At 36.2% G+C, this 119532-nt stretch overlaps 5 protein-coding genes across 21 annotated transcripts; 2 read left to right on the top strand and 3 right to left on the bottom strand.

The window, feature by feature from the left end:
* Positions 1-2203: 2203 nt before the first annotated feature.
* LOC149947676 (cytosolic carboxypeptidase 2-like) lies at positions 2204-20044 on the top strand. 12 transcript variants are annotated; one of them, XM_090171387.1, is made up of 23 exons: positions 2204-2396; positions 2490-4517; positions 4598-4709; positions 4799-5518; positions 5594-5896; positions 5967-7439; positions 9108-9162; positions 9994-10205; positions 10273-10337; positions 11530-11612; positions 11701-11789; positions 14691-14824; positions 14889-15137; positions 15199-15316; positions 15388-15516; positions 15657-15764; positions 15833-16002; positions 17642-17801; positions 17876-18100; positions 18156-18241; positions 18613-18673; positions 19806-19877; positions 19936-20044. In XM_090171387.1, the coding sequence occupies exons 6-23, from the start codon at positions 7368-7370 to the stop codon at positions 19951-19953; spliced, it is 2106 nt and encodes a 701-aa protein (XP_090027513.1). In that variant the 5' UTR covers positions 2204-2396; positions 2490-4517; positions 4598-4709; positions 4799-5518; positions 5594-5896; positions 5967-7367; the 3' UTR covers positions 19954-20044. The 12 variants fall into 12 exon arrangements, with proteins under 12 accessions (XP_090027513.1, XP_090027512.1, XP_090027514.1 ...); XM_090171386.1 differs by having other exon boundaries at positions 2204-3942; positions 4010-4517; XM_090171388.1 differs by having other exon boundaries at positions 2204-4517; positions 4799-4878; positions 5251-5518.
* Positions 20045-21897: 1853 nt separating this feature from the next.
* On the bottom strand, positions 21898-26176 carry LOC149947675 (uncharacterized). Of its 3 annotated transcripts, none has more exons than XM_090172978.1 (2): positions 26094-26176; positions 21898-22600 (listed from the first exon to the last, which is right to left on the bottom strand). In XM_090172978.1, exon 2 carries the CDS (start codon positions 22591-22593, stop codon positions 22030-22032), a length of 564 nt encoding a protein of 187 aa, XP_090029104.1. In that variant the 5' UTR covers positions 22594-22600; positions 26094-26176; the 3' UTR covers positions 21898-22029. The 3 variants fall into 3 exon arrangements, with proteins under 3 accessions (XP_090029104.1, XP_090029103.1, XP_090029105.1); XM_090172977.1 differs by lacking the exon at positions 26094-26176 and adding an exon at positions 23357-23540; XM_090172979.1 differs by lacking the exon at positions 26094-26176 and adding an exon at positions 22754-22960.
* Positions 26177-26911: 735 nt separating this feature from the next.
* On the bottom strand, positions 26912-28596 carry LOC149947674 (uncharacterized). Its single transcript, XM_090172093.1, has 2 exons — positions 28412-28596; positions 26912-27518 (listed from the first exon to the last, which is right to left on the bottom strand). Exon 2 carries the CDS (start codon positions 27491-27493, stop codon positions 26945-26947), a length of 549 nt encoding a protein of 182 aa, XP_090028219.1. The 5' UTR covers positions 27494-27518; positions 28412-28596; the 3' UTR covers positions 26912-26944.
* A 2312-nt stretch (positions 28597-30908) lies between these two features.
* Positions 30909-75063, bottom strand: LOC149947673 (uncharacterized). Of its 4 annotated transcripts, none has more exons than XM_090171775.1 (5): positions 74756-75063; positions 33827-33987; positions 33208-33282; positions 32132-32231; positions 30909-31290 (listed from the first exon to the last, which is right to left on the bottom strand). In XM_090171775.1, the coding sequence occupies exons 2-5, from the start codon at positions 33904-33906 to the stop codon at positions 31201-31203; spliced, it is 345 nt and encodes a 114-aa protein (XP_090027901.1). In that variant the 5' UTR covers positions 33907-33987; positions 74756-75063; the 3' UTR covers positions 30909-31200. The 4 variants fall into 4 exon arrangements, with proteins under 4 accessions (XP_090027901.1, XP_090027903.1, XP_090027904.1 ...); XM_090171777.1 differs by having other exon boundaries at positions 33827-33984; XM_090171778.1 differs by lacking the exon at positions 74756-75063 and adding an exon at positions 72985-73274 and having other exon boundaries at positions 33827-33984.
* A 16851-nt stretch (positions 75064-91914) lies between these two features.
* Positions 91915-104997, top strand: LOC149947672 (N-acetylglucosamine transporter UNC93A-like). The gene is made up of 5 exons (XM_090171554.1): positions 91915-92040; positions 93815-94026; positions 94571-95318; positions 101098-101365; positions 102289-104997. Exons 2-5 carry the CDS (start codon positions 93845-93847, stop codon positions 102495-102497), a joined length of 1407 nt encoding a protein of 468 aa, XP_090027680.1. The 5' UTR covers positions 91915-92040; positions 93815-93844; the 3' UTR covers positions 102498-104997.
* Positions 104998-119532: the final 14535 nt, after the last annotated feature.

Raw genomic sequence — 119532 nt, 5'->3', positions numbered from 1 at the left:
ACCATAAGATTTCTATGACCGGGGCCGTCTTGTTCTTTTGGGTCAGCCATAGAAATAGAAATGAGACTAGAAGCACGATTAGATTTTGGTGAGATGTACGAGTTAGAAGGCGGCCATGAGAGTGGAATCGCCAGTATTCTTTGTGGGAGCACGCCATCTATTTAAAAAAAATCAAGTTTAAATATTTTTTAATAGATAGCCGCTGCGCACTCCTGCGTGGATTAGTAGCGATTCCACTCTCATGGCAGCCTTCTAGCTTGCCCGTTTTCCTTGAGATTACCGGATAGCGCAGTGGTTCTAGCAAGGATCCTATATGTTAGAAGGTCCAAGGATATGAGGCGAGGGACGAAAAATGGCAGCGCCGTCGGTGGGTCATACGCGATAGAGAATCCGTCTTTAGATTCCGTTAAGGACAAAACATGGAGGAAGCACCGCCAAAATTGTTCCTTGAGGGAATAGAAACAAGGTGTCCCACGTTTTGAGGCTCTCTTAATATCGACGGCGCTGCGGGCGTTTTGAAAACACGGGCTGGCCGGAGGGCTACCTATCCTTCTAACACATAGGATCCTTGGTTCTAGTCTCATTTCTATTTCTATGGGGTCAGCGGCCATTTTCAAATCGTCTCAGTAGCGTGACACTCTTATATTATCTCTTAAACCAAATAAAACGATCTGCAACCTGTCACGAGGTTTTTGAATATCTTTAGTGAAATATTAAAAGGAATATGGTAAAAATATAATTTTCATTTAAACGACCATTTTAGAAATTTCCGTGACTTCCTTATTCCTGTGGACATCATGTAAAATGATGTAATGGGTTTTTGAATTACATAAAAGGAATGTAGTGAAATATGCGCTATTTTAATAGGAAAAACAAGATTCCTGGCTTCCTGCCCGAGGTGATATGATTTTTCATAGAAAACTCTGGTATGGAAACATGAGCAGAAGTATTTCCTTAATTATGAAGAAACTTCTATTATTGTATTAATTCCTGAGCAATAAAACAAATATATATAATGCTCATTGCTACGGAGTGCTACTACTCTATTCGCGCTCGAAAACTAAAAGGGCATAATAGCTGGATTTAAAATGAGTGGAGTTGGGAACTATGGTAATACTAAATTTGGATGTAAGTAAGAGAGAGTAATTTAAAAACTCTGACAGGTAGAGGAGCCTGACTCCAGCGGAACGAAGTTAAAATTCGCGGCCGAAATCTATTGCTACGCCCCCTTTGGTTTGACATTGAAACCTAGATTGTTAGCGGCTTAAGCTGACGCTATTAGTTTTTCATCATCATTATTCGTAAATTTGACTTTATTAAATAATAATACTTGTATTTTAATATAAATTTTGCATCGTTTGCCTATATTTTGAAAGTTTATTTCTTATGACTTTTTAATTTGTCTGTAGCAGACGCTAGATCATAGGCGCTACCACGGAGAAGCTAGCGCCGTTAGCCCGTTACACCACCCATGGCCAACTTCGCACGCTCACTACGCTCCCTGGCTCGCACCAGCACCAGGCGACCTACCCAAAAGATCAAAAATAGCGAAATTCGCTCTTTGCCGCTACGCAGGCGCTGTGTTGGGAATATTAATCTAGAGGTCCAATCGAAACGTCAGATTTCAGTATTTCGCGAAACAAGTTTTTAAAAATAAGAATACCATTGTCTGCTTCCAAATGACGAGAAAACGTTATCATTCTACCCGTGGCGCCGTCTATCTCTCGATGGTTCGTTCAAATAAGACGCGTTTTCAGGCAAAAAGATTTTGTTTTTCAAAAATAATAGATGGCGCCACGGGTCATATGAGGAGACGACACATTCGAAATTTTCAAAAACTTGTTTCGCGGGGAGCAGATTTGATTGGATCTCTAGATTAATATTCCCAACTCAATGGGCGCCACCTCCGGACCTAACTATTAGCATAGAATCGAGTGGAACGATTATGGTTTTTTGCATAGAAATCTTATAACATAGAATGATTCCGTAAAAAATACAAAATGGGCCAATTACATTTTCAGAGGTTTAGTCATTATCAGCCAATCACGATTCAAAGAGTGACTACGGCAACGAATCGTAGCCATCTAGTTTGAGTTACTGAAAATAATAATTTGATTTTAGATTACGTCACCTTAAGAACCCGCATTTGATTGGCCCACGTCAAACGAGTCACGGCCCCCTGCACGCGTTGGTTTAATCAAAAGTGGATCCACTTTTGGTTTAATGTAGTTTTTAAACATGGTAGACTGTTTCTTTACTCGTAAAGATTTTTCTCTTATATGCAAACGTTTTGGATAACTTTTGCGTTGTTTGTTGTTTTGGCTTCTCGATGTTTCATTTCCACCTGTAGAAAACGATTTGCGGTGGACGGTAATGGGTAATGTGTCGTTGTACAGGTAAAAGTTTGAGTTTCCTTAAGCCTCGGGGCAATTTGAAATGTTAACAAACGGCGGACTTTCAAATTTATGATTTGGTAAAAATTACTTCAGGAAGTTCAGTGAGCCTAGTGGAACAACAGCTCAGAGCTATAATTACTGCAATATCCGGTTTTTTTTAAAACACTTTATTTAACATTGTAAATATCGGTCTTCGTTGAGTACTATCTCTTATGTTGTTTAACAGTGGAATGTTGAATTTAAGCAGAGTGCGAGACATTTATCTTGGCTAAGCTTCTAAGACAAAAAGCATATTATTAAATAGAAGGTAAAGTTTTGAAAAATAAGACAATTATCAGTATGATTGTTGCTGTTTAATTCAATGACTGTCGTCAATTCGTCATTAGTGTCATTCGTTAGTGTAATTTATTTTTTCTGGGATATAATTACTCTTTCATAAGGTTTTTGTTTATCTAAGTTTCTACAAACATAATAAATGTGAAATAACCTTTACATACAAATGTTAATACTAAGGAACTTCAGTCACTGCTTCTCCCAAAACTGCCATTGACATTGCCTGCTATTTTAAAATTTAGGCCTATGTCAGGCCTAGGCTTAAATATTTTCAAAGCGAACCTAAACGAAATCTTATTTATCTTCCTCACAATGGCATTTAAATATTCCTTATAATAAGTAAATATGAAAAAAATCTTAACACTTTTATTAAATAAAAATCCAAAAACGATGAAGTGGTTCATGTGAAAAACTCCAGCAAAAACCTATGGGAATTCTGCGAGCTTGGATCAGATGGATCCTGTAAAAATCGTCTGAGCTTCTACTATTTTTAACCGCCATGTTATGGCGCTAGCTGCTTGCCGTAGTCAATTAATGGCCGCTGATTGGCTGAAGCTTAAGCAAAGTCGTTGCTACAAAATGACTTGGGGTCAGGTTCTCCCGTAGACGGGAGCATTCTATGGTTTTTCGTTACTTTAAGGAAATTATTGAAAGCTATTCGATATATTCGCGAACAAGTAAAGAGACCAATAAGTAGGGGAGAAAACTAAGCTTTAATGGGGAAAAATATGCGGTACTTCGGCCGATAGGCCTTCAAGGCGAAAAACTTTAATACGACTAACCGAAAATTTTGAAAATGTTTAACCGCATATTTTTCCCCATTAAAGCTTAGTTTTCTCCCCTACTTATTGGTCTCTTTACTTGTTCGCGTTTTTACTCCTCACTCTCTAGACCATTAGTGGTTCTCGTGTTTTTATTCGATATATTCGTCGATGTCAGAGGTAGAATAAATCTTTTTGCATGATTTATAACCCTTTTCAAAATTTTCTAATTCATTTTTCGAGCTGAGATCGACTATTTCCAAAAGTGTCACCGCTGAGGCGCCAGTGAAAATCACGTGCTTAGAATGTAATGTAAACCACGGACAACTTTGATCACGCGCTGTTCGCGCTACTACGGCCACCACATTCGTCGAAATTCCGCGAGCAAGGATTTTCCCCCTATAAACTGTACTAAAACGTGTAGGAGTTCAGCGCCACGCTCGGTGATTATGGTAAAAACTATACTAAATATAATAATCTGCTAGGGGCGCTGACTTCATACACATCTTTTGCTCATAGGTTAACACAGAAACGTCAAGGAATGTGAGATGGCCGCTGTAGCGCGAGAGATCAAAGTTGGCCGTGTGTAAACAAACCAACATGTGGAATTTTTCATCAAACGTTTGGGGTTGGATTTAAGTAGTTAAACTGATATTTGAAGTGATGCAACTAAAATTTTTGTGTAACGAATATAAAAAATGCTTTTAATATCTTTAGGAAATAATTTGTTTGACGTAAAAGTTAATAATTGCATTTTTTTATTAAATTATAGTGACATATATAGTTGGAATAATAGTGATAATGAACAAAAACATAATGAACATTGGTAAATAAGTATGAATACTGGTAAATTTTTTAATGAACACTGGTAGATTTTAATGAACACTGGTAGATATGAATGATAGTTACGAATGAAAACTGGTATATTTGAATGAAAACTGGTAGATACGAATGAAAACTGATGATTATGAATTGTAGATACGAATGAAAACTGGTGATTATGAATGGTAGATACGAATGAAAACTGGTGATTATGAATGATAAATACGAATGAAAACTGGTTATTATGAATGGTAGGTAATGTAAACTGTTGATTATGAATGATAGATGAAAGAATCCTGGAAAACAATGAAATATTACTGGTGTATGGTGATAAAAATATGAACATCCTTAATGAAAATGAAAGCCCTTCACATTTTCAGAAGTTTTCTCAATTGAGGTTTGTAAACTAGTTACTTTACTTTCTCAAATCGTGCTGAAATTGTCCTAGTTATGTTATCAACTATGGGTGGTATTATTTTTTCACAGATAAATTTGGCAAATATTGAGGCATGAGTGACATTAAGATTGCACTGCAAAATTGGACATATGGAAAGTTTCGGCATCACGTGAGCTTCAATTTTTTCGCTAATTCTTGGTGATTCACGTAAATAAGGAACTGCTGCCTCAATAAAGCTCAACACTACAGAAAGAACCATTACAAAATCCTTATTTATGTAACTAAGGCCTCCTCTGTCGGATGTTTTAATTAAGTCTAAAAGTGGTGAATTAGACCAGGGTCTGGAAATGCACTCAAGACACGAGCTACAAAATTCAGCTTGCTCCATTTTCTGTACAACAAAACCAGCTACGTAAGCCAAACTGGCCAATTTTAAAGTGGTTCCTTGCGTGTCAGGCTCTTTACTCAATGCATCCAGTATGCTAGTAACTTTAACTGGTAGTACAACGTTCTCAGGCATGATTCTTTCTTCCTCATCTAGTTGGCCAAAATCAAGAGCGTCCATCCCAGTGAAACTCTCAGGTGTAACATTTGTGGATGCAGATTTTTTAAACTTCAGAGTTCACTTGTGTAAAATGTTTTCAATATTGAAAATTGTGGCTCTCGCATCCAACATGTCGTTTCCTCCAGCATTCTGACGAAGTATGCTAAAAAATATTTCAATAGCGTCACTTGTAAGGCATCTTGTCAGTACGTATGGGAAATCTGATTGGAGGAGGTAGTTTACGCATGCTGCGGTTGATTTGGGGGTAAGAGTGACAGCATGGAATGTCTCTGTTGTGAAAAAGCATGGTTGTTTATTGTATTGTATGTCCTCTATGTAGTTGACAAAATCGTTTTGGAGCCAGTCAAGCTGTTCATCATCCATGGATAGTAAGGGTGCTTTGTCCAAGTTGCGGGATTGTATGCTGTGCTGACGATTACAAATATTATGTATGTCAAACCACTTTTTGACAGCTTTCAGATATTCAATTGTTGGTCCTGCATTATTGAATAAATAGGCCTTTGGATGACTGCCACTGTGTTTTTTAAGGTGTTTAAGCGCTACAATTACAGGTGCTGAAAAAATAACCATAGCTCGCTTCACATTTTGCTTCTCAATATTAGTAGGATAAACGCATTTTCTGGTGAGATTTCAGACTGCCTTGATATTTTCATCAGTCTGGAGTTCATATAAGTTTTTTACGTATTTCCCAGAAATATCGTCAGAATCCTCCGGACTTTTGGCATCTAATAATTTGTTACGCAAGTTTTTTAAGGCGTGGCTTGAGTCAAAACTTAGGAACAGTAGTCTTTGATCATCGAGTGGGTGTGGAATTTCATGGCTAATATGGACACTTCCGGATGTTCCACATAACCTTCTCATCATGGCAACATTTGTTTTGTGGTTGTCAGTAACTACCCGCAAAATGAAAAAGTCACATTGTTCTACGTCTCGAATTACCGAAAGGGTTAGGTCGTAAAGGTCTTTCCCCATTAACTGTTTGGAAAAGAAGAAAGCCGCTAATGTGGTGAAAGATTTTGAAATACCACTTATCAAGAAAGTCAAAAGCTGATTGGCTACTTCCGGATCTTTGGGTGTTGCTGTAGGTGGCTCGGAATTGCTGGTACTAGGGTTGTTCATGGCAATGTGTCTTGTTGTATCTTTGAAGCCAAATATACGATCCAGTCTTCTGTCAAAAATGAGCTGAGGTTCGATTGACATCTCATCAATAATTAAGGATACAATCCTGTGCTTTGGATCTAATTTATTGGCTTCGGCGGTCAGCCTCTGTTTAATTAACGCTGTAACACCAGTTTCACCATTGATTCCACCTAAATATCGCTTGAGAGTGCTCTTTGCGGGTAATCTTAAGTAGCCAGCTGTCCAAGGGTGTCTGTAGCCCTTTGGTGAAGTGATAAACCACAGTGTACACAGCCTGACAGTGTTTTGGTGTTCCAAGCTGGTCTCTTTTTCTTGTAGTTGCTGACTAAGTCAAGCAGAAATAAGGCCTCGTCATCTTCTGCTTCAGCATCATTAATAATAGTCTTAAGTTTTTGAAAAGGTTTTTTAGTGTAATGTTGGAGATTAGTTTCTAAAGAATCAATTTTATCTTGTTGGTCTTGCAATTTGTTATTTAAACGCCATATTTTTGTGCGAAGGTTACGCAAATTCCTTTTCAATATTTCCAAATTAATAGGAATTGTATTTACTGGTTCTTGATCTGTCTGGCTGCTAGTGGTTGTTTCAATTGCAGGATTAGCACAGTCTCCAGCAGCTTGGCTTTGATTGTCAGGAGATACAATTCTAATTACCGATGTGAAATTATCTGCATCAGTGCGTAGTGTTTTAGTTGGTGGATCTGAACCATTTTTATTTCGATTGGGAAGTTTTCTCTTGCGAGGCTGTTTTGGTATCATATAAGTTGGATACTGTGGGAATACCGTAGGTATTGCCGTTTTTTCAAGCTTTCGTAATTTAAGACCTTTACGGTAATCTGTTTCACAAAAGTGTAAACTACATACAACACTCGATTCTGATTTGTCATTTATTTGAAAATTATCCCGAGAGATATTTTTTAGCCACATGACTCTCAACGCCCCATCAGAAGGAAATTCATGGAAAGAAACTCCAGGTGTTTTGCCTTTTACAGAAGGGCAATAGGGAACGCAACACGAAGGCATTTTTGGGTAATTTCTACAAAAATTATTGATATGTAACAACTTAAAATAATAATTGAAAAATGAAATATTTTTTACATTAATCAAATATCGTTCAGCCAGAAATGGTTCAGCATTAATCAATTGTTCGAATTTCCCGTCGCGAAAATTGTTTTAAAAGGCGACATATCTATAATCCAATAAGGCTTAACTATTCAGACATACTATTTAAAAATTACCTAAGTAATGAAGTATTAGAGGGAAATTATATGGAAATTGAACTTTTAAGTTAAAACCTAAGTAAAAAATAACTATAATTTTGTGATATTCAAATAATTTTCAGTACTATGTACTCATTAAAGTAAAGTTTCGCGCCATAGAAAACCATGTTTTTTATATCATAAAAGTAGCCGACTTTAAGGTCCGGAAGTGGCGCTCCCGACGGCCGTCGAAGACAATAAAAACTTTTATTTCGCGCCAATACATGGATTTGAAATTCTTTGGGTAGGCCCAAGGTTCGTAGAGAAAAATAGGCCGCCTGGTGCATGGCCAACTTCGCGCGCTCACTACGCTCGCACAGCGCAGTGAGCGCGCGAAGTTGGCCATGCTACACCTGAAAGTTCTATTCAGTCACTGAATAGATTCAGTGTTTTCACATTTCGGGGAAAGTTTACTAAAAGAGTTGCAAAACATTCGTTAGCGGGGAAATTAACCTAAACCGGGGAATATATCTGGGAACTGCCATCTGTTTCATATTGTGAATGATGATGGAAAATAAGACGGTTGAATTTATCGATAATCTATGAAAACCAGAGTTGCCTTAAGCGGAATCAAACGATTTGTCCAAATTAGGAATGAAGTTAATGGTTTTCTAAAAAATGTTGCTTCTGAATCTAGTTTTGTGCACGTTTTAAGTGAAATTTTTTATAAACGGCGCGCTGCACCTGTGCTACTCTATGGCTGCAGACCGCCGCTTTTGAAAAAATTTCGGGCTCTTAAATTTTGCAGCATGAGGTCATTGACTGCGTTGCTATGGCAACACTAAATGGCTAGTGGTTATTCCAGAGTTACTGTAAATTCCACGGTAAATTAAATAACTAGTAAGATTATTAAGATGGCCAAGAACAAAAGAACAAACAGGGCAGGAAATCTATTAGATTTAGATGTTAAGAAAGATTCAGATACAGAAAATTCACGAAATCCAACTGTGAATAGTACTGAACTTTTTGTGGTAAATGTATTATTGATTATTGTTTTTTTATACCAATTGCACTGTCTTTTTAAAATTAATAATAAAAGATATTGATTGTGAAAGCGCATAAAGTCATGCTTGCCATTGATAGTGCATATAATTTGTTTGGAATAGCCTACAGATACAAATTGAATGGTGTCATGGGCACAAGCTACAAGCTGCGGTGGTATAAGGTGCAGTAGTTCTGGTGGATCCCCTCATTTGCACCCTTTTCTGAATCTATTGGATCGTCTTAAATGTCAATCAAACATTTCAAAACACGCTTTTGGTTTATCTCAATACCTAGTTAACAATCACCACTGGCATAATGGGCTTTCCCTTTTGCTAGTACTTTAAGACTATCAAAGGCCAAATGTCTTTAATTTTAAGACTTTTTCAAGATTTTTCTTGTTTTTCAAAGGTTTTTTCCTCGGATATTAATTAATTTGCTTTTATTTCCTTTACAGAGTTCATATGAAAATTTCATGAAAAAGCATTTGTTTGGTTTTGAGATTAAAGGAGGTAAGAAACAAGTTAATTTACCATTGTACTCTACATAATTTAGAGTATTCTATCATCTTAATATATAAAACCATAAGCGGAATAGTTTCGGCATAGCTTCATAATAGAGGTGACGTTATTAAATTGAATTATTAGCTGTGCCATATTAAATCAGAATGCTTATTCAAATTACAACATGCTTGTATGGGTTGAAATTTTACTCTTGATAATAGTGAACTCAGCACCGTAACTAGGCTTTGATTTCAGTGGGGCACGCAATGGAAACAAATACTAATAAAAAAAAGTTGTACATACAACCTCCCCCCCCCCTGGTTACGGCCCTGAGTGAACTATATTTATAACCTTCATTGCAACAAGCCAAAGGCACTTTTAACAGCGATACAGGGGAAATTAAACCACTTGGGAGTGGTGTGGCTTGCCCTGCCACAGGTAAACACTAGCACACACACCTACACGAACTATTGATTTACAACTGCTGCAATTTTTTTATGGGAAGAGTAAACCAAAATCTAGTGCCACAATCTGGGATAAAATCCAGCTCATCTTGCTGTGAGACGAAAGTGCTAAACACTTTGCCACCCTTATTATTAGATTTTGAATGTTTTCTACTTTGCCATTTTTTTGTAAAGCAAAAATGTCTTATAATACTGAAATTATGGGGTAAATTGCTATATAGTTGGTTCAGAAAGTACACAAAAATTTAAAACTTGATTGTTCATATTCCCTCTGTTTACTTTTGTTTATACCATGTTTATACGTTGCTATTCATTGTTATTAAAATTTTAAATTTTTAAGTAGGAATTAACAAATTCTGGTAATGGTTAATTTTAGGAAAATTACAAAGAAGCTCTAGTTTTGATGAAGCTTCAGTTTGTGGTGAGAGTGATAAACCATCTGGCTTAGCCAAATATAATGGAAATTTAGTATATGAGGACAAATTATCTGATGTAAATAAATTACTACATATTGGTAATAAGAAAAGGGAATCTAGAAATAATACTGGTATTAAAGAAACTCATCGAAGCGATGAACAAAAAGAAAAAGTTAGTACTAGAACGGTTGTCTTGTTCACGGCTTCTGAATTCAATACAGTTCATTTTGTCCCTTCAGATTTGTGAACCAAGGGCATTATATGCCGAATGGAATCAACCGGGACCTCAGCATTTACCTAGATGGTAAAATATCATCTACTAGTTTGTTATATACACATTATTTGCATAAATTTTGCACTTTTTAACATGGCTGTAGTTTTTTTAAATGTATTTTTTTAATATAATTTATTTATTGCTCACTTCGTGGTTATACATTTGCGATGGCAGGCCAAGTCTAGTAAGACTTATAGGCCGCAACTCTGATAAAGTGCGAGGCGATTTGGTTAATTTAAATCACGTAACATTGTTTATCGTTCTAAATTTATATGCTACGCTAGATTTATTACTGGTTTACATTTTATTACAATTTTTTTTCGCTTCTGTGAAATCTACGGAATTAAAGGTTTTTACACTTGGATAAAAGATAGATAATTTTTGTGGCAGTTTTGATGGGTTGGACACTTGCTAAAATCCTATGTATGCATCTGAAAAAATTGATTTCTTAAATCAAAAAATCATTGGGACCAATTTCTTGATTTTGAAATCTCTTAAATGGTTTTCTAATAAAAAAAATGCCAAATTTTAATAGAACATTTTAAAACATAAAAATTAGTGGCAAACCTTTAAATTTAGATTAGAAATGATATATATTATACAGGGTGTTAACTAAATAACAACACATGGCAGGGTCTCTGGTACATTATTTTCATCACGACCTACTGGTTTTTGTCTGAACACCCTCGATTTGTTATTGGTCAAATTAGGTGGGCCCAAAGCTCTTTAGTCCTAAAATGTGACTGGGAACACCTTTCTAATTGAAACCAACTTTGTATCTCTAATGGTTCTCGATATAAATTTTGAATGACCTTGAAGGCATGATGGAAATTTCCGTTGTCCTGCACTTTTTATGCGTCCTGAAAATTTCAAATTCCTAGCTAAAACACATTTTGAGTTATTAGCCCCCTATCGTTTTACTGTATTATGACTTACCCCACATACCAATGTTAGAAGAATGTACTAGAAAATGTTAAAGAACTAGATTGAGGACTGCTGTATCAAACAAATTTTAGGAGGACAGTCTTGTAAATAAACTGCTGTACCAAAGTCTAACATTGGGGTGACAAATTATAGCTCCTGATTTTATTGGATTTAGTTCAATCAAAGATAAAGCATCCACTTTAATTTGGGAGCTTTTTATGATATGTGGTCCATAGATGGTGGTTTGTGAGCCAAATTTAGTTATGCATACTTATTCAAATTTCGGATGTATTTGCAGGCCAATTGAAATGATCGTTTTGGAAACTCGAGTGAAGCACCTTCACTTTACAAATTCTAAAAGAGAACCATTCCTTCATCCAGGTTGATAATTTACCTTGAATGCAGTTACCTTTTCGTTTGTGTCATAGCTTTATGGATCCCCATAATTATTTCCAATAACTATTCTTAGCCTCTGGTATAGATGCCATGCCTGTGCCTGTAATTAGCCGAAGTAGTGGACGTTTAATATATCACTACAAACCTTCCGGTTCTTCCTCTGTGAGTGTTTGTTTTGTTTAGTACCTTCTTTACTGTTAAATTCTAGTTAGTTTTCCAGTTCCTTTGTGCTGTAGAGATCTGCTTAAATTAAATATTCATAATGTATACTTTGGGGTAAGAACAACACGGAACATTCTCTCCAGAATTGAGTATTTGATTGAGGTAACAATTGCACCCCTTGAAATGTTGAACATATTGCTTAGTAGTATAAATATGAAATACGTACAAGTACAAAAATGGAAAAAAAAATGAAAACTCTAACCATATTTTTTGATGAAAATTAAACTTTTAAGTTCTTCAAAAGATATTAATTTTTATTAATGATAAACCAAAAAAAATACATGTATGTGTATAAAATATACATACCTATATTTCTGAACATCAGACCTTGGCCCCCTCCCAAACTGCCAGAAAGTACATGTTGTGACCCCACATTTGAGTTGTACCCCATTCCCCCCGATCCCGTAAGGATCTTTTTTAATTTTAACGAGTTCTATTATTGATATCCCAACAGCCCAATTGGGCGGATTTTTGCGGAAATTTTCGCAGTGTTACCAGGTGAAAACTTATAAACACAGAACTTCAACCCTGTGGCCTCACTCGTAAGAATGACCCCAAAATATTTTACATCAATTTGTCTAAAATTATAATTTTAGGGTAATTCCAGGACGTTAATTGTCACTGATGTACCCCTTTGTATTTTGATAAAACTTTGTTTGTAGTTTTTTTTTGACACAAGTAAAATAAAATCCTAATTTTCAGAAAAATCCATAGACCTGCAGTCAAGATACACTAATTTTCAGAAAGATCCAGACCTGCAGTCAAGATACAGTATAGGTGATTTTACAAAATTTTATCTTGACCACTATTTCAAGGAGATCTAGGAATAAGCAAATAACAAGGGCGTTTCCTAGATTTCATTTTGGTCAGAGTTTGAACTGTGCACCCCCCTTTTAGACCTAAACGCCAGTGATGTTTTGTAAATATTCGTAAAATATACTGTATTTCGACATTGGCAGGATCTTTAAGAAAATTGGAAGTTTTGTTTCTATGGCAGAACCCTACAAATTTAATGTTAATCCCGATAAAGAAAAACTTTTAAATTGCCTAAAAATTATGTATGTCGATTGCCATAAAATCTTAAAAATAATTTCTTAAAATGTTGTTAAAAAGTAACAAAAATATTGAGGGACAAACAGCCCAACGGTTTATCAATTGGCACCCAATGGTTGGGTCACTTTAAGTTGAGCAAAAATTTATCTTAAATGTAAATAGTAGTATCAAGAACGTATATATGTATAAAAACGTTGAACAAAAGGCATCGCTTGGGCCATGATTTCAGAATAACTCCGCCCTAAAATCCGCGTGCAGCGCTCGCTTGAACTAGAAACGGCTTTAACCTTTAGCCGGCGCCGCACGCGGTTTTTTGGGTGGAGTTATTCTGTAACCGATTGCATCATGGCACCAGGCACCAATTTGATCGTTCAACGTTCTTATACATATATACGTTCTTGGTAGTATCATTGAGTTGTTTAATAATTGGCCAACTGTTGCTTAAAATTGCGCAAAAGTTTATTTACCAGAAAGTTAGCTTAACGATTGGTTGCTTATTAATTGGCAGAAAGTAGCTCAACTATTTGTTGCTAATATATCGGCAGAAAGTAGCTGATTTCGTAAACCGTTGTTAAATTTAAAACTGAATGCGTTTAAAAGAGTAATTTAACAATAAATTTACTTTTTACACCAAAAGTCAATAAAGTATTGAAGGAAGTTTTTTTTTAGAAGTAAAAAAAAGACCAATAACTTGTAAGGAATCTCATATTTATTAGAGAAAATTCGCCATACTTCACGAACATACACTCTTCACTAGCTATGACATAATAATTATTTCGAGCGAGATTCACCATTTCCAGCAGATTGAACCCCAATTTCTTGTAATAAATTTCCTTGTGTTTCTCATCATCTAATTCATTATTGACGCTTCTGTAAATATTTTTTTTAAATGCATAATTTATAAAAGTTTTAGTTTGGATAGAAAATTATATTACAATATTTTAATGCATGATGAGGGACTTTATAACGGGGGTAATAGAACAATGAGGAAAAATGAAAAGTACTATAAATTAATAATTTTACCGAACGCTTTCAGCACAGTAAGGTCTCTTAAAAGAGGAAAATTACCATTTCATACGTACTTGTGGCTTTGAGACACACTCGAGCTCAACTCATGTTTCAGAGCTTAATGGCACAAAAAATTTATATTAATTGATAATTGATACTCATTCCAAACTGCAAAATTAAAATTAGTTCAGTCTGAAACTTTCATTGTGTCTAAAATTTGAGTCAGTTCAGCTATTCCAATAGTACGGTTTTCGGTATCTCACTTGAGATAGATAGTCATTGAAAATTTTTAAAAATGGCGTCACTGTTGCAAAACCTGGTGAATTGTACCATTTTATAACCAAAAATTTGTTAATCAAATTCAATTGCATGTCTCATTCAGAAAAAGTTTTTGTAATAAGCATGTAACATGGAGCTATGATGATTGTTTGAAAACTTTTCAATATAGTTTACTTCATATTGAGTAAATTGTGATTTACTCAAATCTATTTTATAATTAACAGTAAAATTAAATTAAATTGCATTAATAACTAAAAAAAATTTGGACATTTACATAATCTTGAATGTGTATATATTTCCTAATATAGTGCTAAATATTTAAAATTTCAATGGTTTGGCATGGCTGCTTTCTTTCATAAGATACATAATGTCCTAATCTCTGGGAAAAGTTAGTTATGGTTTGGGTTTTGTTTCAAATTCTTAACTATATATAGGTATAAAAATATTGGTCTATATAAAAAATTTGTTTTAACACTAGGGTTTAACTGATGTTTTCTGTAGTTTGTTCGTTCCTGTGTTGGAGGTAGTAGAGAAGGAAAATGCTTTTCAAGAGTTGATCCTAAAAGTAAAGATGACACGCTCCTAGTTTTTGAATCCAGATTTGAAAGTGCCAACTTAGAGAAAGTTGTACAAATGTAAATAAGATTGTATCTGGAATTAAGGATTAGTTTGATACTGACATTACTAAAAATATTGCAGATCAAAATATTCATATGAACTATATCTGCGAAATGATCTGTATAACTGGAACCAAGCTCAATGGTTTTATTTCGGAGTCAGTAATACTCGTACTGGGCATTCTTATCGCTTTTCTATTGTGAATTTGAGTAAACAAGGAAGCCTCTATCGTAATGGAATGCAACTACTTTTCTATTCCAAGAAAAAGGCTGAAATTGAGAAAATAGGGTGGTACAGAGTAGGCTCTGACATTGTGTATTGCAGAAACCAGTAAGAAAAGTACTGTTTGCAGAAATTTTGGTTTATGGTCAACTAAAAACTAAAATTATAGGTTGTATCAAGAGGAGAATGTTCCAAATTACACTTTGTCTTTCACGATTTCTTTCCCTTACGAACATGATACTGTATATTTGGCTAATTGCTATCCATATACGTATAGTGATCTTCAGGTGTGTTAAACAATATTTTCTTGACTTGTATATTGCACCGATTTAGATTCATTAAGAATTTTTTTTACTAGGATTACTTGCTAAGCATGCAACAAAAAGAATATTTATCGGATATATGTCGACAAAGAATTCTTTGTTGGTCTTTAGCTGGAAACTTAGTGCCTTTAGTAACAATTACCTCACCCGAAGCTGATGCAAAGGTGTGTCTTTTATAAATAATTAAATTGGAATTAGCACATTATACTTAACAACAAATATCAGAAAACTATAGTGGCTTAAATATATAATTTTCTGGTGGTATTTATTGATTGGAACTCAATTTTCCATACAATTTTATCAGAAAAAAGTAGTCGTATTAAGTTCAAGAGTGCATCCTGGTGAAAGTAACTCAAGTTGGATAATAAAGGGCGTTTTGGATTTCTTGCTCAGTGACAACTCTTGTGCCAAAGTTTGAAATATTTCCAAGTATTTTAATGCAACAGTTTTTAAAACAATTAATACAACTTGGTATTCCAGATGCTTCGCTCATCATTCATATTTAAAATAATTCCCATGCTAAATCCAGATGGTGTTATTGTCGGTAATTACCGCTGTTCTTTAACGGGGCGAGATCTAAATCGCCAGTACCGATCTGTTCTTAAAAATGCTTTCCCATCCATTTGGTACACAAGGCAACTTATACAAAGGTAGAATTTTACAATTCCGTTACCCAGTTAAGGAAATTCCATGGTTTTTTTAGTGATGAATTTTAAAGCTTTTCCAAAGTCTGATTAAATTGTGGCGTGTTAAGAGAAATCCTAACAGCACAATATTGCATCACGTTGATTATCTTATCTCCTATTATTTACACCTCCGACTGTACTATAGTAAGAATAGAAATCATGCAGACTCAATTTTCAGTCTCCCTTTTCACCAATTTGATTAATGTATGTCAAGCTGAAAGCACATTTATTTTCTTTCCATCGGGTTAATTTTTTATTGCAAATAATTCCATTATTACCAAAAAAAAAAAAATTAAATTTGATGTCACCATCAATTTTTTATTATACTGGTCACTATGGCTGGTTTCTTTAATCACATTAGTTATTTAGTCACTTTCTCATATTTCTATTGGGGATCACTGCAACTTCCAATTGATATTAATTGCCTTTGAATGTCAAGCTGATTGAAGATGAAACCAAGTTTGCTTAAAACGTTGGGAACATTTGTTCAAACTCTAGTTGAATCTTATGGATTCTTTTTATTATTCAATCACACTTAAGACCATGATCATCATCTCTACCTCACTTGTTGATGGTTGAAAATTTCTTTTAAAATTTGAGAACTGGATATTTTTCATTTCATTTGACGTACTGCAAATTGCACTTATGCTTTTGTGTTAGATATTCCTATACATTGTGTTAATTTACCCGACCACTGGTAATTGACTTCACAAGTCACTAGTTGACTTAGGCCTGTGTTGTTCCTTGGGTATTAGCTTAGCTGATTATTATTATTAATTCTGGCTGTTTAATTTTGAATACTGGAGACATTTAGTTACACTAAGCTATGCAAACGTTCAGTGTTGAGTTGCTGTTGAAATATGAACCAATGTACTAACTTTCTCAATATTTTTCTTTACATTTTTTGAATATTTATATGCTCCAGGTCAAATTAACACTAACAAGGAGACGACCCGAGGTGTAAAACACCGATTTGGTTCAAACTCGGGGGTTTGGTAGGCCTTCATGTAACTTGAAACAGCCTAAAGGGAAATGTCTCCATAGGCAACCGTTTTGCCATGGCAACCAAAAATGTTTTTGACTACACAAAATGGAAATTTTCCTATTGAATATCACATGGGAATCTGACCAAATGTAAGGGTACCCCTGTAAAGATTTTAATCAGCTTCGAACTTTTTCATTATTTTCTTATTTATATTTTCTATTTTTAGCATTTTCAAAAATTAAAATTTTTTACAGGGGGGTACCCTTAATATTGGTCAGATTCCCATGTTATTTTCTATGGAAAAATTTCCATTTTGTGTTGTCAAAAACATTTTTGGTGCCATGGCAAAACGGTTGCCTATGGAGACATTTCCCTTTAGGGTGTTTCAAGTTACATTAAGGTCTACCAAACCCCCGAGTTTGAACAAAATCGGTGTGTTACACCTCGGGTCGTCTCCTTGTAAGTGTAGTTGAGCTCAATTCTACTCTTATAGGGAAAAATCTAAAAACAATTTTGGTGGGAGTCATTGGACAATCAAATGTTAATGAAATTTACCCAAGAATGAACTGACATTCTAATTAAATACCAAATGCTATATCTTTGTTATTAATATTTCAGGCTTAAAGAAACTGGTCATCTATTTTTGTACTGTGACATACATGGTCATAGTCGAAAACCAGATGTATTTCTTTATGGATGTGAAAATGGATCTACCTCAAGTTCATTCTTACATGAATGGATTTTTCCCTACCTCTTTCACAAATTGGCAACTGATAAAGTAAAGTTTGTTTTTAAAATGTTGCCTACTTTGATGAATGTGAAATAATCTTTGAGGGTAACATTTCTTAAAAGTTTTCGCTAGAGAACTGCTCATCCAAAGTTCAAAGATGTAGAGTTGGAACTGGCAGAATAACTATGTGGAAAATGGGTATCACAAATAGTTACACTTTAGAAGCATCTATGGGCGGTCTCCTAAATGGTCAAGTAATTGAGCACATGACTGTTATGGATTATGAAATGTGTGGGAGGAATCTTTGCGAGGCCCTTTACGAGTATAACACTGCTTCTTTGACAAAGGTGAGAATTGGTACATTTCCTTCTGAACAAGTAATCAATATCAATTTTATTTTAGATTTCACATATTATATTAACAATAAAGGAATTGGTTCAGCAAAAGGTCATTGGAAATGTAGAGGACTTGGAAAATGGGAATGCTAGGTATTGCTGAAGTATTTTTATTACATTTTGGCTATTTTAGTAATTTGCAATATAGATGATGAGGTAGTAAAAGGTCTGAAAATGTTTAAATTAAGATTTGAAAATTTTTTCCTGCTTGTTTAGTACTTGTGCTCCAAACTGAAGTTTTAATAGTTTGTGTAGTTTTTCCGCAAGCGAATAGCATAATGGGAGGTTATTGCGATAACGGTCCATTTTATAAGAAAACTAAATGGATCTATAATAATATCACCTAACAAAATTTCAAGTCTTAATCTACATTTGATAAAAATATGGCTTTACTGATAATTGTATTTTGGTTTAAAAAAATACCCAGTAATTTGACATATTTAATAAAACAAATTTATTTGCAGTGATTGCGAATTTGATGTTATGGAAGAACTGTCTACTAATGTTGCGAAGGTTTCTTTAAAGGTTAGGAATATTCTGAGGTAATATATTAAGTCTGGGACAGAGTTTGTGGTTATACTTTATATCTTATGCTAATCTTAAAGTGTTGGGTGCATTGTTGCAAGAAAATCAGAAATAAATTTAAGGCTTCATTTTAAGGCCTGAAAGTCTTCTTTCAAAATATGGAACTATTGCTTTATATTTCTGCCACTAAGTACATTATTTTTTAGTTTTAAACTTTGAACCTAACTTGTTTTGTACTCCAAAATAAAAATGCATACTTCTCTGTCCAAATTTCATAAATTTAAATGATTATCTTTCAATTATCGTAATTGAACAAAATAAGTTAAAGTATGAAAAAGTATGTGTACATTGTACACCACTACCGTGTTTATCAACAAAGATTGTAGTAAATAAAGTATTTTTAAAGAGTTACGGGTAGTTTTGTTACTCAGTTAACTGAGAAATCATGGGCGCTTCTTGTTAGCTAATAAAATTAAAATATTTAGCTCTGTGCGCACCGCTAGGGGGGATACTTTACCACGCCTTTTTAGTGTAATACAGAAAAGCATCCAAGGAGTTTTCTTTGGAGCCGTCACTTAAAATTATTCGATATTTCTGGCTCCTCTGACATCAGGAGTTGTTAGCGAAGGATATCTACTGTAATAACTTTTTATGAATTTTTCTGTGCTCATATATTGAAATCCACTTTTTCTAATGAACCAAAAATTAATAACCTTAAAATTAGTGCAACCAACACGTAGTGAACCCAGAAGCCGTTGGTAGGATAGATTTCTCGTAACTGGGTGGCTGAAACAAAAAAAAATTATTTTAAATGAGTATTAAAATTCCTCATATTCTAATAGTAAATTAAAAGATTGTTATTCCAATTTTTATTAGGAAAATACCTTTTTTAAAATGCTTAATCAAATGTGGACTCAATACAAGATAGAATCCTGCATCAAAAAATTAAATTTATTTTGTGGATATTTGGAAAATATTTACTAATAGTAATTTATGGATTAGATTTTTCCCACTCAACAGCACGAAGGAATTTTGAGTTATAAGGATGATGTTTCCTTAAACATGTTGCGAGCTGCAGTCTTAGTCCCAGACTAACTTTTCTTTTAATTAATTTACATCTTTGCCATTATAGAGTGCAACTAAAAGGAAAAGCCGTAAAGATTTGAAGACTATCTCAAAAGCTGCAACTGAACGAAAACAACATGTAAGAGTACACATTTTTCCCAATCAAAACCTAACTTAACTTAATTTAATTTTTTCAGAAATCTTGTACACGTTGATTATTCAAATTTCTAATTACAGCGATGTAAAACAACTAGTATTACGTTATATTAATGTTTCTTAGTACACCAAATTAGACACTATAAGGAAAATTATATAATTTACAAAAATTCGTTTTGGTGTAATAATGTTTTCTACGTTTTTGTATTAAATTATCACCAATAAAGTTTTTGCGCAAAAAAGTTGGTTAAGTATAATTATAAAAAGGTGAAATGAGAATACTGATAACTTATCAAGAATTTGTTTAGATAAACTCGCCCATAATATTAATATATAATAAGTATATTTATTTATTTTATATTATATTGGAAAAAGTAAAAAAAATAAAAACATTTGTAGGAACGACCACACGTTTAGGGGGGGGGGGGGCATGTTCCCCCTGTGCCCCTTTGCTACGCCACTGGCCAGGGATAGAGAGAGACTACTACGAAGCGATGGATTGTACTGTCTATGGGTGCATCAAAGATAATTTAAACTCGTACCCTAGATTCGAATACTGAGAGCTTTCCCATTGACGGTTTTGTTACGAAGCGTTTACCCTTTTCCGGCACGTGACCTCAGAAAAATCGGGCTTCATTGGTTGCGGCACGGCCAACTTCGATCACGCGCTGCCGCGCTATATAGCGCGTGATCGAAGTTGTCCGTGCCGCAACCGATGGAGCCCGATTTTTCTGAGGTCACGTGCCGGAAAAGGGTAAACGCTATCGGCAACGCGCGAAAGAGTGATTTCGAATCTAGGGTACGAGTTTAAATTATCTTTGGGTGCATCTTTCCCTTATCTTTCTCACCGTTACAGGGACGACAACCAATAGGCGTGGTTTTTCTTTGGTAAATCACCAAGTCAATTCATTATTGCAATAGAGAATTTTTTACCCGAAGTTAGTTTCTCCAAAACGTTACATTACATACAAGAGTCAGATTGCTAAAAATAATACGAGCTAACGGCAAGGAAGAAATATAACTAGCGCTAGGCAATTTCGATTAATTGGAGTCCGCCGTCCTTTTAGTCCAGAGGGAAATATAAGCAAAGAAGGTTGATCAATCATTCTATCGCTGCTACTTCCTGTTTAAGGAGATAGTCCATCGCAGAGCGTTTGCTATGGCGCCCTATTCGTAAATATATTGGGTGACAAACGCGGACGCCTTGCTCTGGTCAGTCATGTTACATTTTCGTCATTTTTGTCCGTTTCTTACGCATTTAGGAGGGACGCGTGTGGGGCGGGAATGCGCCGATTAATCACTGTTGGACGGCGTGGGGGTTTCATTAATTCTCGAGACTGGCAAATTCATGGTTCAGTTATGTTGTAACTATTCAGTTTGGTATTAATAATTCGGTCACTAGACGTTTATACTAAATCTCTTACGAGAGAAGTATCTATTTAGGCCATTAAAACGAAACTGGTACCAAAGTTCATTTTCAGCGCGTGTATTACTTCTTCTATAAGGATGCAAAATGTAAAAATTACCCACCATAGTCATTAGCAGTGTAGGAACACGAATAAAAGATATATTATACCGGGTGTTCCAAAAGGTTATGCAAAAATTTTAAGGAGATGTTGGAGGTGAGTTGATAAGTGTGTCTGTTTTTTCGCCATTTTCGTACGATGAGTTAAAAGAGCGCCAGAGAGCTTCAAAAAATGGCGTACTAGCCCCTGGAAGTAGGCTGCAACACGCGCAAAACCAAGCAGCAGGGACTTAAACAGTTTACGTTTTTACGCTGGCTACCTCGATTTGTTTATAAAGTCCTTTTTTACCTATCACACAAACCCAAACCTTAATGTTCGTGTTTCCCTGCTACTTGGTTTTACGCTTCTTGCAGCCTACTTACAGGGGCTAGTAGGCCACACTTTGAAGCTCTCTGGCATACTTCTCAACTCACCCCCTACAACTCCTTAAACTATTTGCGTTACCCTATTGAAACACCCTGTATAAATAAGAAATACTTGTATTGACTTTTTACGAAATTTATTAATATTTATATACGAGACATGTAAAGTTTTACAGTCTAAATATTTTCAATGATAAACTAAAAAAAACGTTTTGATACCGATGTTTCTTTAAATTTTTCACTAAAATTAGTGAACGGTATTGCTTGGCGGTGTAGAGTTACTATCGGTGGTCGTAAAAATGCCGGATAATAAATCGGCTATTTCTTGTCTCTCTTCGACAGGTAGCTCCAAACCCCTGGCTCTTATGGCCCGTTCGAAACACTGCTTGAAAAGCTCCATGAAATAAGCCGCCATTTTCTTTCCGTAAGCGTAAGTCTGAGCCAGTAGTCCCCTATTTTCGTTCAGTTGCCAAGCGCGCATGGCCGATCCGTGAGCGCTCCTCCACACGTTCGGGCTTTTGATAACCACCCTCAAATAGGTAATTAAGGTACTTATGACGGTGAAGGTTAATTCGGACACGGTCGTCGCGATTCTGGTCGCCCAGCGATTGACGATTGGCTGGTTTGCGAGTTCATTTCGGAGGAAAGCTGTAACCTGCTCGCGGGACCAGTCCAGGAACCATTGGACGCCGGACCAAAACGGACTGTTCTCTCCCAGGGCCCTTTCAATTTCGATGCTGAGCTCTTGTTGCATTTCGTTCAGGGGTTGGTTATATTGTTGGATCGTATACACGTTGCTAGCCGCCATCATTTCGACCCTGAAAATATTTTACGGAATTGAAATCTCGTAATAAATTACTATTCTCACGCGCACGCTTAAAGTGGTTAACTACATTGCTTTGACTATTGGCCGAGAGACGGTCAAGTTCCAATTTCATTGACTGTACTTTAGAAACCTTTGTCAAACTTACTTTAGGGGTATTTGGGTCAACACTGGCCATCCTTGGTTAAAGGGAATAGAACCTCCAACGCGTTCTTTATGGAAGACCCCATCAATTTCCTTTATTCCCTTCACAATCAGCGATTATCAGCGCCGCAGGTGTGGAAAGCCGGGAGGCAGCGGACAATATTGGAACCCTCGGAGGGTGACAGAAATACAAGAGGTTATATTCCCTTTAAGTCGAAATGTAGATAAAATACTCTGACCATGGGTAATCGCTTGCGGTGAACAGTTAACTTTAATGTAGTACGGGGTTAAAAACATCTCGAATCGGACTTTTCAACCACAATTCCGATTAGAAAAGTGAACCCAGATTTGGTTTTTAAATAGGATAACGCGTCGAAAGAGCGTAAACACGACAAATTATACTATTTTTTTCGTGACGCCATTTCGGAGGGGTTTTACTATTTCCGGTATGGGTTGTGCCCTACTAGTGGTAGCGCATTATCGTAACCGGCATAATATTTTCGTGAGGGTATTCTTTCCGTGAAGCCCTCACTCGGCTCTCTACCTAAAATAGAAACAAATTGACTGCCAAACAAAAACGGCCAGAAACTTTTGATCAGGACTGTACCTAAATGGAATGCTGGTAGCGAGGATGGTTATTCGTGAAAAAGAAACCGCGAAATGAGACAAAACTAGCCAACAAAAAACGTTAATTTCAAAATGACTGTAGCTCGCTATATTTACTTTCAGCATACTTTCTAAGAATACACGCATTTATATACATATTCACGAACGAATGTTTTTTAAAGTAGTCCGATTAACGGATTCCTAGCCCAATCGGACATCACTACTAATCTTTTTTTCCCTTATCGGCGTGTGGGTTCTCATTATGGTTTTACTTTCAGATTTGATATTACATGTAGAGGTAGTAAAGCAAAGAGGAAGAAAAAGTGCCAGACGTCACGTAATCACCTCGTAAAAATATTATTTACGAAAACTCTCACCCAATGGGATATTAAAATATTTAAGCTCGTAGTTAAAATCTTCCTAAAAGTGTGGGCTATTTTCAGATTTCCTATTTTTTTCTTGAAAATTAACATTTGAAGCGTGAAAGCCATAGGAAAGGTTTCAGAAAAAAAATAGTAAAGGCTCAGCCAAAAAGCTTGATGTAAATTGTTGAGTCATTGTATAAAAAAATAAATGTTATCTTTAATTAGTTATGTGTCATTATGACAAGCGTAAGATTTAGACCTAAACTGAATTAGCAAACCTAAATTTTATAAAGAAAATATATTTTTTTCAATATTGAATTAAATGAAAAATAATTAAAATATGTTAATACAACCATATATTTTGGGAGGGGGTTTCCAAATGATTAATTTTTACGTAAAATAACCTTTTTGAGGTCTTTAATTTGTTTTAAGTACTTTATATAAAATTATAAATTTAGAATGTTATAATAATGAAAATTTAATTTCAAGCAGTACGTTCCAGTTACATATTCAGGTTTTCGTCTAAAATTTCGGATATTTCTTCTTTTTCTTCCGTGGATAGTTCCAAACCTTTCGCTTTGATGGTTCGTTCTTTTTTTTTTTTTTTGAGAGTCACACGGTACGGTGTCGGCTAGAGCCTTAGACACCAATAATGGCTCGTTCTAGACACTGCTTGAAAATTTCCAAAAAGTAAGCCGCCATTTTCTTTCCGTACGCGTACGTCTGCGCCATGAGTCCTTTCTCCTGGTTCGAATCCCAAGCTCGAAGCGCCGCGCAGTGAGCTTTGTCCCAGACGGCAGAACCAGAAAACACCAATTTCAAATAGTGAATCAAAGTAGCAGGGGCGTAGGAACCGGGAGGGGCAGGGGGGCAATGCCCCTCCCTAGAATATTGCTGGGAGGGGCAACTTATGTTACTGCCCCCTCCAACCTTTGGTCAGTTGAAATCTTCAAAAGACTCAAATTATCATTTTAAAAGCATATACAGTTTATAGAACCTCAACTGTGTTTAAATTTCAGTCTTTTCCCGCCAATTTACATAGTAGTGACCAGTACACATGCATTCGGAGAAGCTACACTCCATTAAAAATTCAAAACCATTCTCAAGTCCCATTTTCGTTTATCTTTGCCCCCTCCAACTTCTAGAACGTTCCTACGCCCCTGCAAAGTAGTGATGACTGTGAACACGAATTCGGACACTGTCGATGCCAGCCTCGAAGCCCATTTTCCTACGATTGGCAGCTGGCTGAATTGGTTTCTTAAGAACGCGTTAACGTGATCTCTGACCCAGTTGAGGAACCATTCTACGCCGGACCCAAAAGGATGTTTCGCTCCAAGAGCCCTTCTAATTTCTTCTCGGAACTCTCTTCGCAAAAAGTCTTCCGCGCATTGAGGGTAATCGTGTGTCGTACGAATAGAACTCGCCATTGTATCAATTTGTTCAATTCTGAGTATGAAATGTTAAAGTTTTTACCGGCTTGAAATGTGTGATGACCGATTGGATTTCAGTAAAAGAAAGGGTCCTAGAATGGGTAGAGGTGGGTAAACTACGTAATTTTGTCTGCAGATCAAGTTCAATATATTTATCTGAAGAAGAGTTGGATTTCGAATTCATGGTTCGAACAAAAACCAGTTCTTTATTTTAATAATAAAGGTTTTATTTGGAACATAAATGCATTTTAAAAATCACTTAAAAACCATCAAATAATATAATCGAGAAAAAAGGAATTTCATTTCGAGAAGCCTGCTCTGGCTAAAAGCTATTGTTTATTTGTGAACTTTCGAATTCGCACTGGATTACCGATAAAAGCACCGCGTGAAACTAATGAAGAATGTGAACTGCCCAATAATTATATTGCGAGGCTCTCACCGATATCTGCAAAATAACGAGTATAAAAAGGGACCAATATTAAACAAAATTTAATGTTTATTTGAACTTGATTATCTCGAAATCGGACTTAGTTATTAACGATCAGATCCCAAAAATTGATTTAGTTTAATTAGCGCAAACACTGACATGTGTGCTAAGTTATAACTCTTGTGTATCGATAAGCCTCATCTTTGACCTTTTTTTTAATCTGCCCTTTAGCAGAGGAAATATTTTAAGCCGGTAGTACTTTTCTCAGGATTTAATCGAAATCGGTACTTTATGGAACAAATCTTTGTTTTAGGGTAGATTAGGGACTTTGAAAAAAATTGTGGAGTTAAACACTTAAAAAATGTGTTTTTTAAAATAAATTTAATGTTTTAAAATTGATATTTTAAACGTGGAATCGTTTAATTTTCCAAAATTTATTGTCAGATTATCGTATGCGCGAATATATATTTTTTCGCTAAAGAGCATGTGGTACAAACTAAATGCGTGATAACTTACCTTTATAATTTCGTGAACAATTGTGAACAATGTAGCTTAAAGGAGAATGTACCCCTTTATAATAATGTGGAGAAGCAGATTACATTGAAATTAATCGACAAATAAGTCTGCGATTGAGTCAAATCGAAAGCGATATTTTTTTATCAATATAGCCCAAGTATAACGAATAGTAAATATTGTAAAAAGTGTGGAAGATAATGGCACGGATATTATATAAAATGAAAGCAATATTCCTTCTATTGCTTTTTGAGTTTTCTTAACACATTACCGTGAAAACAATCGATAAATACAAAATAGCCCAAAGTAAGAAAAAACTTATGAAAAGTAGCCCAATTATCGGTCTTCGTGGCAAATCTGTCACCACTGCATTCTAAAATTCTTCTCGGAATTTATTATCTTATCTATGAGAAAGGCGTAATGCGTCTTCTAGGTTTATGCCAACTATTTTACCGATGTTTTATCTCCGCTGCACTGATTGAATTCTTGGAAATATATCGGCTATTTTCATTAACATCCTTATAACAAAATTGCGCCTAGGTTCCCAAAGGAACATCATCTAAAATAATTAATTAAAATGCCCCATTTCACCGTGAAAGGTTTCTCTTCCATTGCCTAATTAATAACTTCCCTGATTATTAAATCGTGATTAAAACCAAATATTTTGATAAAGACTAAATAGTGATTAGTGAATTGTGATTAGTAAATAGTAATCAAACCTGAAATTTATCAAGTATTAATTATTAAATAGCGATTGTGAATTATGTTTTTTAAACATAGTTGTTTGACGACACCACTTCTAAATGTTTTTTTAAAATTTTTTTATTAAATTTATATGAATACAAAATTAGATGTCACGCGCCCAAAAAAGTGTTTGGGTCGTACGTGTTAAACAAGTTATCTAATATTTCGGTAATTTCTTGCTTTTCTTCCGTGGATAGCTCCAAGCCTTTCGCTTTGATGGCTCGTTCCAGACACTGTTTGAGGATTTCCAAAAAGTAAGCCGCCATTTTCTTTCCGTACGCGTACGTCTGCGCCAAGAGTCCTTTCTCCTGATTAAAATCCCAAGCGCGAAGCGCCGCGGCGTGGGCGCTCTTCCAGACGGATGAACCCGAAAACACCAATCTCAAATAGTGAATCAAAGTAGTGATGACTGTGAACGTGAATTCGGACACGGTAGATGCCAGCCTCGAAGCCCAATTCCCGACGATTGGCAACTGGGCGAATTGGTTTCTCAAGAACTCGTTCACTCGCTCCCTGGCCCAGTTGAGGAACCATTCTACGCCGGACCAAAAAGGATGGTCCTCTCCCAGAGCTTTTCTAATTTCTTCGTGAAGCTCTTTACGGAAGAAGTCATCGGCGGACTGAGGGTAATCGTGTATCGTGTGAACACGACTAGCCATTATTTGGATTTGCTCAATTTTGAAGCTGAAATTTTGAAATTCGAAATTTACACGAGCTTGTTTATGATAATCTGTGGAATTTTCCTAGTAATTAAAGCTTTTTATTTTAAATAAATTATTTTTAACATTAACTAGGATTGTGTAATTCTAAAAAAGGCTTATTATTATTATTATTATTATTTAAAGAAATGATTTATTAGAACTTAATAACCAAACAAGCGCTCTATAACCCTGGTCAAACGCACTCTATATTTGGGTTCATTTGATGGAATTCCAAGTAATTGACAAGGGGTCCTTTTGATTGACAAGTGAAAAGCAGTTCCCAAATGATAGAAATGTTTATATTGAAAGCCTAAATGAGCGACCAATTGCGGTTTTATCAGTGTATTTATTGATTTAATTATCTAACAAACAGAGTTGAATCGTTAAATAAACCAAACCAACCTAACCTTACCTAACCTATGCTAACCTAACCTAATCGTATGGCCGACAAACCGATATTGAGCAGTCATTATTTCAAAATTAACATTAATAGGCTGAAACGATTAATTTTATGAACAAGACACTCACCCCCTAGAACCTAAAACTTATGACCCTTATAAAAAACCAATGCTGACACTTTTGTCGATCAAATGGTCCCCTTTAAAAAAAAACGTCGATAAAATGAAACCATGGTGTCGATCATTTGGAAATCGATCAAATGGGATCATGATATACTGAATGTATCAAATTATTTACATAATTTTGACATTTGTCTAATATTAAAAATATAATAATTGTAAATTATATTTTGGTAATTGATATAAAACTAAGGTTAGTATTTGTGAAATAAGTACGATTTAGAGTATTATTAATTATAAATATTCGTGTTTTAGTATCGCATGCATTAGGCCATTGGAAATTCGGTATACAACTTACCTTAAATTATTTACGTAAACTCCTGATGTACGTCTACATATATTGACAAACAAGGTACGCCTGCTTAAACGTCATTAATGGCGAATGTTCGGATTAATTACACTTTGAATTTCTAATTTTTCTTGACTGGAAAGACTAGCGTTATAAATTCCAAGCGCTTCTGAATTTATAAATGAATCTACAAGATTTAGTGAATCAAAGCGAATGACTGACGTTCGTTGGTCGGAGTTTAAATCGCGGATGTTTGGGCTCATCTCCAAAACTGAAAGCTGCTGGGAGACGTCCTTTTTCTTAAAAATAGCAACTGACGTCGTGTCTAGTAAGTGTCACTAAATGTACGCAGTCATATGGCTCTTCGCGAAGGCTTTGACTCAACCAGCGGCGAAAAAAATTGATGCCCAGGCTATTTCGGTCTAAAGTCGCATTTATTAGCACCGGATACTACTTTGCAAAATTTCGATTCGCGGATAGTCTGAATATTAGTCAACTTCCATTGATTTAAAATTGAATATCACATGAATATTTTTATTGGTCTAAAAATATACTACAAACTACGATATAGGTTCATGAACATTAATTTACAATTTCCTAATAATTGAGATTTATCACCCCACGAAGATTTACAAAAGTTTACCCTGTCGTCCAAATTTTTAGATTAAGGGAAGAATTGAAATTGAATATTTTCATAGCAACTTTCAGGCGTTAGCGTTTCGCACTCATAAAATTGTTTAATACGCGTAAAAATCGTTATTCCTCCAAAAAATGCCTGATTGGCTAAAATTAAAACTTGATTTTCGAAATGTATTTTTGAGTAAGTCCGTTAAAGCAGCATAGCACTATATTAATCAATTTTTGGTCCAAATGACACGGGCATCTGAGGTACTGTCTGAAACATTTGCTACTTTGAATTCATTCAACACGTCCCCTAAGTTAGTCAATCGGAAACCTGTTCCTATCCAGAACAGTGACGGATTAACTATCACCAGGACCTTTAGCCTCGTTTTAGAAAGGGCCTCCTTAACCCTGCCCCAAGACTACCGCGTTAAATTTTATTTTATGGATCCCGAGTCTCTGAAACTTTGGCATTAAAAATATTAATACATTTATCTGCGTTTTTCAAAAATACGAAGGAGATAAATCCATTTGAAGATTTACCATAAATTTGTTTAACTGCGTATTCCCAGGCTACAGTGCCACATTATCTATAGGGCTGACTAGGGGCCCACCAGGAGCAGGGGCCACCAAGCAGGGATCCATGCATCACAGGGGGGGGGGGGGGGGGTTGAGGCGTTGAGACTTGAGAGGCCCAAAAGAAATTCGAAGTCTAGGGGCCCTGTCATGGGTTAATACGGCACTGACAGGGTATTCTTCAAACTAAACTACCCGGGAGACCTCTAAGTGATCAGTGCCTAGACCACGATCGTTGTCATCGAGATTTGCAAGTCCCGTACATTTGTTTCTGAATGCGTGACCCCTCGATTATCATTTATGCTAACTATCACTATTGCGACACTACTCTAAGACGTGACCGAAGTGTAACCAGATGATCAAATATTTTTATTAAGCAGACAGACAACCATTAAATAGTTTCAACAAATATCGTCCCTCCCTGTACCAGGGTTTTAGAAGTGATATATTCCATGGGCTATACGGAATAAAATCCCCAAATAGCGCGGTATTACCATGTGGAATAATCTTAAATGTTACCTCAAGCACTGTGCTAAAAAAAGCAAGCGTTAATACTTAGAATCCGGAAATCTTTCCAATCAAGCCAAATTTCAATTGAATTCGGACAAACTTGGTGGAGCTACAGTCGATTTAATGTAATTCTTAAAGTGGTGGAATTAATGGATAATTTACTTTCTTCATAATTTCTGATTTAGGTTACGCTTATGCTGGGAATACAGTAAGTCCTTCTAGATACTTGGTTCGTAATTAGAACAACAGGTTTTTAATCTTTCCTAAATTGAGATGCCAAGGCCAGCCTCAAGGACGTTTAACCATTAGTTTGATGGAATTCGACTATGAATAAACCATCGTAATCGTGCTTGGCTTATAATTCCATAGAGCGGTAGCGATCCATAACTTTGATCATTGCTCTAGTTTTTTGTGTAAAAATCATGGAAAAATCATGGTTGACGTTGTGTCAAGACGGTAGTGGTACTACTCTATTGGACCTCAATTTTTTTGGCTTATGTCTAGGATGATATCCGTAACAGTGTAGCTGTTAAAGTTTTCGTGTTGAGGTACTAGAGATGCAAATGCTGAAATTAATTTGTTTAAACTGTTCCCAGCTCAAAGAAAAAGCAATATATTTAAAATATATTTCGGTAACATACCGTCATATAATGGTATAATTACACCTTAAAAATATAAAAATATAAATAAATCGTACAAGTATATATATATACGAAAGTCGATTGCATTTTATTCAAATTAAAATACTATTTAGCTTTTTATTTAAATACGATAGTTTTATTTGTTATTTTTGGCCATACGTGATTCTTCCGCATACCATTTATTTTTTTACATCTCTTCGTAAATTTAAAACCCTATTTAACTACATGTACATGAAAGGAGAGAAAATTTGACAAAGGAATCAAAGGTCAAAATTAAAACGAAGGATGAGCCCCGCTGACAATTTATTTTTAATTTTAATTTTTCTGATTGAGGTCATTTTGTCGGCCGATTTTGAACTGGTTAGATCGTTCGGTGTTTACAACGGAAAATCATTGTGATTGATTTGAATCGCGAATTTTTACAATACATTGAAGTGGTGGTCTCGGTCGTTAGTCGTAGCTGGAACGTTGTCTCCTCTTGTTGGATTTACTCTTCTTCAGATCCGGGATTTGGGACAGCAGGTAAAGCATTATTTGGTCCTGAAATTAGAATATTAATTATTTAAATTATTACGGCGTGTTAGATCAGATATGATGTCGTAGCTGGGAAAATTAACATAGTCAAGTCTTTCTCAACGTACAACTATGTGGATGAAATTACAACGATACCACGGCTCAATTCAGAAAGGAACTGGTCCAATCAATATTGGGTTAAATTTTTACAATAAGTGACATAATAACGATAAGTATGACAATCGGCAAAATATTGTCACCGAACTGTTTTTGGGTGATTGTGCATTAAAATTTTAGTTCGGCATAACTAAATAGGTCGAAGGCGAAATATGCTACTACTAAGGACGATATTATACCAGTCAGTTCGGTTGCAAGTTCCAGTCGGTGTTTGTAAAAGTTCGACCAAAACTTAGCATTGAAACAATAAGAAGTGTTACATATATGTATATATAATTATCTCAATAAGAAGTGTCATCATCATTAGTATGTTATGATATTTATGATTCCACTGATATAACTGTATAAAATGGTTGAAAATTACACACGATAATACGTCTCTTTTTGTTGAAGCAGAACGTGATGAATAAAAAAAGCAAAACGATTTGCTCGGAGCTAATCGTAATTAGTGATATGCGAATATGCAATTTTGGTCTTCATTTATTATCATATTTAATTTAATTCCCTTTTGTTTAGTTGGCCAAATTAAATCTAGTTGGCAATATTGAAATTTTATTCAGTAATTTAAAAACAATATTTTTCATCCATAACTTTCGGGAAATTATTTTACTAAGATTCGATTAGATGTACCAATTAACTTGGCTTTCCGATGTTATTGACATAGTTAATTGGCATAGTTAATAAGACGTACATTTTCCGCTTTGGATTCTTCGTTCGAATTCGTCTCTTCGGGGACTTTGAAATCAGACGTAGACGACACATCCTCCAACGAATCGTAATCGCTCTGAAAACTGAGGATATTCGTAGTGTGAGAAAACGAATTAAATAGCTTTTTAATAGAACTTAAACTAGAATAGTTGTATATTTAGAGCCCCTTTTTGGACTTTCAATAACAAGCAACCTTTTGCAATCAAGACAATAAGTGTATCTTACCCATCGTGGTTAACCGGATAAGATAAACACCTATTGCATTTGCTTAAGGAAAAGCAGAATTCCAGGCCAAATACACTTTGAGGCTCAATTTAAAATGCTCCCGGAAATCAATTAAGGGAAAACAAATCTTCCAAGAAAAGGAAATTACTCCGAAAATACCATTAACGTTAAAGTAAACGGCAGGTTTCAACAAAGGAATATGTGATAACGTAAGAAACGTTCTTAAATACTCCATTTAATAGGGGCATAGAACTAAGACTGCCTCGTATGATTCAATCTTAATACAATATCAGAAATACATACAATATAATCTGTAGGTTTGGCTGTATGAAGATAAACCATATTTAAACTTTTAATCTTCTTTATTAAGCTCTCAAAAAGTCAGAATAAAATCCCCAAACACCGTGGAATAACCTTGCCGAAAATAATAGAACACATTTTTAGGCGGAGGTTGTGTTTTCTATAACTACGTGAAACCTTGTAAGCAGTGGCGTAGCTGATGGTCCGCAGGGCCCGCGGTGCGGAGGGGCCTCGAGCTTCGGGGGGGCCCCCTCTAACCATAAAAAAAATTAAAAAGGGGGCCTCATAGAAATTTTGCGGGGGGGCCTCTGAGTTCTCAGCTACGCCACTGCTTGTAAGCAGCCTAACTGGTGATTCTTAGGGCCAAATTGCTGTTAACATTAACAAATATTAATTATAGAGGGCGTAATCTTTGGTTTTAACTTTGTGGTGGTGTTTCAAGGAAGTGCCAAAGAACTTTAACTCGAGCGTCCCCCCTGACCTAGTGGTAACCGTTCCAAATGTAGTTAATAATAACTATTATGAGTTGAATACTTAGGTAATGGTAGAGACGGCTGACTTGACCTTTTGGCACTAACTCCTCTGCAAAGTGGAGCGAACACAAATCTCCTGAAAAAAGAAATAACTCATTGTAAAACGTGTACTGACAATAACGGGATGCGAAAAAGCAGTCATCTTTAATACTAGTTCATTATTCAATATAAGTGAACAACTTTGCCACTCCTACATTTAAGCTATTCGAACTGTTCGGATCTTTAAATTACAGCGTCCATTTTCTTATTCTTTCCGAAAGTTGCATTAAAGCTGATACTAACTCGGACAGTACCAGCAACGGGTAAGTTACGTTTATAATTCTAAATTATCTTCGCCTCTCAGCAATACGCGGCGAGTTCGAAAGGCCGAATTGTAAACAATAATAAGTTTAAAATTTTTCAAAAAATGTTAATCTTTTCGCGAGAGGGAATAAGGAATTATGGAAATTTGGCTGGAGAGTAAGCGGCGCGTAGTTCCGGCGCAGCGTTAGATTGGAAAATGTTCGAGCAGTTTCTGCAGCGAGCCCAGCAGCGACGCGGGAAAACCCCTTATTATAATTGCTAATTACTGGTTACTATAGTTCTAATTAAAATCGCCTTCAAAAGCGAGTGACGCTCACCTACAATCCAGAGCTTCGCTCCACGCTACCAGGTAACAGCAGAGTAGGAGGGTGGCGCAACTTAACCTAAGTGACGTCATATCCTTGCAATATCTGAGCTCGATCCCGTCTTGAGCGCCTTCTAGCTTGTTGAGCCTCAATTGACTCGACTCGGATCCCTGCTGGAAACAACATAAAGGGGACGAGATTCGTCAGGTGCACTGTCTCCGAAGGAAGACACTCTTACAAATATCCCCTTTCACTTTGTAATAAACCCGCTGCCATTCGCGTGTGGCCATTTTAGACTCCTTACACCACGCAGTTTTCTTATTTTAGTCTTCGTTAATTTTAACCGGAATGTTAATATCCGGAATTAATAACTAGCGCTTAATTGTTCGAATTTGTATTTGTACTTGGCGGTATACTCGATAAGTTTTCTATATTGTCTGTGTTTAATATTGTTGACCGGTTACTCGAAAATTATATAAAACTATATAAACTTAAAAGGTCAACTCTAGCAAAATGGAAAGGGTTGAAAGTCAACGTTTCCATTGACGGAAGTTGACTTTTCAAGTACACCTAAGTACGTTCAATGCACTCCAATAGATTCCAACTATATTCGAGGCGTATGAGACAGTACAGTCCACTCGTACCCAGTCGACTAATCAGGGTCGAGAGATCTGTGTTGAAGCCTCGCCAAGGGGGGGGGGGTATATTTAAAGATAGGGATGGGACACCCGTGGCGGAAGTATGACAGCTACCTGTTAGAGGTAGGTAGTCGTCCTCGTAATATCCACCACATTACCAGCGTGTGATTACGGGAGATCGCCACGCTCCCAGCTTACGAGAAAAGCATTCATATCAATATTCCGCTACTGTTATTTGCTTGAGGCATGTGATTTCATATACTACCACTGATTTTTCGGAAGAAAAACCATATATGTTTCTAAAACTATTTACATCGATAATATATGACTTACATATCCTTATGTAAAATTTACATTTTAATCGTTTGGCGATGTAATTAATACCCGACATAAATTTTGAGCCGCGGTATAAATGTATTATAAACTCCTAGTAAAGCGTACTTTATGTACAAAAGTTGAGGCTGTGTTATGGTACTTCCATATTGGTATGTGATGGACCAAAATTATTCAACCATAAGACCATAATGTGAAGAGTGTTCGTTGTCCCGTCATCAAAGGTAAAATTCAAGTCTCTAAAAATATTGTATCAAGTCCTAGTCAATACAGTCAAAGAACCGAATTCTAAGTATCGATGCTGAAAAGGCTTATGGAAATATTTTCTACAAAACTTCTGTTCATTGAACTTATACAATGCTTTAATAAGCGCAATTATGAGACAGTGAGACCAAAAAGCTGGTAACCTTTCAATTAGAAATCTTCTGCTCAATAAAATAAAATATAATAAAATGTGAAGTGTAAAAAGTAGGCAACATTATAAATTAAATTTACAGCTTGTCTCTGCGATCTTTTATATTTCCGTTAAGGCAAAACAAAGATCGAAGTACCTTCATGGCCTTTGAACGGTTCTGCACGTTTTTGAAAAAACGAAGGTTATTTTATGTTTTCTTTCTTTTTCGGAAAGTAGCTGTTAATAGTGGCTGCAGCCAGGGAATTAGGAGTATAGTGTAGAAAGAAAATGTGAAAACGTTTTAAGTGGTGTCTCGGGAGGAGAATTTCCTTTCGCGAGGAATGAGCAAACTAAAAATACACTAAGGAAAATGAGTCCCCCGAGAGTTCGGCCAATTGTAATTTGAATCCCATCAAAAAGGCTGACCTCGGAAACGAGGAGAAAAAGACCGCTCCACCCTCGCTTTCTTAATTTATAAGTGCTTCCCAATTGTTTGCATAGTCTGATGAATTAAACAAATTGTTTTCGTCAAGCGGCGCGCGTACTAACGTAATTAGGCTTAAGGGAAACAATTCCCCCAGAAATTGATGGTTAGCTCTTGATTTCGAGTTATTACCAGGGAGGAGGAAGCTGAAGAAAAAGACTCAAGCCTTTGAGTTCAAAACCAAAAATAAAATCCTACAGTTTTCTTCCTCTTCTCGAAATTCTTTTAATGTTGTCTCGTCTGTTCACTAAAACTACATTTTAAGTCCGCGGAGAATTACTGTAACAAGAGTCTATTAAAATTTCCGCTTACAAAGAAATAAAATACATCGAATTATCATTACTTCAAAGACATTTTCGGTCTTTGAGCTACGTTGAAAGGTCCACTCGCCCTATGAGTTTTATATTGATTTCCTTTAAGGTTTGTTTTCGGATCGCATTTCGCGTTCCATTTCTAATTCAGATTGCATTACCTGCACTATTGGAGCTCTGTCTGGGAGCTCTATGATAACTATCAATAAATTGTAAATTACTAGAATTTGAGTAAAAACGTAAAACGTGTGATCTGGTCTAGTTTATATTTATCTAAATTCCTTTCTATTGGTTTTAAATGTTGTTCTACATTGTCGTTTTACTGTTACCATTCTCGGAACACTCCAAAATCATGGAACGAAAAATATAACCTGAGAGCATATGTAACATAATTACTCATAAGTATGCCACTGTACCTTTATTCCATTCAAAAATCTTCACTAACGGTTTGTTTTACCACGAACCAGTAAAATGGTGGACTACGTTAGATTTTAACCTTTTTATTCATCCTAGTAATTTTGAGAGTCACACTATTGGCTACTAACATCTGTATTTAACGAGGCGTAAGACACTCTGCGAACTCGGTGTACACTGCCGTACCTTTGACAGTACTAAATGGAACTCGCGAACTCTTGAAAATATGTACCTTTAACAGTGCTAAATGCACGAACTCGGTGTACAGATTGTCTGAAACTGTCTTACCCCTCGGTATTTAAGCCAATGGAAAACCTCCAAATTGAGAATTAATTGTTTGCGTCGGAATTTTAGTCAGCCCAATGTAGCTTTATTGAAATTTATAAACTCGCTCGGTTTGTGCGGATGAAGTTAAATTATGAGTAATTTAGAAAAATAAAAGGTTGGGGAAAATGACCAATAAGTGATCGCTTTCCGAAAATGGAACAAGTCGTCGAAGTGGGATATTCCACCAGCGTTATTAAAACCCATATCAAGCCTAGAAGAGTTAGGCCTAGGCTCAAAAGAATCTGCAAAGACTCCAACCTTGTAGATGCGCCAGAAAATGTCAAAATGAATTTCAACTATTTTTTCCAATAAACTTGCTTCTTTTATTTGACAATGCAAATTTATTTTTGAACGTGAGTCTCCGAGAATTTCATTAATTTGCAAATAAATTACATTAACAGAACTTGACACTATATTGTAGTTCATTTTAGCTCCTAAGCCTTGGTTGTTCAAACCGGTTTTTTACTAAAAAAATGGCCGTCGGTTTATCAGACGTAGAGCTAATTATACGACGGCATTATCGGCATTTGAGATTCGATGACGTCAAATATGACATCAAATATGACGTCAAATATTACATAGGGTACGGATGACGCAATATCTGTGAAACAAACCGTTAGTGAAGAAATAGAGCTAGTGGCATACTTATGAGTAATTATGTTACATATGCTGAGAGTAATAAGGAAAATAACAAAAATTAGAGAAATGGGAACCATTGGAGTTACTGTTGCGAATATTTTGGAAGATCGAGAGTACAGCCCACCTTAAAGGGAAAAAAGCTTGTCGTTTATCGGCGAGACCAAAAGTCTATAATAACTGAGTAACCCCTTCGAGTAGCAGTATGACAGATCCAACACTTGCCATGTTAAATATCGTTAACAACAGAATTTGGCCGTAAACTATAGAATCTGAAGATTTGCAACAGATAGCTATAGCGATTTCCACTGGGAATCTGAAATCATTTCACAAATTCGTACCACTGAGAGATATTTCCCAGTTAAAGATATAGTTTGAGAGCAACATTAAAACGCCCTCCAGATCTGTTGATTCGTCGAAATTGTCGGATCATCTTTTAGCTAAGATCCTCGCCGGAGGGTTGCACCGGTGGAGTACGCTAATCTCATCACGATCTGCTCTGAGATGGCAAGTAGAGTAGAGATCACCCAGTGCAAAAGGCTAGCCTAATAGTCATTAAAATAGTTCGGCCTTTCATTTGGCGCAGTTCTGGCATATCCATTTGCGCATTGCAGTCATAGATATAGGAAACGTATATAAAGGTCTAGATAAAATATTTGAAAGGGAGTGAATACGGAGGTGACAGCTAGCAGAAACACGTAATTTCTGCAGGCTATCCTTATAAGGCACTCGTGCTATCGTCGCGAGAGCCATTGTCTACTGCTTAAAAATGATACTAAAAGTAACCAACAGATGGTGTCTAAAGACTACGGCCTGCGGAAAGGTCAAGCACTTAGTACTAAAATGCTAAGAGAGCTCGCGCTATTGGTCACGTGCCTTCCTCGGTGTCTGCTAGGTGTCAATTTCGTATTTTATGTTCGGCTTAGACGCCCCGAAATTTATCTAGACCTTTATATACATTTCTTATATCTATGATTGCAGTCGCGGCTCTTGTCTAACGGAATGGCTCGGGTTCAAATAACTGACTATGAACTAAACATATTTGTTATAGAAAGGAAAATTGGCACTTGAGAAAACGAAAATTAAAACTTGGAAACACGTTATTACGTACATAATTATAATTGTATTCGTGTTTCCATCTCAAAATTAAGAACGTTTAAAAATTAAAATTATAATTTTTCATTTACAGTTCGCCCATGATTTTACCGCGCGTGAACATTACAGCTATATTGTTGCAGGGTGGAACTCCGTTGCTTGAATAAACTTCCTCCGATGAGAATTATTATAGACGGCTAACGAAAAGTATACGCCGAATAGTAAACCGAAATACCAGATTTGAGGCACCATACATAAATAATTGCAGGAACGCTAGAAGACTAACTACCACCATGCAATACCCAACGGTTCTAGTAACAGTACGCTGTAAGATAGTAGAAGTAAATCTCCGTTAGTGGGAAACACCCTGTCCGTATAGAATATACGCTTAAGACCTATTGAGAGCCGCGTTATTTCACCTCGGAAATATATATACACTACACGATATAAAAACAAGATCAAACAAGATCATAAGGGCAAGAAAACAGACTCCTTTCTTAAGACCAAGAAAACGTAAAAAAAGCGCAGTAACGTTATCCGATCTTTTATTCATCGCTGTCAAGGGAGCTCGGCCGAGATTTCTCGGGCTAATTCGAATTAACAGGGAAGAGAAGGCAAGGAGCCGCGAAGATGATTCTGTTTCGGAGAATTTCATCTCTTGTCCAAACAAGCCAAGGACGGTTGTCTTTAGATTTTGTACCGAAATTCGAAACGTAGCCCCGACGTCTCATCTCGACGAAGGTCGGTTTTCAAATTTTCCAGAGTACACCGACGTTGCCTTTATAAATCCGCGCTATATATAGTTTTTGAGCGAAATTGTTAAAATCTCGCTTGTCAAACTTTTTACATTTGTTTCGCGACAAGGTTGCGGGAATTAATTTCGGTAATAGTAGTTCTGGATTTTTGATAGAATGGAATATGATCTACCGGGAAGATCTTTGTTTAAACCCGTTCAACGAAACCCGTAGGAATAACGCGAAGGTGGTACCTAATTAGTCGATATTTTGATTTCAACGAGAGATGCATTTGGAAATTCCTTTAATTGGGACCGTATTTAATGAGTGTCAAACAAATAAATAATTGATTAACGTCGTTTATTACCTGGGGCTTTATTTCTAGCACCCACCTTAATGTTATTAATTATGAAATGAAATGAAAAGAGTGTTTAATGTGTATTAAAACAATACATGGAGTATCAGCAAGTTAATACACGCTTGTTTCAAATAGAACACATAGAAGGATTATATAAAAGGTTATCGTTAAATATATTTAACAACATTTGAAAACGGAGAAAAAAAAAACAAAAAAAAACAATGAATATTCTGTTAAATCAAAGTAACAAAAAATAAATGTTATAAATTTATACGTATTATTTTTGACCGAGATAACAAAAGCGCGTAAATATTTTCATTCCAAACCTTCAATTTCTAAAAAAACTCGTTGGAAGTACAGTAGCAAAACAAAGGTTTATGTAGTTTGCGTCGTTCGAGAGGCTTAAAGGTGGAAACTTAGACGTTCTAGTTTATAACGTCGGTAACTTAACCTCTCTATTATACTAGTGGGCTAAATATTATTACGAGTTCACTTCTTCGCTTCGTCTTTTTGGAGGAAGAGCGCGTTGGTGCGTGTGTCATCCGCGTAAGAGCGCAGGTGCACCCGCGTTTCATACGCGTGATGGGATTCTATTAAGAAGGCATTTGGTTGAACTCAACACGTCAATAAGCTTCTTTTCCCTTCTTACGAGAGCATTTCTTTTGTCATCCCGCGATCGGAATGGCCTCTTCGAAAGAGCTCCCAGACTTTTTTTTTTTTGGCAAACGGAGAATTCCGTGAGGGCGACTAGAAAAACCTATCTCGAGTGTAAAGCTGATTGCTTTGTCAAACGAGCAAAATACTGTCGCGAATTGGTCGTTCTTTTTTTGGTTCCGAAGCGAGATCGTCTTTCGATTCCGCTCCAAACTCGGCATCGGCGAAATAAAAAGGGACGAGAAATCTCGTTATGTTCTCTTGAGAATTGAAAAATTCCACCGATCCTCGAGTTCACCACCGAGTTATTCTTTATTTTTCAAAGGCAAAGAGCGTTAATTTATCGTCAGTTCTATAAATTTAAGTTGAAACACCTTAAGCAGCGTTCAGACTATGTGAAAATATTACGTTTGCGTCGATCGTGTCGGTTCTTTCGATTTCTTACACCGTTCAGACTTCTCAACAGAGATTTTAAATTTTCGCGCGTGTCGTTTACATTTTTTCATTTCGTTGCGCTCAAAAAAATCATAGCAGACATATAGCCTTATGCCTCATCAGCGCTGACTCTAGGTAGTGGCGACCTTTAGAACCATCGAAATACTATAACCAATCAAGGTGGATAAAAATTATTTCAATTTTTCCCCCGTTATTACTGAGCTCTGATTGGATGAACAATCACTTTTTATGTTAATCTCCGTGCAAGGTTGGTTCCTTTCTGAACAGTGAGATGAACGAACCGACGCGACCAACATAACCGAAACGACACGACCGATGCTAACGTAATATTTTCACATAGTCTGAACGCTGCTTTACGCTACTTGATTGAATTAAAAATAAAAAACCACGAATTTAATGCGTAAGTAAAATTAGTTATTTATTTAAAATAAATAACTAATTTTACTTACGCATTAAATTCGTGGTTTTTTTATTTTTAATTCAATCGTCAATTCTGCATTTATGAACTACTATTCTTAGCGGAAATTTATCAAAGCTATCCTATATAAGTCGATGATTCGATTTTCCTCGCGAAACTATTTAGACGCGAAACTCAGACCCTTTTAGATCTAAAGCGAAACGTATAAGCTTCGAGCATAGGAAATATAGCGCCATCTGCCTTATAATCCGTCAACTAAATATGTGAAGAAATAGCAGTCGACTCTTAAATTTCTACATTTTTCGGTTGAAACTTTCAGCCAGTGGCGTAGACAAGGGGGGGTTTCTGGGTCCAGACCCCCCTTGGCCTTACCTTTGACTGTACTAAATTTACACCCCTTCTCGACCCCCTGTTAACATTCGCATACTTTGACCCCCCACTTGACGAATTTCTGGCTACGCCACTGCTTTCAGCTGTTGTGCAGAGATAATATTGAACGAGTAGACAGCTTTCATATATTCAATTTAAAACTCGGTCGGTAGGTGGCGATACTTGTGACCAAAATTTAAACAACGCAGGAAGCCTATACTTTTTTGACTTCATTTCTTAAGAATTACAGTCTACAGCGTGCTATGAGGTAGAGGTCGGGGACGGTTAATCACTACCCATGATTAAATTGATTTTTTTCGGGAAAAGAATGTAAACAAAGAAATTTACCGTTTAATATTTCGGAAAATTATTAAAAAACATGTATTATTCGTAAAATGTGAGCTTTTTATCGAAAAAAAAACGTCGTTTTTCCGATTAATTTTACAAATTTATCAAAAAATTAATCGGATAATACAGAAATATAAATTATTTGATCAAAACGCTTTATCTATTGAATAAAAGTTAACCATCCCCGACCCTACTTTGAGGTGATAATTTTCGCGCGATGTGATTCTGATTTGGTCGTTTCTCAATGTACCCGCGAACGTGCTTTAAGTATTTTAAAATATTCTTTGGAATTTGAACCTTCACGAAATATATTTATAGACCTTTGCCGAGATCGCGGTGTTTGCTCGCTGATGTTGTTTGTTTGTAATTTATCATTATCTTCTTTTGGAAACTCTCATCAATCGTATATCGGCGACGCGCGCGATGTTGGACGACGGAGCAAATACTTACGTCGAAGACTGCGGATTTGTTTGGCTGCCATGTCGAGGTTATTGATGGACAACAACGATCCTGGCTTTATTTATCCTCCTTTATTAAAGCGGTGTCGGCCGACAGATACTTCGATATCAGTGGCCTAGAGATTATGGGCCACGCGGGCGCAATTTGCCGTCAAAGAGACCATCGATTTTTAAATGTCCCGTCACTCTAATGATCCTCTGGCTCGCTTCCTTTACGGTTCAGAGATTCCATCGCGGGAGGACTTTAATATTTAAAGTCAAATCCCTTTCACCTTAAGTTTGATTGAGAGTTTGGTGTGGAAACGGACAAGCTGTTTAATTAAAGTGGTAAACTCGTTTTGAAATTTAGTGTTTAGGCTTAGTTTCTCTTTTCGGAGTTATAGTCGCGAGCCAGATTTCCCGCACGGTACTGACGAGTCCCAAATAGGACGAAACCGGTCTACCGTTGGAACTTCTGGCTATTTTACTTAATTTAATTTTGTTTTCACTCGAAGATCTATTTGGCCCGAGTTTCGCGTCTTTATGTTTGCTCGAAGACCTAACGGTACGAGCTATTAGTAAGTTTTTTAAATTTCTTCAAATTTGTTTAGGGTTCAGCTTTATTATGCCTTTTTTAATGAACTAATCTACTTATTCGCTAATATTATCATCGAAGAGAATACAGGCTGTTTCAAAAGGTGATGCAAAAATTTGAAGGAGTTGTAGGGGGTGCGTTGAGAAGTTTGCCTGTTTATTCCAATTTTCCTACGATGAGTTAAAAGAGCGCCAGAGAGCTTCAAAGTGTGGTCTACTAGCCCCTGGAAGTAGGCTGCAACAAGCGCAAAACCAAGCAGCAGGGAAATGCTAACATTACGGTTTGGGTTCGTGTGATAGGTAAAAAAGGACAAATCGAGCTAACCAGCGTAAAAAAGTAAACAGTATTTAAAGTCCCTGCTGCTTGGTACATTTCATTTTTCGAAATAATCATACTAAAGCACTATTTAAGCAAAATTTAACCGCGTATTTTTATAATTACCCTCTCATTTACTACGCTGTTATTCTCCCTAAAATATAGCTGTTTAAGCTTCTTTATTTAGAAATTAAGTACAATCATAAGTGACATAACTGAAGTAAGTGCAACTGGTCTGATACTTCCAATAATAATTTAAATCAAAACGTGTCTAAGGACTAAAATCTTCTTAACGCCCTTTTAAAAATAAGAATTATTGATGAAAAATGATGATGAATCGTTTACTATTATAATCACTCGCGTCGGTTGTAAATTTCAAATTTGAAACCTAAACGCGTTTTGCCTGGGATTTATCGCCATCAAACAGACAATCGCTTCGATACATTAAATCATTAATGGATATAGTATTTCTTATCATACTTACGCTGATATTATTATTTATGGCATACTGTATTTTAAACGTTTGCTATTCAATGGATGAGTAAGTAAGTGGGGTGGCGGAGTAGTTATCAGCAAGAGGAGCCGGCTTCGATCCCAGCTTGTGGCACTGGGTGAAAACTCGGAACAACTCCTTCCACGTTGAGTTTGCAAGTTCTCTCCCCACTGGTTTAAGGGGTTTCCACCCAGCTGTTCAGTTTCACCTTCCATAAATACTTGTTGAGTTTAAAGGTAATAGTTATTGTAAGGAGCTGTTAGCTCGCGTGGCATGAAGGGCTGCCACCACCCTCCTACGCATTGTAACTAGTGATGTGAATTTACCGGTAACAATGAAAACGGTAAATTTACCATGTTTTTTTTATTTAATCAAAATAATGGTTTGATGTCACAATAATTATTAAAATAGTATTTTTATGTTAACATAGCCTTAGGTTACATTAAACTTACAAGGAGAGTACCCGAGGTGTTTATTGCCGATTTTGTTCGAAGTCGGGCGTAATGTAGACCTATATGAGATATGAAATTTCCCAAAGGGAGACGTTGCACTACCCATTCGTTTTGCTATAGCAACCGAAAATGTTTTTGATCACTTAAAACAATAAAATCTCCATTTAAAAAAGCATGGGATTTTCTCGGTTTCACAGGGTCCTAGCTACGAAAATTTTGAAAAATTTTGAAAATCACGAAATGTGTAATTTGGACCACATTTAGGCAAATTTCATCAAGTTTGGGTAAATTGAAACATTTTTAGGGTAAATTTGTAACAAATTTTGGGTAAAATAAGGAAAAAATCTTATTTTGGTTGTAAGTGGTCAAAAACATTTTTGGTTGCCATGGCAAATCGAATGGGTAGTGTCTCCTTTTGTGAAATTTAATATCTCATATAGGTCTACATTACGCCAGACTTCGAACAAAATCGGCAATAAACATCTCGGGTACGCTCCTTGTTAGAGAAACCTCCTTAGAAATACATTTAAATGTATGGAACGTAAAATCACAGTGCCGGAAATTCGGAGTCTTTAACAGGAAAATGATTTGGTTTTCTGGTCGAATGTAAAATTTAATTGTTTCTTCTTTTATTTGAAGTTTAAAACCACTCGGTAAATTTACCGTCTCACATCTCTAATTATAACCCAGCCACCTGAATTAATGGCTTTAAAAGTCGCTTGATTACTTAGGCCTAAGGTGGTGAATGGGTATTAGCCCAGCTGATTATTATTTATTTATCCACCGCTTTTACTTAGCCCAGTCCATTTTTATTTCAAATTGTTTTCCCGTAAATGAAATGGACCACTTAAACGCCTTTTCGTAGTAGAAAAATTCGGGTACGCGATCAAACTCTCAAAAGTTTTATGTTATTCTTTGAACATTCTCTTCCGAGGCCTAATCAAAAAATGGCGTGGACATCCCCAGGTATTTTTTTTTCTAATACTAAGGTGTGTTTTTTATAGTTGCTATATACTGTATATATATACACTTGTAATAAATGTCGTGAAGGCACAACTTCCAATTCACTCAGGAAGCGAGTAGTTCGACAACCCAGTTGTTTATCGACGGAAGATAATCGAATAGTTTTATCGTTTTTAGCCCGGTAGTTTACTTTCCAATTTTAGGTTCGTCGCTCGAACACCATACTTCGCTATTTTTCGATTTTATTTCAAGTACTTTGAATATGCTCTACACTGTGGTTTTTTCTCGGTGTAGTTTTCAATTTACAAAAGTTTTAATTTTTAAGAAAACTACTTATTTTTATGTGTTGGTTTGAAAAAATGCCATGAATAAAAATGGAAACTGAAATATTTAAACTAGTACACCCTTGTAAGAATGTCTAATTCTCCTTGCCATTATTACTTATTGAACTATTAATAATCTAATTATAATATTATAATAAAAAGCAATAATCTAATATTATAATATTATAATAAAAAGCAATAATCTAATATTATAATATTATAATAAAAAGCAATAATCTAATATTATAATATTATAATAAAAAGCAATAATCTAATATTATAATATTATAATAAAAAGCAATAATCTAATATTATAATATTATAATAAAAAGCAATAATCTAATATTATAATATTATAATAAAAAGCAATAATCTAATATTATAATATTATAATATTATAATAAAAAGCAATAATCTAATATTATAATATTATAATAAAAAACAATAATCTAATATTATAATATTATAATAAAAAGCAATAATCTAATATTATAATATTATAATAAAAAGCAATAATCTAATATTATAATATTATAATAAAAAGCAATAATCTAATATTATAATATTATAATAAAAAGCAATAATCTAATATTATAATATTATAATAAAAAGCAATAATCTAATATTATAATATTATAATAAAAAGCAATAATCTAATATTATAATAAAAAGCAATAATCTAATATTATAATATTATAATAAAAAGCAATAATCTAATATTATAATATTATAATAAAAAGCAATAATCTAATATTATAATATTATAATAAAAAGCAATAATCTAATATTATAATATTATAATAAAAAGCAATAATCTAATATTATATTATTATAATAAAAAGCAATAATCTAATTATAATATTATAATAAAAAGCAATAATCTAATATTATCATATTATAATAAAAAGCAATATTCTAATATTCTAATATTATAATCAATTACAATTTCCCGAAATGTGGGCGAAAATCAGTTCCAAAATTTCGGTAACAGCCTAAAAGAACAGAAATCAGCACGAAAGTTCTACTCTGAAATCTGAAAATCAGTTTCTGATTTCACTCTGAGATTCAAAATTCCGTACGCAAAATTAGTTAGTGTCCGACCCTCGGGTTTTAAGCGTTCAGTATGCCCCTGAAATTGTACTCGCATTTTTTTCTGTTTGTTCCTGTTTTTTTAATACATCTTGAGTGTGAGATAAATGACATACGTGAACGTTTAATTACAGTAATGCACTTTATCCACGAACACTTTCGTTTCTTCGCGAAAAGAAGCTAAAAGTGAAAATGTGTACCTTTTATTAGTGACACAACCCAAGATGGTGATACCTTTTCACCAACTCTCTCGGGTCGGTTTTTCTCTCCCAAAACCATCATACCACGAACCTCTCCGGAAAACTCTTAAAGCCTCGATACAACTAGAGAGAAATGCGGTAGAAAGAAAATAAAAACCCACTTTATATAGCGTATATATCACGGCGGGAATCGCCGAGATAAATATATTTTATTTACTTCGTTTTCTCGAACTCGAAGTCCGGACACGAAAACGGGAAGTGCGAACGAATCTTTCCTTTGATTCGACGATTTTCTCCAATTTCGCTCACTCAGCTCTTAAAAGCAGCGAAGATTGCATTGGCTCCCGTTGTACTCGCGGGATGTGGAAGGTCGCTGAATCACGCGCCAAAAGCGAAGGCCCCATACATTCGCCCCACCCGAGAAAAACCAGGTAAATAAAACAAGGCTGCTCCTGCCTCTTCCATGTTTTATGTATGGAGAGATGACATTTACCGAGAAACACGCTCGCAAATCAATAATAGAGTATATCTATCTACTTATGTCCTAACCCGGGTGTTCGTACTTCCTTCACGCCATTTAATTCTCTCTCAAAGGGGGTAATACCGCACCCCTGTCGAGGGCCACCCCGGAAGACGTGGCCCGAAAAAGTACGCTCTCTCGAATGATGTGTCAGCACGGTGAAGAGATGAAATTTAAACAGTTAGATCGGAAGGCTGACTTTGTTGGCTTTGCGAGACGAAATTTTGGAAGCTCCCCGGAATGCATCTTTCAAGCTGGTGTTTTGTTTGTGTGCATTGGACATATTCGTGGCTAAGGACGATCGTGTTCTTCGAAACTCGAAGTTTTTCTCGAATCATCACGGAGGATAAACTGGGTTATTTTGTTCAGTTATATTGGACACGGCATAAAATGAAGCGATTACTTTGGTTTTTTATTCTTCTTTTCATTTCTTTATTTTTTCTTATAATTACCAAAACTAATCATAAAATGTGAATGGGATTTTTAAGGTAGTTAAAAATGATCGAAAATACAAAATATCTAAATTTAAATAGTTTTAATAAGATTTTATGTAAATGGCTGGATAATCTTTCATATTTTTCATATTTAATATTAATTAAAAGTATTTTTACGAAAATATTAATACTAATTAATAGTATTATTACTATAATATTAATACTAAATAATAATATTACGATAATTTTAATATTAATTAATTATAATATTACGATAATATTAATACTAATTAATAGTATTATTACGATAATATTTATACTAAATAATAATATTACGATAATATTAATATTAATTAATAATAATACGATAATATTAATACTAATTAATAGTATTATTACGATAATATTTATACTAAATAATAATATTACGATAATATTAATATTAATTAATAATAATATTATGATAATACGAATATGAATTAATAATATTACGATGATATAAATATTAATCATTAGTAATAATAATATTAAAATTAAAATTAATTAATAATAATAATATTAACATTAAAATTAATAATAATAATAACATTACAATTAATTAATAGTATTATTAATATAATATTAGTATTAATATTAATATTAATATTAATTAGAGTTGTAAGTAGGGAAATTACCGAGGTCTTTTTCCGGATAATTTTCTCGAAAAAAGAAAATAAAACGGTTATCATTCCATGATTAGCCTAATATTGTTCCTAATTTAAATTTTGGGGCATTTTCGCCTCATTTTTTCGAATCCAAAAGTTGAAGTAAGCCTCTAGTCTAGTCTAGAGTTGAAAACCTTTAAAAAGTTATATATGTTTAAAATTTTTATTTTTCCGATTTGCGGAAATTTTTCCGGAAAATTAACGAAGCTTTACTAATATTACTAGTAATATTTAATATTTCATTTTAATGTTTAAAATTATTCCTATTTTGTCAACTAGATTTTTAAATGACAGTCAAATTCCAGAAATAATTAATTACAACGCTAAAACCGGTAAATTATTTGTAAAAAATAGCAAAAATTCAGGATACTTCGATGCTGCTAAAATTATATCATGTCTATCATCGTACATAGCTACTACAATAATAATAATAATAATAATAATAATAATAATAATCAGCTAGGCTAATCACCTAAGGCACCACCTTACGCCTAAGTCTAGGGGTCGGCGTTCGGTTAACTTTTATCCATGGATAAAATAAGTTCGGCGATATTTAAATAATATTATTTTAAATAACCAATATTTGAATAATAATTGTAAAATGTTTAAATAATCGAAAGTGGATAAGCCTATTATTTAAACAAACAAACAATTATTTAAATAAATACCATTTTAATTCAAATAAATGCTTGGTTGCGTAAGTTAAAATTATATTCTTTTTACCAACTTTTGTTAAATAAATCGGAAATTTTGCGGATAATGAATAAACAATTCCGAGCACTACCTAAGTCATCAAGCGACTTTTAAAGCCAGGTGGCCATTCCACGCGAGCCAACAGCTCCCTACACTAACTATTACCGTTAACCTCAACAAGTTTTTATGGAAGGAGAAACTGAATAGCTGGGTGGAAACCCCTTAAACCAGTGGGGAGAGAACTTGCAAACTCAACGCGGAAGGAGTTGTTCCGAGATTTTCACCCAGTTGGACGAGCTGGAATCGAACCCGGCTCCTCTCGCTGCGAGGAGCTAACCACTCCGCCACCCCACCAGAATTTCGTTCGAGGCTACTAATATGTACGTATAATCCAATTAATTTCCTTTAAATTTTTCAAGTACGCTACTCGTGTTTGAAGCCTCGGCTAGTAAATATTCTAGTGTATTTGAGCGAAGAAATAACCGTGATGTTAATAGTATGACTTGAAACTTTGAATTTTAAATGACTTCCACGATAGTTTAATAATTAAACGAAACCAAACCTTTTTCTCAAACATACCAAGACAGATAATACGAAGCTCCGTTTTCATGATAGCCGGTAGATATTCTCCACCCACATAAAGACGTAGGTCTTCCGCCGTTACCGGGAGAAAGGGATATGATTAGACGAGAAAAGGCTGAGGGGCGTGGTATTCTTCCTGGACGCGCGAGGCGAACAACCCACCTCTTCAATTTTAAACCGAATAAATTCTGAATTCCCTTTGAAATTCGAGTCCCCTTTAATATTTCATTAATAAAGCTTTAATGTAATATTTCTCAAAAATACTTACAAAGGAGACTACCCGTGGTGGTTATCACCGATTTTGTTGAAACTCGGGGGTTGGGTAGACCTTATGGTAGTATGAAAATTCGCAAAGGGAAAAGTTGCAATGGGCTTTAGTTTTCCTATAGGCAACCCAAAATGTTTTTGACCTCTCCATTTAAAATAGCATGGGATTTTCTTGGTTACTCAAATTTTGTTAAAATTTAACCAAAATTTCAAATTTCTTAAGTAAGTAAGTACCCTGTGAAACCGAGAAAATCCCATGCTTTTTTAAATGGAGGTTTTTTGGTTTTGCAAGGTCAAAAACATTTTCGGTTGCCATGCGAAAACTAAAGCCCATTGCAACTTTTCCCTTTGGCAATTTTCATACTACCATAAGGTCTACCTAACCCCTGAGTTTCAACAAAATCGGTGATAACCACCTCGGGTAGTCTCCTTGTTAGATGTTTTTACATGATTTAAATCCGCGGTTTTTGGAAAACAAACCGTTCGTAGAATATATGAATTACTCGATAAAGAGCATAAACAAATCTTTCAATCGATGCGAGGGGAAATAAATTTCGTTTCGTAAAAATCCGCGTGGCTGAAAAGATAAACAGGGAAAATTTATACCTCCATTAAGACCCGATTGAAACGAAGAGCTTGGTAATGGTAAACAAGTTCGGGCATCCGTGTTAGCCAGCGTAGCTTTTATCGATTGGGTTCGAATAAAGAGTTTCAAAATCAGCGCCACCACGACCAAATATCTACGCCAATGTTGCCAAAAAAATAAACGTGGATATCCCCCCCCTGACGACATTCAAAAGAAGCCGAAGAGTGTAGGAGGGAGCGAAGACTACGCGGCCACCAAGTTTCGAATTCGATACGTTTGAAATGCTAAAAAGTCGTACACTATGTAAACTCCGCCATGTTCGCTTACTTCCCACGGTACTAAAAACTATTTTTAGAAATGGATGAAAGTAAAAAAATAACGCGCGGAAAGATTCAAATATTTTATGGGCTGGAACACCGTTTGACCCGGGTATTGAAGCTGAATTTTTACGCGACGCTGAGATAGATACGAGCTTAAAATGAATGAACTTTAAAATATTCCCTCTTTAGGCGTTTCGGGAAAGCAATATACGACTCGCCATTCGGAGTTTTCACTCGCGTCAATTTCAACGCATTTCGAAAGAATTTTCGTTCTAATGGAAAAGCCGTTATTATTTTAATGATGAGAAATTATCTTAGGATGTATTCTATTTTCTAACAAGAAACCTGGGAAATTTCAAACAGTCCATTCCCGGTAATGTATTTAGGTACAGATAAGGATTTTTGAGTAATTATTAAAATAATGATTTTTTAGATCGCGAAGTATTTTCTACATAGGTACGTTTGATGTTTATATATATATATATATATATATATATATATATATATATATATATATATATATATATATATATATAAACATCAACATATATATATATATGTATATATATGTATATATATATATACTTTCACTTACTGCTAATTTAACTTCCCGAATATTGAAAAACATAACTGCTAGAACCTGTCGATTTAAAGGCAATTTCGCACCTGTTATCTGATGGTGTACATCTCGCACTAAATAAATGCATTTTTTAGCACTTCGCAGTTCGACTGCCGCCATTTTAAAAGTAAATTAATGTGTAAATTGCGCATAAATTGATACTAAAATGCCCGACTTGTATGCACGTGTTTAGATGCAAGTCGGCACGGGTTCCCGTCTATAGAATGAGCTAAAATGTGTCATAATAAACATTTAAATGGTATGCGTTGATTTTTTTTTGTCTTTCGAAAAATAAGGGACACCCTAAGAGAGAGAGAGAGAGATATATATATATATATATATATATATTAAGACCCGAGATACCCTTAACGATAATATACAGTTATGAATTAATTTATTTAAGATGAGTAATTAAGTTTATAAAATTATAAAAAAATATTGATTACAAATGTCCTGATAATAAAATAAATAAATTAACCAAATATAACGAAAAAATTCTGATTGTGTAGTCTTAATTGTTCATTCAATTCTCAGATTAAAGGTCATTTTTAAGCATTTATTTTTAATATTTTTGTCTGTTTATTTTTGACAAAGTATTACGTCTTTTCTGGATAATACCAATATTTGTTCCTGGTATCATATGGGGGTTTACTGTTCATTTCGACCCTTTTAAAATTTGAATATTCTCCTTTTTCAATCCATCTCCTTTTTCTTTCATCATCCTGAAAATGTTCGAATTGTTTCCAAGGCGAAGGAAGCCACGTTGTCTATTGGGGGGAACGAGTATCGAGTACCTCTCTAAACAAAAACGGTATCAATTGCTGTATCATCAACGTACGGAATATCGTATTACGTTCTACAGCGCTGTCATTTGGGACACGGAGTACAACTTTTAACAAAACTAATTTTCATACTGAAAATATTTCCTCGCGAATTCTGTCGGAGAAAAATCTGAAACGAATCCACTTTTCTCGTCGTTGATTCACAATTTGAGGCGTTGGAGAGCCGCTTTTCTAAATCCCATCTCGCAAATTTCCCGAGAGAGAGCGAATCGTAGCGTCGAAAGGGATGGACTCCAAATGAAAAGGAACTCGGAGAAGAATGGGCAAGAAAGAAGACGTAGATAGTACCGCATCCTCCTGCCCCCTGCCCCCTCCTGCAATGTATTGGGGCCTACTTATCGAGCACCGCGCTTTCATCGCTAGAAGAATGGGTCACCCGAAAAAAATATATACCTTATTGGATTTACATATCGCGCGCGATGCGGATTACCATTGCGGCTTTCGAGTTCTTCTGCCAAGGATTCGTTACGGGAACCGAATACATCTCCATGCCAATGCTACCGAAATTCGTAGGTCAAGGGTTTTCAACTGGAATCGAATTTGATACTACTTACTTGTACTATTTGGGAGAACAGTTTGTAAAGTTAAAACTCGTACATTATACTATAAGTGTGTAATATTGTAACATAAGTGTGATTCTTCCTTACGAATATTGACCATTTACTTCTGTATATAGTGCAATTTACTCTAATTCCTGTATATAATTTATCTCCATTTGTCTTGACGTGATGGGTCCTAGACCTTTTGTTGAGTTAATAAAGAACTAAAGAACTATTCTTCACAAACAACAGTTTTACTGAGAGCAAGGACAGTAGAGCAGGGACGAGAAAGTGTATTGGCGGCCTCTGTGGGAATATATCACCTTCAACGACCTAAACGCAAGGAGAGTTAGCGTAACGACCTTTTATGGCGTTCTTCATAATTTAGTGTAAATAAAAATCAAACCGTAAATATAAGCCTATATAGAGAGAAACGGAAAAGGGAATGGCAAGGACCGTATGGGGGCCAAATGGGTAGTCCTCGAGCGTCTTAACGTCGCCAGCTGACCCCCTGTGTTTAAAGCTAGAGTAGAGGATTTCTAATCCGTTGTAAAGGAATGCGAAGATTTCTATTGTTTTGTAAAAGCGTATTTTAGGCGACTATGCCTGGTATGTGTGAAAGTGGTGTACTACCCAAGTTTCCAATCATGGAAAATTACCGGACTCGGTAAAGCCCGATTGGCGTCAGTGGCGCCAGTAAAAAGAAACGTGGTCACGTGATCTAGAACGGGGTTGACGAATGCACTTGAGATTGAAGAAGGAAGGCAATTCTGATCTGGTAACCGCGAGCGATACAACACTCGGAACGGTGCCTGAGCTCGAAACTCAGATATACCCGTAAGGGCTAAACTAGTATGTTTCTCCGCAAGTTTTTAAAAACAAAGTGACTACGTCTAATGTGTAAGGTGTGTCTTCGCGAAAAGAAGCGTCACGACAAGTGTTCCCGACGCCCGAGACTGCCTCACTAGTCTCCTGGTGGAATCGACTCCCTACGTAGTACTTAAGTATCTTAGGTAAATTCTGTTTAATTATCAGTTAATAATAAATTGAGTGTGTTGATTTGTAATAAAACTCCTCTGCTTACCAATTGTATTCTCTAAGTAACGTACTAAAGTAAAATTAACTGCAAAATGCTACTATTATAGACTAAGTTGGTCGCTCGAGGATAGTTATAACTAAGGCAACCAAAAGATAGTCGCATTAGTTGTAAACAAAAAAAATGGTGGTCACCTAATTTTAGCGGTTCTTGACGAGGCTTAAGTGTTCAAAACAAATGGGCATTTTTTTATTTACGCTCGTAGTTTTATTTTTAATTTAACATCTAAATGATAAAAACTAACTACAATAATACTGTCCACGGTGAACCACGTCTTAACAATGGCCGCGGTTTGTTTACATCTAACTCCCCGTGAATATGAAGACGTTTAAAATGAAAAATTTCCCCCCTGCTTTCTCGTCCCTGTATCTACTGTCCTTGCTGAGAGCTATTCACAAGAAAGACTGCATTACGAGCTTCTGCACCGTTTTGGGTCCGCTCGCTCCCGCCTAACACGTAGCCTTTGACAGCGCCTCGCTAGGGGGATATTTTATTCTTGTTATGACGTCACTTCGTTACTAGTAAAATATTCCCCAAAGTGACAAACTTATAAAACAATATTATAGACTTATGATTATACATATAGTTGATTTTCTACACTGGACTAACATGAAAAATGTTTTTAAAACAAATTTCACAAGGTTGTGTTTTGTTATAATACAGCAGTTCTGAACGGTTAAGGTGTTGAATATGAAATGGTTTTGATCTAATTCTCCGATTAAACTATAGGTTTATAATGGAAAAGAAGTTGAAACATTTATTATATGTTTACTTTCAAATTTTCAAGAATGGTGATTTATGCTGGTACTTATCTGGAGATACTGTTGAATTTTTATGTGTTATTTTAAAATGTTAATGATTTATCAATTAAAAATAAATTTAACAACGGAAACTGCCTTTAGGATTCAATTGCATTTTTCCCGTTTATTTCAAGAAATTCTGGTATCGTAAGCAAAAAAGCTTGGGAATATATTAGAAACATTTTGGATTTAAGGGGTGGAGCTTCAATGTTGAGTTTTTAATACATGTAGATAACAAAGAACGACACGCTCAAATATATTGACCGCTGACATGTGTTTTTACTGCTTCGAAATGACAGCGAAAGTTGTACTAATTTCAGTAAGCAATTGTAATTAGCAATGTTTAGAAGTATTTTTAGGGGTTGTTAAAATCGTATATTCCCATTCGACCGAAATCCCATTCGACCGAATCCCATTCGACCGAATCCCATTCGACCGAATCCCATTCGACCGAAAGAATTTTAAAATGTAGCCCAATTGGCGGGGTGATTTGGTATTTTATTTATAAGGTATGTACTATCGAAGATCCATGTTTAGGTTAGGTTAGGTTAGGTTAGGTTAGAGTTGGTTAAGTTTACTATTTCAGTTTTGGTTCAGTTACTTTTCTTGACTAGGTGAAGATAAAAATATAATTCATGCTCATTCCATTTTATTTTCCGCTCCATTGCAAACGACTTCAGTAACTAAATTGAAAACATAGCAAAAGCCAATTTATATAGCAGCGTTCGGTCGAATGGGACACATAAAAACCGCACGTTTCGGCGGAATTCGGTCGAATGGGACACATAAAAACCGCACGTTTCGGCGGAATTCGGTTGAATGGGACACCTCAAAAACCGCCTTCGGTCGAATGGGATTTCGGTCGAATGGGACTAAAGCGTTAAAATATACCCAATACCAATGGAACAAATCGGATAAATTTCATTCCTGTAGACCACTCGTACTTGGAGGCCTTGGAGTATGACAGTACCATAGGTCGGCAACACTTTTGGTCTGCAGTCTCCACTGGAAGGTTAAGCCTCCAGTCTCCGGTCTTCCAGTCTCCATCGCGACTAGAGGCATCCGATCTCCAGGTCTCCAGTCACCATTCCGACTAGAGGCCTCCATTCTCCACGCCTCCAGTCACCATAGAAATCGCAGATCTCCAGTCGCGGAGAATGAAACTGGAGGCCAGAGCCCTTTATGTATGGTTGGCAACACTTTTGGTCTCCAGTCTCCTGTCCTCCAGTCTCCACTGAATGGTTGAGCCTCTAGTCTCCGGCCCTCCAGTTTCCAATGGAAGGTTCGGCCTCCAGTCACCATCCCGACTAAAGACCTACAACGTCCATAGAAATCGCAGGTATCCGGTTTCGGAGACTGAAACTGGAGGTCAGAGCTGCCGATGTATGGACAGTACCTCGTTCTACGACTAGTTTCTACACATCTGATATAATTTTTGAAACAACAAAATCTGTATGTATTTAACATTAATAAACATCCGAGTAACTTCATTATCTGATCAATAGATGGCCCTTTCCTCTTCCGTTTTTAAAGGCTTAGGTTTTCTTCTGCCTGTCACCCTTCGTGTTGGAAGGAAAATAAATGTAAAGGGTGACAGGTAGAAGAAAACCTAGGCCTTTAAAGGCGCAATTTTCAAATAAGAGCACCCAAAGATAAAACATTATTTCACAAATTACGGACTTTGCACTCAAGCTCGCGCGGAAAACTCATCGTGTTAATTTACGAATAACAATTAGCCGTTTTCTGTCCATTCGTTAATCCTTAGTTGTAAAACCTTTTAAAACAGAGTTGCCATGATCTTTTTAATGTAGAAGCGGATGATATTACGAATGACGGTGGTTGAGGTACATAAAATTCAATTTTTAAGTGGGATAATAGTTTTATAATTTTTTTTTATAAGCCCTTTCAAGCAGGTCCATATATGGGGGGGGGGTGCGCCCGGGGATGCTCAGCGCCCCCCAAATGAATACTTGAGCATCCCCAACCCGATCGAGTAAAAAAAAAATCGATTGCTCAACTACCAAAAGATATGTATATTAATAAAAAAGGAGAGCTACATCACAATTTAATTTCAGTAAATATTTAAAACGTTTTTACTATAGTGTTGAAAAATATTTCAATTGAAGAGATACCGAACTAGCGAATAAAGTGTTTCGACGGATACAACATTGCCTTGGTATTTTTGGGCTACACCAGGATACACGAAATAGAGAAAAGTGATTGGACAATAATATACTACAACAATGTTAAAACCTTAATAATACTGCAGTTCATGCCTACAATTTCATCGACGTGTATCCTACTATATTAAAGAAAGCTATTAGCTAATCGTCTTAAAGATTAGTTGTTTTAAATTCAATGAAAAAAAGCGAATCCTTAAATCGTATTAAAAAGTAGTACCAACTAATATCATATAACATCAGTTACCTGTATTTTTAATAAAATATTCTGTTTTGAAGTGTTTTCAACGAAGTCGAAATTCATAATTTAAAAAATAACCAAGTAAAGCCAATTTCGGTATATTTACTAATTTCAGGAGTGGGAGTTCAAAATTATGATTTTTAGTATCAAGGCATTGGCGCCCCCCCCCCAAATTTGAGCGCCCCCGAGTTTTGGCGGCGTGTTACGGGCCTGTTTTCAAGCTATTACCGCAACTGTACAAGCTGGTAGGAAAGTCGGCAACCTACCAAAATTCGAAATTTTTAAGAGATCCATCTATTGTCGGAATATGGTCAGCATTTTGTTAATCTGTGACAATCGGTATACTTCATATTAGTGTCAGACAATAGATTTCACTTAACTTTATTCAAATAATCTTTCACATCGATCACTTCACTTAGCGGACTTTATTTCCGGCGGAAGCCGAATAATTCCCGCCTTTGGTAGTGGTCGAAGGTAACAGTGACTGATTATTATTTATTTATTTTTCTAACGTTCTAAATTATAAACTATTTCTCCAGTCATATTTTATGATTTCAAACTATTATGGATCTCTCCAGCAGTACCATGCGCTCGAGGGGGCACAGCTTATATGAGCGGCAAATAGCATCTACCCTTAAACTAGTATAGTTCAAAAACAAATTTTAATCTTTTCTTTTTTAATACTGTATAAACGCATTTTGTTGAAGCGTGCCTATTACAAAAAAACTACATATTATTCGATTACTAAAAATGTTGTTGTAGATTTCATCACCAGAATTAAAAATTTCGTCCAGTTAAGTACGGCAGTTCGCTCTCAGGGTCCCCAATTATCCTTAACACGGCTCTGCTACCAATTTAAAAACTGGTATATTTGATTAATGGATTAAGATTTCTATTTAGAGCATATCATTCCTAAAAGGGGTTTTATGATAAAAGGATTGGCTTTAATTAATTTCTTTGTTTTATGATTTCTCAGAGGTTATATGTACTGTTACCTAACAACATTACATTGATCATTGTATTTACCAAAGTTGTTCGAAATGGCCAACATTGGCGTTTAGGCAAGCTTGGACGCGTCTTCGGAAATATTCTCGAACACGACGAAAGATTTTTGGCGTGTTTTGGATTGGGTCGAGGGCGTCAATTATGCGTTGAAGTAGGTCTTCAACGTCTCGAACTTCAGTCTTGTATATCAAGTCCTTGATATGGCCCCAAAGATAGAAATCTCATGGGTTAAAATCAGGAAATCTGGCTGGCCATGCAACAGTTCCGCCTCGACCTATCCACGTCTGAGGAAACTCTGTATCAAGATGAGCTCTAACCCGAAGGCTAAAATGACGGGGTGTTCCGTTGTGCATAAACCACATTGGTTGTCTTACTGCTAGCGGTACGTCTTCAAGAAGCTCTGGTAAAGTATCTTGTAGAAAGGTTAAGTTCGACTCCCCAGTTAGTTTTGGTGGTAGAAAATAAGGTCCAATTAAATGTTCGCCAACAATTCCGCACCAGACGTTGAGACTAAACTGCACTTGATGTGACCGGATTTTCTTCCTGGCACTCATGACGATTATTTAAATTGAAGATTCCGTCACGGGAAAAATTAGTGTCGTCGGAAACTAAGAGCGTACTCAAACCAATGGATGTCGTTAGTCTGCTCCTGAAACCACTGACCAAATTCGACATGTCTTGGATAATCGGACTCATTTAAAGACTGCATCTTTTGTAAATTGAATGGGTGGTACTGGTGTCCTCGAAGGATACGCCAGACAAGTACATGGATGACTCGCAATTGACGTCTAACTTGCCTCTTACTGGACGTAGGATCATCCTCGAAGATAGTAAGTACTTGTAACTCCACGTCTACTGGAACGTCTCCTTCTGCACTAGCTAGTCCCGTGGGTTGTATTTTTCCAGTTTCTCTTAAGCGTCTGCGTTTTCGGCGTTTTGGAGGCCAATTACTCGGATACGGTTCAATTTAGGAAAACATGTCTCAGGACCTTTTCCACTCCTTGTTACCCAACGAACAAGCTTGTAAATTTGTGTCAAACTGCTCTGAAACACCATGTATATTATTAACGGTATCACTTTGCTCATAGATTTGAATTTCACGTTTCCATGAATATACAATATCACAGCTTGAGAACGAGGAGTCTTGAAAATCTGTCTCTGGTACCTTTTGAATAATCAAGTTAATTGAGACACATGTTATCGGTACCCCTGGCGTCAGAAAAACTCATACTTCAATAAGTAGCTATAAATTGCGAGAGGGTTCGTCAAGTTCACTTGTAAAACTGACGTTTGCAAATAACTCTACTTACGAAATTTTCTTTTGAATTGGTTATTTGTGTACGTTAATGAGATCTTGGTCTTGCAATTGAGTGTGCTAAGGATCGCGAAGAAGCGTTATAAGTCTGTAGAGCTTAATTACAATGATTCGTTGAAAACAAACAAAAATAAAATTAAATTAAAATTTATCAAAACATTTGTACATTTAACAAATAACAATAAACTAATTGTTATGGATTTTGAAAATAATGCTGAATATTAATTTTAAAATCATTGGTTTTTCGTTTTAGAAAATATTTATTTGGCGCCCTTTTTGTTGCCTCTCAAAATTGTAAGAAATTTTCTTCCGTAAGCGAATCTGACAAAGAGATGCCGAAAAGAATGGGGGAAAAATCGGGTAGTATACGGAGCTTAGGTGCCTCAACGTAAACAAGGCCTGACGTGTTCGCGGCAGTCAACAATGGATTTTGACCGTCAAAGGACGACCCAATCTCTTTACCCGAATTTCTGCAGCTCGTCTGTTTAGGCTGACTCGAACCGTTATTCTGTTAAGGAAATCAACTTTAGTTTTCTCGATCCACTTACGCTTACGTAAGTAATTCTAACTTATGTAAAATTTACATCTACCCCAATATACTTGAAAACCATCATCCCAGCTACAATTCGAAGCTTTTAATATTTTAATTAACCCAACCGATAATTAAGCAAATGTTATTTTATTGACAATTGAGGAAAATCCACCAAATTAGCCGACCGGATGAGTTTTCAGTCAAAAATGCGGGCTTAATCAAATTCCTATTTTTAATAAAACTTTCGTCAAACCGTTTGTTTTTCCCTAATTAGCCCACATTATCGTATATGTGCTACTAAAAATGGTAAACACCCCGAAAAACAAATATAACGTTAGTTGACAGTTTGTTTGAGTAACTGCCGCCCTTAAAGTTAAATTCCTCGAAGCGCCGAAGCTCGGAAATCTCGAATTTTAACATTCCGTATGATGTCTCTTCGCTTCGGGGATAAACGGAGAAAGGCTCGAAATCAGGCTAATTAGAATGTTACTAGAGCAGCCCCGGATGAAAGCACAATTTCCATCTTCTTCAACCACCCTTTGAAAATAATTTTACGCGACATTTTGATAAGGGGCGAACGTTAGCCATTATTAATTTGACACGAGTACTTTTACGCATAATTATTAAGACTTGGCTTGTAGCTGTTGCTTTCGCGGGATGCTAAAGGACTTAATACGCGAGCGGCGTTTGCAATATGCCCGTTTATCAAGTGGGCGGTGGTCTTTGTGCTTCTTTAATCCGTTCCAGCCACCCCAAACGTTATCTCCTTCTTTCCTTAGGAATAAAATGGGAGAGAGGTGTCTTCGAAGAAGGGCCAAGGTCTAAAACCTTAATTATTTAAAAATTTACGACGTCCCAGACATTGCTCCTGTTTATTCGCGGAGTTAGTTATCAAAGTCATTTTGACGTCCTGCTCAAACACGATGTTATTACGCAAATTATCAAGTAATTATGCAAAAATCTAAAAATTAAACCACCATCACCGTGATTAAAATAGTAGTTGAACAAAAATCTGAAAGGAATATTAGAGGTTAAATGCCCATCACGTAGTAGTATGACTGCTGACTTCCGATATTTGCTACGCTTAAGATTTATTGTTTTTTAAAGTTAATGTTCTTTTATACAACAAACGTTTAATTGTGTTTGTTCTAAGGATATATAGTAGTTTATTGTTATTTTTAAGACTTAGAAACCGTTGGCTTAGGGTGAAATGGGTCTCGGATAATACTACGGGCGAAAGAGGGTTAGAAAAATTGGCAACGGTCTTTTTCAATTGCTTTGACCACACTTTAAGAGAGAGCATGCCAAAAGTAAAGGCCTTTAGCCAGCTAAAATGATTCCTTCTTCCACCTTGAAGATAAGATGGGTCAGCCGAACTATTTCCTTTCCTTCCCTTTTAGCTCAAACTTCAACATGCACTTTCACATAAATGCGGGAATCAACTTAACTGCATGAAATCAATATTTTCGTAAGGTTTACGTATTAATTTTGTGTTTCTTTATTTAGTTTAATGCTTAAGTTTATTTTTAAATAGGCATCTTGATATAAATACGGATGTAAAATTTCTAGTTTGAAATTATTTAAGTACGCTTTTAATAACCTTACTTCCACAACGTCCACTTTAAACTAGAAACGCGATGGAGCTACTCTCGTCTAAGTAACGGAATTGAATTGGTATATATTAATTTTCAACGATGTTTGCCGAGCCTTATACTAGCTACATTATCCACTCGTACAATAAGCATTCCGAAAATCACGTTTCTTGAAATAGAAATTCGGGTGGTTAAATGGTTTTAAGTATTTTTCAAAAACCGTTGACAAATTATGAAAAGAGCGTCAATTGAAAATTATAGGCAAGAGCGTCATGCGGATATGATTTCGAACTAGAATCCCGAAACTAATTAAGCCCTAACTATTGATGACTGAGTGGGATTGGATAGAGGTTGTCAATATTACTTAACAAGGTGACTAAACTGACTATAGGACTAGCTTAAGTTCGAAAACCGCGATTAGTCGCGCGTGTAAGCTCTCGATTAAATCATGAACTTTACGAGAGATTAAACCAACTACGCGGATCAAGATTGATTCGCTGTACGACGCAATAAGCGTGATGTTTAGTTATGCTTATCCATCTCGAAAACGGCTAAAGCGAAGCTTCCACCAGCGCACGCTACGGCGTGTTTCTCAACTTCGGCACGTGTGTAGATTTTCCACGCGTAAAGAAATAGCATTGTCGACACTAAGCTCAAGAGCTAAAATGCGCTCTAAGCGATTTAAGCAAATATTCGAGGTTCCTTAAAGCGCTTTGGTCATAGAAATTCTGAACTAACATTTATGTTTGCCTTTAGATAAAAAATATACTTATTAGCATGAATGTATTCATTTCAACCATGAATTTCGAACTATATCATTACTCTTTCTGCCATCTGGGGCTAAGATGGGTGGTGCCTTTCTACGTTTTACGTCATCACTTGAGCCAATCAGGAGACAGGCGTTTGTCGTTGACCACAAAACGTTTCCGGGATTGGGCGATTTAAAAGGTGAAGAAAATGACAAGTGATTCTTAGAAAAATACCTCTACTGCTACAAAATCAATTGATAAACATAAATAAAGGAATTTATTATTTATATTCTTTCCTATTTTCGTTCAATCAAAAAGATGTGTAATAAAATCTTAGAAACTAAATTTAACTCTAGGCCTTGGCATTGAAAGTTAGTAACGTTTCAAAACGTTGCCATTGAATACAATTTTTGAGGGGCGACGCGTGACACACCTCATGATAACTAAGCCCCTCCCATCCTAGTTACTGAGGCTAACTACCTAACCGCAGTTCGATATTCCTGGTTGATATTAATACATTCATGCTATTAGTGCATTTTAACAATCAGTTTCAAATTCTCGAGATTAAGTGATATGAATTAAGGCTGCTTTTAGAGGTATTTAAAATTGGAAATACTTGCGTTTGCGATAACGGAATCAGAAGCGCCTTATCTAACATAATAAGTTAAAAAATACAGGTTTGAACTTTTGGAGGAATGTTACAAGGCGTTTTTGCATTCTTTTAATAGCTCTAGATTGTATATATAGTTGTTGAACAAACGTTCATGCGTGGAAAACATTGCGATAGCATTAGAAAAACTTTTTATAGTACCCTGTAGGCTTAACAATACAAAATGTACACTCTTAAAAAAAAGGTGTTTTAATGGTATATTAAGGGTGTAAAAAACACTCTTGAATGTTAATTTAAACGCCCTAAAGGGATTTTTATTGTCCCAAATTAAAAACCTGAAAAGGTGTATAAAGGGTGTTATATTACCCCGTAAATTGAGTGATTTAACACCTGGTAAGGGTGTAGCTCCCTTAAGGCAGTAGCTTAGTACCCTAAAAGGAGTATTTTAACACTTTAAAGGGAGTATTGTAGCACCCTTAAGGCAGTAGTTTAGAACCTTAAAGGGAGTAGTGATAAAACTTTAAAGGGAGTATTATAGAACCCTTAAGGGAGTATTGTAGAACCCTGAAGGGGGTAGTGTAACACCCTGAAGGGAGTCGTTTGGTACCCTAAAAGGAGTCGTCTTGTACCCTAGAGGGAGTAGATAATAACCCTGAAGGGAATAGTTTTATACCACAAACTGTTAACAAAGGAACCAAAACGGAGGACATAAGCACCCCAAACAGTGTAAATAAACACCCTAGCAGGAAAACTGCTTTTTAAGGTGTAGAATAACATCCTTTATAAACCTGTTAAGGTGTTAAATATGGGACAAGAAAACACCCTTAAAGGTTTGAAAAGAAACCCTTTTTTTTTAAGAGTGTAGCTTAACCAAACCTAGTGGTACTACCTTTCTAAAGGCCTTTTCACACGAGCCAACTATGTGATCCAACTAGATGAGTCAACTTGAGTTGAGTCAACTAGTTGGTTCGTGTGAATAAAAGTTCGATTAGTTGATCCACCAAAAATGTACGCCAGAAAAAAAATGGATCACTGATCCAGTTTTGCTGACTCAGCATTTTGATTTCAAAAGTTGGCTCGTGTGAAAAGGTCTTAAGTTGATCAAACCACTGTCCTTGAATTTAGTAGCTTCCCGCCATTTGTCGTAGCTAGAAATACTCGGTGATCGTGTGGCTAGTAATGGTTATTCTCGTTGTAGAGACGCGCGATTTTAGGATAAAATGGTGTGCAACCTGAATGGAAACCTAAGTGTTCAAACACGGAAGTTAACCTTTAAAATATGCGCCAAAGTCTTCATTTTGTTTGTATCGATACTGAAACGAGAAAATCATCTTGGTTCCCGGCTCTTATTACCAGGGTTCGAAAACAAAAAACCCGACCCAAAAAACCCAGTGGGTTTTTTTGGACACACCCATCCCAAAAAACCCACTTTAAAAACCCTCCTGAGAAAACCCCACTTTGAAATTTCATATTTTAATGAAAAGGCATTTTTTCAAGGTGCAATGACCACTTTAATAGATATATATATATATATATATATATATATATATATATATATATTAGTAATTGACAAAGTTAACCGGCTTGTTAACTTAATAGTTGAGTCTTATGACTTCAGATTTCTACCAGTCCTTTGGTTTTCAGCTTTTTCTGACACAAAAAAAGTGAAGTAGCCTAGCTAGCAGACGATATCTAGTCCCTAAAATCTTTTTTAGCAGGGCTCGACATAAGACATTTCTAATTTATCTTGATTTGGGGTTTTTTTTTGACATATCATGAAATACAAATATGGAAATAGTATACTAAAATAAAAAACCCACCCGAATAAAAAAACCCACTAAAAACCCACTGGGTTGGGCTTTTTGGAAAAAAACCCGGTTTTTCGAACCCTGCTTATTACTAGTGCCATGGAACAACGAATACTGCCTCATTCGACCATAAGTCTCTTTCGTGAGCACGGGGCTAGTAAATTTGGGGCTGACTCGTACGCCTGTAATATAGGCTCGAATCTCGCTGTTTCCAATAACGAGAGAAGGAATATCACTCCCAGAAACAATTCTCGGTGCAGTCAGTCCCCGGCAACGCTACGCGGTCCAACGAAGCGGTAAAGTTCAACAACAGCGCGCGCAGAGCGTCGCTGTCTCTACGAAGACCGTAAAGATAGAGTGATTTTGCTATACAATTAAGATAATTCCCAATAATCCCGTTGTATTGATTGAGAACTCATTTAATAAAGCCAATTAAAAATTAACAACGCCATTAAAATTTAAAGGATACCGCGTATAATATCATTAACTCGGATTAATTCACCTAAAATTTACCTTATTTTCGTATAATTTAGGCTAATTATCATAAGTTTTCCGGAAAAAATGGGAGTTTAATTATTTAAATTCTTCAGAACGCAGCCTATAATATTGATCATTTACGAGCTATTCCTATAGTTAAAATCTAGATTTATCTACATCAAAGGACTTTCAAAATAGAGCAGGAACTCTAGAAACATACATACTTAATGGTTGAAATAATGGTTGAAGCGTATAACTGCTTCTATAATTTCTAGACTTTTTTATTTAAAGGTTTTGAACACAGGGTGATCGGCCCAGGCATTTTTCTCAAAAACTATACTTTCTAGATCGTTGTTATTCGTAAATTTCAGAAAAATCGTGAAATTTGTCACGGTTTTAGAAGTGTTAGTTTTTGAACGCTACGTGGTAGACGATAAGTTTCAATAAGCAAGTTGTAGAGCATACTCGAAAACCTTTAATGGAATTGGTATGGTGGAATTCGGACATTTCGTCACTGAAATATTTGGTCATGAAAAACCAACAAAATTGAAACTTTTCGTCTACCACGTAGCGTTCAAAAACTAACACTTCTAAAACCGTGACAAATTTCACGATTTTTCTGAAATTTACAACTAACAACGATCTCCCCCGAACGAGTACACACAATTTCACATTCCTAGAAAGAATAGGTTTTGAGAAAAATGCCTGGGCCGATCAAACGAAGACACCCTGTATATACACCCTTAATCTCAGCCATTAGCGTCGCGATCAATTTTGGAATGTCATCAAGGACCGAAATGCTCTTCACCATTTTTTCGAAGCTTCTGTTTTCCTGAGACCCTTTCGCGTACAATCGTAAGTACTTATTCTAAGCTTATAGGATCCTTCACGTTCCAATATAGTTTACGAATGTTCGGTTTCATCTTTTCGATACGATGTTTTCCAAGCTAATTGCTATCGAAATGGAAGATTATCTAAATATTGAACACGAAACTTTGGATTTAATATTTTGAAGTTCCGATTGACTTGACCCACAAATTCCGACCGCCGGCGATAGAAGTAAACTTTGGAAATTAGACATTTTCAGCTTTCCCACGCTATACTCGATGCCGACGGGTGCTAATTATAAAAATTGAATATCTATCAATGGTTTACGAACGTAACCAGTCCTAAATGTTTCATTTTAATTTTTGTTGAGACCGAATAAATATATTTATAAATCATGTCTAGGTGTCCTACGCTCTTATCAAAATTATCGAAATTATTTTTATAACGATTTTGCAACTGAAGTAATTACTGAAGGAAAATAAAGTTATCCATGTGTGTGTGCTTTTAAACTCCATTTGAAATTACAAATTCCATTTCGAGTATTTGGCGATTGGTTCTTCCGGATGGAAACGACGAGGGAAACGATAACAAGCGGGAAATAACTTTATATTATTTATAAGAGGTTCAATGTAAGAGACCTTACCGTTAAGGGCGTCTCATAGTCACGCCACTGGTCTCAGTTAACACTTTTCTAATTAATAATATTCTCTAATTAATATTAGGAAAAGTCGTTTTTTAAATTTTCACAACTAACATTTATTTTTTTGAAAATATGAGTACCAGCCAAAAATTAAAAATTGTAAAAGCCGACAAAACCACCAAAGCTTAAAAAACAAGTTGGCAAGCCAAAATATACCTCTCCTCGGAAGAGTTTTTAATTTTCAATGAAGCGTAACTGTATTCGTGCTTCTGCGGTAAAACGCTCACCTGTCGTTCAAGAGGGCTCGGGTTCGAATCCCGGCCGATTAAAAAATTATACTACCTTTTCCCTGCTTCTAAGAAACTGCGTACGCAGTGATTACCCTTTGCCCCGAAAATGCGAACGCGTTCGCAGGCCTGACAGACAGACCCACAGACAGACACGGTGGTTGTATAACCCCTCCTAGGGTACAAAGTCCCCTCGGAGAGGTAATAACCCCTCCTAGGGTACAAAGTCCCCTCGGAGAGGTAATAACCCCTCCTAGGGTACAAAGTCCTCTCGGAGAGGTAAAAATAGAAAAACATCCGAAATTGTATAAACCACAAAATGATGAAACCACGAAACCCACCTAAAAACCGAAACTGGCCATAAGGGAAAAATTTACAAAAATCATTCAAAATTCAGGGCCATAGAAATTTACAAAACTGCAAAAAGGCGACGAAAATGAAAAAAGTGGCAAAATATGCAGATAATTTCGGAAAAATGATAAAAAAAATCTAATTTAGGGTGTCACATCCGGTCATCCTACGTAAAATAAATACCAAACAACTCTATTCCGTAATCCAGAAAGTCGATATTGAAACCAATGCAACCCTAAAAGGGCATTGCCAGAACGCCGTGCTTGGAACGGATGCCATAAATATCAAAGTCAAGTTTGATATTAAATCAAGTGAAACTAAAATAAACGTCCTTTAAAATAGAAAATTAAATGCCGTTATTTTTTTAGGAACACATTGATTTCTAGATCACGAGTCTAGTTTCGTCGCTTACTGGGAATTAAATACGAAAGGCAATTATCCTTTTTACGGCACGTAAATCAAAGAGAAGTCGCCTTCCATTGTTGGCAAATTATACGCCTTGGTTATTATTGGTTGAGCAGGAAACGCTTAATATTCATCCGATTAACATAGAATGAAATCTCTCAACAAAAAAAACCTATGAAGAAAGAATCCCCTTTGACTTTTTTCTTTCCGCCATTTCTTATTATCACAATCTTCTTATTGCGCTCTCGAAGATAAATAGAATTAACAATTAAAAAAATTCCACGTTATTATCTCGAGCCAAGAGAAAAGGTCAGCGGTTTTTGTGGCGAAGATTATTTGATGTCGATGTCATTTTTATGAAGATGTTAATATGGTCGCGCAGAAATCAGGTTTAATCACATTTAATTAGTCACGTGGTATTTGAAACGTAAAGACTGACTAATGGACACTTAAAGAAATACTCGCAAAGGAACAGACGTCCGACAAATTACAAGACTACTCGAAACGGAACAAGCGTTAGGGAATTACAAGACTACTCGAAACGGAACAAGCGTTAGGGAATTACAGGAATAGTCGAAAAGGAACAAGCATCAGGGAATTACAAGATACTCAAACGAATTAAACCGGAACCACCGTTAGGGAATTACAAGAATATTCGAAACGGAACAAGCGTTAGGGAATTACAGGAATAGTCGAAACGAAACCAGCGTCAGGGAATTACAGGATTAGTCGAAACGGAACAAGCGTCAGGGAATTACAGGAATAATCGAAACGGAACAAGCACCAGGGAATTACAGGAATAATCGAAACGGAACAAGCGTCAGGGAATTACAGGAATAGTCGAAACGGAACAAGCGTCAGGGAATTACAAGTTACTCAAACGAATAAAACCGGAACCGCCGTTAGGGAATTACAAGAACATTCGAAACGGAACAAGCGTCAGGGAATTACAGGAATAGTCGAAAAGGAACAAGCATCAGGGAATTACAAGATACTCAAACGAATAAAACCGGAACCACCGTTAGTCAATTACAAGAATATTCGAAACGGAACAAGCGTCAGGGAATTACAGGAATAGTCGAAAAGGAACAAGCATCAGGGAATTACAAGATACTCAAACGAATAAAACCGAACCACCGTTAGGGAATTACAAGAATATTCGAAACGGAACAAGCGTTAGAGAATTACAGGAATAGTCGAAACGAAACAAGCGTCAGGGAATTACAGGAATAATCGAAACGGAACAAGCGTCAAGGAATTACAGGAATAGTCGAAACGGAACAAGCGTCAGGGAATTACAAGATACTCAAACGAATAAAACCGGAACCGCCGTTAGGGAATTACAAGAATATACGAAACGGAACAAGCGTCAGGGAATTACAGGAATAGTCGAAAAGGAACAAGCGTTAGGGAATTACAGGAATAGTCGAAAAGGAACAAGCATCAGGGAATTACAAGATACTCAAACGAATAAAACCGGAACCGCCGTTAGGGAATTACAAGAATATACGAAACGGAACAAGCGTCAGGGAATTACAGGAATAGTCGAAAAGGAACAAGCGTTAGGGAATTACAGGAATAGTTGAAAAGGAACAAGCATCAGGGAATTACAAGATACTCAAACGAATAAAACCGAACCACCGTTAGGGAATTACAGGAATAGTCGAAACGAAACAAGCGTCAGGGAATTACAGGATTAGTCGAAACGGAAAAAGCGTCAGGGAATTACAGGAATAATCAAAACGGAACAAGCGTCAGGGAATTACAGGAATAGTAGAAACGGAACAAGCGTCAGGGAATTACAAGATACTCAAACGAATAAAACCGGAACCGCCGTTAGTGAATTACAAGAATATTCGAAACGGAACAAGCGTCAAGAAATTACAAGGTACTCAAAAGATTCCAACCGGAACAGCCGACAGTAAATTACAAGATACTCAAAAGAGTCCAACCGGAACAGCCGACAGTAAATTACAAGATACTCAAAAGAGTCCAACCGGAACAGCCGACAGTAAATTACAAGATACTCAAAAGAGTTCAACCGGAACAGCCGACAGTAAATTACAAGATACTCAAAAGAGTCCAACCGAAACAGCCGTTAGGGAATTACCGGAATACTCAAAACGGAATAGCCGTTAGGGAATTACAGTCAGACTCGAAACAGAACAGCCGTTAGGGAATTACAGTAAGAGTCGAAACAGAACAGCCGTTAGGGAATCACAGTTAAACTCGAAACAGAACAGCCGTTAGGGAATCACAGTAAAACTCGAAACGGAACAGCTACCAGAGATTTACATTATCTACGCATAGGATAACAGTCGGCGTTCGGTACACACCGACGGATGCATATGTTGGCCTACCATTAGATCAAAGGTAAATGCAACGTCGGTCCATCGTCTCAACCAACAGTCGGCAAAAGGTTGGCCCTAACATTTAAGGTGCATTCGGGCCGACTTATATTGCCGAACGTCGGCCGCTGCGACATTCCACCTGGTCAACCCAACAATACTCCGGCAATCGTCCAACCTTATTTAAAGGTCATTGGCCTGACCATTTTATTTATAGATCGGCATGTCAACTATATATCTGTCGGTAATAAAACTATATATCTGTCGGTAATAAAACTATATATTGGTCGGCATGGCGACTATATATCGGTCGGAATGGCGAATATTTTTTGGTCGGTAAGACGACTATTTATTGATCGAGAAAGTAGCTAAATAATGGTAAGCTGCCTACAAGAAGTCGTAAACTAGGTGTGGACAGTAAAGCTTTTTAAATAAGTTGGACCAACATCGACTTATTTGTGCTATTGTGGAAGACTCTAAATTGAACAGCCGTCAGTGAATTACAGTAAAGGCTGGTTTTCACTTGGGCAAAAACGCCACAGCGGTGAACGTCGACGCAAAAAATTTCCGTTAGGCCTAATACAATTTTTACGCGTCGAAGATCACCGTCGTGCCATTTTGGTCCTAGTGAAAACTAGCTTTAAGACTCGGAACGGAACAGCCGTCGGAGAAATAGATTAATACTCGAAACGGAACGGCCACTTCAAAATTCAAGGAAAACTCGAAACGGAACGGTCACCTGAAAATTCAAGGAAAACTCGAAACGGAAAATAATTCCGGGAAATCCCGAAATTCTTGAAATGGAACGTCTATAGTAAGAACCTGGAAATAGGTGAAAAGTAGTTTCGGGGCCTGAGTCCCAACGGGACCCGGGGAACTGAAACCAAATCAATGTAAAAGTAACGAGTACAGTAATTTTAGCTTAACGTAGACCCAAATACAACATAATATTTTTTCAGAGATCTGTTATGACTTGTTGTGTTGATAAATTTCCCCCTGGACTTTATACTAAGGCCAATATTTTAAATAAAAAATATCGGGTTTCATACCGTGTCGATGAAGATATTGGAAAAAGTAATTTAGGAAAAGCTTTGGATAAATTGAACAAAATCCCTTATATTATAAATAAATATTTTGCGAGTTAGTTACGGTTTATGGCTCCTCTGTCGAAATACGTAGGCTGCTTTAGTAATATTTAAAACCACCTAATTTCTAAAAATATTATTCAAATTTGACAACATAATTAAAACATTGCTCTATCTAATGGTATTGGTAATTATTTGAAACAGTGATATATCAATAAGAAAATACTTTAAGTAGGTCTGAGCAGGCCACGCTTCTTACACACAAATCCCGTTAGATATCAAAAGTGCTCACTACGTTCAAAATTAAATGTTTTTAAAGGGTCATTTTTCCAAGGCGAATTTGTCTGTAAGAACATAACTTTACAACATACAAAATTATAGCAAACCTATAAGAAAATGAAGTTAAACTTTTTATCGCTATTTATTTTAGGTTAAACTGTAAAATGTTTAATGTGAAAGAAAATTAAGGTTAGTTATTAATTTTTTAATATGCTCTAGAATTTATCACGTTGGCTGTGCTGGAACTAGAGAATAGCGGCGCCGTAGCCGATATTTTCTCTGGCGACGAACAAAACGGGAATTCCTAAAAGTCGAGTGTTGGGAATATTTAAAATGTATTCTATTCCATACTATAATCCCCTCCCAAATAAATGAAAAGTTAATCTTACGATAATGTTTACAGTTTTTAATAGATTAAATTATACTTTTCCATGAAATCAAAACTAAACTTAACAATCTCCAAAGGCTTAGGCGGTTAATAAAATATATCAAGTCAGTTATTTATAGCAAAAATCGAAGTTTATTTTAAATTATGTTTGCCAATCTGGGTTCGATTACTATTTTTCGAATTACGTTTTATGACCACAAAAATAAAACTGCAATTAACATTTTTAAATCCAGAATTAAAATTAAAATTATTTATTATTAACAATAAATGATTGATAGTAATTTTTAGGTAGAAATAAAATTTCTTGTTCTCCGTGAATTTTTTGATAATTTCTTTAAACTGATTAAATTGACAGCAAAATTTTGAAATTAATTTCGGAACATACAACGATTAAATAACTTTACTTTTAAGAAATTTGTATAAATCTAGCAAGGTGTTCGTGAAAAGTCACCAATAAAAAATTATTTAATATTAAAGAGTTACCATAAGTCAATAACTCAGTTAAAATTTTGAGTGTAGAGCGAGGGGCAGATCACTCCGTTTCAGGATGTCCAAATAATCAAGATTAAAAAATGTATCATGATTTAATACTTTTTAATCTTTACGCTGTCAAAACTACGGATTTGATTTTAATCACATTAAATCATAAGAGGGTGTCATATTAATCAAGGGAGTTATTTGCCCAATGGGGTTAAGAATGGAACAACTTGATAGATTTCGGAAGTAACAATTTCATTTCGAGGGAAAAAGGGCAGTTTTAAAACCTTTTCACGAGATATGAAAATGCTATTTTTTTGCTGTGAGCTGTGTTAATCTAATATAGCGTAGCACCGAGCATTTTAATCCCTTCTATTTAGTCGAATGAGCTAAATTGTTATCGCAAAATCTTAATTGGGATGTAATATTACTTACAATAAAACGCTTTAGTATTACCAGTAAGGAGCCGATATATTTCGCTACAAGAATAAAAGTACCGTTATGATTTCTTTGTTTAACAGAGCTGACCTGATCCGATGAACGTTATTGGCAACACATTGAGAAAATAAGCTTTTATCTCTCCGCGGGTTTATTTAATACCTCTAATAAATGGCGAGGAATATAGATACGAATCGAAACGCGACGTTCCACGCGAGTAAATTTTAATTGAACACCGATATACAAACAATAGAGATTCTATAATAAACAATAGGGATTATATATTTCAACACTGACCTTTTGGCTCTCTCTCCAAATTCGGTTGATAGGGGTGTATATGTAAATGATGTACCGGTCGGAGTTTACGGTAGGAGTATGACGCCCTCCGCGTATACCGGTTCGAGTAATATGGCGCCAAGTAAAACGAAAGCTATGTTTCTCGTCGGGGGTCTTGCGACTGGAAACACTCGATATATAAATATCGAAGAAAATGAAAGAGAGAATTTCTTATTTGGTCATCGGCGTCTCTTTGCGGGCTGAGCTCGTTGGTCACCAACGAGATTCGAGCAAATATAATTATTCGCTACTCCAATGAAAGCGCTCCTTTCGAGTGTTTAACAACACTCTCGATAAAAGTGTACGGAAATGTCACCTGGGCTTTATTTTACAATCCCATTATCGCGCAATATGGATATAATTAGTTCAATTAGCGAATTCATATTTAGGTTTTTACGTCTCCGAGGGGACTTTGTACCCTAGGAGGGGTTATACAACCACCGTGTCTGTCTGTGGGTCTGTCAGTCAGGCCTGCGAACGCGTTCGCATTTTCGGGGCAAAGGGTAATCACTGCGTACGCAGTTTCTTAGAATCAGGGAAAAGGTTTTTCCAAAAGCGCCCTCTTTTTGTCATTGGGTGTAGTATAATTTTTTAATCGGCCGGTATTCGAACCCGAGCCCTCTTGCACGACAGGTGAGCGTTCTACCGCAGAACCACGGATACAGTTACGCTTCACTGAAAATTAAAAACTCTTCCGAGGAGAGGTATATTTTGGCTTGCCAACTTGTTTTATAACGCGTTGTTTTATTGGTTTGTTATCAATTTATTACGCTAACTATCGGTCATCAATATAAAAGTGGGGTTTAATTACTTTTTAATATTTTAATATTTTTGTATTTGACGTCAAGGAAAAAAAATTATTCCGGTTTCAATTGACTTGGAATTTAATTGAGCATTTTATATAGAAACGTTCTAAACTTGATAATATGAGATTTTAAAAACTTTTATCAGACGTAAATTGAGAAATTGTTATATAATATATGACAAAACTATTTTATCTCTTTATTTTTATTTGTTTCCTAGAAAACTTAATTTAAATCATCTTTTATTGCAAATGGTTTTATTTTTTAAATTAATTCAACTAGGACTTTTTTAGCACTGAGAGATATGAGAACTATTTAAGAAATTTGAATTTCGGAGTCGGAAGTTTCCCGAAAAAAAGTTGTAGACTAAAGTTTTTACCTATCCAAATTTGTATGTAGAAAACAGAATTTTATAGTTGGGAAGTTCAGGAATTTAAATTTACGATTAAGAAGATAAAAAGTTTAGACAATTATTTTCCTTTTACGGCAACTTATAAATATTTCATTCTGTTGTTCGAGAAAGCCGGAGATGCGGTAAACAATTTAAACTTTCCCTACTTGCATGATTTATTCATTTTCCAATTTCGTAAAAACGTTTTAAATAAACCAACTTTACATCATTTTTACAGTAGGATTAAATTAAAAATTCCGATTATTATTTATTATTACGGCATTATTTAAAATAAATTTAAATATAAAATATATTTTATCAAAAATAATACTTTGGATTAAGAAGTGTTTGTTAAATCTAAGACAATTTCCTTATTCAAATATATTTACCGCAATATCCTAAATAGTCACATACTTCAAAATATTAAATAATATATTCGCGCAAATAAAATAAATTAAAATCCAAACTATCCACCACTTGAAAAATTAAGGAATCAAAATACGCTTTTAAAATGATAAAAAATGTGGTAAAAACTTACCTCAAAGTTGGAAAAGTTCTCCGAAAAGGGGATGAATCTACAATTTATTGGAATCTCTGGGCGATTTATCAGCGATATAAATCTTTTGAATCTTTGGTCGAAGTTTGAGATCTCGTGTGAGGAATAAAATTAATACTTTTATTTAGAAGGAGTTTATATATATCTATATATATGTTTCGGAAGAGCGAGTGTCGAGATGAGAGGTGCGTGGAAGAAAAAGTATGTGAGATCGGTTTGATGTATAGAGATCGAGCCAGAACTTGTTGAGTTTCGCCGGGCAGAAAGAGCCGCACGTGAGAAATAGCGGCAGCTCCGTATCGTGTTTGAAGCCATCCGGAGCGGCTCGTTTTTAAGGGGCAAGGCGCAGTCGCAGTAGGTCAAAATGAATCTCTCTCTCCGGGCGTCTTCCAATAAACTTCAAAGTTGGCGCACATCGCGTCCTCCGCTCACCCCCCCCCCTTCTCGACGGAAACATCAAAATTAAAAGGAGGAGGCGGATAGTAAGAAAACAGCCCACACATCATCTTCCGAACACTGCCTGTTACCATCTTAAACAAACTTACGTCCTTACCCGCGTGGCGTCTTGATTTTTATTTGATTAAAAATGCATAAAATCTTCAATTATAAATTCGAGAAAGGTTTTGAAGGATTACGCGAATTGTTCTTTCTTAAGTGTGAAATTAGTATACTATAATATAATATAACATAAAATTGTTTTTTTTTAAATAAATACATATTTATATTTAATCTTATCTTCTTCTGGTTAAGAATTAGAAATATTCCGAGAAGTGTATTTTTCTTAAGTAAAAAGACTTTATATTCTTTTGATCTCTTAATTGAATATAAATAAAATTTGAATTGGTTAATTAAAGGATTTGCGAAGAGGGAAAATTGCATTTTTATTATGTTTAAGCTTCAAATGAATACAGAAGGGATTGTATGAGATCAGTAAAATAAATCTTTTAGCGGAACTAACTATTTTTAAACATGTTCAGTTTCGATTTAAAGAAGTATAAACCAATCTAAAAACGGCACAAAATACGATAAATTTAAATTAAAAGTCCACTTATTGTACAATAAAAATTATTTAAATTTTTTTATTATACAATAAGTGGACTTTTAATTTTAATTAAAAAAAATCGTACCGCGTGTTAACGCTTGATTTTTTTATTAAGTTCCTTATCCCATCGATATTTGGACGCCACGCGCAACGCTCTAGAAAGAGCTAAAACCGGTAGATGAAAATATTGATAACGCCTTTTCAACAATTTGATTCGATCGAGACGTTTCCTTTTCATTATAAACCAAGTTTTTTCATCTTTATCCGTGGAAAGTACGCCCCTTTCAATCAGCGAAAGAAGGGTGAAGTTCGCGCGCATTAAACCATTTAAGAGTTCTTTTCGTAAATGAGAGCTTCTCGGGAAACTCTTATTAGTCACGTGTGAGGGACATTAGCTAGAAACTTTCTCGTTGTCAATTTGTCAAGTTTCTTCGAGGACGTTCCGGAATCCCGAGGGAACCCACGGATGACGCGGCACACATACTAAATATAATCAAGACGTGCTAAGTGATGGTAAACGGAAAAAGCAGATATGCCGGGGGAAAAACTGATAGGCTTAAGCCAGGCCCACCAATTTGTAGTTTCAGCGCTGTTACTTCATTCCCACCCCCTCAATCATATCAGAATATAACTCGTGTTTCCAAAATCAAAAATACCTTTGTGTGGTAACGCGTTTAAGCTCATAAGGATACGAAAATTGATTTTATAATCTAGGACCATATCGAAAGGACAACAGTGGCGTAACGACAAATTTTGGGCTCCCCCGCCGGATATCAAAAAAGCCCTTTATAAAAAACAATTTTTTTTATTTACCCCATTTTTACAAGTTCTCTGAAAATATTGGTGATATGTGCCAGATTTCTACATATTTACCAATAGTTAAAGCATAATTCATTTAATTATTTAAAAATTTAAATAAATTAAAAAATCAATACTTAAAACGAAAGGGCCCCCTATTTTGTGAAAATGTCATGGGCCCCCCCCCCCGCGGTCGCGGAGTCTGCGGGTCCTTAGTTACGCCACTGAAGGACAACGAAATTCTGAAACTCTAAGAGCTAACACGATAACCCGCATTATCTCAAATTGATACACACATGAATTTTTCACATTTAAAAGATGAAATATAAGGACTAATCCTTGCCCGGGACTCAAGTACCACAACGGATTCGAACTCTACGGGTCGTAAAAACTTGCCTATTTTTCGCTCTAGTAAGCGCATTTGCAACATCGTGTCTAAGCAATTTTTATTTTAAATCGCTCTCAATAAGTTGTATTTTAAAAGCTGTTTTAGATGGATAGGTCCTTCGGGATAGCTACGTCTGTTTTAGCCTTTATCTTCTCGAAACATACATTTTTGTAACTTAACCTTCTATTTTTACGTTTATAATATGCCACAACATAATCACTCGTAGATTCGTGTTGTTAGTTTTTAAATGGTTTTTTATACTTCAAGATTTGATCTTCAACTATAATTAGTTGTAGGCGAAAATGAAGCGCGGTTTTAAAAATCGATAATCGTGGAATATTCTACACAAAATGCATTAACCCAATTTTTCATCTTTAATTATCCCTTTTCAATTCCAAAATATTAAAGAGTAAACTAAAACTAGCGAAAGGACTTGACTTATATTTTTAAGACAGTCGCAAACTTTGATGTCTGTTGGACATCTTTACGTCAATCACAAAAGGCGGACTGGTCAGGTTGGGAGGTGAGCCAAATGCCACGGGGCTACGATCGAATTAAGAATTGGGGCCTATCATTTTACTAACACGGAGACGACCCGAGGTGTTACACACCGATTTTGTTCAAACTCGGGGGATTGGTAGACCTTCATGTAACTTGAAAAATCCTAAAGGGAATTTATTCAATGGGCAACGGTTTTACTATGGCAACGAAAAATGTTTTTGACAACATAAAATGGAAATTTTCCCATTGAAAATAACATGGGATTTGTGAAAGATTTTAAAAAATTGAAAAATTTTAAAATACCAAAATTATAATTTTTTTTTAAAAATTGACGAAAAAAATCAAAATTGATCACATTTTGATCAATTTGAACCGATATGGCTTAAATAGGAAAAACTTAAATTTTATGTTGTCAAAAACATTTTTCGTTGCCATGGCAAAACCGTTACCCATTGAATAAATTCCCCTTAGGATTTTTCAAGTTACATGAAGGTCTACCAATCCCCCGAGTTTGAACGAAATCGGTGTGTAACACCTCGGGTCGTCTCTTTTGTAAAAGGGGTGAAGGATTTAATAGTGGCTTGGGACCTCTAGCGTGCCAGTCCCCACGTGACTAAACATCGTCAGTCAATCGCTATAGGGTGGGTCAAGTGGGACATTGAGAACGGACTTTCTTTAAATTCTTGCTCGGGTAGTTCAACAAAATCTGGTAAATATCGGTATCTTAAGGTTTGTTTTTACTCGGGCACATATTTCTCAACGGTAGCAGGCGCGATTTTCGACAGTCGAGGTGTTTTGTCCAGGTGATAATCAGCTTTTAGACACGGGACGTAGAGTATCCTGGAGGCACCGATCCAAATGTCGAAAACCTGGCCACTGAGGAAAGAGTAGCAACATTTTCTTCAACTCTTAATACTTCTCTTTCCGGGAGAGATCATCTTACCTAATAATGCGCGCTTTCAGTCTAATATTCCTCGGAGAATTTCACCCGATATCCGCGAGATAATTTCGTTCTGTGGCGGGCAGATTGAGAGCGAGAAATCCAAAACCGCAAAAGGGATTTCTTGTTAATATCTCGGAAATAACGCGTTCCTTTTCAGCCAAAAGTTATAGCCCCGAAAGATTAGAGCTCAACTTTCCACGATATCAACAGAGAAGGGATTCAATAAAGTCAGTGAATAGGCTAAAAGCTATTTAAGGGCTGAAAGCTTGATTAAATATTTCGCCTAATGATACAGTCTCGGATCTTATTTCTATATTAGTTAGTGACTATTTATAACCAAGTATTAATTAAGTTAATAGTATGACCTAATTTTGATTTTGAATTTTAAAGGTGGAGGAGTGGTTAGAACTTAATTTCGCTTCGCAGCAAGAGGAGCCGGGTTCGATTCAAGCTTGTGGCACTGGGTGAAAATCTCGAATACACGCCTTCTGCGTAGAGTTTGAAAGTTCTCTCCCCACTAGTTAAAGGGGTTTCCCCCGAATTCTTCAGTTTCCATTTTCCTTAGATTAACGGTAATAGTTAGTGTCAGGGTTGGCAAGTTTGAAACAAGTGTTTCAAACATGATTTTTTTCAAGGAAGATTTTACATACTCTTAGAAGTTTTTTTTTAAATAATGAGGTTAATTAGAAAAAAAAATTGCTTGATCGAAGTATTGCTATGGCGACAAGAAAGGTAAATTACTTGAAAACAAAGAGTTTGATTAAAATTTCTGCCTTGAAATTGGCTCTCGTTTAAAGCCTCCCACCCCCCTACGCATTGTAACCCGGCCACCTGAATTAATGGCTTTAAAAGTCGCTATGACTTGAGCCTAAGGTGGTGCCTTGGGTATAATTATCAGCTGATTACAATTTAAACCATTAAAGAAACACAATCAATATGGAGTTTATTTTGACACAAAACGTGGAAATTTTGCCGACAATTTCGTTTCCCTGGTATCGGCCATTTTCCAAAATGGCCTCGGATTTCTACCAAAAACAAGCGGTCTCGCCTGCTAACCCAGAAAATATTTACCAAATTGGGTAAATATTACGGCAGTTATGGCGTCATTAACGTCATCATGGTTGTTTAAAACAAGTGGCTGCTTCAACGAAAACCCCTTTCATCCTTTTCCGTATTACACCAAAATGACCCTGTAACGCAGGGCGAAATATTTTAATTTTATCACTCCAGGGCCCAGCGATTTCTCTGGTTAACAGCCTGGTGAAGAAAATCACTGGCTAGACTGTCAAATACAATCTCTGTTGATAAACATAATGTAGTGCAAGTAGGTGTGTACGTTTTGATATTTTCATTAAATCAAATAGAAAGATCTTTATTCTTAAATTACGAAATAAAATGTAATACTAAACCTCGGTCATGAGACATCGAATGCAATAAATTGGGGAGAGTGGGGACCTCAATAGGACTTTAAAGCGACGCCGCCGTATGTCCCGTTGCAAATATACGGTAATTATTTAGTACGTAAGCTTTGGAAATCTCGACCACTCGAAGCTAATAGACTATGACGCACTGCCCAAAATTCGCTTTGAATAGATTACAAACAGTCATCAAGTGATTTTCAAGCTAGTTGCGACATCGATCGCTTCGTTCTCACGGTCCACAACGTCGCTTAACAAAAAAAAATACTTTCTACAGCGTCCAAAGTATTATAATATCTTTTGATTAATGTATAAGCAAATAAATAATAATCAGCTAAGCTAATACCCATGGCACCATCATAGGCCTAAGTCAACTGATGACTTTAAAGCCAATAACCGCTAGCCGGGTATTTATGAGTACACTCTTAAAAATATTGGTACTCTTAAAAATATTGGGTTGTTTTTGACCCAAATTGGGTTGTTTTTTTTACCCATTGTGGGTCAGTATTTAACCAAACAAAATATTTGGTTGTTTTAGTTTTCACCCAAAACGGGTTATTTTCATAACGATATTTTGGGTTAATTTATAAGTTACCCAAATATGGATTGAACATTAGCCCAAAATATGTAGAAAAAAATTTTGGGTTATAATTTAACAATTAATTGGGTTGTTATTAAATTATCTTAAAAACAACCTAATTTTGTTTAACCCAAATTTTGCGTTTCAAGATTTTCAACTACATTTGGGTTATTTGAAAAAGTAGTTAAAAATGAAATAACCAAAATCATTTAACCCAACGTTTTTAAGAGTGTAGTTACGTTACTTAAGGACCAATTGCTCTGTATTATAGAGCAGCGTGTATTTCGGATATTCCAATAACTATACATTTCGGTGAGTTTATTTTTTGATAAAAATTTTAATAATTGAGCGGGAAAAATGGAGAAAACATCCCGTAAAAAGATGTAGCAGAGCTCGAGATTGTACTTGGGGACAATATAAGCGTATATAAAACAGCCGGATTCGTACATAATTCAAAATTCTTCTCAGGAGGGAAGACGCAATTCGTAAACACGTTCGAGTTGCCGGATCCTCCGTCGCTATATCTTTCCATTTAGGAGGATTAGGTCGCGTCTCGACTCGTCGCCATTCTTCGGATCCAGATGGCTTTACGGAAGTGAGTTCCTCACCGACACGATCCGCGTCTCTTTCGCAGCCCACCTACCCTGCCAACAAAATAAAAAAATCTTCGCTCGAATAATTTCCAATTTCGAAAATCAAACAAAAAGACTGACGACAAGTGGGACCGAAAACGTGTCATTGCAGTCACTCAACGCCGAAAAAAACGCGACTGAGGAAATTAAACGCTTTAAATTCGTTCTCCCAAAATCGTATTTTCCATGCCCAAAAAAAGGAAACTTCAATTCAAATAATAAAACAATAGCAAAGAATAGCAACTTTCTTGAATTTGTGAGGTTGAGTATAGTTTCAGTGTAAAATGAAACCTTTGCGGATCAACGCGGGTTCCGTTGGCCGCGAACTTGACAATAAACACCGTATCACGGCCCAGAATATACCGCGGGTATTCCAAACTAGGAATGCCTATGGTACCCTCGAAGCGGTGTTTTACAATCATCGTGTCTGTGGGTGGGGTGTGTGTCTGTGGGTCTGTCTGGGCTGCGAACGCGTACACATTTTCGGGGCAAAGCGTAATCGTTGCGTACGCAGTTTCTTAGAATTAGGGCCATTGGGTGTAGTATAAGCTTTTTTCAATTTGCGTTAGTATCGGACAAGATTCGAACAAGAGCCCTCCTGCACGACAGATGAGCGTTCTACAACAGAACCACGGATACATGTTACGCTTCACTGAAAATAAGAAACTCTTCCGAGGAGAGGTATATTTTGGCTTGCCAACTTGTCTTATATCGGTATCGGCCAATATCGGCTTAAGCGAAGTAAATATTTGCCGAAAACGGTATTAGAAAAATATTTTTAGAAAAACATTTTAAAATAAGAAAATTCTCGATTAACTAACTAATGATAATATTTTATTTGATTGGCCGCGCCACGTACGCCAGACTTACGAAGCTAGATCATACCTTTTTTTAGACAGGGGGTTAACCAATAATGAACAACGATATTCGATATGTGATAGAAAATATGTATCACGTAAAATGAAAAGAAACATTTTCGGATATGCTCTTGCAAACTTTTATTCATGAAGAATTAGAATGAAATGGTATGACAGTGCACTGAGCAGTTTCTCAAAGACTATCCGACGAAATGCTATGAAACGTTGCATAAATGCAGAAGTACCTCTGACACCTAACGAAAACCGAATTTTAATTTTCGAAATGTGACCTGAGGTAAAATTACGTTAAGGCGGTGTTTTTCAAAGATTAGCCGGCGAAAGGTAATGAAATTTTGCTTACATACGAAACTAATTAGCTTCCTTGTACTACCGAAGGTTGAATTTCGTTTTTCAAACTACGAGATATTTGAGGTCCGCTTGCGTTAGTAATAGCTTCTCAAGATTTTAGACAAAATAAAAATATAGCATCTGCTTTGTTGAAAATAAACAGTTGACATGCAAGAGACGAAATGTTGTTATTAAATTTTCTCAGATTGCTTGCGTAGCACACGTGCCATTTATCCAGCCAACTTCCAGTAAAGATACATAGTAAGTATGGACGGTCTTTAGTAAATGGTAATCATATACCTTCCAAAATGTGAATCTCTAAAATCAATGAATCATAAAAAATACATTCGAATGAAACTGGTATTAATTTCAATGAAATATACAGTTCTAAATGTTGGGTGTTATAAATTTTTATATTTACGACGACTGAAATATAAGCTAATTATAGAATTTTTAATATCATGCAAGTGAAATTAATGCATAATAAGGAAAACGTAACTTAGCTGGAATGGGTTGTTTTGACAGGTTTTTTACATAATAATTTTGGGATGTAAAGCAGCAAAACGGATACTAAAATTTTACAAAAATACCGAAAATTCTATTAAAGGTTCACGTGGTATCGATTATATCAATCAATTATATTTTCTAATTACTAGTTTATAAGTATTTTTTAACTTAATTTAATGTTCTTGAAGATGATGTTGTTGATATGACTAAGCTGAAAATTATTGATATTTTATTGACATTGATGACGAAGAACCAGTAATGGTTATTTTGGTAATTATAAGTTACACCAAAATGTGTTAATTATTTAATATTTGTTTTCTCTAAATCTAATGACCAGTTCCAGTTCTCATACAATTACATAACATCTCAATTTGAATATAGGGAATAAAATTACGAACCTGGAACCTAGTTAAATTGCAAGAACAATATAAGCCCAAGTCGAAATAAAGGAAAGAAAATTAATTAAATTGATGAAAATTGTCGCTGAATATATTAGAGAAGTTAATCCTAGTGGGCTGGATGAAAACCCTCGCAAGTTCATTCGAGAAAAACGTGGCCGAAGAAGAAGATAAGAAGTTGTTTTTATTACTCCAAGATGAAAAAGTTAAAAAATGTGTCAGGTGAACCAGCCAGAAGTCCAATTTCACGTAGGGAAAATGATTTTCGAATCCCAGAAGAAGAAGAAAATCAATGATATGATTTTGTTTGATAAGCGGGAGACACCGGGTAACCCGAAACGTCCCTCCCCTGCGTGGGTAACAAAAAATTTCGCTGTGTTTCGTAGGCTAATTTATATTTCATATTTTAGTTTTATGTTATTGCGATGCAGAGAGATGTGAGGTCCACAAGTTAGCTTATGACTTTGTGTCTCGACAAAATGGCCGGTAGAAATTAGCGGGGCCTATGCGGCGAATTTGAACAAACGAGGTACACAGCGTGTCCACTAAAAAACGAAAAAATCATAAATAACTGAAAAACGTTATTTTGGAAAAATTTCTAATTTTTATGGAACATTCCATATATAACCAGGGTTTCCCTCCGAAAAGGTGAAGGTATCTCCGGTAGTAACGGCTCTCTTGGGGCCCGGAACTTATATTTTATCGGGGCCAGGGACCGCTCTTGGCGGCATTGACTAAAGTGTGAGTAGTAAGTGACTGTAGTAGTGATTGAAGATTGTGATCTTAGAAACAATACCCCATCAATATTATATACATTCGTTATCTAGATTTATATACCCCCGTACCGTAAATTGAATACATACCGGAGACATTTGATACTTTACGTTGTTGAGCGATTAGGCTAATTTCTATTTACAATTCTAATTTTGGATTTGTATTAGTTTCACGACCTGCCGCCAAATTCAACAAAAATCTGAAATTTAAAATTTTTGATTCTTCACCTCACATTGAACGCAGCGCCCTCTTTTGAAAATTTGACGAACATTAAACAGCATCCTCCGAGTCCCGCCTGTAACCATGCCGACTTGGCAACCGCGTGATAAAGTTTATCAAAACAGCTCGCGCGTCAATAAACTCGGTATTAACCTATTCAAGTTGGTTTTTACGTCTTCCGCTGACAAAGGAGACGACCCGAGGTGTTACACACCGATTTCGTTCAAACTCGGGGGATTGGTAGACCTTCATGTAACTTGATAAATCCTAAAGGGAATTTATTCAATAGGCAACGGTTTTGCCATGGCAACGAAAAATGTTTTTGACAACATGAAATGGAATTTTTTCCATTGAATATAACATGGGATTTTGACCAATTCCAAGGGTCAAGAAGAATTTTAAAACATTGAAAAAAATTTAAAATACCAAAAAAATTTTGTAAAAAATTGATAAAAATTGACGAAAAAAATCAAAGTTGATCACATTTTGATCAATTTGAACCAAATGGGTGAAAATGAACCGATATGGCTTAAATTGGAAAAAATGTGAGAAAAAAAATGCAAACATTGAAAAAAATGTTTCAAAATTGATTAAAATATTTTTTTTTTCAAAATTAAAAATAAAATATAAAATGGAAAAAATATTGATCAAAAACAGTAGTTTCGATCAAAATTCACAGGAATTGACGGAAATTTATAAGTTGTGTAAAATTGGATTAATGTATAGTTAAATTGCGATTTTTTGAAAATCAAAGTATTTATTTTGGTCAATTTGATCAAACTTGACCAAAATGGGAAAATAATAGATCTAAATTAGCCCAATTTTAAAGTTTTGTAAAAAGTATATAAAAATAAACTAAATTCGACCAACTATCTCGAAATTGTTACAAATATTTTTTTTTCAAAATGTTAATAACACTGAGAAAAATTTATCAAAATCAATAGTTTCGATCCAAAACGATCAAAATTGATAGGAATGGATGGAAATTTATCAATAATAATAATAATTTAAAGATTTTGCTAATTTTGATCTATTATTTTCCAAATTAACAAAATAATTTAAAAAAAAAGCTATTTATCTATATAAATAAATTTCCATCAATTCCTATCAATTTTGATCGTTTTGGATCGAAACTATTGATTTTGATAATTTGTTCAGGGTTATTAACATTTTTCAATTTTGAAAAAAAATTTAAATAATTTTGAGATAGCTGGTCGAATTTAGTTAATTTTATATAATTTTTACAAATTTTGGTCAAGTTTGATCAAATTGACCAAAATAAATACTTTGTTTTTCAAAAAATCGCAATATATCTATACATTAATCCAATTTTACACAACCTATAAATTTCCATCAATTCCTATTAATTTTGATCGAAACTACTAATTTTGATCAATATTTTTTCAATTTTATATATTTTTTTCAATTTTGAAGAAAAAAATTATTTTAATCAATTTTGAAATATTTTTTTCAATGTTTGCATTTTTTTCTCACATTTTTTCCAATTTAAGCCATATCGGTTCATTTTCACCCATTTGGTTCAAATTGATCAAAATGAGATCAATTTTGATTTTTTATCAATTTTTTATAATTTTGGTATTTTAAATTTTTTTCAATTTTTCAAAATTCTTCACACCCTTGGAATCGGTCAAAATCCCATGTTATTTTCAATGGTAAAAATTATATTTCATGTTGTCAAAACATTTTTCGTTGCCATGGCAAAACCGTTGCCCATTGAATAAATTCCCTTTAGGATTTTTCAAGTTACATGAAAGTCTACTAATCCCCCGAGTTTGATCGAAATCGGTGTGTAACACCTCGGGTTGTCTCCTTGTGAGTGTAATCCTATTAAAGGCCGACTACATATTTATTCGGTTTACTCTGTCTCTCACTGGTAGTTGGCAAAGACAGAGTAAGCCGAATAACTATGTAGTCGGCCTTTAAATTAAAATGGCGCTGATTGTATATAGCTATTCAAATTGACATCGAAACGGAAATAGCTATTGGAACCATTAAACGGACTAGTTGGTTTAATGTAAGGTTATTTATTGACAAGGGGAATTGCAAAAGGTAATCTTAAGAGGGCTACAAACCGTAATTTTATGTTCGAACGGCGCTAAATCATCTTGGTCTTAGTGATACCGAAGGTGTTAATCCTCCCCTTACTGTTCAACCGCGACATGTCGTACTAAAGTGCCGTATGTTTACAAACTCATTAAGGTTGTCAGCCCATGGACTGATCAAACTTGGTGCGCGCTAAGTAACGCCTAATTTTTTTTAAACATTATCTGGGACATGGCATAAACGTGATCGTTAATTGGAAGTGAAAACACGCATTAAAAACTGTATGTTTAAATACCCTAGGAACGACTGTCATTAAATCATTAAAGGCAAAGACGCTCATAGTCGATTTTAATAATAATCAGCTAGGCTAATACCCAAGGCACCACCTTAGGCCTAAGTCATCAAGCGACTTTTGAAGCCTTTAATTTGAAGCCGTTTTTTTATCCAACCCGAAAAGCATGGTTTGTGTTCCTGTCCATGTGAAAAAAAAAACCTGTTTATTAAGAAATAAAACTGTTTTTAAGGCATCTTTTTGGGTAAAACATACATTTTCCAAGTATTTTAAACTTTTACAAGAAACTAAGTGGCCAGGCTTGTGGCCCCTTAACTATAATCGATATGGGAACTCCAAATAAAATGAAGAGTAAGTCTTCCCAGTAGTAACCCTGGCGCTGCCACTTTTCTTGAGGAAGCAGTGTTTGTTAAATCAATAGGAATTGACGTGTGAAAAAGTTGTTTAAAAAAACAAACTAATTACTAGATTGTGGGGATGTTCAACTTTTAAAATTTTATCTGTGGCCCGAGATAATGTTTGACAAATATTGTATTTCAGAAACACTGGTAAGCCGATATCTTAGGTTTTGCTTCAAGATTATTGGTTTTATCCGAAATACTGCTTGTTTCTTCTATAAATATATTTAGTGCGGCGCTCAATTGTTAGACTAAAGACAAAAGGTCATTAATTAATTTAAAACGCGTATTTGAAATGTATTATAATTTTTAGTATAACTTGGAATGATGTAGATAACAATCAACATTGAAATAAAACCATTTGACAATAAGCATATGCATCAAAACCTTCGCCTGAAAATGAAAATTGGCCAATAATGTTTTTGAAATTTTATAACTTTACTTTCGTTATAAGTCCTTATGTTTAAGGATTTATTTAGACCAATCATCGTTACTATATAACAACACATTTTGAAATTGTCAGGTTTTATTATTCTTTAAAAACTCAAATACGTTGGAATTTTAATGATGGAAGCGATTGAAATTTTTACACCATGTTGGCGTTATTAAAGCTATTTTATCGCCAATCTACTACACCGATTTGCGTGACATTTTATGCATAGGTAATTATCGTGACCTAATTAAATTTTTTCGTAAGAATTTTCTCATCAATGACAAATGTGGAGAACGAGTTCCCCATCACGTTTTCTCGTACGAGGTTAATCTTTCGGTGACTCTATCAAAATGAAGCATTTTTACCTTAGAAATTTCCCTTACTAAGTTAAAGTCTAATGTACGATAATTATAGATCCGCCTTTCTCGAGGAGAGAAAATTGTTTAATTGGCTCAGCAGTAGTCTTAGACACCATTTCCCCGTAAAGAGAGTCCTTAAACGAGTGACAAAGCGAAGATATACTAACTTGAAACCCTGTTTCCTAAACTGAAGCGGAGCTCGCTAGCTCACAGAAATCAGAATGCAAAAATATAAGTGTTTATATTAGAATATTTTCTATAATATATTGAATAACCTTTCATCAGAAATATCCCAGACCACGTAAATGTTTAAAAAAATGACTTTGCCACAACCTTAAGTTGCTCTAACTGTGGACGATATTTGATTAGATTTAATTACGATTTGTTTCATAGTCAAAAATGTTTAAAATCTTAAATATTTCATGAAACAGGTCAAAGTCGTGAATTCAAGCTTAGCCAAGACTTGGTAATCTATCAGTCCTAATTATGTGCTTAATTTCTTTGGAATATTTTGAGATTTTCCCCATTAACTTAAGAATGCGTGACTTGTGACCCTAAATAATTCATGTAAAATCTCATACATTAAATTTCAAGCTTTATCACGAAACTTCTGACATTGAATTCTACCTATGCACGGACGCTCATGCAAAATGGTAAATTAGTTGTTGAGAAATAAGGCCTTCGAATGGAGTCTAAAATACTTTGATTTAATATTGAATAGTTATTTACGCTATTATATTTAAAACGAGTAATATGTTAAGGTCGTGTGTATCATAACTGTTCGGAATATTGAAAGCTAGTAGACAACCAAGAAAGATACGCTCGCTTTCGCTCACTCCGCTTTAATAACTACATAGTAGATACAGTCCGTGACTTTGTATAATTCAAAGTGTTGCTTACAAACTTTTTTTCGGAAATAGTTGTCATTGTATTCTGATATATTAGATACGATATTCTACGCTTTCACGGTACTAGGATATTTTTTGCTACTGACTTGACGGTTTATAAGAGAATTTAGTCTAGCGTTTTCTGACACGTACAGCGGAATAAAGAAAACGTGTAGCAGCACGATCATTAGGAAGGATTGTGACCATCACTTTTTTCAAACTTGCCATAAACCTTGGCAAAATTGAAAACAGCTTAATTATGCTAAAATATTGAAATAAATATGGATTTTAGTACTAAGTTTTCCTAAAAACTTAGCTAACATTTAAAAGGCTCTCTGGCCAGGTGAAGGCGCGGAGCGTCAGCATTCACGTAGAGTTCACACTCTTGAAGGTAAGACTTATTTTTCAAAGTATTTCGTTCTGTGTCCGTAGATAATGTAAAAAAATAATTTTTTTGCGGTATCGGCAACGTAAAACGAAATTGATCTTAAATAAATTTAATTATAGCTAGGGATGCACCGATATATCGGCTTATTTTTCTAATATTGGTATCGGCCAATATCAGCTTAAACGAAGTCTATACTGGTATTAGAAAAATATTTTAAGAAAATCATTTAAAAATAAGGAAATTATCGATCAACCAACTAATGATAATATTTGATTTAATTGGCCGCGCGACGTACGCCAGACTTCAGAAGCTAGATCATATCTTTTTTTAGACGGGGGGTGACGAGTGTAAACAAATAAAAAACAACGATATTCGATTTGTGATAGAAGTATGTATCACGTAAAATGAAAAGAAAAATATTCGGATGTGTTCTTGCACACCTTTATTCATGAAAAATTTGAATAAAATGGTATGACAGTGCACTGAACCGTCTTTTAGAAAGATTTTATCATATGCACTACCATGCAGGCCCGACAAGAGAGGGGGGATGCCGGGGCCCGGGTTTGAACAATCCAGGTATACTTCACCCTGGTTTATCTCAGAAAGAATATAGCTATCTACAGTAATAAAGGCTCTCTTGGGGGCCCGGAATTTATATTTTGACGTTTAACGTTGTATATTCTGTAATATAACCCAAATTATTTTATTACTCAATAAATTGAATTGAATTGAATTGAATTGAACCCCATATCGATGCGTCCCTAATTAAAACTTGTAATGGGCTAATGAGAAAACTAAATATCAAAAATATTAGATAATACAACAATAGTTTAGATTGAAGAATATCACGCTGTCGGTTTTCACAATGTCTTATAAGCAGTGTTGTCTTTGAGGTACGGACGACGAGAAAGAGAGCATATTTACGAACCTTGACGTCACGGTTATATAAAATGTTTAAAGTGTAAAAGTATTTCGTTTACTTAACTAGTCATAAGAGAAGAGGATTTAAATATTTAAAATAACGAAAAATTTTGTACGGTTTTGATAAGGTTTTAGAGTTTATAGCCTCGTGAACTAAGGCTTAACATTTCATTGACAGCCACAGTAGCGTATCAGGTAAAGATTGTTGTTTATCATAAAATACTAGCTAATAAATATCTAAGTATTAACAATTCTTTCAAATAATTGATATGAGTATTGCAATAATAATTCATTTAATTAGTATCGAAAATAAATCAAAATCAGTTTGAACTCCGAAGTCACTAAGCCTAACCCAAGCTCCGTGTAACTTGGGGAAATCTTACCGGAAAATGCAAACAGGACAGCCCACTTATTGTTTAGTCTTAGCGAAATTGTAGGTGTGTGACTTATAGAAAACATTGAAAGCACGTAGAAATATTTTATGGAGAGGCCTATTGGAATATTTCGTACATTTGCATAAAATCAATGAAATATGTTATATAATTTAAACCAATATTTTTAAATTAAGTAATTTCAATATTTAATTCAATCGTACGATTTAATTTCTAGTTGTCTCAGATTATTTCTGGTCTTAATTCGATACCTATCCCAGATTATTGTGACAAAATCGGCTAAAGATGGCGCCACTTAAGAGGAGTTCCTGTAGCGTTTGACGTTGCACGTGACGTCGCGCGGCATTTTTATAGCTCGCTAGTAGCGGCTGGAGTTTAACGAGATAGGAGTAGTCAACCATGATTCAACTGCCGTTTCGTCGTACACGAACTCACGCAGACGCGTAAATTATAATTAAAAATCCTTCCTTTAAGCCGAGTTCCCACTTGACGAATTTTCGAGACTTTCGCGACGAATTTAATTTTCGTCGTAGCTTTGAGATTCACAAAATTTCACTCGCACGCGTCAATTCGCTTCGCGAAAACTGCAATTTCCGCTAAGTGGGAACTAGCCTTTACACGTAGCGCCGCAAAGGCCGCGGGAAATCGGCATTCAATAAAAAATAAAATTAATATAATTTTATCGGTGACCTTAAAAATTTACCCTCAAACATAACGGAACAGAAACGAGACAAGTCGTCGCAACAGCATATTATCCTTTTGATTCACCGCCCCCTTATTTACATATTTCGCTTAATTTTTAACGAGGACGTCTCACTTACGCGTATCCGATAGACGCAGTTCAAAATTGAAATGACTTTTCACGTCGACCTGAGATATTTCCCGCTTCCACTTGTTCCAAATTTGATCGAGATACCTAATTACCCATTTTCGCGTTCGCTATAGGGACCCAGAATCCGATTTTAAGTTTTTTTTACCCGCTTTAGTATTAGCAGCGTTAAAAGGGACTTGATGCCCCGTGGCGCCATCGTTTGACGAAGTCGAAATATCGAGAACCCTCATTATCGTCGTACAACGCTAATTAAAGTTCCAAGGGAGGGATAGTCGGTAGTTGGACTAAAAAACCCCGACTTCCGACTCTTATAATTACCGCGTTTGGCTTAGCGCAACATCTGTTTCCCTATTATCCGCGCTTTGAAGGCAAACAAAGAAACATTGGTGGGCGTCCACCCCCCATAAGCCCGTAACCGCACGTGTCAGAGTACAATACAATGGCTCTACATACATCAAAGCGCTTTTACCAAACGCAATTATTTGCTAGATAATGTCGACAATAAACAAAACCTATTTGACGAGCACGTCCGCGCCCGGACGAGATAATCATTCGATTTAATTCGCGAAATAGCGTCTGAAAAACACTCCAAATTTCAAAGATTCCAATAGAGTTCCCCATTCTCTTCTCGCTCAACGTATTGTCATACAGGGTACGCGATCCTCGACTGTAATAAAACTGGCTCGAGAGATTTGGCTCTCGGTAGAGAAGCTTCGAATTGAAGGCTGCGAATTAATTGAAAAAACGCTTCCCTTTCCGTTAAAATCTTTCGCCGCGTAGTCAAGTGTCAGCGGACTGTAGCCTATAAAGGACTCGACGCGCTGACAATGCTTTGACCGACTACGATGACGACGATCTCTTCACTGTTGGAACCGACAGCGTAAACTAACATTCCGGTAAGGTTACTACCAATTTCTAGACGCTTTTTCTATACTTCATTTTGAATGAGCCCCAGGTGAAACAAACGTCTCGGATTCGACCTCCTTTTAGAGTCGTTGAAATTAACCAGTAAACATTTACTCGAATGGGTTGGTTTTCGTTATTTATATCAGCACTTAAATACGTTGAAATCTACTATGATAAATCAAAAAACGACGAACATCTAGCAGTTTAAGAGTTTTTCGTGTTTGCCGCTAGCGACGTGGCTTTATGTCGCCATTTCAATTAACCGAATATCAATCTATCTTCTCTTAGTCTTCCATAAATTATATCCGTATTTTAGCATACGTTTCCTTTAAATATAGCATTCAAATAGCAAAAGTTACCGAGCAATGTAAATTCGAGCTATTTCTGGCACTACACGATTCAGGTAAATAATGTTCAGGTACTATTTAGCTTTCCGCAGTTATAGTCAAAACTCACCAGCAATTTATTCCCGGGATGTTTTGATGAAATAGATTTCGCGGACTTAGTGTATATGGACAAATGTCGTGTTCATAATGTATTCGCCAATAACGGTAGAAATAGTTATCTTCGCTAGTACGACGCCATATCGGAGAGTTGTACGACATATCACGCGCACGCGTAGACAACACGTACTGCGAAAAGCCGCTACACGGACAGATTGCAAAATGTGTGTATTTCATAATACACTTTCCATTAGTTTTACCCGAATTCAAACCTATTAGATGAAGAGTTTAAACTTTAGCGACCCCGCGAGTGGAAATCTAATCTCACGACGATGTCACCAGAGAAATAACACCAAGATGACCTTATTTTAACGTCGCAACTCGGATCGAAATTCGTAAACAAGTAGTAGTAGTGGTAGTAACGTGCCTCCATAATATGAAAAATTATTACCAACAGGAAGATTGCGGTGTTAGTAATTTTTTTAATTTTTTTCGGTAAAAATAAGTATAGGGGAAAAGTGGTTTTAATCCTGGGATATATGTAAGAGCGTTCTATAAAATCGGTTTGGTGTGCTTTCCCCCTTTTGAGTTCGGAGGAGATGAACGTTTGGTCGGTTTTTCGTGTGAGAGAAAAATATTTATCTGGCAAGCCTGTAAGAAATTGAGAGCAGTCGATTTTTAGGAGTAGCGTAGGTGCTAGCCTAGGCTTAACTAATTTCCGGCTTTCCCGCCGTTTTTCTTATTTTAAATGATTTTTGTTATAAATGTATGATGGCAAATAAGCAAAATACTAGTCTCAAATCCAAGGGTTTAAAAAGAAACTTAGATCATGAAAATATTCTTAACCCCAAACATACTTCAACACCTAGGGTCCCTCCTACAACTCCTAAAAGCTACGTCTCTAAAATATTCATATAAAGACAGGACATAAGCCGAATTCAATGAAGCCAAAGAATAACAAAAGTTGTTAGTCCTGCTGAACTAGCTCTATAGTCTGTATGAAAAGTTTGGCCGGTTTTATTCTAGGTTTTATCTTATTTAATTTTCGGTTGGTTTTAACGTTTTACAAAAGCGAGGCAAGTGTAGTTGCGCAGCTGTGCCACACGACGCGTAGTATTCACATCCCACAAGGAATTCCCCAGTAGGTTTCCGAATGTGGAATGTCAGACACGCGAGTGTTGCGTTGAAGGTTGTAATAGTGAAAGCTCGTCATGATTTAAGCTGTCACAAGCAACCGAATGTTTTTTCCTTGACGCAAAACGGCGTTATATCTAAAAGAACTACCTTGATTTAAGTTTCATTTCTCGCCTGTCCTCAACAGGAACGACTAACATTGCTTCAAACCGCAAACATGGCAATCCAGAGCAAACAAAGCTACGAAGTTAGCGTAGCCGAAATGGCGAATAGCAAAGCCGTTCTCGAAATGGATCAGGACAAGGCCGTAGCTACAGCTTCCAAGGCCAGGATGTTCAAAAATTTGGCGGTTGTAGGATTCGCCGTCATGCTCTACCTTTTTGGTTACCTACCATGCAGGTAAATAAATCACATTGAACCTTCGAATTACCTAGGTGTCATTTTCATTGGGGCGTATTCCGAATTTCAGTAGCCGCCCAAATAAGCGAGTTTGAATATCCGTCCAAATAAGCGAGTTTCAATGGCCACCCAAATAAGCGAGTTTCAATGGCCACCCAAATAAGCGAGTTTCAATGGCCACCCAAATAAGCGAGTTTCAATAGCCGCCCAAATAATCGAATTTCAAAATCCGCCCAAATAATCGAGTTTCAAAAGCCGCCCAAATAAGCACCACCCTCTATCGGCTTTAAAATTAACTATTAGAATGGTACTTGTCACAATAAAGGTCACGCTGAGGTGTGACGTCAAAGTACCATCCTCGTCTGCTTTTTCGTCTAACTGCGATTGTGTCAGATATTAATGAATTTCGCTTATTAATTCCAAATTATAAATTACCAAGATCCTGAGCTCGAGTTAACTGAATCTCCCAATGTTATTTATTTGTTAACCTTACTATTTAACTTCGGTGTAAAAATACTAAAACGATAATCCGTATAACTTCCAGGGAACTTCAAGCGAGTATCAACATAGAAAATGGACTCGGTACCTATTCCCTGACGGTACAAACGCTGTGTTGCATCGTTTCGCAATTTTTCCTTCCGCCCGTGTTGATCGGAATGGTCGGACTGAAGAACAGTATGATCTTTTCGCTGTTCATGGTCAGCATCTACTATTTCGCGAATTTCGACGCCCAGTGGTACAGCATGTACCCAGCCGCCGTCATCAGTGGCTTCGGCATGGTTCCAATTTGGGCCGCGAAGGGCACGTACCTAACCGGTCTCTCGGAACAGTGGGCCAAAAACTTCAATACCTCAATCGAATCGACTGCTAGTCTGATATTCGGTTTGTTTTACGGATTCTATTACTTCGGTTACGTCTGGGGCAACGTCATGTCCTACTTCATTTTAGCCCCGGCAAACGAAACTTCTATCGCGGAGGACCAATTGGACAAGTGCGGCTTACATTTCGGCGATTCCGACGTGGACCTGGAAGGCAACGCGAATTTCGTGCGCCCGGATAACGTCAAACTTTACATCCTATTCGGGGCCTTCGTCGCCATGGCTTGGTTGGGCGCCGCGGTCATTTTCTTCTTTCTGGACAACATGGAGAAGTCGCGCGCCATGCAACAAAATCCAAAATATTTGATCCTAAAGACTGTCAAAGCTTTCAAGGATCCCATCCAACTTACCATTCTGCCCATCAGCATCCAACGGGGCATTCTCAAATCGTTCTATTCCGCCGAATTTACTAAAGTGAGTTTCCACGTTATTGTAACATCCGTTTAATGACGTCTTTTCAAGGTACCATCAAAACTACGATTAAGCTTATTCCAAAAGAAAAGAGCGTTGGAAATATACATTGGTGTTTTTGAAAATTCTGGTTGAAAACCAAAGTCTCTTTCGTGTGCTTTGAGTTTGGATTAACGATCTAGATACACTAAAGAATGTACCTCAAACGAAAAATCTCTACACTGACCTCAATTCTTTTACACATTTCCCATTTCATCCCCATGGTAACGGTGGACTTATTTCACACGATATCTCTGTTCGTAACCATGGTGAGGGTTTTGTTGGGTTCAGAAAACCACCTATTCCATTAGGTGGCGTTCGTAAGACCAAGCGTTCAGCTTTTCACATTAAGTTACATATTTTAGCGAAGCTAATTAGTGAATCCATACCTCGAGCAGTCCTGAAAACTAATCCCTCCAATCATATTTCGGCATTTTTGCAGAGCTATTTACAGGGATAACAATATTAATAATAATACATTTCTTATTTTTCCTTTTAATTTTTACAAAACGATTAGTCAAGGCTAAGTAAACGATTTTTAAACCTTAAAGGCCGACTACATATTTATTCGGTTTACTCTGTTTCTCACTGGTAGTTGGCTGCTTGCATAGCATATGTACAGTGCCGCCTTTACCATTGGGCCCTGGGCCCTGGGCCCTGGCCCAGGGCCCCGAGTTCGAAAAGGGCCCCCTCGGGCTCAAAACAAAACCATTCAACATTAAAATTTCATATTTGCAATAATGGCTAAGCGAAGGAAAGGTTTTACTTTTTTTATTTAACGGAGACATTTTATTGCAATCGGCGAGCATATTTAGTCGGAGCTGATTTCTACCTTCGATAAATTGTTTTATCTTACCAGGGCCGGCGTTAGGGCGTGTGAGGCCCCTTCCCCCCCCCCAATAACAAATTTGCCGAGGAAATGTTCTAAACAAATAGGGTTCGCTCGCTCGGTGAACAAATTCATAAAATTGCTATACACCTGATTCCAATATTCCAAGTCACAGGAATCTGACCGATAATCTTAATTTTTTTCGGAATCAAAGAATCATCTTCGAATCTGGAATCGAGTCCGACTCATAAAAGTTTACCCGGAATCAAATTCGAATCATTGAATCGTCTTAGGGCCCCTGAAGGCAGCGCTTACCGCGGGACCCTAGGCGGTCGCCTCATTCGCCTTGCCCTAAGACCGGCTTTGTCTCTCACCAACAGTTTTCCGGACACAGCCAAATGTTTAGGGTGACTATGTTTAGAGTGCGAAGTTGACGTCACACGACCTTGAAGTAGGTCCGTATAAGATATTGCCACTATTTGATACGACTAAATTATGAAGTTAAATTTCGGTTTTACAATTCCCACCGGCGGATCGAAGTTTTGTTATTAATTTTCTGAAATACCAAACAATGAATTTCAGAAAACCGAGTATTTTATTTAAACATTTTTACTATTTGATTTTGTCAAATTTACAAAATTATTTGGCATTCTCATAACATTTTCGCCCGTAAGCCCTGAAACTTTTGCAGTGTTTGAGAGAAGGCGTTAAGTTGTTTCATAATGCATTATCTTGAACTGTTTATCTCTTTAAGGAATGTGTATGAAATAATTATGGCAAAAAGAAAATATACTGTATCCTAACAGAAAACATTTAGCTCCTGTATCTTTGCCTTTGTTTTGTGTGAAATTTCCTTAGCTCACGATATTACTTATAGCATAAATCGCATAGTACGAAGAAGTATTACACTGAACGATTTCTGCGAAGGAAAGTATGTGACAGTGATTGTGTAATCGAAAGTTTTGGAAGGGGAGACTCTTCCCTACCTAAACTCTTCGCCGGTAAATGCCAGGTTAGTTTGATGGCGATAGTAACTATCGTAAACGCATTTAAGTTTCAAATTAAAAAAAAATACTCTAAGGGGAATATAACCTCCAACGCGATCTGTATGTGAGACCCCGCAAATTTAAGGATTTCCTCTCAAGTAAACCACTAAGCAGCGCCGATGCCTCTAAAGCCATAGGAGGAAGCGGTCAACAGCGAAACCGTTGGATGGCGACCAAAATACCAGAGGTTATATTCCCTTTAAAGAATGAAGCGAGTGTTTATAATTATGATTCAATATACATCATTATTTTTCCAAAGTAAGCGTTATTTATATTCGCAGAAGTTAATTTTCTTCTGATACTAGGCTTGTGAAAGTGTTTTAATTTTCAAAGGGTCTGGGCTCGTTCATCAAAAGTTGAAAATGGCTAACAGCAACGATTTCCCGCGCGTTGTTACCAGGAACTTACAAAGACTAAGTTATTCTAGGACCGGTGTCAGTTTTTAGCAACACAATGATTTAGGTTGTCATTGGCGAAACAGAATATCAGCAAAAGGTTGCATTGGGTAATAGGAAATATAATATTTTGTTACTTATGCCTTTACGTGTTTATTAACCCAGAGCATAAGCCAATGGAAAAGACGTAAGAAAATTATATCAGCAATGCTAGTAGCCCGTTTAAAAAGTTGGAGAGGAGAAAGTAACTGAGGAATTGTTTTTATATCACCCCACGATTGATGGGGCCGAGATGTTAAAGCTATTCCATAACGTTATCTTTTCCCATTTTATGCTGTAGTGTTATTTCCTAATATTTAACAACTTTTCCCATTTTATATCATGTTATTTGCCATCTGTTAAATACCACTCTTTCATAGTCGATGGAAATTTACTCCTCAAGCTAAAACGTTGATATTTGGTATATGATAAAAAGTTCCCTTTAGTTAAAATTTTCAAACCGGGCGGTATTTGTTCGAATACTTCCGGTCATTTTCAAAAATAAATTTGAAAAATTATTTCTAAAATCCGAAATATTTGGTTTTTGACCAATAGCCAACATGGCCAACATGATATAGCGACCTCACTCGCTTCACTCGCTCGGCGGTCACACAGAACGGTTTGATAAATGATAATGAACGAGCTTTCCGTAAGTGATATAAGACACATTTGAAGTAATTACTCTACTGCAGTGTATTCCCCAAAACGAAGAACGACAGTTCAAGTAATACGTTTGTGCGGACGGGCCACGGTTCGTTTTTGGGTATTATAGCCTAGTCTCCCACAATTAATCGAAAATAACTACGGGAAAAACTTAGACCCAAGAAAGGCAAGGGGGAATAGCTCACTGAAGGGGGGGGGGGGGCAATTTATCCCACCCTGTGGCCGTACATGATACCAAAAACAAATGATAAATTTCTACTCGCCCTGCCCTACCTTGAAGAGTACTCGGCTACAGCCCATACTTGCTATCTCGTCGCATAGGGGGCCCTCAAAATAATAAGTGCCAGAGCCTCACAATATGTAAAGACGGCCCTGTATATGTATCTTGCAGCGAGCCAGCTTCCAGTGAAAGACAGAGTAAACCGAATAACTATGTAGTCGGCCTTTAACGAGATGGTCATACAAATCAAGTAACAACAATTGGATAATACACGATTATGGTAAAACACTATATTCATTCTTCACGTTAAATCTAGCATAGAAGTTCAAGATTTAATACGGGACAGTCTACAACGTATTAAAAAATTCAAAGGACATCATTGAATTGGGAATAGTACCGCTAGAATGACCATTTCAATCTGCCTTCCGCGAAACAAATTTTCCAAAATTGAGAACACTATCATTTGTTGGTGGCGCAAATCCGCTGTTAGCGGCGAGAACTATACTGATGTGCAAAGCGCAAAAGCATTAACGACCAAAACCAAAATATGGAGAAAACCCGCGAAATTCAAACTTTCTTTGCCTTAAGATACCCCAACTTACTTCTTTCAAGTTTATATAGTACACTTGGATTTTTCAACTCAAATTATATTCTGGTACTAAACAAATTACAGGCCAAACGATATTATCATTAAAAAAATGCTTTTTACCACGTATTTGTTGGACTATTTATGTCTTAAAACGCGAAAAATGCGTCTTGATTTGACTTTTAAAGAAAATAAACACATTAATGCGTTTTTGGTTTGAAAATAATTCAAAAACCTAAAATAATGCGTTTTGCAACAAGTCATTTCTCTAAGAACAAAAACTTTAAATTCTAAAATTAGTTCAAAATTGAATTTAACGTATAAAATAAGGTGAAATAAAACCAAAATCTGTAAATCGAAAATTTGGTCGTTAATGCTTTTGTGCTTTGCACGGCAGTATATACTATACAATTGAATTAATAGTACTAATATAGATAGATGGCGCTACCCGTATAATGACAGAGTTGACAGCTGAGTGCCCTAACTCGAAATTTCAGAATTTGTTTCGCGAAAACACGAATACCGAACGCGCCTAGTCATTCTAGCGGTACTATTCCCAATGCAATGAAGGACATCGCACTTCTTCTATGGTATTTGGCTTCCGACAGATTTTTTTCAAATTGAAACATTTTGTTAAGCTTGATCAAAGGAGCAATATTGTCCCATTTTTCCCTAGCTCCTATATTTTGTCCAGTATCAGCGGTCAAAAGTGGACAAAACTTACAATTGTTAGTGTAGTCTATTTGTTAAAAGAAGTTCCCATCGGTTAGCGTTCTACGTTCGAACGTCGCTAGTCCGGGCTCACTATCAATAGAGGATATTTTACTGAGAGCTAGTAATGAAGTGACGTCATCACAAGAATAAAATCTCCCCCTAGTGAGGCGCTGTCAAAGGCTACGTGTGACGCGTTAGCAAGCGGACGTAAAACGGCGACGAAGCCCATAATTCAGTCTGTCTTGTGAATAGCTCTCAGTAAAACTTTTGCATGTGAAGAATAGGAAGTGTCACACTTATGCAATAATGTGATACACTTATGATCAAGTTTAACAACATGTTTCAATTTGAAAAAATATGTCGAAAGCAAAATTCCATAGAAGTAGTGCGATGTCCTTTCCCATTCAGCTGCCAGGTCTATAGAAATTAGGTTGGGAGATATACGCGCGCGCTACACCTACAGGATTCTCTACTACATTCTAACTGGCGCGCCACGAGTGAGTAGTAACGGAAGCTAGACATTTTCTGCTAGGGTGGCACCTAGGAGCAACAAACACAAGGAGAACGCAGCTAGCCTTTAAACACGCTTATGAAGGGTTGTGTACGAATTTCATTGGACGAGCCTTTACGCTGAACGTTTTACTTGTGGGAGGGAAGACAATTCCCGAATTTTCCGCTTCCGATGGCAGCAGGCGCTAAAGCGTCTAGCCAATGAAAAATGTACACAAGAAAATCCACGACTTTTGACGGGTTGCGTTCTTCTTGTGTGGGATGTTGTGTTTGTTGCTCCTAGGTGGCACTCCCTTTAATATCCATAAATCTTTAGAGAGAAACTACCAGTTTGCAATTTATTTATCCATAAAAACCCGAAATTTCAATTTTGGTAACATCGACCACTCTTTATTGATTTTTTTTGGATGAAATAATGTTGATTTCTAACAAATTTAAACATGAACTTAGATTTAACTCTTACTCTTAGAAATTGAATAATTTCCTTAGAGTTTAAAGTAAAAGAAAACCTACGAACAATCCGACTTAAACAAGACAAAATTAACTAGATATTAAATTGTCCAATGGACTATAAAGTGGTCGTGGAGATTCAATGAAATATAGCGCAAATAACAGATTTTAATTTTGCAATTTCCCATTGATTGCAAAACGTAAGGTTTGTGTTAAATTAACCCAATATCAACTTAAACTTAACCTTTGAACAAATTTATCATCAAACCCAGTAATTGTCTATTTTTTCAGGCGTACGTGACGTGTAGCTGGGGCATCCACAACGTTGGTTTGTGCATGATGGGTTTCGGAGTGGTTTGCTGCGTCAGTTCCCTGACATTCGGTCGTTTAGGACGCTGGGTTGGACGACTTCCGCTTTTCGTCTTAGCCTTAATTATCCATTTTATCGTCTTGGGTATCCTACTATGGTGGTCACCAACTCCGGAACACGTAACCTTGTTCTTCGTAGTCCCGTGTCTTTTAGCAGTCAGCAACGCTGTCTGGGAATCTCAAGTTGCTGGTAAGTGAATCACATCGAGAAATGGCAATTTAAGAAGAAACTTTCGCCACGACCAAAGTAAGAAAAACTCTAAGCAGACGGCGCCTAATTATTCCATTGATAGTTTTGAAAAGTATTTATTCCTTTGGTAATCTTAATACCAAGTATTCATTCCCTTGGTAGTCTTGACATCAAGTATTCATTCCCTTGGTAGTCTTGACATCAAGTATCATTCCTTTGGTAGTCTTGAGATCAAGTATTCATTCCCTTGGTAGTCTTAACGAATGACGATGCATGTTTCTAAAACGAAAATCAGGCGCCGTCTGCTCAAAGTATCTCTAAAGCCTAGTTCCCACTTAGCGAAAAAAACAATTTTCGCGCTGAAAATTGACGCTCGCGAATAAAATTTGCGATTTTTTTCAAATTCGCCCCTAAAGTCGCGTCTCCGCGGTATCTCGCGAATGTTCTATTTTTTGGTGATAAAAAGCTTCAGCCAATCAGAAAACGCGTTCCCTCGATCTATTCCGCTCCCGTCCGTCACTTATTAAGCCTAGGTCTTTAGAAAAGCAGCTCAGCCAACTTGACCAAGATACTGAAATAAAGGTAATTATCTCACGAATAGAATCGTTTATTTATTGAAATTATCAACAGGAACATCCATTTGGTTCATTTTGAACTGATGTTTTATGTTAGGCCTAAAACATTACTAAAAACCCGCGCGAGTTGTTTTCAGCGTTTTTAAATTTTCGCGCTTAAGTGAGAACCGCTTCCCCAACGACCGAAAAAACGCGTCTTTTTTCGTTGCGCGAAAATTTTAATCGTCTCGAAAATTCGCCAAGTGGGAACTAGCCTTTACTCGGTCACGCCACTAGCGGCGAAAGTTTCTACTTAGATTCTCATTCGAGGAATGTTTTTAAAAGGTGCTTTTCTCGTTATTTCTATAGGGATGTATTCTACTTTGTTTCCCGACGAGAAGGAGGTGAGCTTCACTATTTACGCCATGGCCGAAGACGCGGGATCAATGATAGCGTTTGCCTACAGCGCCACACTGCGTTTTCACGTTAAACTAATAATCTTTATGGTCATGGTCGTAGTGGCTTTCGTTTCTTACTTAGTGACCGAATACAAATATATTCGGGGGAAGAAAAATTAAGTTAGAGTTTTTATTTAATGACACTTGTTCATATTCTTAAATTAACTGAGTCTGTTTAACCAACACGATGTTGAATGTTAAATTTTTTTTATTGGATTTCTTTTGATTATCACCAAACTTCAACAACATTTTCTCACGCTAATCCATATCATGAAATATTGAATTATTTTAATGTATTTAAATGTTTAACACCCCTAGACAGACGAATTAACATTCCAAGTATTTATACTATAGATTTATAACTCCATTTTGCTATCATATGCAATATAATCAATCATAAGTATGCCTCTGTATAAAATTTCAATGAGACCTTGTTGAACACGTAACACACAATAAGTGGACCAAAAAATGGAAATGTATTAAAAATTTTGTGCTCAGTCTCGTAGCTAAGACACCCTAGGCCCCCCACGAAACTTTTTTCGGGGTATCTAGCACAGGGCCCCCTGAAGCCCTGTGGCCTTCCTGCATTGCGGGATGTGCTGAGTCACCGAAGTCACCGAAATAATAGTCGGTTTTTCCGATGACTGACGTCATTACTGACGTAAAACTACTATTAATGCTACGCTATTTTAAAAAACACCGATGACTGAATAAAAGCGTTCAGCAACTTACGACGTCATTATGACGAAAAAGCTCATCGGTGGAAAATATAAATCCATCGGTTTTTTTTCCGTTGACTGCTGCTGAACGTACCCAAGGTTTCATTAACAAGAATGCTTTTAAGGCATATTTATGAATGATTACGTTACATATTGTACTATGCTATATACCTTTCAAGCATTTTGTTTACAAAATTTCGCTACTCAGAGCTGTTAAATTATTCTTTTATCAGTTAATGAACCGAAGTGGTCAGATAGTGTTTTCCCGAACGCGAACGGGTTGGGTTTAGTTGTGGCACAGGCTGTCAAAAATGCTTTCTAGTAAGGATGCAACGGTTCCAAATTTTTGGACTATCTCGGTTCCGGATCCGGTTCCGGTGTGTTTTAGTATTAAATGATCTGTAAAGTCAAAATTTCATCCAAATTATCAAATAAATTTATTATGTTTAAAATAGTAGAGAAAAATCTGCGAGTTCGCGTTGAAAATTCCACTGCCGCCGATTGCGCCGGATTCTAGGCAAACATTTTGTGGACGAGCCTGTTTTAACTTTCCCCACGAATTGAAAATACGTAGGTGGTGTTTTTCTTTACTGTTGTATGGTGCGAAACAAGAGATCGTTAGTTAGTCATACGGTTTTATTGCTTCTTTTTACTCTGGATAAAGATGGGCTTGTATGAAAAACAAATAATAGAAAGTTTAATTACTAAATTAGTAAATTTTTCAATATGCACTAGATAGTGGTAAAAAAGTTATAGAACCGTTTAAAAACCGTTTATCATAATAAAAATTCGGTTCCGGTTATCATATTTTAACAAATATCTGATCCGGTTATCAAATTTGATATATATTTCTTTTAATAATAATCAGCTAGGATAATACCCTTGGCACCACCATACGCCCAAGTCATCACGCGACTTTTAAAGCCATTAGTACAAGTGGCCGGGTTACAATGCGTAGGAGGGTGGTGGCAAGCCCTTCATTCCACGCGAGCCAACAGCTTCCTACACTTACTATTAACGTTAGCCTCAACAAGTTTTTATGGTAAGGGGAAACTCCTTTAACCAGTGGGGAGAGTACTTGCAAACTCTACGCAGAAGGCGTGTATTCGAGTTTCCATCAAGTGGCAAAAGCTGGAATTGAACCCGGCTCCCCTGCTGCGAGGCAAAAGTGCTAACTACTCCGCCACCCCACCTTCGGCGACATTACGTGAAACATTTACTCTTGCTCTCAGCCATTAAATAGCTTTTAGACTATTCAATGATTTCATTCAATTGGTTTTCGATATTAACGGTTCCGGTTCCTAGAATTGATCCGTTGCATCCTTAGTTCCTAGACGTGCGTTTCTTTGCATGTTTCACCGTTTGGGAAGGCAATAAATTTTCCAGATTTCGCTAGAGGTGGAGCGATAAGTTTAGAGTGGCATTGCGAACTGGCCACTAACATTTTTGTAAGGATGTATTTTTTTCTACTTCTAAGGAAGAATCTGGTCATATGTGTTCGTCCCCTTCAATGTCAAATTGGCCAGGTTTTTAATTCTTAGTTAAGGCCCCTATAGACATTTATAAGTATAAATAAATACATTCTTAATTTAAGCTATTGATATCCGAGCGTTAAAGTATTTAGTTAATCAGAGTCTACTTTATCACGAAAATATATCTCAAAGCAAATACGCTCTTGTAAAGTGAGTTCTTCCATGGAACTTAACCAGACGTGTGCTAGTTTTTAATATTTTATACTACATTTTGCGAGTCGTCATAGTTACCAACTGGATACCAGCGGCTTCTAGTTGGAAGATAAGCGCGTATAGGTAGTTCGGATCATATTTTTGTGGAAATAGAGATTATTTTTAAATTATGTAAATTATGGTTTTTATGATAATAAAGAAATGTTTAAATATTGACGTATTATTTGATCTATTTTTCAAAAACTAACAACAGATGGCGCCGATATTTTTAATAGCTCTCGATCTAACCCAGTCGTGTGGACAGGATTTTAGTTCGAAGGGAAGGGAGGGGGCGCACCAAATTGAATAAAAAAAATCAATTGTACTCTATTGATCTAACCGTCATCTACCGGGCTAAATATCTATTGTTAAGTAATATTAACTGTACTATGGCGCACAATTTAGTGTTTAATTATCTTTATGATAGGTTACACTAGATTATGAGTAGAGATATTTCGTTCTACGTTTAGTCTGTACAAAATAAAACAAAATAAAGTCGATTCAAAAAACGTCACTGAAACGTCATCCGAGTGTAACTCTGTAAATGCGGCGAGTGGCGACCAAATGACGTATTTTAATTGGACTTCAACCTCCCCACAGCTCTCCCTTGAAAGTCCCTTTAATTTAACATCTGGGTTAAACAGTCAGGAGACTAATAAATATAAACTAGCCTTAAGAGTTGCCATCTATCGGCATTTCTTCCAAAGAATCTTTAAAATTTAATTGATTATATTTTCCGATTAGTTAATCTACGAGCCCTTTACCACCGTACATAGACTACGTTTCTGTTCATTTTATATGAACTTAAAAGATGTCGGTTTAATAGATCGAATAAAATTATGGTTGAGAGATAGATGGCGCTTCTCCGATATCGAAAATCCCATCGATGTAGAAATAGATTTCATTAACCCCGTGCCTGGTCTGTGAGCGGGTCAATTAAGTTACCTGATTGTATTGATCTCCCGTATTTGCACCCAAATAATAGTAAATATTCCTATCTTCAAAACTTTTACTGGTAGGGGGCAGCACTATCGTGAGCGGTAACACGATCAATGAGCGAACGCAGCCGCTGCCATTTTACAGCTTTCAGAAGCTTTCTCTCTTTCCCCAAAACATTTAATGAGGAATCAAAACGTCCGGAATCCATTCGTTAACCATGATTACAATTTAGTATTGTGGAAGCTATGAGAGGGGTGGAGGGGAGAATGCAGAATGTTTCGTCTGCAACGTTCGTCGTAAGTGTTGTCTGCTATATTATTATAAGCGGCCTATGCCGTTTTCTGCATTCCGGACGTTTTGATTCCTCATTAACTACCGCGTTAATAAGAATAAAAAAATAAAGTTACTAGATACATGTAAGTATCTATTTAGACACCACAAGAGTACCGAAATTTTCACTTTAATAGATTGCCCTTTTGAAGGTCGAGATCACCATTTTCAAGGTCGAAATCGCCATTTACTAAAGACTGCCCATTTGGGCACCCCTGATCTAGGCCATTCACTCAATATTATCTTTTAGCTTGACGGCCTTCGATACCAAATAACGCTCGACTTATAACAAAAACTAACTACTGGGAGAGAAGGGATACTAAGTCACCGAGGCCCGAACTGGAACCTAAAACCACAAAAACACTACATGATTGTGTCCAAGCACGGTCCTTTGACTAGACCGGCCCATCGGGCATTTGCCCGATCTGCCCTATGGCCAGTCCGGGCTGTGCAGGGAAGTGGTGTAACAAGCTAACAGAAATGAGTAATGCCCGGGTTAAAATTCTCGAAAGGCGTCCTTTTTTTATGGGCAACAAAATAAGCTTAAGTAAAAATTTACCATATTTCTAGTCCCCAAAAAGGTTGTCAAAACAATTTCCGGTATCTTTCTCAAGTGACGCCAAGTTGCATTGTATCCGCAGTCACCGTTGAAGTGAACTGATTGGGGCCAGGAAGAACGCGGTGTAACAGCGCTGGGGTTTCAACGAATTTCCGAAGAATTGAAGGGAAAGTAGGGAAATGCGATTGGCTCGCTTCACGTACAATTTCGCTCGTTAGTTGTCAGTCCCGCATCGGGATCGAAAAGAAGAAAATGGACGGAAACTAGAATGGGGGCCGCGAGAACTCGTTAAAGGGACGTTTCGTTCGAACCGCATTGCGCGAAACCTAGCTGCGGAATTAATCGAGCCATTAATTTCGTTAATTAACAGCCTTCGTGAATTTAAAACATCTCACCGCGCGGCCAATGAACGCCTCGTCTTGACTCGATCGACGTAGTAGAGTTCGCTTTAATTAGGGCGAAACACGTGGATATGGAGTGTTCAATGTTCCACGACCATCCTCGTGTTCGTACTAACGCATCTATTAAAACGTGCTACGCACAGAATCAGGCTTTAAATTTAGAAAATTAATAAATTATTGGATGAAATTTAAAGGAGGTAAAAAGTTCCTTATTTAAGGTGGATCACCTAATTTCAGATTTTTCCACTAGATTTATTAGAAACTAAGGTAACTGATGGCCCTAGTTTTGTTCAAATCATGTCGTAGCGCATATTACAGTGGCGTAGCTAGAAAATGTGTCTCTAGTACTTAAAGGGGCTCCAAAGTTCGGTGGCAAAAAAAAAGAAAATTGAGCATGCTTTTCTTCCCCCTCAACCCCTCACTCGCTTGGCAGAGGCGGGCAGAGTCAACCGTAAATTTCGCACTTTACTGACTTTACACACATTTTGACACCGAACTTTGGAGCCCCTTTAAGCCACTGATAGGTCACTTGTTGTGGGAGAATGCATTGAGACCAATGGATTAGCTATTATTTAGAATATGAAGAAGTCTATTCTAATTGCATTGATTATAAACGATTCATTTCGTTCTACGGTATACGCTGCTCAATTATATTACTTGAAACCGTTTTGGGATTCAAACCTAAATTTTGAAAGGCTCTACGATACTTCGATCCCCAACATCGTCAAACAGGTACTACATTGTTCTACCTTGTTTATTACTATTTTTTAAACACTTTTGTTGAAAGAAGTTAAAAATGGCCGCAGGAATCAAAACCAAACCAAAAATCATCGGATCGTAATTTGATTCTTCCGACGCTTCGTTTCTCGCGAAACCTGAAACGTTTCCCCCTTCTGTTTCTTCGTGCAAATTCATTCGTACGGACGGTTTAATTTCCAATTACTAATTTCGAGGTACTTTAACCGTAAACGTATAAGAATTCCACCTAGATAGTTCCTTCGATTTGGTGTGAGAATTGAAACCTCGACTGCGGAAAATTCCAAATAAGAAGTAAATTTCATCGTCCCAAAAAGTCATTTAATTCGAAGCGAAAGTAATTCGTAATGGCCTCATCGAAAGAAGACAAAAATAACAACCACGAAACCGAAGAAAAAGAAGTGTATTTGTTGAGTACGTGTCCAACAAAGCGAAAGAATCGTTGTTTGTTTTCCTTCTCGGGGAAAATAAAACCCTCAAACCGATTATTTTCTGCCGAGTCATAATTAAAGTTTTTTATTACTCTCTCAGTGAAGTGTTTTCGTTGGAGCAGTTAAAGATGAGCCTCGCTCCGTAGAACAACAAAAAAAGCGACTGGACGGATTCTCTGGATAGGCTTGAAAAGTATATTGGTCATCCCGAGGCCGTTCCATTTCAAATAAGTGGTTGCTCGACGAGAAAAATCTTAACCGCGCAAGCTGACTACTTCATTTTCTTTTTATCGTCAGGGTATTGCGGGATATTCAATTTAAAGGAAATATAGAGAGGTTAACAGAGCCACGCGGAGTTTGAAACGCTGCAAATTGAGCTTGACGATTGAGCGGTTTACCCTCTCCATTATTGCCAGTGGCGTCAGTGGCGTAACTAGGACCTCCGTGGCCTCCCCGCGAAAAACGACTCGGGGCCCTTTTAAATAGCACCGATTTTAATCATATACGTTTGGGGGCCCCTAGTTCTCGGGGCCCCCCCGCGCCGTGGGGTCTGCGGGGGCGCTATTTACGCCCCTCAGTGGCGTAACTAGGGAAAATGGCGCCTATGGCAAGAACAGAAATCGGCAATCTTGTATTAATGTCAGACCATGTAATATTTCTCAAAGAGGCTAAAACACAAGTATTTACTGAAGATATAAATGTTTTTAGAAATGTTTCTGAATTTTTTCATTTTACTATTTCTAATTTTTGGTCATTTTGCGCCCCCCTTCAAGTGGCATCCATGGCACGTGCCATATCTGGCATACCCTAGCTACGCCCCTGATTATTGCGACTAAAAACCTTAGCCTTCGGATATCTGGAAAATAATCGCTCGCAATATTTAATCTATAAAAAATTTACAAAGGCTGGAGAAAATTCAATTGTTATAAACCATATTATCCCTTCTCCAGAGTCTATATAGCCTTGATAAAGACTACAACCACCTTCGATCAGCTTTGGATAAACTATATTAGAATAAACGAGCGAAAGACGTAGGTGGAAAGCCCAATTGAGCCTCTTAAATATTAAATAGGAGTCTTCATTTGTGGACGGTTTTGTTACCATTTAACTGTTGGGGTAGCGTTCGCCCGTAACACCACCATTTTGTCCTCTCTTGCGATTCAAATCCAGAAATTGAATTATCCACCAACCCTTAACGCCATGCACTTAACACCATGCTTGTAAAAAGACACGTTATTTTGATTTACAGTGGTCAGCTTAGGTCTAATTGTCATAGAAAAAAAAGATTGTGATTGTGGAAAATATGGAGACAAGGAGTGTTAATTATTAGCATGAATGTATTCATTTCAACCATGAATTTCGAACTATATAATTACCCTTTCTATGATTTACGTAATCAATTGAGCCAACCAGGAGGTTAACGGTAATAGTTAGTGTAGGGAGTTGTTGGCTCGCGTGGCATGCAGGGCTCGCCAAAACCCTCCTACGCATTGTAACCCAGCCACCTGAATTAATGGCTTTAATAGTACAGTCGTTCTAGCAAAAAAAGGGGGTGTACCCGGAACTTTATGCACATTTTTTTTTACGCGCGAAAAACGATTCGCTGTTTTCCCTCTTTTTAGGCATATCTGGGATTGCGGTTTTTCAACTATTGCGGTGAATCTACTTGCCGTATTGACGAAATATTTTGAACTTACATAGAATACAGTATATTGGACATGCGTGACATGAAACACGCGTAAAAATATAACGATGACCATCATAGATTGAAGATTCTATAAATTTTTATATACGTATCGCAGTGTAACAATAAACATGAAAATTAGCCGAACAACATGAAATTGGTAGTTTTGTGGTCCGCCATCTTGAATCTATGACGTCGTCCTTATATTTTTACGCGTGTTTCATGTTATTCATGTCCAACATACTGTTTTCTATGTCAGTTCAAAATATTTCGTCAATACGGCAAGTAGATTCACCGTAATAGTTGAAAAACCGCAATTCCAGATATGCCTAAAAAGAGGGAAAACAGCGAATCGTTTTTCGCGCGTAAAAAAAATGTGCATAAAGTTACGCACGTAAATAATTTATGTGTTAACTAACTATACTATATCTACCTAAAAATCCAAAAAACATTTCTGTTGCAAAGAGTTCCGGGTCAAACCCTAGAACGACTGTACTATAAAGGTCGCTTGATGACTTAAGCCCAAGGTGGTGCCTTGGGTATTAGCCTAGCTGATTATTACCGGCGTTTGTCGTTGACTCGATCCACAAACGTTTTCGGGATTGTGTGATTTAACCGGTGAAGAGATTGACTAGTGAATCAGTGATTCTTAGAAAAATACCTCTACTACAACAAAATCAATTGATAATCATAAATAAAGGAATTTATTATTAATATTCTTACCTATTTTCGTTCAATCAAAAAGATGTTTATTAAAATTTTAGAAACTAAATTTCGCTCTAAGCCTTGGCACTGAAAGCTAGTAAAGTTTCAAAACGATTCCCTTCAATACAATTTTTGAGCGGCGGAGCGTGACCAACGTCATAATAACTAAGCCCCTCCCATCCTACCTAGCGACTGAGGTTAGATTACCTAACGCAGTTCGATATTCATGTTTGAAATCGTGTAAGTACTTGTATTCTTAAAGACGCCGCATGGCATTTGTTAGTTCTGAAGACAAAGAAGGTTGTATTTGTTAGTCTTGGAGAAACCGAAAGGTAATACTTAGTTTTAGAGACAAGGAATGATACCAGATAGGGTTTTTAATCGGGTATAGTACTAGTTTGGGTTAAAATTCGTGGTACTGTTGGAGACACGGGATACTTTCTGTATTGTTGAGGAGCCGTTCTTGTAATTTCGTGGATACTTGACGGTACTGTAAAAAACCCTGATTTTAAAAACTACTCATTTTATTATTTCACTACATAAAACAGCTTATGGTACTTGTACTTTGGAAGACACCTGATGGTACTTGTACCGTTGAAGGGTCCGTTTTTTACACAATTATATTTTTAGCATTTAAATAAAAGTTGCCTTAAGTCAGACTTTCGAGATCGAAGTTGCCAAAATATTTGGTTTTTGATTTAATTCCCAGGCAGCTGCAGTTGTAGCATTTTTAATAATAAAAATAGGCCTAGATAATGATGACTAAGTTCAGGGAAAAGCAAAATCAAGGAATAGTAGGCACTTTTATTTTCACGTAGTTACAACAAGAAAAATTAATTTTATTTTCGGTATTCGGTATTTCTAAATCGTCATCCAGAGGATCGATTTTTGTATATAGCTAAGTTCACTTACGTCGTTAGACGAATATAGCAATATTGTAAACGAAATATTAACTAAATCAATGAGTTATCGCTATTTCAATGTTTTGTAAAAGACACCATCCTAAAATAATAGTTTCCTAAAAGCGCTGTTACCAATAACGCAGTTAATAAAAGACACTATCTTAAAATACTCAGTTTTCTAAAAGCGCTGTTACCAAAAACACCGTTTGGTAAAAGACACTATCCTAAAATAATAGTTTCCTAAAAGCGCTGTTACCAATATCGCAGTTTAAAAAAGGAAATTGCCAGACGAGGGTAGTTCACAACTATTTCCAGAAAGCGTTTCTAAGGCTCTACACCACTATAACTTGTGCAGAGCTATTTAATGTTTAAAGAAACGCCGTATTTTTCAAATATTCAAAAATTATAGCTCTTCGGGAAATATTTTACTTGACACTTGAGAGCGAGTGGACTCAAAACGACACTATAGCCTTCTTTAGAGTCCTTGTCGCTAGTAATTCTCATTGAATGTTATACGAGTTCAGTATAGGAAAATGTCGTACACATTGATCAATAATATTGACTTATTAACGTTTTTATTACACGATTTTCTGTACGGGTATAATCTCTTCGATGTGAGCTACAAGCGAATTAAACGACTATTAAGGCAAGCTACGTACATGTACGTTAGGGTCTAGTGGTTGTCACTATAGCCTCCAATTTGTAATAGCAGGATGGAATTGAAGTTTCGCCGCTGGGTACTTCAGTCAACCTCTCTTGAGTTGGTGAAATCAGCCCCCCCTTCGACTTCAACGCTTCTGAAAAGGAAAACTGTAGCGGTAATACAATCATTTATGAACATGTTGTCGTAAATTTGTTTAAAGCAATTATTCCATTTTTATTAAACATATAGAAATCACGAAAGAGTTCAATAAATACAGAAATGTTCCTCTTGATACTAAACTAACCATCCTATCAAATTCCTCTCGGCCGCAGTAGATGACCCGCGCTTGGCTATATATATATATATATATATAAATATATCTAATGCATACATAAAGATAGTATAGAAATAAAGCTACTCTGATATTTTGTTTAAATAAAAGTGCAGTTAGCATCAAAGATTTACGCTTATCGATCTAGAAAAGTATCTATGGCGGAGTTAAATAACGTTCAAGTACGAGGCCTGTTGAACTAAATACATAATAGGAACCAAGTTGAAGGATCTACGCTGAGCAGAAAAAAGGTGATATTTTAAACTATATATGTATTTAGTTCAACAGGCCTCGTACTTAAACGTTATTTAACTCCGCCATAGATACTTTTCTAGATCGATAAGCGTAAATCTTTGATGCTAACTGCTCTTTTATTTAAACAAAATATCAGAGTAGCTTTATTTCTATACTATCTTTATGTTTGCATTAGAGATGAGTCTTCGGCCCGCTAAAGACGGGCTAACCCGACCCGAGCCTGCCTCTAGGCGGGGCGGGTTTTCGATATCGAAGTTTTTGGCGGGTCGGGTCGGGTCGGACTTTTTAGTTCCCCATCGAGATATATATATATCGAAGTGGGACTATTGCTATGGACGGATTGTCGTTAAGTGTTGTGTGTGTGTGTGTTTGTTTGGTGTGGAAAGCAACGACACGGCAGATGGCGCTGCGAAAATAATTTGCCGTTTTGGCGAAACCGGGATTCGAACTCACAGTCAAAAACTCCGATTATTGACGCCTTTACACTCTCGGCCACTGGAAGCTTCCCAAAATTTGTTCGGAACTTCTACTGTATTCTCGTAAGTTTTAGCGGCGCGGGGGGAGTTGTCTAGTTAAGTTGTCGAAATTCTCGTCCGTTTTTGTGCCTTATTTTACGTATATTTTCGGAATTTAAGGTCAAGTGAACCTCAAACTTCGCGTCGGGTGGTGGGCACACTCGCTTAAGATGCCTCGCTCGAAAGTGAGTACTCGAATAAACGAGCTCGAAAATTTTAAATGTTCGGGTGGTGAGCAGTGGTAGGTGGGCGTACTCGCTTAAGATGCCTCGCTCGAAAGTGAGTACTCGAATAAACGAGCTCGAAAATTTTAAATGCCCTCTTCCCCATATGTACTTATAAATGCTCTAAAAGCCCCACAATGAGATACTTATTTTCTTATTTAAATAAATCAACAAGAGACATTAAAAAACTTCATCACTCGTTACACCAAACAAAAGGTTCAAGACAAACTACGAGTTCAATCCACACTGACGAACTTCCTTTTGGGTAATAAAAGCAATAGAACCATAGAGAAACAATTATAAATTGAAGTCACTATCGGGAGAAGGTATTATATTATTAAGAACACGCGTACGCTTAAAAAGTTAAAGCATTGAAGACTCTATTTCCCTTCACACACTTACGTACCGCCATTATTAATTATTGGACTCCCATACTCATCCAAAAACTAGGGGCATTCGGGCATATGTAGTTTTATATCTATGAAGGTAAATTTTTATTACGATAATCTTTGCCGTATACCATTCGCAAAACTTAGGTATATTAACTTACAAGTTCACGTAAAGACTACCCGTTTATAGCTCTACCACAAATAGATCGAAATTTAAAATATAGCTTTTTGTCAAATTACCTTGCAAGTTAAGTCAATAAATGACCTCAACAGCTTATGAATTGGCTTGCCCACCCATGTATCCTGAGGGTGGGCGGTGGCCTCTCTTTAACATAGGATGGTAAATAGTATATCTAACTATAGGAAATCACATGGGCTCAACAGTTTTTATATTAGTTTGCCCACCCGGGTCTCCTGATGGTGGGCGGCATCCACCCTTTCACTTAGGGTGGCAATTTATATATCCAACGATAAGAAATCACAAATCCTCAAAAGCTTTGTATTAGTTTGTAAGGGTGTATGGCTTTGCCCATTCGAATACACTGATGTGGAACTAATATTACGGCCTGGGCTGACTTGTTATATATTAGTGATCGGGCCTTCAAGTTTCTATTTTATTCGCAACAGCAAATCTCTACATACAGAAAGCGAATCATTATCACGTGTTAATTATATCCACTTGGCACGTTCACTAATTTTTAACTGTTGCTCAAAGAGCTCCAAGAGCCATCTACTGACAAAATTTGAATCTGGGAGGCTGCTCTAGCATTTAGTACAAGCGTATGCTATAAACAAAAAAAGTGCAAGTTTTTCGGGTCCGCCCAGGTTTCAATTTTATCGGGCCTGTTCGGGTCGAGTTTAAAATTTGAAAAATTTTGATACAATCGCAATTGGATTAAAACTGTGTCTTCGTAAAATTAGTTTTTAATTTGCACAAAGAAAAATACTTATCCATGGTGTATCCGTCGTTGTTCAAATTTATTTCCATTTTTATAGAGGGGCTAACCACTTCCTTAAATTCTATACACCGATTACAGCGAGTGTACAGCCTTTGGTACTGCTAAATCTGTAATCGATTACGTAATCACTTTATAGTACAGTCAAAGCTACGGGCTTGTACACCGATTACGGATAGTGGTCAGCCTCTCGAGTTTTATCTAGATTTAACGATTTTGGAAAAGTTAATTTTATACGACTGAATGCATTTTGATTCCAGTTGGATCCAAATTCATCATTTTCGAAAGGCTTAGCTCTTTAATCGATTGTTTAGATTGATGTTTGTCCTCTTATGTCGGAGTTATATGATTTGGCATACTAGCGACGTACTTGTTTACTTTTTCTTTCGAGTCCGTCACAATATGGTGTTCGATTTTGCCTAAAAATTTTGAAAATAAAAAATCCGCCAATTCAACGTTTTTTTGTAAGTTCGCGGGGCCAATCGATTCGGAGGTTCTTCCCGGACTCGACCTCGACTATGATTAACTATGATAAACGAGTGGAGTGTTAGTGACAGCTTGAGAAGAAGAAGTGATTTTTCGCCCAATATTATCTGTAGTGGTTTTCTTCAAAGTTTTTATTAATTAAAAGTTGGTCATCGTTATATATTCACGCTTTACTTTCAAGCTTGTAATATTCACGATTTACTTTCAAGCTTGTAATATTCACGATTTACTTTCAAGCTTGTAATATTCACGCTTTACTTTCAAGCTTGTAATATTCACGCTTTACTTTCAAGCTTGTAATATTCACGCTTTACTTTCAAGCTTGTAATAGCTATAAGTGAAAATGATCTTATTTTAATGAAATTATTGTTATACGATCCATTTTCGTGTCGAAAGTTTCAAAATAAATTTGCCTTTAAAGAGACAGACTAAAGTAGTTAGGTATTTTATTTTAGAAAGTAAGTTAACTAGATTACAAATCAGTATTGGATTAGGGATTCAGGATTGTATTTGTGTTAATTAATTACCATAAATAATTCATGTTTAATAAAAATTTCATAATAAAGAAGCCTTATCGTTCGTAATAGAAATCTTCCGTTAATTAACTTCATTCCTTCATTAGTTTTATAGCTAACCTTAATTTTAAAATTCCAACATTATAGACTAATTGGGTATCTCAAGGTCGCTCGAGATAATAATTATTAGAGTAACCAAAACATTGTGGCAGCTGCCAGCATAGTTTCTGGCTAAGGCTTAGCGGTTAACTATTGTCACTGGTGATGTTGGGAATTGTTTAAATTAAAGGTAGGCTATTTATTCTTAAGTTTGATGCTAAGAAATAGCATGAATTTATTCATTTATTCATGGAAATAGCATATGTAGCAAGACCTGATATTTATATCAGAAGTGAATAGTTATTTCAATAAAATATTTACGCTTGCCCAATTTGTTTGAGATGGGTCCCGCTACGTCACGAAAACGTCATTTTTTAGGGGAATGGGGGGAGATTTTTTGGCCTAGGGAAACACGTGTAAGCAGCCTCTAGTGGCTCGAGTTAGAGAGCTACACGTCGTATCTGATTGCCATAATATTAATTAAAAGTATGTCAGTCGGTTATTTAATTAGAATTTTACCACTTAAAATAATGTGTTAATCTTAAAGATTTAACTTGATTATTTACTTAAAAATATCATACATCATACAGAGAACGTCAACAGTGAAAGAAAAATAAAATACCCCACTTACCCGCTTAGAAAATTCTTAAGAATTTCGTCAAAATTCACGGCGCTTTTAAATTTTGTAGTAAATGACGTCTTTCGTGACGCGGCGGGTACATGATTTCGCTCACCCCATTTTCATGCTCCCCGATTTTATAGAAAAAACTGTTGACCGTCACAATTTTCATGAAAATACGTCTAAGATGATTTATAATGCAAAGGTAAAAGCAAATCGAACATTGATGCAATACCGTTATAGTGGATGATAACGAAGAGCGGCGGTTATAGATCCCTTACAGACAATTTGTTGCCGAGAAATTGCGACCAGGATCGTCTGTTCTAACGCGATGTAGTCCGTGCCGATTTCCGAGCAACAGCTTGCAAGAATAAAATGCGAGGCTGCAGTCTTATCTTCTTTTGTTCGGCTCATTGTTCTTCCTGATTTTCTTTTCCCCGCGTGTAAGTCTTAGGAACGGAGTTATTCGGAGAAACCCGGGGAATCACTTAGCTTCGACTCATTTGTTTTGTCTTCGGGGCTCGTCTTCTACTCTCTCCCAAAACAAAACTCTCACCCGTCAACCATTGCACGAAATAACGAGTCCGAGCCGAAAATGGGATAATTTATACGCCTCCGCATAGGACCTATTGGACGATTATACTTATTTGGTCACCGAACACTAGCATCTCGTAATTAATGGATTACAATTAGACGCCTTAAGCTCTAATTTTTGATCGAAATATCGCACGCCATTGTTGATCACCTGCCGTCACGCCGTGGGACCCGGTTTGATTAATGACCTCAGGATAAATCCAACGCCGATAATCAAATTTAGCCATCATTTCAGATAAAATATAAAAAATTAACAATGAAGGAAAACGTCATCTAAATCTATAGTGACTCAAAATTTCGCCCCTGACCAATTAGATCGAATGTCACGCTTAATCGAATCCCATTCGATAGAACCTCGTCAAATTGTGCGGGTTCATTTTACATAAACTGACTTAATTGCCTTGGTAAATCAAATTTCTCGATGGGGTTTCATAAAATATACATTGCGATGTACAATAATTGTCAATAATTTGTTTTTCAAAAAAAAATTAATTTCCATATTTTTTTTACTTGTATTTACTACTTAATAAACCTCACCTCACCTAACCTAATTGTTGAATTTTCCTCTTTTGCCCTTAGAAACACGAAACTTACCGATAAATTATTTCTTCCTCACCCAAAACCCATATTTTTAGATTGTTAAATTAAAAAAAAAACACTTACTTTAAAAGTACTGTATTTTACTACCAAAAAAAGCCAATTCTCTTAAAATAATTTTTCCCACCCAAAACCCCTATTTTTAACTTTGGTCATGCTTAGATTTTTGAACCTAACCTGACATATCCAATATGTCTAGAGCGTGATTTCGTAATATTACTGTATTTCAAACTTCATTCGGAAACTACATTTCCAAACTCTGCATCTGCTTGGATTAAAAATGATTATTAAAGAAAAAGTCCAGGTTGGGTAAAACTTGGGTCTATTTCAAAGATCATGTTTAAATATACCCAAAAATATCAGTCGTAAAATTGTATCTTTTTTAATGTCGAGAAATTAATTTTTACACGGGCCAAATTTACCCGCCAAGCGATCTGCCATTTTGTTTCGCGGTGACGTTTTAGGACTTAAATCACGCGCTGTTCGCGCTATAACAGCGCTCTGTTCCCTGCGCGCGCTTACTCCGCGTGCGGTCTGTGGGGGCATGGGCCAAATAATGATAAATCCAGGACATGACTCTGGTACCTTCACGCGTACTAAATCGGCCGTCCACTAAAAGACACAGGCGGCCATTTTAGTAGGGGGGAAAAGGAGGAAAAAATAAAAATAATTGGGCGCAAAATCAAGCAAGTTTCCGGTTTCCCGAACGCCATCTAGTGATGACTGAGTCGGAATTCGGAAATAAGTGGCGGTTGTAATTCGAAAATCCTGCCATATTTGGCCCCTCATTTTTTGATAAATTTTAACGATTCTAGGAAGGTATATGTTTAATATTAAATAATTATATATATTATACTAATTATGAACTTAGTACGTATAAAAATAAGTACTTCCTTTAATAACCACACTATATATGATAACTGTGAATAAATATTCCAGGATATTTACTACGACGACCACGTGTATTATTTTTGAAAACTGTCCCTAAAAAATTTGCCCCCAAAATGACGTAGTTCCGCGATCGCGCGTTTTTCCCAATAGGGGGCAATAGTGATCGGGTGTTAGCGCTGTTGGACAGGTTTTTCGCATAGAGTCATGTCCTGGATTTATCATTATTTGGCCCATGGTGGAGGGAAGGTGAAAGAAAATGGCAGCTCGCTTGGCGGGTAAATTTCGCTCGTTTAAAAATTAATTTATCGTCATTAAAAAAAGATACAATTTTACGATTGATATTTTTGAGTATATTTAAACATGATCTTTCAAATAGACCCAAGTTTTACCCAACCTGGACTTTTCCTTTAACACAAATTATAAGTAGCTTAGTTTTTGTAAACTTACCTTCCCCAATGGGGATTCGCACCAAAACTTTCTGCATGACACAACGATGCTTTTCCTCGAGACCACGGTGAGACGAAAACCGTGTCTAAATCTATTACATTCATTCAATCTTACGAAATCTCGTTAATATATACACTAAATGTTTTACACCATAACAAAATTCCCATTTAATAGAAACCCGCCGATTGGGATCTACTGGGTTACCTCCAAAATTTTGGAAATATACCATACGCTCAAGATTTAACGAGTAAAGAAAATGTAAAGAGAAACGATCGAACACAACGAGGGAATGAGCTTTTCGCAATTTCACATTCGCGTTTTCAAATCAGAGAAATGTTTAATTTCAGGAAGAGATTTTTTGGGAACAAATCCCGTCCGGGTCTTTCACGTCAGCATCCTTTGTCGCGAGTTATTCGTGTTTGAGTGAACCCAGATTTCCACCTG

This window comes from Leiobunum rupestre, chromosome 4 (genome assembly GCF_980474605.1).
Source record: "Leiobunum rupestre chromosome 4, qqLeiRupe1.1.hap1, whole genome shotgun sequence".
NCBI lineage: Eukaryota > Metazoa > Arthropoda > Arachnida > Opiliones > Sclerosomatidae > Leiobunum > Leiobunum rupestre.
Note: the sequence above shows the minus strand (reverse complement) of the source record. Positions and strands in the feature narration are given on the sequence as shown.

Coding starts and splice junctions, on each gene's coding strand:
- LOC149947675 (XM_090172977.1), bottom strand. CDS start 23,502: ATGCGTGTATTCTTAGAAAGTATGCTGAAAGTAAATATAGCGAGCTAC. Junction 22,601..23,356: donor GCTACCAGCATTCCATTTAG/GTACAGTCCTGA, acceptor AAATATTTTCAG/GGTCGAAATGATGGCGGCTA.
- LOC149947674 (XM_090172093.1), bottom strand. CDS start 27,493: ATGGCTAGTCGTGTTCACACGATACACGATTACCCTCAGTCCGCCGAT.
- LOC149947673 (XM_090171775.1), bottom strand. CDS start 33,906: ATGACGTCACTTAGGTTAAGTTGCGCCACCCTCCTACTCTGCTGTTAC. Junction 32,232..33,207: donor CCGTCTCTACCATTACCTAA/GTATTCAACTCA, acceptor GAATATCCTCAG/TTTTCAGAGCGATTACGATT. Junction 31,291..32,131: donor AAGAATCCAAAGCGGAAAAT/GTACGTCTTATT, acceptor TTCTAATTTCAG/GACCAAATAATGCTTTACCT.
- LOC149947672 (XM_090171554.1), top strand. CDS start 93,845: ATGGCAATCCAGAGCAAACAAAGCTACGAAGTTAGCGTAGCCGAAATG. Junction 94,027..94,570: donor TTTGGTTACCTACCATGCAG/GTAAATAAATCA, acceptor TATAACTTCCAG/GGAACTTCAAGCGAGTATCA. Junction 101,366..102,288: donor CTGGGAATCTCAAGTTGCTG/GTAAGTGAATCA, acceptor TTATTTCTATAG/GGATGTATTCTACTTTGTTT.
- LOC149947676 (XM_090171378.1), top strand. CDS start 8,524: ATGGCCAAGAACAAAAGAACAAACAGGGCAGGAAATCTATTAGATTTA. Junction 10,206..10,272: donor GCGATGAACAAAAAGAAAAA/GTTAGTACTAGA, acceptor TTGTCCCTTCAG/ATTTGTGAACCAAGGGCATT. Junction 18,674..19,805: donor TTGCGAAGGTTTCTTTAAAG/GTTAGGAATATT, acceptor TTGCCATTATAG/AGTGCAACTAAAAGGAAAAG.